Below are 119339 nucleotides of genomic sequence, written 5' to 3' on the forward strand. Positions count from 1 at the left end.
GGACATCGCCTGCGGCTGCCGCTACCTGGAGGAGAACCACTTTATACACAGGTTCAGATTCAGCCCCAGTCATTATATTACTGCTGAGAGCTCCATTTAAATAGCATGGGGATCAGCAACAGAAAAATATAATGCACTAGGGTTACACTCGCTCTTTTGTGCAATTGAGAGAGCTACATGTAAAAAAAAACACATAGATATTATCATATGTTTACTTTTTTTCCTAGATATACTGTATATATTTGCTTGGATTTACTAGATTCTCTGTTGTCATTGCATGAGTATTATGTCTAATGTACACTATAGTGGCCAGTGCACAGTGTGTATGTAAATGTAAATCTATACAAATCAATCTTGTTTCTAAAAAAAAAGATAAGTTGAAGTGTGAGTGCAGCTTCATTCTGTAACAGCTGCTGTGTTTTTCAGAGACATTGCTGCTAGAAACTGCCTGCTTACCTGTCCTGGACCTGACCGAGTAGCTAAGATTGGAGACTTCGGTATGGCGCGGGATATTTACAGGTTTGTGTACAGGAGCTGCACCTTTTGAAGTCCAAAGCAAAGCAAACCAGATGCTTTAAGATGATGTGTCTCATGGGAGTCAGAGTGCAGGCAGCACTGGGTTGATGTGGTAAATGGGGGACCACTTGAAAAGTGATCTAATTTTCCACTATTGGGGCCAGTCTGTAAAATGTTCTTACAGAGTTCATGACCTTGTGATATTTACCTTCCCTTCGAAAGCAATGATAAATGGACATTCCTAAATCTGATAGCACTGCTTTTTGTTTCCTTAGAGCCAGCTATTACAGGAAAGGCGGCCGCGCCATGCTGCCAGTCAAATGGATGCCTCCGGAGGCGTTTATGGAGGGAATCTTCACCTGCAAGACTGATACATGGTATAAACACGTGATATATATACAGAAAGGCTCCAAAGTAAATTCACAAAGAAAAACTGTTTTCAATTTAAATGCAGATGCAGTTTGCACCACAGTTTGAAACCTCTTGTTAAAGAGTTCACGATTTAGAGATCACACAAATTTGTAGGTCTTTGATCACTGCTGAATATCATAATGTAATTAGCATATTATTCAAAGTTCACTACCGCACTAGCGCAAATTTTCCTGACTGCAAACTATTCGGAGAAGGCTTGCACTGATATCTATTTTTATCTCTTTTTTTCCAATGACGTGAGAGAGCTGGGTGATGAAAAGTATGGCAGCTCCTAATTACCACAAACCAATTTTCACAAACCGAGTAATTTTACAGCTAAGTAAAACCAGATAGACCTACTGAGAGTTCAAGGTTTAAAAAGCTGTATATCAACTGGGCATCTTCAGCTTCAACAGTGTCTTTATTCAAAACACAGAGCCAGCTGAGCAGTGTCCAAACCACTTCTCCAATGATGAAACAAGCAAAATATTTCACACAGGCCAAACAAAGGTTTGTTTCAAGATAAAGTCTGAACAAATCTGAATTTTTTTAGTTGGAACCAGAAATTTAATGTGGAGACAGTGGGTGGCATAGTTAAACAGAGAGAGGGGGGTATGCTCAGGATCAGCTGCAAGTGAACCACAAAAAAATATATATCCAAGTTCTGCAGAGGGACATTGTTCACTTTTTGCTTAAAGCTGTTTGGAAGAGGAATCATTTCCCATCACGAATTTCTTCTGCAACAAATCAGAAATACAATCGCTAGATTGTTTGGCTTTCCATCATCTTACCAGAACTCAACCTCCGGGAACAACTGTGGGGAAATGCATAAATAGACAATACAAACTGCATTGTTCACCATCAGGGAGGGTCAAACAGAGCACTACAGTAATATGAAATAGTTATAGAACTGATATGAGACAAACAAAGTTAGTGTTGTGTCATATTTTATTCTATCAACATAATTTTTTGACTTACATTCGTAAAAAATGAATGATCCAAGACCAACAAAGTTAAAGATTTCATTTGTTTTCTGTTTCGTGGAAGTGAACAGTGATTTGGAGATTTTGTGACATAATAAAGCAAATTGTAACTGCTGGTCAGTAAGACTTGTAGAGAACAAACCACTCTGAAGACCAACAGGAAGATTTGTTGTTCAAAACAAATGTAATGGATTTTGATTTATCCTAATTCAACACTTGCCTCTCGCTGAGGACAACTGACATCTCGTGTTACTTCTGTTATGTGTTTTGTGTTGTACTCAGTGTGAGGAGCACGAGAGCGGGAAAGGTTTGACGTGTCTTGTCTTCTTTCTCCATCACCTCAAATGATCCAGGCCAGTCAGTTGTTGATCTGTGTCGCCCCCTGCAGGTCGTTTGGAGTGCTGCTGTGGGAGATCCTCTCTCTGGGCTACATGCCATATCCCTGTAAAACCAACCAAGAGGTGCTGGAGTTTGTGACCAGCGGAGGACGAATGGATCCTCCCAAGGGCTGCCCCGGGCCTGTGTGAGTACTTGATACTCTTCTGAATCTGAAAAGCATATGTTCATTTCCATACTATTTTCAATTTTTTTTATTATAATTATTTTTTGTGTTTTAATACGTGTTGTTGTCTGTATTGTCTTGCTGTTGCTGTGTGACATTTAAATTTCCCCTCGGGATTAAATAAAGTATTTCTAATTGGAAATCGCTACATTTATTAAAGATGGTCATTCTTTGTGCAACACTATTATCATTATTATCATACACACAAGTTTCCTCTGCTTCTTTTCTCTCTTCAAAATGATGAACCAGCAGTGGGAGAGAAGAACATTTATTATTGTGTTACCATTTCTCCATTAGTATCACATTTACAATATAGTTTGAAATACAGATTAAACAATATATCTGTGTGTTTGTGTGTTACTGTGCAGCTATCGGATCATGACCCAGTGTTGGCAGCACTGTCCCGAGCACCGACCCAACTTCTCAACTATCCTGGAAAGAATTAACTACTGCACTCAGGTTGAAATCATATCATGTTAATTTTGCAAGAATATAATTGTCCAAATATGTTTTTATGTTTTTATTTCAGTCTTTTTTTGCCTCCTTCTGATTCAAATACTGACTTTTATCATCTGTCCATCTCACTGCTCTTCATCAGGACCCAGATGTGATCAACACACCCCTCCCTGTGGAATATGGCCCCAACACGGAGGACGATAGTGGCACAGTAATCCGTCCCTCTGATCACACCTCCACCAGCCTTACTCCGCTCCTGGTGTCTCACCCTGTTTCCCAGGATTCCTCCTCCCAGCTGGGGCTCTCACCTCTCGGGCTAAGTCCTACCCCGCTCCCCCCACAGCCCACGAAACCTCGACTGCTCCTCCAGAGAACCCAGCCCGTCCACCATGAAGTGGCATCGTGCCGCGAGGCGCTGGAGCCGTCCTGGGCCGAGACGGTTCCCGCCCCCGGTTTGTCAGCAGCAGCTGCGGGCGGCCACTGGCTCCACGCCGAGCCTCCGCACCACCGGCCTTGCTCCAGAAACAGCTCCTCCTCGGGGAGCCAGAGGCTGAAGAACAAGACCAAGAACCTGTGGAACCCCACGTACGGCTCCTGGGTTTTGGAAAACTTCAGGGGGAAGAAGACGCTGGCTCACACTCAGTCCATGCCGCTTTCGAGCTCCACATCCTCCACCGCCAACACACAGACCTGCAACCCGACCTCAGAGAGCAACGAGGCTGGGTGTGAAAGCGCCGCCACCGCCCACCTCGGCCCCTCCGGCCTCTGCCCTCCCACGACTCCATCCCCTTCCTGCCAGGCTCAAGCCACTCCGAGTACGTCCTCGCACAAGACCCCGGCGAGTGGGAACGCGAAAGCTGGCATGGACCTGGCAAAGCTCCAGAATTTCCCCTGTGGCAACGTCAACTACGCCTACGACGAGCAAAGCTACGAGGCGGAGAGCCTGCCCCTGGTTATGCCCAAAGGCTCGGAAGCCGTAACAAACACCAGCTCTGCCCCGAGCGTCTCCTCAGGGACGACCCTGGGACTGGCGTTAGGCCTCCATACCTCCTCGTCCTGTATGCCTAAGCTGCTGCTCAAGCGCCACGCCAGCTACGGACACGAGGACGTGAGGAGACACACCAAAGCTGAGAAACCCACACGCGACCGAGACTCTGGCTTTTCTCTGTCTGAAGACCTCAGCGTTACTCCGATCTAAGAAATGGCCCACTGTGACAGGGGTTTGGATTGATATTATTGAAAATTGAAAATATCAATGAGCGCCTTGTCTGACAGGCTGAGTTTCAAGCTCTGGATGTCTGGAACAAAAAAGCATGACCATGAGGGCTCCACCAGTCTGAGAGCCACCGCATCAAATCATTAGAGCTCCTGGAATGCTGGAAAAAACACACTCAGATGCACACGAACCCTCCTCTGCACTGTGATACAGAGAGCCAGTGCTGGACTTTCTCCTTGGCTTCTGATACACTGGTAGCTGAACACTGAAGCTGAAACACTGGATGACACGCAGCCCTGCACTTTCCCAATGTCCACACACTGTTGGTGATGGCTGCCGTAAATAACTGCTGTAGTTGGACTCCTCTTTTTACCTACTTTTTTGTCTTTTGAGTGTGTTTTATTTCACGACAGCTTTGGCAGTAACATGTGTTGCATAATTGTTAACAATAGGTTGGAGTTTGTAGTATTAATTGTGCATTATGACCCTGACACGCCAAAAATACTGAGCTAACTGGGAAGCAAAACTCTAGGAATGTGCTTTATGACAAGTTTTCATTTCGGCGTTACGTCAGAAATGGCTTTTGTAGGCTAATCACAACTTCTTTGGTGTGGAGTTAGAGTTTGTTTCATTTGTAATTTCATGCGCACATCAGCAGCTTGTAGTGCTTGTTATGTGACTCTAATTTGCTTTTACCCCAAATAATGTGAAAACACGTCCTCCAAAAGTACTGCAATAATGTGTTTCCTTAAGATAAGAGTATATCTTGTGCCTGAGGGTTTATTCTCGACCTTGGAAACAGCAGTTTGGAAGAAAAAACAACAACTTTCAACACAACATCCACTCACAAGATCATAAGCCCTGTAATTGTTAAAGGATAGTCTGTACATAGCTCTGTTTTCTCTCCCTGGCTTTTGACTGAGGCCTGGTTCGAGCACTCCGACGCCTTCCAAGCTGATGTGAGTAACATCGGCTTGGTGCTCACTGACAGCTGACGTCTGTTAACCCTGTTCATTCAGTCTCATGGGTTGTGCTCAATAGAAGATCAAAACCACTGTCATGTCTGTTCTGTAAATATGAAGCTTTAACCAGCAGCTGCCAAGTTTCGAGTGTAGTCAGTGGGACAGAGACATAAAGTGGTCACTCTCTAACCCCAAATTGCTGGTTTTTATCTTTTGATTCTTCCATGGATCAAAACAGTATAACAATTACACAGGTATAATGTGTTAATTAGGGAGTTTTAGAGATGCTGGTTGGCATATTTGGTTAACTCTGGGTGGATTCGGGCGAGTTCTTTTCCCGTGTTTTTAGTCTTTGTGCTGAACTGTGCTGACTGTCTACTGGTTGTTGTTTCATATTTTGTGTATAGCCATCGGAGTGCCATCAATCTTCTCACCTCACTCTCTGCAAGAGAGCAAATAATTATATTTTCCATATTTTTTTCCTTTTTGTGGCTTAAAATCTCTGAGTGGATGTTGTGTAACTTTGTTTTTGCCCCTCCCCCCCCAAACTACACAAATCTTATTTTAACTTTGCATATTTTGGATTGTTTCCCCTGTGTCTCCCATGTTCCCTGGAAGACAAACATATAGCCTAGATTTTGATGATGACCACGCAGCTGTGAAAATATTTGCTATTTTTGTACTCACCCTTTACACTGGACTAACCTACTGTATTGCATTTGTAGCTGTTTGCCTTTATTTGCTATTTTTATTCATTTATTGTATGTGATGATGATGAATCTGAACTTGTAGTTGATCACTGCCATTATACACTACACTGCATCTACTGATGCAGCGCTGGTAGTACCCATGTTTACTCAGCAGGGGGAGGTATTCAGCTTTGAAATACCAAACTTGCTGCTGCAGGTATGTCTTACACAATTAATCAAAGATTCAATTGTGAAAATCCTGGTATTTACTTTTTCAGGTTATTCTTATTTAATCGATTTAATAGTTGTACTCCAATATGTGTCTTTACTTTGACCGTAAACATGTTGATGGTTTATTTGAATGAAAAAAAGGTTACATTTATATAAGGGTTCTATTGGCTTACTGTATTTTTATGTTCAGGCTTGCTGATATTAGTGAGTGTTGATCTAAGTTGCTCAACAGTCCATCTGAAAATAACATCTTAAGAAAAATAACTTACAAAAAGGCTCAAATAGTTTTCTAAAGAATCCTTTTAGCAGGAGATTTGTGCAACTTACAAATATTGATTACTGTGGAATTACTTTTACAGAGAAAAACACCCTCATCTTGCTCGGTATTCGTTTTCTATGGCATAGTGCATTTTATTTTACACTCACTGAAATTCTTTTTTCTGTACTTTTTCTGTAGCTGAGGGTGTTGTGATGCCTCAACCAATAGTGCAAAGACATTCTATGCAACACACTGTCTTTCACACGTTCATCTAACCTAACTGTGCCCCAAATAAATCAACATATATTTATCTCATTTCTGACTCTGATCACTGACACTTCTGTTTTGTCCCAGTGACCGGCATGAACACAGTCCTGACTAACATACAAGGTATGCTGAATTAGTGTTTTAGTAAGATTAAAAAAAAATGTATTCCCTTTTAATTCCATGCAGATTTTCATTCAATTCATTTTTACAGCACTTCTCACGCGTCATATTCTGAGCAGTGACAAGACCAACACCCATGAAAATGTGCTCAGTTGTTGTGCAACCGCACCAGTAATGAAAATATTTACAAGTTTGATTACAGCAATAAAATCAATGAATGTGATATAAATTGTTACACACTACATGATGGTTTATCAAAACAGTGACACTGATAATACAGTTGGATACTTATGCAGTACTATACTGAGAATGTGTTTTAATGTTGTAGTCATGTGACTATAAGGTCTGTGACCCAGTCGGAGTTTCATACTGAAAAGGAACTGTGCTTTACTGAACATTACACTCAGGTTTGTAACATCAAGGCTGATGGTTACAGTCAATGGTACAGTATGAAGTGAGACTGAGTTTGTGACTTGACTCTCCCTGATCTCATTGGGATTGGCATGCAACAATATCCCCGCCTGAAACTGAAATGCAGAAAGCCTACACTTTCACTTCTGTTCACTTTGCAGGAAGTTGAATTAGTGTCAGTTCTTTTACATGGACTAGTGACAAATTCTCTGCTCTCCTCTGTTCAGTGTCCATCCTGTCTTCCTTTGTCAGTGTAAGTGCCAAACAGTTCAGTGCCAAATATGGTCACGTGTTGCTTGAAACAGTAATGTGTTCTTTTTACCATTGCTCACTGAGCTCCCGAAGCGAATCAACATACGTATACAGTATGAGCCCCCCGCCCCTTTGGGGTCACTCTGTGGGTGTCCATTAAAACAGTCCAGAGTTTCAAACACACATCAAGTCAAAGGTCACTGACCATCTGCTTCTAGAGCCTGGCTATTTTGTGCAGCAAGTGAGCAACATGTTTGTTCACTGGTCCCATTGTTGCTTACAGACTCCAGTGTGTGGATGAGGTTTTCCAGCCCCCACAGGTAACCGTCCTCCCGGTTGCCCTCCTGCCAGGGAATGCTGTGATTTAACATCTGGCCCTCTGGTAATGCCGTGGTCTTGCCAAAGTCAATAATCCAAACCTGTGCATTGCCCGTGTGGTCATGGATAAAGAGGAGAGAGCTCCCAATGACCTACAAAACGAGAAGGATTTAGTATTAGCTGTTCCATATCATGTATCAATCCATAAAGAGCTGACAAGGGGAAAACATAAATATTGAGTGGTGAATGCTAAATGAGGGTAATTCTGAAGTAGCTTGATGACCCTGCTGGAGGCTATAAGCCGAAACGCGTCGGTCTAATGACGTTTTTTTGTTTTGTTTTTTTTTTAGCAACAATTGTTGCTGGAGCTTTTCGTTCTTTTCAAGTTTCCTCGGTTCTCCATGTTCATGCACCTTGTAATTTGGTGAAGTTGTGCCGGATACCCCACTCTGCTAATCCTGAAGTTCCCCGGAGTTTAGGGTGGATTAGGTGCATTTTGTAGATTGTAAAGTAGCAATTATGATTTGATTTTAGTAAATAATTATTGGCTATAACACTGAGGACTAAACAATATAACTGAGAATGCCTGAAAAGAGAGGTCTACATATTTCAGCTGAAAGAATAAACTGCTGAACTACTGTAGTTGGTTAGTAGTCAAAAGGACTTTGTACTTGAGGTTATCTTGCAGGGCCATGTGGTGTGTTATGTATAAAATATAAGGCACCACTGTGACCACAACGATCTTCACAGCTGTCAGATCTCATGAAAGAGAGAGACTTCTGATCAGCACAAATAGAGTGATTATAATTTTTGCCCTGTCCTTTATGCAGAGTTTAAATTAAGCTTCCTGATGCAACACTTCACTTTAGGTGAGGTATGTTTGTTTTTTCTTTGTCATTCATCTTTAGATCACTCATCACCTCGTGTCGCTTGAAGAACTCTGACGTCTGTAGGGCCTGCCGGATCTCTGTCAGCCTGCTCAGGTAAGATGTCTGTGTTTGAAGAAAATAACAGTTAAGGGCGTATTATAAAATATTAACATTGGTGTAGACACAAAGTATATTTGGGATGCCCCCTCCGGAGCAGAGAACTCAAACAGCATTACAGTGTGAATATTTGCTTTGTGCCGTGTGAATGGAATTACTATAGTTTGCTCTCACAGGTCAAACACTTTGAGGCTTATTTCATTTATCACTGGATGAACCACAACCTTTAAAAAAAAAAAAAAATTCATATTTGTCCAAACACTGAAAACAGATGTGAGGGCTTACTCAGCCTGTATGTTTGTCTGTGTTGGAGTCTTTGAGGTAATGCCTGTGGCAAGATTTCTGTGTGCACAGTGGAGCAGATCTTCAGCGTATTCACTGTCTTCACTTACGATAATACTAAAGTTGCCTTCAACAAAGTCACTGAACACCTGGATGACATCCTGCTTCGATCTCGTTTTCTTGAAGTCAGTTCTGCATGAACCGTCACATTTCTAAAGAGAGAGAAAAGAGCCCAGATAAAAACTAATTGCTTATGAAAACAACTAATTAGTGTCATGGCTCAGGTTTAGGTAAACTCAGAAAACTCAGAGACACCAGGCAGTAAGAGTTCAAAACAGTTCACCTTAATTAAGACTCAGCATGCAGAAGCAGGCAAGGGCAAACAGTAGGTGAAGTCAAGGCGTGGGCAGCGGTTGATAACTGGCAGGGAAGATAAATGGGGTAGAAGGAGCAGGCAAAGGCACAATCCCACAACAGGCAGGTGAAAACAGGCAAAAAAATGCTGTAAAGATTTGGCACGAAAAACACACATAATCTAGCAGAGGCAGGAATTGCGGACGGATCGACATCTCTCCACACTGGCAGGATGCTCATGATAAGATGAAGGCTGGACGACGGAGGAAGGGGTTTACAGATAGAGATTGGAGCCGACCTTCATGTTGAACTCTAAGAGGAAATTCCTGAATGGAGAGTCACCCTTTTTGCCCCTGCGGTGTGAGGATGAGCTGTGTATGTTTAAGTCTTGCTTTGTGGGTGCACTCCTTCAGTATGCTACGGAGGCTAATGGGATTTCTTGGTTTCCTTCATCAAACTCATCAAATACACAATCCGACAACTCCAAAACGCTCTCGTGGACAAGGTGTGACCTGCACATTCACCACGCTATGAGATAATAACGGAACATTACGAGACTTTATTTTTACATTACGAGTTGTTTTCAAGGCAAATTCATGCAAAACTGCTGATGCGTGTTCCCATCGGGGGCAGTCTTTCGCCAAGCAGTCTCTGCATTTGCCTCGAAAATAACTCTGTCTCGTAACATTCGGTTATTATCTCATAGCGTATAGGATTATGGCAATGGGCCAATTTGCCAAAATGTCAAACTATCCCTTTAATGTTTATTAAAGCTCAGCAGGCAGGAGCAAGCAAACAGCAGGTGAAGAGCCTGGGCAGGGGTCAGTGACAGACAGGTGGAAAAACCAGGCAAAGACTTAAGACTAAATACATTTCTATTATCTATAATGAGCAGAAAGTCATAAGCAGGTAGGAGAGGCCAGAAAGCTGAAGGATAAAGGCAGCTTTGGCTGGTAATACCTTGATCCCTTCTATCCTGAAGCCCAGGGTGTTGGTGGAGCTCATGGTCTCCCTCCACTGCATGTAGCGGGGCTTGGTGACGCCCTGCTGCGTGTGCTCCTGGGGAGTGGGGCCTTCGCTGTCCACCTCCACCATTTTCTTGTACAGGTCCTCCCTCGGCTTGGGCCGCTCTCGCGCTCGAACAAGCTCCTCCTCCAAGTATGTCCTGAAACCGCAGGATGGATAAATCCTTCAGGTGCAGGAACTGTGTGTTTACACACTGCTGGCATTTTTAAAGTGTTCTCTGCATGTAAATACATGGTAATGCTTATTTACTTTTAGGGTTTGTATTGCATACATACACACTGTTCACAAATACATACTGTTCTTTTTTTCTGTGTATTTTTTGGGATCATTTTTTGCTGAGAAAATCTTTTAGCTATAACACTATTTTTTTTTCTGTTGCTCAGCACCTTCGTAATGATGTTCTCCCATGCGGAAGTGATGACGAAGGCCTAAATTCCTTTACTGTGCAGTTACTCTGAGTATCAAATGCTTCTGGTAAACAGAGCAGCACATTCACCCTCGCCGTTTTAATACAACACAATAATGTGCAAACAGATGTGAATTTCAGTTTCAGTTTGTGAGCTACACTTCCTCTGTGCTGAAGAGGGAAGCTGTGAGGAGACTCCAGTGTGCAAATGTGAGAGTGTGTGTTTGTGCAAGTTGGCGGTTTAGCAACTTTGTGGTTAAGAGTGTTTTTGACAAAGGGGAGTCTCCAGGGACACCCTGACAGTGTAAACGTGTGCGTGTGTATATGTAGCCTCAGAGATACAGACACACACAAACAATGTGTACATGTAAAAAAAAATAATAATAATAATTTGTTCGTTTGTGCATGTCGGCATGTGTGTGTCTGTTTGTGCTTGATTCAGTGTGCGCCAACATTTACTTGTTTGAACCGGAAACAACCCACTCAGAGGGCTTGGTGTCCATACCTGCATGTCCCTGCATGCATGAATATGTGTATGGATACACTTATGTGTGCAATCATGTGTGTATGCATGTGTGCGCGCGCTCGTGTTTGTGTACGTGCGTGTGTATTTGTGTTTGTGCACACGACACAGTGCGGCACCCCGCCCGCTATGGCAGGAAGCCAAGCATATAGCCTGCAGTTACAACAGGTGTTCCCTTGTAGAGCAAAAACGCGTAAGGCAGCACGCACCGTCACCAGCCTGTTCTAGTCTCATTAATCCATTTCAACAAAACATCAGCACCCAAAATAAACATCAAGAGTAAACACATGAATGGAAATTATCTTTTTAAATTGAAACTTAATGCAGTAGAAAAAGCTACAAAGAAAACAAATAAATATGAACCATAAATAAATGGCGTAAAAATACATTGCAGTAAATGCCTTACTTCCTTACCTCACTCCCATTTTACAATCCATGACATTAGGAAGGTCAAAGTTAGCCAGCAGGTCAGTCATATGGAGGAAAGATTCTCCATCTTTTTCCATGACGCCATGGTAACCGGGAACAAATGGGAGCAATGCGTCATCCCTCAACTTCTCAAAACACTGCATCTCGTTTTCTGAGAATTTCTTCAGAATAGTGCCCTCGTCCGCTGCTTTGAAGTTACCTGAGATCAGATAGAGACAAATTACTGAGGGAAGATCTGTCCATTTGCTGTTCATCCGCTTTTTTCTTATTTCTCAAAGCGCCTATAACAGCACAATGATTCGCCTGTACACTATATGCCGAGAGTGAAAAACACATTAGATTCCCCTGTCAGAGTGTCACAAACTGAATATGATGGAGTGGGCAGACACAGATGTAATCTGAACAGGTCATACCTTTATGCCCAGCGAGCTGAACCCAGTTTAGTTTCCTTCTCTGAGTAGCCCTGAAGGGCCACTGCACGATCGTCTTTAACTTCCACCACGGCTTGCTCTGGAGAAGACGCACAAGAAAACACATAAAGGTGAATTTAACAGAACAGAAGAGAATCACCGTGAAGATCTGCGTCGGATTTTGAGGTATTTCTGTGTGTCCTTGCTCACAGAAATGACCCGATAACAGGAGGAAGTGCTGTGAAGTCTCTGACCTTGGTCCACCTTATAATGTCTGTATAGAAATCTGAACGTGTAAGCAATTCTACGCAGTAAATCTGATGCCAGGGTTTTAGCTTTCCGCTGCGTTAAAGCCTCCAATCTAGGTCAGTTAAATGCCATTTCTGTGGAAACTCATATCTGCACTCAGCATCTCTATTGAGTTTCTCCACCTTGTTGTGGCGATGGTCTCACTACTTTGTTTCACATGTCCTATAGAATCTGCAATATCAGACGCATGACTATACAACTTCTAATTATATAGGACAGCTCTTAATAATTAATATTTAGGGAGGATTTAGAGGCTGACACTATGTGAAGCGTGCAGCATTTGTCATCTTTGGTCAAACTGTCATATTTTAGAAAAAACACCAGTAGTAGTCCACATTACCTCCCTCTCAACTCCCACTCATTTGTTATCAGCTTTGGTTTGAAATGTTTATTTCTTCATGTTTGTTTAAGAGCTCGTCTCCTGCCACCCTCAGTTTCACCTTCATTTTCAGTACACACACAAACACACACATAGAAAATAAAATCACATGGACAGCTTGCAGATTTCACAGAGACACAGTAGTGCTTCACACCTCTGGGAGACTGCCTGTTTCACTCCCTCCAAGAAAACAGACCAAATCCCGACACTTTAACTCTCTAACTAAATTTATATTTCTATACAATATCATTAAAGGGGAAAAAACAACAACATAGAAACTGTCTCATAGGGGCTGGAGAGAGAAAACTGGAACACTCCTCCTATCTTTAGACCTTGAAGAGGTCATTTATTCTGTGTTTTGATTGAGGAAATGAAACAGGGTCTCTCCTGTCAGTGAAACTTCTCATGCTTGAGTGTTCACAGTCCTCACGAATAGCAGAACTCGGCAGCAGGCGGCCAAGCCTCTCTTAAATGTCAAGTGATATGCTTCACTTCGCGCCAATGTTTACAGACAATATCACATTTTGAAAGGTGTTGGGACTTACACAAACAAACATTTGCTTTGTGGCTGTTAGTCTTAACTCTGCTGACTTGTTAATTAAAACTCGCAGATAATATGGTGATTTACAGTGCAGGTTACTGGTTGGTTGCATTTTAGACTGAGATAAAGAGGAGTTCTATCCACAGGCTGAGAGGGAATGGAAACTGAACCCTGAGTTTTGATGTAAACATAAGGACCCTGCAGCCCTGGGGGATAATATTTATATTCCACACAAAGTCGGACTCGGAAACTTAATGTTTTTCTATCTACTCTGTCCCTGCCGGCCTTGATGACAGAAACCACAAGAGTTTGTTTGTAGGCCTACTGATAACACTTAGAATAATATGGGTTTCACTCTCAAGTTAATGACAGATTTGCTTACAGTACACTGGGGTGCAAGAAAGGTTCAAAAACTGGATTAATACCCACGGCTTTCAGCAGCTTTATTTCAGTAAAAGGACCAACACAGCAACACAAAATATCCGTTGCAAGTCCTGCTTTTAAAAATCTCAGTAAAATGACATGACATATTATTAAGTATGTGTGTTTGTACCGACACCCACGGTACCACCTGAGGTACTGTACTGTACTTTTACCTGCTGTAGAAACAGATCTAGTTTTGCTCATTTTGTCCAGTGGCTCCCTGTGTATAGAGACTAGGCCTTCATAGAATCACACATGCAAAGATAAACCTGAAGTTATTAATGGGCAAGGAATGAAGAAGAAAAGAAAAAAACATAAATATGCTGAATTTTTAAATATATAATATTACTTCTTGGGGATTTGATGTGGAAAAGATAAGAAAGACTGGTTTAACCTGAACAGTAATTATGTTTTTGGAATTCATAAGAATTTGTTTGTTTTTTTGCCATAAATTTACAAAAGTTAGTTTAACTGTCATATGTAGGAGGTTTTCTCAGAAATTTAGCACATAAATAGTGGAACAAAAGAGACAGGTGCAGTACTTAAGTTAATTTCCACCACCGCTTGCTTTAGAAAAAGACACACAGACCATGCAGGGACAATAAAGTTGAAACAAAGCTGATGCAAGGACTGGTCTGACGTTTTATTAGTCCGACATCCCTTTGCTTCGTAAAAACCAGGCTCTTTTCTGTATGACACACTAAGTCAACACCATGAGTGATCATCGTTAACTCTGTTAACCCACAAAACACTATTTCCAATAATGTATTTCCAGGGACTAAACAGAACAACGGAGACGCTGTGACTCACTCAGGCCAGTCATTGTTGGCCTTTCACGTGAAGCTGTTAGCGGAAAAATAAACCACTGCAAGACATATCCACTTGATCTCATAGCAATGATGAACCTGCCTGTCTGTTCTCCGTCTGGTATCTCCACCGTTGTACTTCCATTAACACGCTCTTTGCAGTGCACCGACTCTGAATTAATCCAGCACGTGCATTTGAGTGTGAATTAGCAAAGTCTAAGTAGTGATGCTCGATTTTTTTTTTTCAACTTCCTGAAGTGGCTTTTTACTAAATGTCAAATGTCAAGGCTGAAATTAGCGACTGGCCACAAAAAACATTATTACAAAGGCGTGTTGTGTCAGCCTGTGCTGCACTACGTGTCTGTGTGTGTGTGTGTGTGTGTGGGCGTGTGTGTGTGGGCAGAAGCAGAAAAGTCATGGTTTACAAAGGTGGTACAACAACAAACAAATTTCAATGGCCAAAAGAGTTGTTCATCGAGATTGAGCGGTGTTATCGTGGCCAGCTTTCATATTAAGACTTTATTGGACAACGTTTATATTTAGCAGCACTGTCTCTTTCAGGCTTAACAGGCAATGTATTCAGTCTGTTTAAAAGAAAGTGACAGCTACAGACCTTGTAAGGCAAAGAGAAGTGCCAGCAGCATAAACACACACACACACACAGCCACATGTGCACAAATACACACACACACACACACACCTAATGAAAGTCTGAACCGGTGTTAAACGTGGTGACAGTTCAGACAAAAAGCAGATTATGGTGTTGACGAGAGGCTGGAACACTGATGTGACTCACTATGATCACACTCAACTTCCCTACAACTCGTGTGGAGGGACGGTGATTGTGTAAAATATCCACAGTTGCAGAAATATAAACTGTTCAGTTCAAATCAAAGTCTAAAAATATTGGAATGTATGCATGTGAGGTTTAAAACGACACCACGCTAACGCTTGTGCGAGCATGTTCACTATGTCTGAGACTCGTGAGACAAGTCAAACTGTAGCCAAGAATGTTAAAGGAAAACAAATTAGCACCCTTGGCGTGTATTGAACGAAAAGGCCTCAACAAGATCCCTCAACACCAGTCTGTGTGCTGAAGGAGGGACTCATGGTGTTAAAGGTCAGAACAGTGGAAAAACATGAAATTGAATTACTTGTTGACATTTAACACGTCTAACACATGCATACCTTTTTACTCCTGTCAATGTGCAAAAAAACTGTGAAAGAATTATCATAAGATGCTGCCGAGAATAAGAGAGGCTGTGTTTTTGACAGATTAAATTGTGAAAGCAGCTAAATTATTATCTCCTGTATGTACAGTAGCTACCATGTGGCCTCAGAGATAATTTTTCACTAATGAACAACATGATGTGTAACAGAAGCTCTGACAGTAACGGTCCAGCTCACCACACAACAAAGGTTATCTGGTTTTCAGCAGCGTCTTCATGCTGGTTTCATTTCATACACTTGCTGGTGTCATTAAAGTGATGTGGCTGGTTTTTATAAGCCATTAAACATGAAGTGGGATGATATGATTCCAGTGAGGGAAAATTACATTTCCTGAAGATTTTCCTCTCCGGTCAGGCTCTCAAGGATGTTTAGTCTTTCTTTGTACATGATCTCAAATAACAAAGGAAACATAGCGTGACTCTGACCGGTACATCTGACAGCTGAAATTTCACAGATCTCAAAACTGCACACACACAAGAGGAGAACAGATACTAAGGTAACTCTCATATAAATGACTGATTTCCCACAGGAAATCTTTGCTGCAGAGCTCACTTTTAAGACGTGGAACTAAACAGTCAAATGAGCAAACAGTGAACAAACACTGTTATCACTCTATAATTGTCTCTTCTCTGCAGTCAGACATATCCCAGAGGTCCTCTGTGAGGAAGTAGTTTGCTGACTGCTGTTTAAATGTGCTGCTATGCTTCACTGTTTCTTCTTTTCAAAACATCAGCTGTTTACTGTAACTGAGTAATTACAAAGGATGTGGATTTGCAAAGACAAACGGGAGGTCAAGTGGCAATTTGAAATGTTCCATACAAGCAGATGTTTTTATTATTATTATTATTACTGTAGCTAATTTAATCAGACATTACTGTGCATACAGCATTACTGTAGGCTCACAGTATGGCAGAGTGGTTTGAATTGTTTATCACATTGTGGAACTGGAGAATAATGGAGAACTCAATCCTTGGACGCACTTCAACAGACCGTTTCAAAACAGATGTGTGTGTCTGACTCTGCAGTTCACTCACCTCTCCAGTGTCCACCAGGTGCTCCAAAGTTATGATGCCTTTGCTTCTGCTCTCGTTGTCACTGAGTAAATCGTCCTCGGACTCCACAGCAGAGGAGCCCGTGGAGGAGATGGAGGAGTTGGACAGTTTCCTGCGCAGGGGACCGACCCCCGCGTCATCCCAGTCCTCCTGTCGCATCTCCCGGGAGCAGCCGCCTCCCTCCGGGGTGATGGTCACCTGCGGGACCCGGCGCGCATCCATCACAGCCGGCGCTGCTGCTGCTGCTGCTGCGGACGACGGGGCGATCTGAGCCGCTTTGTGGAGGAGCTCATCGCAAATCTGGGCTGACTTCCCGGCGGATCGTCGCTCTAAGCGGGACCCCTCGTTTATCCCGGGGAGCCCGAAGTCCTTGGAGGTCCTTCTCCTGCACTCTTTAGGCATCGGAGACCCGAAATGAACAGCCCGTCCTGGGAGCGCCCGGCGTGAGAGAGAGAGAGAGAGAGAGAGAGAGAGAGAGAGAGAGAGAGAGAGCGCGGAGCGGAGCGCTTCTTCCACTTGTTCAGCTCCTCAATCCGGTCATTTCACTTTCTGAAAGTTCAGACGCACTTCGTGTTCATCTGTTGAGTCGCTCCTTGGTGCCACTTCCTCGTTGGTGTCCGAGCCTTTTGACGCTGTGAAGCCTCTGTCAGCCTCCTCTCCTCTCCTCTCGGTGCTGTGAGGGAGGGGAACCCCTCTCTGCTGCTGGAGGCGCCGCTCGCGCTTCAACGCGGTTTGCACACGCGCTCGTGCGCGCGCGCGCCGGCGCACTCACTTACACAACTACAGGGTTTATTATCTTCCGCATTATCTTTCTCACTTCCTGGCTAAAACATTAAAGCAGCTGACAGATAAAGTTATTTAATAATTACAACTTTTCTCCTGACTTTGTTTAAAATCAGCAGCAGATTTCCTCAAAGACTCGTCGGTAGCCTATTATTGGTCAAAACAGAACTGTGTCACTTCAGTAGGGGAGACCGGTGCGGTTGTAACATGGGGAGGGCTGTCACACCACTAATTCCACCAGTCAGAAACACCTTCTCCCTGACATCACATTAGTTGTGTCAGGAATGGAAAGGATCACATGCAGATTCAACTGAGACAAAAACAAGGCAAGGCATTTTTATTTGTAGCCCATATAGGCTACAGTCTCAAAGGGCTTTACATGGCATCATAACAACACACGGCTGCCCTTAGACCCCCACATCGACTGAGGAAAAACTCTCTGAAACCCCACTGAACACTTTTTTTTTGTTTTTAGTTTGTTTTTTGACAAAGACCATGGTTGTTAGATTGAACTGTAGTTTCTTTCATTGTTGATTTTGATAATCTTACAAAAAGAAAGCATGACAGATTATAGCATCTGCTAATGTTTTTTTTTTTCTTCTGATGAGGTTATAAAGAGAAGTCAGTCAGATGAGCTGCAAATGTGAATACTTGACCAGAAACTGCAAATCACTGCCAACACTGACAGACCAAAGTGGAGTTTCAAGTTTGATTTCTGTTTTCAGGTTTATATTGAGCACGTGTTAAGTAAATGGGCCAAAACATGCACATTGTAGCAGTAGGTCACCAGGAGCAGCAGAGAGCAGAGACCAATCAGAGGAGACAGGAACTGAGGAGAGCTGATTAATAGCAGGTGTGACTCCAGGAGTCACTCTCTCCAAATCCTTTGTGTGGCTGTGACTGTTGACTCTCTGCTCTGGTAAGATAGACTTTTGGGGTTTTTAGAATTGTTTTATCAGGGTAGTATTTTAATTGTTAGGGTAATGTAGGGGTGCATTCATGCACCCTGAGGTATCTGTGTTTTAATGATTTTAATTGTGGGTCTATCATTTGTTTGTAGGACTAAACCTTAACTGTTTTAAAATACAGAGGTATGTAAAAAATCATCATTTAAACCTCATACTTTTATGTCCTACAAACTATATTAACAGTGTTTTCTTTTGCTTTTAGGCAAAGCACTGACTGCCGTTTATTTTAGTTTAGTATTTTATATTTTAGCCATATTGATTTTATTGTCTTTTATTATTTTAAATTAGAGTTTGCTTAGTTTTAGGATTTTAACATTCTGTCCTCTTCTGTTTCTAGTGTTGCGGCTGGTGGGGTCCTCCATTCACCGGTGTGGTTGAGATGCTGGGAGTTCACTTTAGATGGTGATATGGTTTGTGGTTGCACATTTAATTAGTGTGGTGTCTTTATTTGATTGTGTTGGGTTTATATTTCTTTTTGATATTTAGTTTACTCCCAGTGTCCTAGGCAGTGGGTGGTTGGTCCCCCAGCCGTGATATGACTGTCTGTCTTCTTGTTCTTCATTGACTGTGTTATTTTAGAATTTATTGTAAATAAATGGCATGTTATGATTGACCCACACTGACCGTTGTGGCCTCCTTAATTGAAGCCCCTGTGTGCTGAACATCCTCAAGGTTACAACATGATGTGGTCTATTCCTTAAAAGGAATTGTAGCCTACATGGCAATCTCAAGTGCCCTGAGGCCTCAAAGTGTGTACAGCCAATCAACTGTAAACAGACAGATCATCATCCACTATGTGCTTGTCTGGAGGAGACCAGCTTCACTTTGTTACCTCCTACCCTCTTGTGTTTCATTTGTGGTAGGCTATCTGATATGGAAATGACAAGGAAACCCTCTTCAGTTTCTCTTCCTTCCTTTATTATTCAGTTCTCAAATTAAAAAAAAAGTAGGCCTACATAAACGGGTTGCACTAATACAGAAAAACTCAGCAGTTAAGAAAAAATGATTTGAGAAAGCAAACAGATGTTTGCAGTTGTCAGTGAAATAAAGAGGGATCTAACTCCTCAGGTCCCATCCAAAAGTGTTACTCATCATCACTTAGGAGCTATCTGTTCATTCTTGTTCGGACCTTTCTCAGCAGCACTTGTCTCATTTAAACAAACCCTGTTTTTGAGACCCTGTTTTGCACCTTATGTTGCTCTAATTTGTTGCATATTCCTAAATTAATGTGTTTAATCACTATGGAATAAAATGCACATATAGCACGGAAAACCTGCATGTTGGACAGACACTGCTTTGATGGAGACCCAGCCCAGGAACTCGTTTCCTCAAAGCTTCTGTAGTTGGCTAATGCAATACCATTCATTCATTTAGAGACACTAGACTACAGTACTATTTGATTTGATTTGATTTTTATTTGTCTCAAACAAGCACATCAAAAGACAAACAATCTATGTAACAAGAAACAAAACAATAATGATACTGTGCAAGTTTGAGAAGGGGCTGAAGGAAGCAAAGCTTATCAAGTTCAGCCCCCCCCCCTTACATTGCGATTCATGTCATACAGTACATCTGTAGTTCCATACAATTCAGAAGATTAAAACATATTGCTTTAATATGAAATAAGACCATGATTATAAATAAAAAGAGTAAAATTAGCTGTCAAGTTCTTTATAGCTGTCCAAGAGTGTATGTTTGTACTTACTTTTAAATTGTTTTAAGTTATTGCACATTTTTATATCCTTATTATTTTTATTATTATCATCATCCCCACTATTTCCTCAAGTCATTCCTCCAGCACGTTACTGGTCTTGTATTTGTCGGTTGGCCGATGTGCTCATGTGCACTCCAGTCCACCAGGTGGCACCAATGCGCAGAATAGCTGTTAATAGCGAGCGACGTTGTTGTTGGTACCGGGAAATAGTGACAGAGTGAGAGCTCTTCTTACTTTCCCCACTGTGTGAAACGGGACAGCTACAGTCAGCTACCCACCGTACCAGCGGCTGGTTTATTTATCCCCCCCCACACTTTGCGCAGGAAAACCCACCATGTTTGCCGTCAGAAACGCTCTCCGGCTCGGCTGCAGGTTGTCCATCCCCGCGGTGGCGCGCAGGGGATGCGCCGGTGCCTCCATCCCGGTGGACGACGTGGTGAACGGGCTCACGGACGACCAGATTCAGGTTAGCCACGTCGGCTAACTTAGCTAACGAGCAAACTCCAGCTTCACTTTGTGTCTGTGTAACGTTAGAAACCCTGTCAATAGTAAACAGCCCCAGAGAGGACTCATAAAGTAAAGAGATAGCCAGTAAAGGACGGTGTAATAAGTTTCACGGACGGTTATGTAAGAGCGCAGTGCTCATGTTGTGATGACATAACGTCAGCTAACTCACTCACATGAACACCTTGGTGTTAGCAGACCTAGCCCACCACACGAGAAGTACACTTTTATTTCTCGATAGTTGTTTATTGTTGGTCCAAATTCAGTTTGTTTCCTGTTATCGAAGTAGTAAAGCAGGTGGAGCTGAACATTTTCCATGTCCAAAGCTTATTAACCATGCTGAGTTCCTGCTATTAAGTTACTCCCAAGTACAACTGCTAGCATTAGTGGACAGGCAGAGAGAGGTTCATCTAAAGATAGACTGTTTTTCAATCGGTGTTTGTTATTATTTATCAAAACAAGGTGACAGGGGTCACTCAGTCGTGTTTCCAGGCGAGGACAGGACACTTTAGGAGGGTGGACAGACACCGGCTGGGAGGGGAGGAGGAGCACAGGGAGGTGGAGTTCATATAAAGGATGTGATTGGATGAAAGTTTGAGTCTAATAATCCAGTGTATTTATGAAGCTGGACACTTCTCTAATGTTATTAATCATAGTGAATAACCTCAGCTGATTCACCTGCATCCCAAACAACACACTTGTCTCCTCAGATATAGAGCCAAGCAGTGTCTCAGTCTGTCTCAACACGAGGAAGTGGGAACTGAAACCAGAGTCTGTTCTTTTATTCATTGTTTAGATAAGTTGATCTAAACTCTATTGCTCCTCTTGTGTCTTTGCCACAGCTCAGACAGACGGTACGTAAATTCTGCGCAGAAAAGCTTGCACCCTACGCCGACGAGATCGACAAGACGAATGAGTTTCCAGGATTGAGGGTGAGTTTAAACGCTTCATTGTCAGTGCACCTGTTAGTCCCCTGAGTGGGTTGCACATTTCAGGAAATACTAGCAAATATCCCACATTCCCAAACATTATCAAAACCATGTCTCTATGGCAACCACACTTTAAACATGGAGCAGGGTGTTTGTTTTTCTAACTTTTGGATGGTGTCTTCTCAAGGATTTTTGGAAAGACATGGGGGAGATGGGACTCCTTGGGATCACTGCACCAGGTATGATAGCTCCTTTCCAGGAGCTGCATTACAATAACAAGTGTTAAAGGATAGTTCAGCATGTTGGCATTGGCCCATTGCCATAATCCCTATAGTTTTAGGATTAGGTTTGTTACCTTTAATTGTTGGTGCAAGCTATTTTTAGAACGGCGGAGCAGAGCCGCGAGCTGCTCAGAGCTACGCTACGGGCGGCTCATGGAATTTCTTGGTTTCCCTCATCAAACAAATACACAATCCAACAACTCCAAAACGCTCTTGTGGACACGTTGTGACCTGCACATTCACCACGCTATGAGATAATAACAGAACGTTACGAGACAGAGTTGTTTTCGAGGCAAATGCAGAGACTGCTTGCTGGAAAACTGCCCCCGACGGGAACGTGCATCAGCCTTTTTGCCTGAATTTACCTCCAAAACAACTCAGTCTCGTAACGCTACGTTATTATCTCATAGCGTGGTGAATGTGCAGGTCACAACTTGACCATGAGAGCGTTTTGAAGTTGAATTGTATATTTGATGAGTTTGATGAGGGAAACCAAAATGAGCCTCCGTAGCGTAATTAAAGATAACAAACCTACTCTTAACACTATAGGCAGGGATTATGTCAATGGGCCAATTTGCCAAAATGCTGAACTATCCCTTTAAACAATTTCTATGTGTTGTTGGTTCAGTAAGAAGCTGCTCCTTTTTTGATGTGTTTCGAAATTATTATTTTGAAAATCTCTTTCAGTGGAGTATGGGGGCACAGGATTAGGCTACCTAGATCACGTCATTGTGATGGAGGAAATGTCACGGGTGTCGGCGGCTATTGCTCTCAGTTATGGTGCCCACTCGAACCTTTGTGTCAACCAGATGGTACGCCATGGAAATGAGAAGCAAAAGGAGAAGTACATGTCAAAGGTCAGAGTCAAAACACCTTATACTGTTGGGGAAAAAAACCATTAACGAAAAAAGAAAGTTAATTTTAATTATTCAACCACCCTCTGGGTCTTTCCTGTTGCCAGTTAATGACAGGAGAGCACGTCGGAGCTCTGGCCATGAGTGAGCCCAACGCTGGCTCAGATGTTGTTTCCATGAAACTCAAAGCCAAGAAGGAAGGTAGGACAACTGTTAATCCCTCTCTACTTAACCGCTGCATGCTGACATTGTGTTGAGTCATAAAGTACACAAACAGTTACACACATGTGTGTAGGAATATCCACTGAGAGTTATTAGTCGTCGGATTGTGCTCTGGTTTCTGTGCTGCTGATGCTCCAGTTTTGCACTTTTTGAGGATTTTACTGACTCAGGACTTGACAAACACACTGCAGGCATTAAGCCATGGCCTGTGGCCAGACTGGCAAGCTAAAAGTTCGAACCTGTTTATAATTTAGTCCCGTGAAGCCACAGAGTGATACATCATGAAGTTGACCTTCAACTCGTGTCATATCATGCCACAGAAGAGCTAAGTACCCTGATAAGAAAAAACTATTTAGCCTCTGGACACAGTGTTACCCATGTGTCCCCTGAGAAATTTTTATTCTAGAGGTGGATGAAGACATTTTCACAGGTTTTTGGGCTGCACTCTGATGAATAGATAAGTTCCAGGTTTAGCTGATTCTAATCAGTTGTGATCAGCAGTTTGTATTTTCCTCCAAAAAATCAGACTCAGTGACTCCCACACACTGCTGCGCTCAGTGAGGAGAGAGAGGGGGCTGATTGTAAGCAAAAACACCAGCAAAGGACAAAAATGGCACAAATCACCTAAATAGCCCGAAGGAAATGAACACAATGAATGAAAATATACACATGTGATTTTTGAATTTCCTCCAAACAGGAAAAAGGTCAACGCATTTAAGGCAATAAGATGTGGAGAGAGAGAATGCAGACATGTAGCTTGGTAGGCTGCAGAAGACAGAGAAATTATCAGTATACGGAGCCTTTTATGTTTGAAAGTTGACGGTCATGTGCAGACACATTCAGAGAGATGAAAATATGCTGCAGCTGTTTGGTGCTTCCACACTGAACCAGTCAGTGTATCACCTTTATCCCACCAGCTGACACAGATGGTGGTGGAAATAATTGCACCATGTCAGGGTGCAATCAGCTGTAGGGTGTGATCCTTAGTGGCTGCGCTTTACTTCATGTCTTGTAAATACCGATTTTGAAGCCATTGTTGAGTATAGGCTTAATGATAGAGTAGTGCTGTCTATTATGATCCTGGGATGAGGGATTTTATTGTTGAGCTGTCTGCAACTTAGTGAGAAGGTGCCCATTTACCCAAAACCAAAATCACAGGTCTGTGCTCAGGCCTTCCCTCTGTAGGAGTAATGTTGGTTAAGTTTTTTTGTGAAGGATCCTTTACGTGCCTCATAAGTCTGCTGTTTATCTTAATTTCCTTCTTTTTTCCAAACAGGTGACTATTATATTTTGAATGGCAACAAGTTTTGGATCACAAATGGACCAGATGCAGATGTTCTTATTGTTTATGCAAAGACGGATCCCGGGGCCCATCAAAAAGGAATCACAGCGTTCATTGTTGAAAAGGTAAATCCAGTCAAGTTGAGATGTATTCCTCTCTCCGTCTGGCTTCACTAATAGCTCAGGGGATTTGATGTGTTTACATGTTCTGTGAACTCTTTGTTCTGGGGACCAGCCTTGTGTTTTGTTAAATGAATATGAAACAATATGGCAGGGAAGCAACAATGAATCATAGCGTTTTAAGAGCTGTCTCTGTCTTTGTGTGTGTGTTTTGTAGGGAATGCCGGGATTCTCTACAGCACAGAAGCTCGACAAACTCGGCATGAGGGGATCAAACACCTGCGAGCTGATCTTTGAAGACTGCAAAATCCCAGGTGTGTGAGCGTGTTTATGTGCTCTTGCTGCCATATGTTGACTCGTGTTGCAAAAACAGAAGAATCCATAGATCCTTTCTTGTTTGGGTTCATTTCTTTCCACGTATGTTTCTGATCATCTCTGTGTTGCAAAGATGTTGCTTTTTGTTTATTCTGATCAAACTTTTTGTTTCCCTTGTCTGTTGTAGAGGAAAACATCCTTGGTCCGTTGAACAAAGGTGTGTATGTGATGATGAGCGGCTTAGATCTGGAAAGGCTGGTGCTTTCATCTGGACCGATTGGGTGAGTTCATACCAGAACACATATGTAAGCTAATTTCTGTGGTCTCAATCAATTCATTTATACCTAATTAAATCAGCCTCAGGTTTTTCCGAGGAAATCATTTGAATGTAAACATCGTGACTGCCTGTTAAACCTTGTGGGTTTGAATGCTGCCACAGAAGCTAGTGACACATTTAATTTGCATATTTGTGTAGTTTATATTTATCCACAGGAGCAAAACAGTGTTTCTATTCTATTGAAAGCATTATAACTAAAAGTGTTAAAGACTTAGTTTAAAGAGAAGAGACACATTGGTTTGTCCGAAAAAGGTTTTTGACCAAACTTACACTCCAACATTCAAAAAGGAGCTTAGTGAATCTGAGAGCACACCATGACAGATGTTCACTTTTTAGTTTATTGTGAGTTGCTGTTCATCAGTGGTTAAGATGATGGTTTCTCTGCAGCATCATGCAGGCAGTTGTGGACTTCGCTGTTCCCTACCTTCACATCAGAGAAGCTTTTGGACAGAAAATCGGGCACTTTCAGGTTTGAGCTTCAGCCTTCACTTCATACAAAATCAAATATGTCAACATGTTTTCATCGACCGCAAAGGATTTTATAAATGTGGAAAATCTTGAGTGAAACTAATCTAATGTTTCACTCTCATTTGTTCAACAGCTGATGCAAGGCAAGATGGCCGACATGTACACCAGACTGAGCTCTTGTCGGCAGTACGTGTACAACGTTGCCCGAGCTTGTGACAGAGGACACTTCAGTGCAATGGTGAGAGGATTTATAATCAATCAAATAATGTTTAAAATGGAAAATAGTGTGAATCACTGCATTTGGTTTATAATACGTTGTTCTATTACAACCTCTGTAAGGGATGCTGAAATACGTGACATCTTAAAGGGTATGTTCAGGCGCTTGAAAAGATGTCTTTAAAGGTTTCAGTGTCAAAATTCTGCATGTGATGTGGAAAAATTCAGTCAAAATTTAAAAAACATCAATGATTGTCGTGATTGAAGACACTTTTCATACTCTGGCAAGCAGAAAAATGAATTTATTCTGTCCGGTATATACAACATTTACTCTTCTCAGACTTAACTTGATGAAACGTGAGCAAGAATGAAAGACATTTGTCTGTAAAGCTCTTTGCGTAACACAGTCATTCTAAGTCAGCATCTTATTTTACTTTGCACAAAGGTATTTTTTCCCCAACTCTGCACACAGTGACTGTTGGTTTGTGTTGTTGTTGCAGGATTGTGCTGGGGTGATCCTCTATTGTGCTGAGAACGCCACTCAGGTTGCTTTGGATGGTATTCAGTGTTTGGGTAAGTGCCAAGAAACTGAAGAGTTCAAATGAAAAATGAACCTTAAACTGGCCTAGATCAGTAAAGGAAACATTTAGTGTCAGAAAAGAATATGCAAAAAATATGCAGCACACATTGAGGCTGGGGTGTATGCCTGGTTTTGGGATAAACCTATTAATTGGTCAGTGGAATAACCCTGTACTTGAACTCTGCATGGCATTGTGCCGCTGGGGTCAGTGGTAGCTGAGCTGGTGTTAGCATTGTTGTCAGGAGTTGGGAGCAGGGCTCTAAAGGTGCAGCTCATTTGGTTCATGGAGTGGGAACAAGAAATGAGCTTTACTGGACAACATGGTGTGAACATGGAGGAAGCTGCCTCTTAAACCTGAGAAAATAATAGAGCAGTGGAAATTCATTGTGCTTTAGTATTACTCAAAATAATTTAAGCATTGTCATCATTTACAATGTAACATTACATTATAATTGATTGAAATTTGTTTATTTGGATAAAACCCCTTGAGATGTATCATCTCGTTTTCGAGGGGGTCCAAACATATAGACAAACATAGACTCATCAGACAAACATGTTCACAACAATATAGAAAAAGACAAATAAACAAACAAACCAAAAGACAAAAACAATAGTACAAACAAGGACAAACCACAGTTATTGTAACTAGATTGGGACAAAACAAAACAACCATAGTAGGGCCACAAAGGTCAATATGGATGGATAAAAGCCCATCAACATGGATAGGTGGATTACATAAATGAGAAGAAAGAATGTCTTTCTCATTTAACTATTTATATGCATTTTCAGAATGAATAAAATATTGATATTCACTGATTTGTACAAGTCACATGCTTTTCACATCATTTTTCTTTTTAATGAAAAATCTTCCTTTTGACTTTCATGTTACAGTATATTCTCTTATCTCCTATTTAATGCCTTCATTTTGGGTCCTGTTGACAAAATTTAAATATCAATGCAAACAAAATGAATATTTACCAACTCTAGTCAAGTGTGAATGATTCTCTTTAATGTTTTTGCTTATTTTAATCTTGCCTCATTTCATAATGTTTTTAAAATTTGAGCAGATTCACACAATAGGTTTGATCATTTCATTTTGTTTCAACTAGCAATATATACAGAAACAGGCCATTGGTGAAGTATGATGTAATAGAATAATGGATAAAATATGCATTGCTATCAAGCCATACAAACTGACATACATGTTGTTTTCATACTGTGCGAGTACAAAAGTGTGTATGACTGCTTTAACATATGTATCACTTGTCAACAGGTGGGAATGGCTACATCAACGACTACCCTATGGGACGATTTCTACGTGATGCAAAGCTGTATGAAATCGGCGCAGGCACAAGTGAAATCCGCCGGCTCATCATTGGACGAGCCTTCAACGCCATGTTCAAATAAGCTGAACTGGGAAAATGGTGATGGCTAAGGACTGAATGATGAACAGCTCACCATGGATGAACACAGTTACTTGCACCCGGGGGCCTTATACTGAATGAGTTCTTGCTGCTGTTGGATTGTTGTGAGTTTCCACAATCAGTGTCACCTGATTAATTCATACGCAATACAAATGAAATCACACGGTTGACAGAGACGTTACAAGCTGCCTGACATCAGACAAAACCAATTAAATGTTGATTTAGTGTCAAGTGGCCTTCATATCATTTAGCTACGGTTACTGAATCTTAACCACTGAACTGCCAATAAAACAGTGACTTAATTATTGATTTCCTTAAACACGCAGTATCACAGATTTTTCCTCGTATGATGAAATTGAAGCTGAAAATCTTAAATGTAGCTGTGCATCAGCCAGGTTTTACTATCATTTGCGCTTTACAGTTTCTTTTGGGCCATTAACTAGATGAAATACATTTCTGTGTTGTGTTGAACACTCCAACTGAAGCTCCAAAACTACTGCTGTGATCTTGAAACTTGTAAGAACAAGTGGATTGTGAATGCTCTCTTATGTAAGGAAAATGGCAAGTAGATGCCAGGGGCTCTTTGTTGCTTCAGGTCACCGTTGCTGTTATAAAACCCGACAACACGCAGAAATAACTTTCTCTAACCATTTCATCTCATGATCACTAAGGCTAAAAAAAAGAAGTAATGATTTGATTTTACTCTGATTTCTCACTTTATATGTGAGGAGTTTTATCCACTATGTAACTTAGCTGTGAATCAAATCTTCCTAAACTCCCTTACACGAGTTGAAATGTTTGATCATTAAGCAGGAACAGCTTATGTTTGTGAGTGCTCTGTTGAATTGGCATTAGAAACCCTGTTTGCTCATTTTTAGGAGCAAACATATTCCAATGTTGTACTCTGTGTAAATCAGTCCTGATGGAGAAACCTTCCATAAGTGTTTGTCTTCTCTCTAAAGGACTTTTGATTTTCAGTGTCCGTAAGTAGCTGTACAGTATGAAAATGTATGAGATATAGTAGTTATGTTTGCAGTAAATAAAAACTAAACCTTTTATATTTCTGGACTGACAATTTCTGACAGTTTTTTACAAGGATCACAAGTTATGTACCATGTGCAGATTGAAGTCCTTTATAAAGAATTTAGTATTCAATATTTCACCTTCTGTTGATTGTGACAAAAGAAGTGAAGTACCAACATGTTGGACCTGCTTATGTCACAGATACTTACACATCACCCCCATCATGGATCAGGTACAGACACATTTCTTGGTGTTGGTGTTTATAAGAACTAAAGAATATGGACCAACAAAAAACAATTTGAATGTTTCATATCCCTCCATCCATTGTCTAAGCCACTTATCGGTGCAGGGCCGTGAGGGGCTGAAGCCAATCCCTGCTGACGTAGGGCGAGGGCGGGGTACAAACTGGATAGGTCACCAGTCTATCACAGGGCTGACATACTGTATAGAGACGAACTCTCTTGCACGCTTGCATTAATGCTTACATTGAAGCCTACAGGCAATTTTGAGTTGCCAGTCAACCTGGTGTGCATGTCTTTGGACTGTGGGAGGAAGCTTGAGAACATGTAGCAAACCCACCCTTGCACCGGGAGAAAATGCAAATTCTACCCAGAAAAGCCCCAGGCCTTCCTTTTAGAGGCAACAATGCTAAACTCTGTACCACCATAAAGTTTTTTGAATGATTGATTGATTGATTGATTGAGCCTACTAAATACCATCACCTAAAAAATGTATTGAATTGCATCGCACTGTAAACTAAAAGTGGTTTCTTGAAACTGCAACGAGAGTGTGGACAGCTAGTGTTTCTGAGCGCCGCACAAAGGCACAGCAGTGCTCGGAGCTGAATGTTAATGCTGCCATGGCAACATGTTAACCATGTTAATTGTCATAGCTCAGTGGGTTAACATCGTAATATTTGACCATTAGCAAAAGTGACAAAGCACAGTGACGGCTGGTGAGAGAGCCATTTAGTTTGCCAGTACTTAATAAATACAGTGCACAGTACTAAATACCACAATGTGGATTTCATGACAATCCGTCACCGACATGGTGACAGCTGAATAAAATCATCATCAAAGTAATAAGGCAATATAAGGCCAATAATTATCCATACAAATTTCATGCTTAATCATCAAAGACATGTTGAGTCTGTACCGAAGTGATGGATCGACCAACTCACTGTCCCACCCCCGCCCTCCTGCCCCCTCCCCCCCTCCCCCCTAGTGAGTCATTACACTAGCATGGCTGAAATCAGTTTAAGTACCCTGTAAAAAGACAGCTGTCTGTTGTAAAATGACAAATAATAAAATGGAAGACAACAATTCCTTCCAATATGATTTTTATTCAAGGCAGAGCTTATTTTCAAAGCTGTTTTTCATAAATACCCTTGTTTCTGGTCTGGAAAAAAAATCTGGAAATTGTGAAATAAAATCTCGAGACATTTTAAGACATTCGTATGTTTTAAACTGTTCTTCCTCGTAAAATATACACATGGGTTTCGATTCCCACACTCTTATCCTTCTGTTGCTAAACGTCTTTCTCCATCACCTGTTAAGATGATGGATCCTCAGCTTATTGCCTCCAATCCATCTACTCATGTTTCATCTCTGTCACACACTGTGACTCAGGCTGAGTGATGTGCAGAACATTGTTTGGTTGGACTTTGATGCTGCTCCGTTGTGTGATTTAAAAAAGAGAGAAAAAAAGGAAGATGAGGGATTAACAGTATTCTGAGTTTGTTGTTTCATTTCTTAACCCTCCAGTGGAGATGAAAGAGTGGTATTTCAGATATGAAGACACTCTGCAGCTCTCTGCACAAAGATGTATAAGACAGAGTGCGTGTGTGCGTGCGTGTGTGCGTGCTCTTCATTGTAATCAGAGTTGACTGTTTTGAAATACAGGTACATTCATGGTTCAGATGTATCCTATGATTTAAAAAAAAGTAAAACACAGAGGAAAAACTCTACACACAAAACATACACATTTCTATTGTCCCTGTGTATCCACTGAACATAGAGCTCATTGTTTCTAGGAAAGCCAGGGGGGAGACTGTCGTTCAGACAATGACTGAACTATCCCGCTGCATTTGAATAATACATGGGCCTGTTTCAGGGAGGATTTTCCCCTTACAGGAAATAAGTCTGGTTTAAACATTCATATCTCTATCACACTGAGCTAACTGCTTAAGCTGACTGAAAGGGGAATGTTGCTTTTAAGAAAATTAGTTTTCCAATTTCATCCAGTGAGAATTTGGCTGTATAAATCCAAACTTAAGCCTTCACATTTGTTATAATAATACAAGTAGAATTATAATAGTGGCATTAATGAAAGATGACTTTCTGGGACTGATTGCAGCAGTAGCTTTATAAACTTCCCACTTAAACTTCAGTTTTTGTCTTATGAGCCTCCAGAGCAGGGTGGATTTGCCAAGTTGTCATGACAATGGCTCATTTTACAGTCAAACACACACAAAAAACACTACTGGGTTAAAAAATAATCAAACCTTAACCCCATCACTCGGTAATGATGGAGCAGAGCACATGTTGGACTGATTCCCAAGCATTGGGTTTTACCCTTTGAACTGATACACCATAATACAACATACTGTTATGTAACAGTCATTATTGTTTTAATTTCTCATAATCATGCAGACACACAAAACACTATAGAAATGTGTCTTTAATGTTTTCTGCCAAAACAAGTAATGCAAGAATTCAATGTGTGTAATGAAGATGACACCTGATGTTAGAGAAAGTCCAAAGTAGAAAGACACTGCTTGGTTTTAACTGATACCAAGCAAGAAGAAAGCCTTTACATAACCAACTGCTGTGCTGTCATCGTCTCACACCCAGGGCATAAACTGTGCAGGAACAGTTGATCAGTCTCTGTATTTTGTAAATACTCAACCATGTTGGTCTTCGCCTGGTAATTACACATCACTCAGTGTTGCAATACAACTGGCATTTAAGACATCAAGCTTACTAGTCAAAGCAAGCTTCAGAGGTATCAAAATGCAAAGGAATTTAGAGAATGATCTGAAATACAGTCTAATTAAAAAAAACAACAACAAAAGACCCCTGATGATTGTTTTAGAGGCATATATAGCCATCATTCATAAAATCACTTTATGTAGGATTTCTCCTCTTCTCTCGCATTGCGCTTGTCATGTCCAGTATAAATTATACATTAATGGTACACATCAAACTTATAAACAAAGTCCAGTCAGATGAAAGAATTTCCCTCTTTTTACTGGGTCTAGTTTTCAACATAATGCAAATGTCAGATTTATCTGTTGACGCTTGACAAGACCTCAGATGCTCTGCGAGACAGTTGATCAAATAAATCAATTTCTGCCAATTTCCCTCTCTGAAATAGCAGGTGGCTCATTCTCCCGTCAAAAACACAATGACAAGATGAAGGGAGATAGTTGAGTGATGATGATGCACCTGCGCCACCGCAGTCAGTTTATATCACATTTTGTTTGCGCATGTGTGACTTGTTCAGATATATATAATATCTATAACACGCGATGGATCTAATTTTACATTTAAGCAGAGGGTTTCTAGGATGTCGGTAATCTCTAAAGTGTTGTGTGTCAAAGATAAGTGATAAAAATTAAACCAACGTCTGGGTGGTGAGTCCACGTCTCAGTGAAGGAAACTGCTGTGTGACCTCTCGCTGTACGGCTCTTTATTAGGCAGGAAGGACTCCTCCCTTTAGGGGAGAGGTGCAAACTGAATGCCGTATTGTCAGGCAAAGGTTTCGCATCAAGTCTAAAGTTGATGAATGTTTTTTGGATGCTTGTGTGACCTTATTTCACAATTGCAGCTAATTTTACATTATTCAACCACAGCCTTGATGGATTAAACCTCTTTATTAATGACTAATTAAAATGTGTAAATAGAGACCTGAGCTATGATGGCTTTTGTCCACAACCTGGCAACCCAAAAGTCCTTCCTCTTTATGAGGCATTGAAGAATTGCTTTTTCAAATATCTAGTTTCAATGTATACCCTCCTTTAAAGGCTATGTCATTATAAAGTGGGGCTGTAATAATTAATACCCCTTTGAAGTCTGTAATGTAGGCTACAACAGGTGAGGAGAGGGTGGAACTTGCAATATGTTTTTTCAGTCTGTGCCTGCAGATTAAATGTTAATGTATGCAAACATGTGTTAGATCAGCGGCTGTCTGAGATTAGTGTGGGCTTCAATCATGTAATGTGTCTGTCAAATGAGCACTTAGGTTGCAGTGGTGTCTAATTCACACGCACCCATCCATACTTGTTTTCACTCATTGTTATTTTGTAGGCCTATGTGCTACATTTATTTATCATTTATTTTACTGCAATTTCTCTTTCTCTATAATCTACTTTATTGCACGAAAACAGACAACCAACTGCTGCCCATCAGTGCTCCAGGAGGCACTACAGTATATATGCAGTCACATGTCAGAGCAGGTTTTCATCATGAGCCAGAGCTGACAACACACACACACACACACACACACACACAGATCCTTCATTCAGTCCTGAGCACTCACTCTCCGCTGCCAGGGTTAACACAAGTGTCAAAAGAAGCAGGCTTAAAGACATTAACTAGGTGAAAGCCATCTGTCAGCCACAGCGGGGCCGGCCTGGGGGTGGTGGTGGGGGGGGGGGACGGTGACATGTGGACGGCGCGTCCGTGGCCCTTTAAGAAACTCCATGTTTTCGCTACATGATGCGTCAACATAAAAAGCGGATGATGCTGTTATGTAAAAACATGCTGAAGTGAGCCGTAGTTTTGCAGGAGCTGCTCGGCGCGCCTCTCTTCGTCCTTTAAAAAGCCGTGCCGTAGTTAAGTGTTAACCGAGGAGTGGGTTTTTACGCGTAGCGCGTGGAGCAGCGCAGTTTGGAGTAAAAAAAAAAAAAAAGAAAAAGAAAAAAGAAAGAGGCTTCACCCGATCAACTCAACATGAGTCGCCTTCCACTCTGTTTTCCTCCTTCACTTGCGGGAAGCCTACACCTGACGCATCACGCTCTCGCCCTGTGGAAGTGATCTTTCTTCTTTTTCCTCGAAACAATCGTCTCTGTTGGGTTATTTTTCCACTCGTCTAAGCGGTAAGACACACACACACACACACACACACACACACACAGAAACCTAAACTCCTGTCGTCTCTTGGGCAAAACTGAAAGTGGCAGCACAGGACAAGATCGAGCGATGAGACATGCAGGGGTTGGAATAATAATAATAATGTGTCAGCCACACAGCGATAAGTTGATCCGTGTCTTTCTTGTTGCTGGTGGTCTTTTGAGCTGTGAGGACACTTTTGTGGAGATGTCAGTGTGGTGTGTGTTTGCTCTCGTGCAGGTGGCACGGTTCGTGTCTCGTATTCTCGCCCTGGACGGTGAGTGGAGCCTCGGCTCGGACTCTCCAGCTCGTGATCGGTAGAAAATGTCACACAAGCTGCTTCTGTTGGAGTGAAGTTAGTGGCTCGACTCCGCTGCGGAGTTGGTGTTGGTGTGTTTCGCCTTGAGCTGGTGAGTCGATAGAGATGAAGGGGCTTTTTAATGGTTTCTTTGTTGGTTTTTTGACGCTACAAGTTGAATATTTCCACTTTACGGCACGCAATACTCCTTTTTAAAAGGAAATATTCTTCATGATTGTTACTTTTGAAACCTATACAGAGCCTGTAGCCTACAAACAGTAAGTTTAACTACTACAAAGCATATTATAGCTCCATCTCTCCAAATATCCCACTGTTCATCTGTAAATATTTAAATAATAATGTAAAACACAATTATATGACACTGCCATTAGCCATCTGCATAGAGAGCACATGGGCACTGTGTAAACTTTATTGATAGGCTACTGTTTGTACTTTTCACACAGTGGTGTTAACTCAAGTTTCTAGACTTAACTGAACATTTAATTATTAATATTAGTCTTGGAAAAATAATCAGATTAATGGATAATAACAATTATTAATTGGGGTTTCATTCGGATTAAACACTTGAACATCCGATTTGTGAGAAGTTTATCATCTCATGCCGGAAAGTAGCCTGCAGGCTTTAACATAGCAGCAGGGTTATAATGCATGAAATACAAGTTGCCTGGTGAGTTCCTCAGCATAATGGTGTTTGTAAAGCCTCTTGTGAACAGAAAAGCCTGACAATGGAGCTTCAGTTTTGGAGGTTGTGGTAGATTTGTGTCCAGTCAGTTCTCCACAGCCTACCTTGACAGACCTGTCATAGCAGCGTGTTGAATAGAGGCTGCACTGGCCACACGTGAGCCATAAAGCTGGATATCAATCCTGGACATAATCCCATTATTTTTTTTGAAGAAGGCGGGGAGGAGGAGGGGGAATGTGCCTCATGTCACCCAAACACACTGTCCTCCCCTGCTGTCCCAGAGGAGACACATTTCCTGCTCAGATACATACAGGCCACATGTGGTCGGACGAAAAAGGACGGCAGGGACTGGAGCACAATAGGTGTTCGGATGCAATGAACTAAATGTGGGTTATTGTTCTAATCCTGTAAAATGATGTGTGTATTTTAGTACGCGACGTTTTCCAACAGTGAAAACAACATTCCACTCAGTGTGAATGACTTATTGCTCATGAAGCAGCATAGGAAAAGTACACTGACAACATCCCCCTTTTTCCAAAACACTTGTCATCATCACACTGTGGTGCTCCACAGAGCGATGTTAAATATTATCTAACGTGAGCTCAGACAGTCCGCTGGGTGTGATTTGTTTTGATGCCATTCGGTACAAGCTTCTTCTAACTTTTTATTCTGTTGTTGTTAGTTGGTTATCGCTGCATTTTTCAGCAGCATCCGTTGCAAGTCAGACATAATCTGGAATAGATTGGTGGCTTTAGGAACCTGCCATTTTCACCAGGGATGTGGGCTCAATGAGCTGCAGCGACCTCTCTTCTGTCCCCAGGTTTTCCCTCTCAGGTGGTCCTACCTTGATGGTGCAGGTTACTGGGGTTTGAAGCAGCTCATGTCCTCTCCGGGGGTGTTAATTCAGCCACATATTATTTCAGTCGTCTGACGGATCAGATATAACCTGACGCACCAGATGGTTTGTTACATAGAACCATCTGGGAAGACTTCATTGGAAACAGTTTGGAAAAGCGCAGGCGCTTTCAAAAAGTACTTTTTGGATGAACCATCTGTCTATCAGTGTCTACCAACTGAGCTGACAACCAATCAGATTCTGAATCCTATCCCACTTTTGTTTTTGCTACCAGTAAAATGCAAGTCAAACTCTTTGTTCTTGCTGAACAAAATGCTCTCCAGCTTTATGCTAAACTTTTTAGAAGCCAATGTTGTTTTGAGGAAATGCTGCTTCATGTTGTCGTCATAACTAAGACACGCTTGTAGCTGCAAGGTGCTTATTGGTCTGAATCACTGTGGCCTCGTGTTACACAATTTTTGTTATGGATCATTAAAAAAAAACAGTTTCTACCAAAGTTTTCGTTCTACTTGTGCAGCACACTCATAAATGGAGCCTGAATAAATATAGTTATGCTTCCCGTCTATTCTCTCTTTGTTTTATGCGCAGAAGAACTACTGTGTGCTGCCAAAACACAGGTGACCGTCCCCCAATCGGGACCTGAACACATGTGACTAGATTTAGCCGTAGGACCTTCCGAGAAGCAGGACATGGCTGAGGGCTCTTACTGTATTGTGTTTTAATAATGCATATTTCTTAGCAAATGTTCATTAAAGTTAAACCCTGGAGCTTTAACCCCTATAACCCTTAACCCTGGGGAGTTCTGGAGCCTCAGGATGGATGCCTGCTAGGCCCTGTGGGTAATCCAGCCTTAGCTGAGATCTGGGAATGTGGTGACATTGCTGAAAAGAAGAAAAAAAAAAAAAACGTCCATCAGAGCAGGAAACACTAGCGGTCAGATGCTATAAATCCCCAGGTTAGTCAGTGTTATTTTCAGGAGAAAATTGAAGCTTAACGGTAAAACTGTCCCCCAAACTTGTTGTAAACACGCATCACAGTTTACAGACTGGCTTCCTGGCTCAACTGTGACCTACTGTACTTACTTAGTTTGGCATGCAAATAGTTTTCCTGCAATTTAGGATTATTACCGTCATTTTGGGTCCATTCGCTTTTGGTTTTACCTCCTAAGTAATGCGGTTTCATCGGGCCACGCTGTTGACCTCATTACCACCTGTTTGATTGTCCAACTTTGTTGAAGCAGTGTTTGTGTGTTTTCAGATTTCAGCATTTACTTTACTGAATACATCGTGTACAGCACTCAATAGAACTGTTGGCCAAGACCACAAAAGTACAAAAATTTTATTCAAAGGCCAGCGCACAGTTCACAGAATTTTACAAGTATGTTTTTTTAATGTTAATAGGTTTTGCAGTTGGATCTTGATCTGGTTCAGTTGTTTGAATATTCCTGTGGTCTGAATGAGCAGTGAATCTTGAGTGGCTCAGGATTAGCAAAGCTGTGCTGTAGCCTGTAGTCCTCTAAAAGCCATTAGTCTCCCCCTCCTCTACACCCCACCCTGCTCTCTCCCTCCCTCCCTCCCTCTCTCTCTCTCTCTCTCTCTCAGTCTGTCTTTCCCTGACTCACCCTGGCACAATGCCCGAGACACAGCTGTGAAAATTACAGGTCTGTTTCATGGAAACACAGAAGAAGAGGAGGCAGGGCTGGTGGGGTAGGAAGGAGAGAGGGAGAGAGAGAGAGAGAGAGAGAGAGACCCACAGCCTGGCGTCAGCTGTCGGGCGGCCCACAGCTGCAGTGGATGTGGAGCTTTCAGAGCCTGGGTCTCACTCACTTCTCACACACACTGGGATTGTTTACATGGAGTAGGAGTGTGTATGTGTATGTGTGTGTGTGTGTGTGTGTATGTATGTGTGTGTTGGTTGGATGGGGGGGGGGGGTAGTTGGGGGGTGGGGGGGCATTAAACCCCGTTTGGCTGAGACCAAACAGAACAGAAGCCCTCACTGTGACTGACAAACGTCAGGCTCCTTCAGTGACACGCACATGGCACCAAGCGTCCTTCAGTTTGGCAGATGCTAAAAGCATGACTGAGACCCTGGCAGGTGGGCAGGCGGGCGGCCGCCCCCTCCTCCCCCCTCCTCCCCCCCGACTCCCCCAACTCCCTCCAAAGCTGGGCTGAAAAATCCAGCGAGAGGCCTCCTATCAGAGAGTCATTGTTCATGATGATGATGATGACAATCTCTCTCTGTCTCCATTCACTGTGCTATCTCAATCCATCACTCTCTTGTCTTTCCAACCCCCCCCGCCTCCCCCACTCCCCCCTCCGCCGCTCCTCTCCATCGCTGTCTCTCACACGTTCTCTTAATTTTTCTTCCTCCTTGTTCTCACCTGCTCGCTCAGACAGTCTATGTCAAACGGCTGTATCTCCGTGGAGCTGTCAGGCGGAGGAGAAGCGGAAGTGGTGAATGTGAAAAATTGTCCCTCTGATTCAGTCTAAAGTCTGAGTCTTCTGCTGCTCGACGAGATGTGAGGTGTGAGATTCCCTCTCCGGTTTCCCCACAGCTCTCTGCTGCTTTCCTTCGATCTTTCTGAGTTCAGTCTTCATCGCTGTCTCTCACTCTATCTGACTCTTCTCTCCCTTTTTTCCCCCTCCTCCCTCTCCATCTTTTCCAATCAGGCTGTCTGGCATCATGCCTCATCTCTTTGAAGAGGAACAGTAGAAGCAGATAATTACACTTCCTGTCCTGTGTCTGCCCTGTAGTGCTGAACTATCATCTTTACATGGGCTACACACTGACAACTTACTACACAACACACGCACACGCTGGGCTTCAAATTAAATGCACTTCTGTGTCTTGTGACAATTTCTAACTTGTGTGTTTTTTCTAAACATTTTATTGGCGTTCAGCCATTTTTCCCACTATCACTGTCTCAGCTGTTTCGGTGATAGTCATCACTGTGTGCCCTGTTTGTGTCATCTCTTCCTCACATGTTTATCAAGCCCTGTCCCTGGAAAATCCCCGTATTCCTCTCATGCTGTGTTATGTTTTACTTCAGTTTTTCCACTCTTCAATTTTAATCTTTTTAAATGTTTTTAACTCACAAACACTGTTTTGCCTGAATAATTTGCCGGCACACAAACACTTTAGTCATGCATCATATTGTTGCTACCAGCCATGCATTACACAAATACTTATATCTGTCACACACTGTTGAAAAAAGGCTTTGGTTAGCACTATATTCAGGCCAGAATGACCTACGTGACCCGTATGCTGTTGGAATAATCACAGTAAAGACACAAGCAGTGATCCGTATCCTATATATAGAATATTGTGAAATCGGCAGTGAATAAACTTCAGTTCAGCTACTTGTTGCTTTTCTTTGTGTGGCTACATAAACCACAGCGGTTTAGGGGACTGGATCTTTATGACATTTTTGGTGGGTTAACACATTGTTGCTGCGGTCACAACAGCAATGAGGGGTTATTGCTCCCAAGGGTCAGCAATAGATTGACACAGTCACCATGATGATTGCATCAGGCCTATGTACCTATCAGTGACTCAGGGGACTTTCATCATTGAAGAAAATACCAGTGATTACAAAGAGGGACATCACACTGGAGAGTGGAGACTGCTCTGCACAGGCCTGGTCGGGGCTGAGGCCTGAGAGGCTCCAGTCGTTTCTCAGCACCTGGTGAATCTAAATCCAATATTCCCTCTCTTTAGGGGTTAGCGGTGTGGAGGTTTCAGAAATCATGCAGTTTCTGTTTTTCGGTCTCAACAGTGCTGGTTTACGTTTTTTTTTTCCTGACATAAGTTTAGCTCGCCAGTCCGAAACATGGCACCACGCCAGTTTCTGCCCAGGTATTTCTCCATGGCATGAGCGATGTTAATGCCGTGTCGGCAATGGAAAATTAAAGGGGAAAAGTAATTCAGCTTGTCCGATCTTTATTGAAAACAGCATTTGGTTACATTTTGGATTATGTAACACAAGGGAAGGGGTTGTTAGACGAGACCGCATTGTAAGTTCTTGAAGATGTGTTAATCTCTACTTTGTATGTCATGGAGAAGTCTGATAACAACTAATGAAGTGGTCAAAGTTGCCATATTAACATAATATATTGATTTCCAAATGTCAGTCATATATTGAGTAACACACAAGATTCCTTCTTAAAAGTTGCTGCACAGTGAATTAACTCTTTAATTAATAAAGACACATGTCAAAGTCAGCCTGTCAGCATGTGCTGCTTCCACAGCACTGCAGGAATGAAAGCAAGCTTAGCTACGTTTTCATAGACGAGCCCTTTTACCTCTTTACATTGTAGCTGTTACTTTTCTAGTAGAGTTTGTAAACTTGGTTTTATATAAAGAAATATTTCAAAGTACACACTGTAGTTATTTTTATAAACTTTTTGTTTACACTGATGCTCCGGCAGCTCGAGGGCGGCTGGTCTGCTGCAGAATCCGAGCTCCGACTTTTCAGGCAGGGGCAAGTGAAGAGAGGGATCAATAAAGTATTACAGTGTTATTTCACTCGCCCCCGATGCTATCTCTCCACCTTCAGAATGAAAAATTCATCATCTTCAGTAAATATCTCCTGAGATGAGGGTTTCTGGGGCAAGATCTTGTCGAACAGAGATAGAAGGCCAAATGTAGATCAGTTTGGAGATATGTGAGATGAAAATGGTCGGGGACACACTGAGGCAACAAGGTGGACCACAACTCTTAAAGAATACTAGTGTATTTTGTTGTAAAGGACTGCAACGTGTGTACTCCCCAACACAGGGAGGGACATTTTAATTCCCCTGAACTACTTGATACCTATAAAAAAAGGGAAGGAGTTCCACCGCACACAAAGGGGTCGTATAAACACTTATTTATTTATTTAAAAAGTCAAGCAGCAATGCGTTTCACCCGTGTGGGCTTCATCAGGCTTGATGAATTACTTTTTCCCCTTAAAGCAGAAGTAAGTGATCCGGTCGTTTTGGCTAATGCTGCGTTCCAGGCAGGCTTTTGAAACTGTAAATTACAGCTTCAAGTCACGACTTACTACTTTGTAGCGTTCCAGACAACCCACTCGTGTTTTTCCGACCTGTTTTACCTGTGAAAGTCACTATAACGGCCACTCGTAACTTCCGACCCGTGAACTCGTACCAGATCGAACTGGTACGACTTCACAGGTCAGAAAAACACGAGTTACGGGTTGCCTTGAACGCACCATAACGTCTTGTCAGCCGATGGAGTTAGCAGCCCCCGCCCTCGTCATGGATCTATTGGTCCTCGTCCCTACGTCACCACATTCAGGCGCATCCCTTGGCTGCACACACAGCCCTTCATGCCGTTCTCTCTCCTCATTGGATAAAACTTTTAGGATACGAGAAAAGTTTTCTCCTCGACTCAGAGCAGAGCAGAGTGACTGACAGACCCGTGTTTCGGTCCAAACACTCTATATAAGTGATTGCTGTCGGAAGATATTACTATTTAAGACTTATATTAACACAAAAATATCGCTTACTTCTGCTTTAATTTTCCATTGCCGACATGGCATTAACATCGTTCATGCCATGGAGACTTTTTATATGACCCCTTTGTGTGCGGTGGAACTCCTTCCCTTTTTTCGGACTTTATTCCTGACACCACCGGCACCATTGTGAGGTTCTGATCTGTGCTGTGCAAGGCAATCTCCTCCTTCTCAATATTTGATACTTATGTCTAGGACCACAAGGGTCATGTTGGTCATGTTCATTTTTACTAATAGGAACAGGGGCCATAGGCTATTTATCAATCGTCTCAGAGTACCATTTTGGTCTTAAGTGCTGAGAATTTGTGGAATTTAGTCCTACCCTCAAACACAAGAATAAAAGCTATTTATCAACTTTCTCAAGTCTAAGAATCACTCCTCCTCCCTCAGATATTTAAGAGGTGTCCTAAGTGGTTAGGAGTTGCCCGTAGGGATGGCACTGAGGCGAGAGAGACGAGCGCGGACGTTCTGGTTTGGTGATCAAACGATAATGTTTGGACAAAGCGAGTATCATCCTTGTCATGGATTTAATAAGGGACGTCATCTCACTAACATCCTCACGCAGTCGAGCTTTCACGGCAGAATTAAAGGTCATCACAATGCTTAGATTTCTCAGCACTGGAAAAATTCAGTGATGTAACGCTGAATTAATGAATTGGAAACATTCAATTTTGATTCATTCCCAATGTATATATTTTGTGGATTATGTCTAAATACGATTGAATATTCACTCCCTTTGTCCATGAGTGAGTTATTTATAAGATATTTCTATATTCTTAGATAAGGGATTCCATTCAGCGATTGGTTTCTATCGACCTAGAAGTGATGTCATCACATACTACTGCTGTAACTCAGCTCTGAGACTGACACCTAAGATTTAGTCCTATACATTTTGCTTAAAGTGTGAATAAGATGCTTGATAACTACGGTAATTTTTAGGTGCAGCTATCAATTCACTTTTTTTTCTTTCTTTTTTTTAGTAAAAAAGTAAACTCTTAGTTCTTAGGAGTCATTCTAAGAAGCTTGATAAATACAGCCCCAGATATTTTACCTCCATCAGTTACTGTAGATTTTTTACAGTTATGCCAAGGAGGTTTAGTTTTCACCTGTCTGTTGGTTTGTTTGTAAGCAGGATTACACAAAAAGCACTGAGCACATTTGCACCAACCCATGTGAAAAGGTGGGGCAGGGGCCAGAGAAGAGCCCATCAGATTGTAGGAAAGATCAGAGTGATTTCCTGTGAAATGTCCAAGGTCTAGTATATGTTGTTTGTCTCTGTCGAAGGTCTGCACCCTCTGAGCGCCCATCTAGTTGATATTTATTCACACCTGTAAATTGTTGGTCTGCACTTATATGGTGCTTTTTGACTGAGAGTGTTTTACAATACATGCCACATTCACCCATTCATTCATCACACTTATACACTGATGGAACAGCCCATCAACCCATTCTGTCCTAATTGATAATTGCTACAATTAAATTCATTTTTCAATGATTCCATAATATTAAAAAACTATTTGGTTTATTCCGCTTGAGCTGTCGAGGCAATGAAAACAATCCCTGTTTATTCAAATGAAAAGTTTTTATCATGACAATAGATGAAATGACCACGCTTATCGCGAAAAGGTAGTGTAGTGTCTTTCAGCTCATTGTTTTGGTTTTGTGGCCGTTTCGGTTCAGTCTTAGTGAGTTGTCTGAAACAAGAAACAGAGCTAAAAGAAGACTGAGCATTTAACATATCACAGTGTCAAACGAATGTTTATGTTTCTTTTTGTCGGACATGTAGTCAGATCATATCAGCTTAAAAGGTGATGAAATGTCAGTGATGCGTTCACAGCTTTGGTTGAGTTTACTGCCGGATGAGGGAGGTGTTTGGACTAACCAGCAGCGATGTACATATCTGCTTTCTGTCTGTATCGTCACTATAGCAGTGAGTGAGTGCTTCCTGCTTGTAGGAAGCACTTAGTCGTCCCGGTTGGAGTCATGCATCTCTCTGCAGTGTGTTGCAGTGTGTTTATTGCAGTGCAGGTCAGTTCTCAGCAGTCTATACACTCCCTCAGCTTCCCACCGGTGCTCATGCCTCATTAACTCAACACACTCAGCTCGTTTACAGCTGTTAATTACACAATGTAAAGCAGATATTGATGAGGACAATCAGCATTTATCCCAATTAAGCTGGACTCTGACTAACGGTACATGCTAACTTGATAACATGGTGGCTTTCCAATCAGTTTGTTGGTAAAAGACTTGACCTGCTGTTTGGAGCAGATATTGAAGTTTTCCTGTAAACTGAACTCCCACAGAGGGAGTCCAGCTGCTGCAGTCACCACTGACTGTGTGCGTGTGTGTGTGTGTGTATCATATCGGGGCGATCTTATCTGTATTTCCTCAAGAAGCAGGGTAATAAATGACGGGCAGAGACCGATCACTCATCCATATTATTAGATTGCATGTATCATTAAGAGAAGAGGATACAGTAAATGAGGCTAATTAAGAGGGATACATGCTGTCATTAATCTGACAGGGAAGAAAAATCAGTGGAATATTCCTTTAAGGATTTATACCGTATGTTGATGTAACTCATTAGTGAGTTGACAGTGATCTTATATTTAACAGTTTTGTCACTGTATGGGGGCAAGTGGCTCTGACGATCATTGTCATTAATGAATAATCTACCTATTTCCCTTTTCAATAAAATGTGAGTGGGTTCTTAGAGACAAATGAGATATCCAGTGTCTTATTTGTCACACCAACAGGCTATCCATGGAGCTGATTGATCAATGTATTATACTATGATATTATACTGCTAGAAAATGTCAATAGGTGTTGTTTCAGCTCTATTCTTTATGTTTATGTCATTGTTAACTACACATTATGATCTTGTGTTATTTCTACAATATTTCCACTTGAACTTCAATAATAGTGAGTTCAAGAGATCTTACCTATAATCACCGTGCTTAGGGAGCTATTTTTTTTTAATTTTTTATCTTATTTTCTTTTTCTTTTTTTATTATTTTAATCTAAATAATGGTGGTTGTCTATGTGCTCCACGCGCACCATACTTTCTGCGGCTCTCTGGTTGTTGCATAGTTGTATGTGTACACCATGGGTAATATATTCTGTGTATTATGCTCTGTGTGTATATGGACATGTATGTGTACACCATGTGTAGTTATGTTCTCTGTGTGTATGTGGATGTGTGCGTACACTGTGTACATGTGAATGTGCAGATGTATGAGTACCATGTGCTCGCTATGTGTGGTTTTAGATGCAGCTGTGTCAGCACTTGTGCCCAAGACAAGTTTCCTGTCAAGGACTAATAAAGTATATCTTAATCTTAATCTTAATCAATTTTCTCTGTAGTCATCTGTATAATATTCATCAGATTGCTTCTGAATATAGTAATGTAGACCAGTTACCAGTGAGGGATTCATGGTTGCTTATATCATCAGTGTAATATAGTCAATAGTGGGTTGGCAGTTATTTTACACAATGATGATTATGCTGCTATTTGTAGTCATAAATAGCCCTATAAGTATGGTTTATGCAGAGTGAGATTATTGTGAACTTTTAGTGCTTTATGTTATTTCTCAGGTTTTCAATATAGAATTGTTAGACTACACCATAGTGAGTTTAAAGCTTAGCATTTCTATAGAAGTAGTGGTGGCATTTGTAGTAGGTAGGTATGTGTTATTTATCATAGTGCAGTGCTTGTGTTGTCAATTTCTGGTTATTTTCTGATTTTTTAAAAATCTCATTTAAGGAGAATAAAATAATTCCACCTCACTGTATCATTGTCAGATGAATATTAGTAAGTAAGAAGTGATCTTAACGGGAGAAGTTTGTTCATTTTCTCAAATAAACCAACAATATCCCTACAATGAATGTTTAGATAGTCCTATATTTTTAAGGATATACGTTTTACATATGAGGGGATAAATGAGCTGTGGTGACAGAGTTTAGTCCCTGCAGGAATATTACACAGCAACATGACCGTGATTTCGCGTTAGTACAGAGGGATGTCCCGGTGCAACGGCGAATGTGAATGCAGGCAGCGCATGGATATTATCTCCAGCATGCCACTTCGGAAGTAGGTCACCGCTCACCGATTTGTTCACCATGTCTCCAGCTACTGTGGGCTGCTCGGTCCGCGGATCGCTCTCCAGGTCGACAGCCCGAGCGAGTAGAAACTGACCGAAAGAAACAGCGCGGAACCCGGATATATATATATTTATATGTGTGTGTTTTTTAATTTTTTTTTTCTATGGGAGATGATTTCCATTTACGACGGGACACACAAGGTAATGATGAATCGCGGCTGTAATTTCCCGTCACAGTTGGAGATGATATAGGTTCGGTGGCTTTAGCCTGCATCTAACAACTCGTCTGTAGCCTAATGCGAGTTCCCGTAATGATATTGATATAAACTATAGCGGCTCCGCTCCAAAGAGAAGCAGCGATTGATCGAGGATGGTTGGGTGTTTTTCTTTTTTTTTAGACTCGCTTCTCCGCTGTGGAGCTTTTTTTCCCCCCACACTTCTCATATCACAGCCTGCACTCCTGCTACGGCATGCTGTCAGATTAACACTGACCACCACCACCATGGCCAACTACGAGCTCCAGTAGGCGAGTCTGCTGCTTTTAAACAGCCTTTATTACAAAGACATGCATGTCGCTGCCCTTTAATTGCATTCTCTGCTTAAAATAATCCTGATCCACGAGTGGACGGATGTGGGTGTGTTTGGAACTGCTGGTGGCTGAACCTGCATGGAGGTGAAGGGAGGTGGTGGTGGTGGTGGAGGATGGTTATAGTGTTGGTGGTGTATACTGTAGGACTGTTGAAGTGCTGATTTGCTCCAGGAAAGTGGACTTGGTGATATGCACTGTGTGAAGCTGCACACACAGCAACACCAGCTGCCCCTGGGGCTTTTTCTCCCCTCTCATGATGACAGCTCCACACCATGTCCTTCTTCTGGATGAGTCTGTGTGACAGCCAGGCAGAGGCAGAGGCAGCGCAGCCGCCTCCTCCTCTTACCCAACTCCACAAACTCAGATAATCAGCAGCAAGGGAGAGAGAAATCCAAGGCACAAAATTAAACACTAAGTACGTTTTATGTGACAATTATGCAGCGTTTGCTTTGAGTTGGGTTACATCTAAGCGAAGAGCTTTTTATCCTCGTCAAAAATCCCCTGTAATTCCAGAGGGAGAGATGTGTCTTTCCATTTGATCTTTTAAGTCAATGGTTTCCACCCTGAGTGTCAAAACCTTAAAAGTGTCCCAGGATAAAATGTGAAGGGTCACGAGGACATAAAGGAAAAAGAAAAGCATCTCTGTTCATCAAAGTTATCTTCCATTTCTATTTATTTCTCTCATTTTTGCTTTTTTGTTGCCTCATTGTGTGAATTTACTCAGAGAGGCACTTCCATTTTTTGTTTAGCTCAGCTCTGCTCTATCTGTATCTAACTGGTTGCTGTAGTCAGACACTAGACTGGGATTGCCCAACCATTTTGTCTTGTGACCCCCTGAAACCAAAGCAATGTGTTTATGTGACTCCTCATCACAGGTGTAATGTGAGTAGTGACCATTTAAAAATGAGGCCATTTTCTTTTCTCGCCTTGTTACATTTAAAAGTCATTTCAGAGTCCTAAAAATGTAAAATAATCCAGTACTTCACAAGAAAAATGAATCAGTAGAGAAAAGTCTAAAACGGGAGAGATATGTTTCTGAATCCCTCTCATCAGAAACATCACTTAGCAACTCAGCGGATTCATCTCTTCAGCCTTTTACCCTCTGCTGAACAAAATTGAGCTTCAGAGATGTTATTTGGTACCATTTGGGAAAAGAGGAAAAAATAGAGGCCACATCTTTTTTGAGTTTAACCATGTAAAACTAATGAGAAAATGGCTGTGTTTAACCAATTATCAGCGGTAGATCCTAGAAATACAAGAGAGTTGATAATACTCCCAGAATATCCTGAAACAGATGTTGAGGTTTTGAAGAACCTGTTTGCATGTGTGTGTGTGTGTGTGTGTGTGTGTGTGTGTGTGTGTGTGTCAGGCTGTAGTGCAAAGTGTCTCTGAACTGGCAGCGTGTTTTAACTACATGTTCTTAGCAGCATGACAAAGGAAAACCAAGTAAATATAAGACCACAGGATTCATTTTTAACCTGAAACTCCATCCTGTCATTTGTTGTGGTCAGTGTGGTGAAGGTCTAGTGCGGGGAAATGATGATGCTCTTCAGCGAGCTCCCTCCTTTCCATTGTGCATGCTTGTCTTATTCAAATGAAGCAACTTGATTTGATATCCACAGACAGAAACTCAATGTGAGGCTCCTTCTGTCCTCTTGTTATCTGGAAATTAAATTTCTCTCTCATGGATTGCATTTCACGGTTCACCGAGCCATTCGGCAATAAGGGGCGGACCGAGCCATGAGATGGTTTGAAAATGCCCAGCCGGGGAGTTGTGTCCACTCCATTTGTATTTTTAGTCCAGTCCAACTCTGGATATGTTCTCAGTCGTTTTTTAAGAGGGAATAAAAATGCTACAATGGATCAGGGCTTACAAGAGCAACACGTTATATTCGGGCTTCAGGAACATCCATTACCAGTTTTACAGTCATTCTACTGCAGGCAATCATAGGCAGATTGGGATATTGTGACTGACAGAGAGGGAGAAAATGTAATAAAAATAAAAGTCTCTCTGTCTGTTCCTTGTTATTAAAGCACTTCAACAAAAACCGCAGCAGCTTGTGGTTCTCCAGCCCTTCATTAGGTGTCACATGATAACAAGTTGTCAGAGTGATAGAAGAATAGCAGATTTGCTTCACACTTGATGACATAAAGTCGTGTAAATACTCCACTGCCTAAATAACCTGTCAAGTAAGTCTGTCATTATTATTATGCAGCACAAAATATAGTCTTGTATGTATTAGGGTCTAAAAGCCGCTCATTTTTGTGTCTCTTTGACATATTTGGAATTAAGTTTTTATGATTGTGACCAATTTCATTTCAAGGTGTGTATATAAAACATCATTATCTTAGGCTCTGAGAAAACCTGGTTTCCAGCACTGGTCCTGCATGTCACTCCCCCTCTCTCTCTCTCTCTACAGCTGTCCTGTCGATTAAAGGCCTACAAAGCAAAAAAAAAAAAAAAAAAAAGATATACAGCATAAATATACTGTGTTTTTTTTTTTTTTGATTGAGTTCAAACTTTGATTTGGACTCAATCAAAGTTTGAGTCCAACATTTACACTCAAGATGAAATGCTTACTACAACAGCATTAAGGCACTATATGGATCATTTTATACACTGACTTTTATGGAAAGCACAAAACCTGCGGGCGTAGAAAGGTTTGACAAATGTGTGGTATTTGAGATGGAGCAGCTGAATCACGTGCCAGACAAAAGAGTGTGTGGAAATGATGCGTGGCAGCTTGTTTCTTGTTGATCATCCGCAGTGTGAATCGGTTATTAATGGTAACTGAACCACTTTTGAGACACTGTGTGGTTGTGGAAGCTTGAATGATTTCAGACCCGAGAGTCACTTAATATAAAAATGGTTGTTGACTTGTTTCTTGGAGGTCAAGTAGCGTAATTGTGTTTCATGGCTGCAGCAGGAGGGAATGAACCATCTCTTTATGCCGCGCACAGGAGTGTCATTGCATAAAGGTCACCGCCGGTCGAATCATCAGGGACCTTAAAGGTTTTTTCCTGAGTGAGATGTTTCTCTGTGCTGAGAGAGCAAAAGAGCGAATGCGTGCGAGTTGTAAAAGATCTTCAGTGTTATTTTTTTTTTGCCTCTTCAATGCTGTGGTGACACGGTCGTGTGTTTGTGCCACCGCTTTCAGTGAGATGTGCGTGAGTTATGAGTCATATGATCACACTGCGTGTCTTTGTGTCTCCAAGTGCTAAACATCATTCATACCTCACAGTGGTGTAGTGTTGTGAGTGAGGTGTTTGCTCCCCCTTTGACCTTGGAGACAATTGAAACACAGTAGCAGCAGAAATTGCTCCACCGTTTCACTTTTTGTTGTAGATTTAATCTGAACATCTACATTCAGTGTTACTCATTTTGAAAGTATTTAGACCCTTATTTAAGTATTTAGACCCTTATTCAAGTATTTAGACCCTTATTCAAGTATTTAGACCCTTATTCAAGTACTGTGTGTTGATTTTTGGCAGAAGTAATAACTTAGTGTCTTTATTTGAACATTTGGATCTGGGCAGTTGATCCCGTTCTTCCTGGCAGATCCTCTCCAGCTCCTTCAGTCTGGATGGGAAGTGTCTAAACTATCGTCTTCGAGTCTCTCCGTAGAGGCTCCATGGTGTTTTAGTCTGGTCCATTTACTTGACGGTCAGAGACTCGTGCTGAAGCCTCTCAGTATTGTCTCGACTGTGTGCTCATTGTGGTGCTGAAAGCTTGTCCCTGTCTCAGGTCGAGTGCACTCCAGAGTTGGTTTTTCTTCAAGGACCCCTCCTTAAACTCATGCCCCTGCTTTATGCTTCACCACCATTTTATCACACAGGTCCACAGGGAGTTTCTTGGACTCCCTCTGTCCTGACATTTATCTATTTAAAATTGAACCGACATCTCAATAATGGGTTCAAAATGCAAAGGGGTCTGAATACTTTCTGAAACCACTGCATGGACAAGAGGGGGGACAGTCTTAACAGTTTTTTTCATGTTTAATCTAATTACACGCCCTTTGGGGAAGCCTGAGAACCACGTGTGGAGATCAGCTGTACTAAAACCGTAGAAAGAAATTGGTATGGCATTGTGAATTAAAGATTTGAGTAACTTCTTAAAGCGTCCATCATATCAAGTATGAAATAAATCACCTAATGCTTCATCGAGCCTTGCTCTGTGCTTCTGTATTTAGGCTTGTAATGTTGGGTTGAGCCTTTGATCGACATGGGTCCAACGGACTGAAGTGTTTTTATTGATACAAAGGATGAAATGGTTTTATTTTATTTTTAATTTTAGTATTATTCCTAAATCAAAGCTTATAGCACAATTAAATGCAAATGTATAAACTACAGCGGTAATGAAAAGCATGAAAAGACTTGTACATAAAGCCTCAGGCTGAAACAGAACATACCATAATGTGCTCTTTATCTCAGTTTCACTGTGTGCACAGTGTGTTTGCATGTTAAGGCGAAGGGTTGTCTAAGTGGCCATATTCCCAGGGGACCTGGAAATTGACAGCAAACCAAGTAAAACTGGTTGTTAAATAATGCATCATCTGTTACATTAAGTCACTTTCTGATTCTACAAGAGTGAAGTCTGTGTAGTCCAACGTCTGATCTGTGTCTCCCCAGAGAGTGTACGGACCCATCTGATGAGCCACGATGATGCTTTACTGAAGTCCCTCTTCGAGCTGAAACACACCATCGTCAGACCCCTTGGATGAAGAGGAGGTGGTGTATCTGCTCCCGGACGCTGAGACCATGGTGAAATCTCAGCAGAGCCCGCCAGTGAAATGTGGGAAACCCCGGAAGGAGAAGGAAAGCAAGGAAAGAGGAGGTGGAGTGAAAAAGGGGAAAGAGAGAAAGATCAAACTGAAAGGAAAGAAAAAGGGTGACAAGAAAGAGTCGCACCGAAGAGGCAGGAAGAAGATACTGGCAGTGGGCGATGGAGAAGCACTGGACTGTTGCGTCCTGCTCACCCGTCTGGAGGAGAAAGGAGTCATGGGTAAAGAGAAGGACGCACCAAAAAATGAGAAACAAAAGAGCATTAAAAAAGTAAAAAAAAAGCTGCACTCCAGCTCCGTTCAAAGAGGGACCAAATCTGGACTAAAGAAAACTTCCACAGCCAATCAACAAGCACTGGAACCAAAAATCAACCAATCTGGCGCCTTACTCATGTTTCCGGCACCGGTCCTGGAGCCCCGCAGGCGGAGGATGGCCTCTCTCAACGCCGAGGCCGTCAACAGCTTGCTGCTCTACAAAGACGAGTCGACTGCATCGCATCCCGTGAAGAAACGACCGCCTTCTAATGAGGATCCAGCTAAAGATGAAACCCAACACAGAGGTCAAAAAACCAAAAAGGTTTCTCCGGTAGGGAAAGTAGCACTAAAAGAGAAACCTAAAAAACAGAAACGGTCATCAGTGGAAGCTCTGGACATCGACTGGCTGAGTTTGTTGACGCCGACCCCCCGGCGCCAGGCGGGCCTCACTGCCGCAACGCTGCTGAAACTCACCAGTGCCCAGTACGGAAACAAACGGCAAAAGAAGTCGGAGGCCAAGTCAGGGAGCAAAAGTGAGGCAGCAGCAGCAGCAACGACTCAGGATGAGATTAGCGATAAATCCTTGTGTGGAGGAACAATGCAGACCAAAAGAGCAACACATCCCAAACATGAGGAGCAACTAAAGCACAGACCACAGGGTACAGACGACGGGGCCCATTCCCAGCTGGGCCCAAACATCCAGGGATGCTGTAGTTTATGTAAGACAGAGGCTGTGGACCCCGAGTGGAAAGGCTCCACGGGGGGCCAGGAGTGTCTCAACCACCCGCTCCATTGTGGCTCCGCGCTGGGCTTCTCCTTAAAAACAATCAAAGAGGAGCAGGTGGAGACGGAGGTGTCTTCCTGCTACTGCTGCAGCCAGGAGCGCTGTGTGGAGTACTGTCACAGACTGGCCCTCTTCCTGGAGGACAAGACCTTTAAGGAGCCGGAGGACGGCTCGCTGTCCGACGTCTTCCACCACCACCATCACCATCATCATCATCACCACCACCACCTTCAGCCTCCTCATTCTGTAGCCCACCCGGCAGCCATAACCATCAGCCCGCACACGTACACCTGTTACCCCGGATACTACGTCCACTTCAGCCACCCGGACGCCCCCCCCTCTCCCGTGTCGCCCCTGTCTTTATGCCCAAGGAGCGGAAAGAGACCCAAACTGCTCCCCAGCACAGCTCCGCAGCCCTCAGGGATCAGCCATCCGGTGTACTGCTGCACCTCGGTGGAGGCGTGCTACGGAGAGCCCTGCAGGATCAACGGCTACTCCACCTACACCAGTGTGATTCCAGCCATCGCCAGAGGAGGGTGCTCCTTCAGCCCCGCAGACTGCACCAACTGCAACCACAGCATCAAAAGAGGTAGGCACACAGCAGGTTTTTACTTTTTATCTGTTTCCAGCACTAAGATAAGTTAATGCACAGTTATCCATCCGGATGCCGCTAATGCAGCAACACAGACATCTCCATATCTACATGTCTGAGCCACTTGAGGAGGAAGGACAGCCACTCAGTAGCCTGAACATTAGTTTCTAATCTTGGAATTATCAGTCTACTGATGTACCTCCACTTACTGGTAAATATAGAATAAATAAATAAATAAAAATGTCAAAGTAAATTTTGGTGCAGGTTAGATTTGTATTCCAGCTCTTTAAAAAAGGTGATAAATATAAATGATGGGTTGTGCTAAATGGTAGAAACCAGAGGTCACTGGTTGAAAGGATCACAAATTTAGTGATTTACAAAGTCAGTATGTTTGCAAGAGACAGATTTAAAAATAATAATACTGAAAAGTTTTAAGTTATTGTCACTTTTGGCCCCTGGTTAGAAATAGCTGGATCCAACATTTCCCATAATAAAACTGAATGGTAATAATAATCTTTGTCAGACTTCCCCTCCCTGATATTGACTCGTGTCTTTCAAACTCTGTGCCCTCAGTTTATTATCCCTGTTTGTGTTATAGATTTGTAGCCTCCAACCCCGAATCACAATGCCCGTTGACTATGACAACATCCAGCTTATTGTTTCAGACTTACCAAAGCTCCTTCCAGAGCCACAAGATGAATTAAACAACTGTTTTTACAGGTTGAGTAACTTTGTGACCTCTTAAAGTGAGACAGCAGGGTTCCCTAATAGGTTAAAGTATTAAATGTTCATGAGCACATTGTGGTTATAAGGTTATTGTGCATGCAGCGTCCCCTTTCATCCGGCTGCCAAAGCAGTACAATGTGCTGAGAATAGCTATTATGTCAGGCATTTTTAATTTCCCATTTTGGAATGTCACTGGAGTGGGAAGTAGCAAAAAAATATATCAGATAAAAGGGCAGGACCTCTTTTGTCTCAGTCTGAATACGGCCTGCTGGACAGTGAATACGAGGCCTGTGCAGCTGAAACCTAATGAGCTGATTGTATGAGCTCAAGTGTCAGCAGCTAGTCACTGTGCTCGAGTCAGAGATGTGACCCAGAACAAGCAGAGAGAGAGAGAATGTGTGGGAGCACAGTTAAAAACACCTGAATATGACCTTAAAACAACCCATAATTACACTTGTACACACACACACACACACACACAGACACACGCCCCCCCCCCTCCATTCTGTGGTCCCCAGCAGCCAAAACCAGGTCAGGCTGTGAGCTGTGAGACTCTTGTGTACTACAGCGCCGTCAACCTTCATCTCAGTGGGAATCTTAACAAATAGGCCTTTTTCACTGAGGACGTTTTGACATGTCACCGTCGGAGAGACACGGTTGTAAGTAACACATGAGGTCTGAATTCAGTTTTGCTGCTTATTCAAGGAACAATGTCACAACAGAAGGAACTGTTCAGGTTATTAGTAGCACCTGTACTTCTCCTACTGTGACAAGTCAAAACCTCTACTGTAGACGAGGCCTGATGTCCACAGTATTTGTCCTTATAATGGTTGTGAATGGAGCTCACTTTTCTTTGTCCAAAAAGACACACCAAAAAACATCCAAATACCTCCATGCTGCTCGCCTGTAATGTCCCTCTTGTATTGAAGCCCCGACATGAGAAATTGTTCCACCGGTCCGTGCAAATCACGCAAGATTTGCACAGACACAGGCAGCGCGGAGAACTGAGACACTGGGAGCTTCCGCTACAAACAAGCTTAAAATATAGACTTATTTCATTTTCTTCTGAACAATTTCTCATGTCGGGGCTTCAATACAAAAGGGACATTACAGACGAGCAGTATGGAGGTATTATGATGTTTTTTGGTGTGTCTTTTTGGACGAAGAAAAGTGAGCACCATTCACAACCATTATATGGACAAATACTGCTGCACGGAACCCCCCGTAACTCAGAGTAGGCACGGAGAACTCAGAAAATTCTCCCAGCCCTTAGTCGACATGAGGGTGAGTAGATAATGAGTGAAATTTGAATTTTGGGTGAACTATCCCTTTAAAATCAGTCTCACTCTCCTCTTCATTGTTGTTGGAGGTGGGACGATTAGTCTTATTAGTACGTGCACTTGAACCTGAGTGCAGGTTTACTCAGCCGTTATAAGCTGCTGTATTTAGCAGCCAGAAATCTCTCTCAGGAGGTGGTGAAGACTTATTAGACCCGTCCACATAACCGTTCATAAGATGGACAGAAAGTCTCTGTTAATGAAAGCTAACGTTGTTCAGTATCTGCTGGATGTATAAATAGACAACGGTTGTCTTTGCAGCTGGTGTTCAGTTTACAACTTTTTTTTTCTGTTACTCCCAGCTGTCCAAAAAGTCAGTTGTTGTTGCACATCTAAACAATTTGTAGTCACGAACAAAACTCGCTTACTGCTAGTAGCTGTTGAACGTTAATGCTTCTTTGAGCTGTTTACAGTTATTATACTGTACATAAAATGTTAATCTGAAAAAAATGAAACGAGAAAAAAGAAAAGAGTAAAAGTCCATATGGTTTCCCTCTGAAATGTAGCAGTGCACAACAATAAAATTAGTATTTAATAAGTACAAGAATAGTTAGTTCTTAAAGAGTCTGATGTTGAATGTAGTCTAATGTAGTCTTATCATGTTAATGTATTCTACGTGGAGCTAATAAAGGTTTGGATCCACAGAGCTGAGAGTTCACACTGAAATAGATTGACCATTACTTTACCTTAATGGGGCCTATAAATATATATATAACAGTTATAATGGCTGTGTTCTAACCTTCTACGTAACTTTTCAGCGCACTCTGCTCATGCACAGCACAGTGTATTCTACACCCACTTAATGTAGGCACATATTACTCTCTTGATAATGTAGCCTTAAAATAACAGTGAAATACTGTGCCGTTGACTTCAGAGCAGGTTTTTGTTGGTCACTGATACAGTCGCTTTTCCACTGCCTCAAGATAACAATGTGCCAACAATGCGCTGGGCCACACCTCATTTTACCACCAACACACCCACGTACAGTACACGCAGACGGGTGCGGGTGCATCTGCTGTTTTAAAAAAATTTGGGTGCGAGACAGGAAAATGACAACTGCATTGGTCTTAAACTAGAAAAGACACAAATTATAATTTCGCTGTGCGCCACTTCATGGTCACAGCTGTATTAAAGGAAAGTGCACATGCTTTCTTGTTATCTCACACACAGGTGGATGTCAGTGTTTTTCACTGTCAGTTTTGTGTGTGTGTGTGCTGCTCTGTTAAAGGCTATAATTGACCTTAATTGATGCTCTGTTTGTTTTTCTGCAGCCTCAGCGGAACTAATAACAGCTGAGTGCAGTTCATGTCTCTATTATGTAACCTTGTTAAAGGTTGTTGATCACTGTGGCCGCTGCTTAAAGGACTGTGTGCACATGTTTCACCCTGTCACTCTACTTCATTGTCTTTCCTCCTCTGTCCCTCCCTCAGACGACTACCCATCCACCCTCAACGACCATCACAGCCCTTCCTCCATCCCGATCTCTCCCAGCCCCAGAGTCCTCACAGGCTGCCCCATTCCCGCTGTGCCTCCAGCCGGCCAATCAGTGCCCCATGTTCAGACGCCGCTGTCCGACCCCAGCCAACCACAGCCGCCGCTGCAGGTCGCAAAGGAGTGCCCGCAGAGTGCCAAGCCGCCCAGCGGGTCAAAGTCTGGCGCGCGCGGCACCGGCAGCATCGGCTCGGCTGTCTGCCCTCTCAACAGGGACAAGAAACAGAAGCTCAACTCTCCCGGTGTCAGAGAGCGGTTGGTTGCCAAGCAGCCGAAGAACGGCCGCCAAAAAACTACCAACGGCTGGCAGCCAGTTGGCCTGCCCTATCAGAAAGAGGTTTTCTCTGTGGTATGTAGAAAAAGTCATACTGGTGGGTTTTGATGCCACCGTGACGCTTTGCCACCTGTGATTAAAGCTGGTGTGATGTAACTTTGAGATGATTTATTACACGTCGTCACTGTAACATCAGGAATCATTCACTGTTCACTGTGTTTCATCCAAACACCTGTCTGTCCACATCCCTGTCACACAAGTCATTCAATACAAATTAAATCCTGCAGCATTTCACAGCCTGTCAGTTTGTAGCCAGAGGAAGAGTCAGTGTTTCCTGCTGCCTGTGTTCTCAGGGAGAGGAGACTCTGGTGCTGAGGAAGTGCTTTGAGGGAGTCCAGAGGGACGGGGACCTGATTCGGGTCAGAGACACTGTTTTACTGAGATCTGGACCCAGGAAGAAGTCTCTGCCCTACGTGGCCAAGATCTCAGCTCTGTGGGAGGAGCCAGAGTCAGGTAGAGATTACTACTAAGAGGAACTAATGTAATGTAATGTAATGCAGCCATAACAGCTTTAAACGCCTAAGTAAACTGTGTGTCTGTGTGTTTCTGTTCTGCAGGAGAGCTGATGATGAGTTTGTTTTGGTATTACCGTCCAGAACACACACAGGGGGGACGCAACCCCAGCGCACATTGTGAGGTGAGAAGCAAATCCCACGGCGTGACAGCATGTTGTAACAGATACTTTGACTTAAATCATGTAGCTACAGTCAACAGTGGGCAAAGTGTATGTAAATCAGTTTACTATATTTAACTGCGTGTGACTGTGGCTATAATATTTATACACACACACGCCAAATATTAATCTGCTGCTGAAAATAATCCCCAATGAATGCAGCATTTTCTTCTTCATAAGCACTATTAAATTAAATGAAGTTGTAGCTTGTTTAATCAGTTCAAAATCATTCTCTATGTTTTAATGCATTTTTAAATAAGAATAAATGGCCTTGAGGTTTTGGGATATTGGACTTTTCCTGAGTGTTGCCAACAATGGGAAATCATAATGTAACACAAGCAGGGTGTTTTAAAGCAGAAGTAAGTGATATATTTGTGTTAATATAAGTCTTAAATAGTTATATCGTCCGACAGCAATCACTTACATAGAGTGTTTGGACCGAAACACGGGTCTGTCAGTCACTCTGCTCTGCTCTGAGCCGAGGAGAAAACATTTATCGTATCCTACAGTTTTTATCCAATGAGGAGAGAGAACGGCATGCAGGGCTGTGTGTGCAGCCAAGGGACGCCGTGAATGTGGCGACGTAGGGACGAGGACTGTTATGGTGCGTTCAAGGAAACTCGTAGACTCGTGTTTTTCCGTCCTGTGAAGTTGTATCAGTTTGATCTGCTACGAGTTCACGGGTCAGAAGTTACGAGTGGCCGTTATAGTGACTTTCACAGGTAAAACAGGTCGGAAAAACACGAGTGGGTTGCCTGGAACGCTACAAAGTCGTAAGTTGTGACTTGAAGCTGTAATTTACGATTTCAAAAGCCTGCCTCGAACGCAGCATTAGCGAAAACGACCGGATCGCTTACTTCTGCTTTAACATAGCTTCTCTTTTTCATTGACATGTATCTGCAGTAAAATATATGGTTTATTTTCCAAAACACTTTATGATTTATGTATTTAATAACCTTTAAGCACATGTCCATTCTGTGAGTTATTAGTGGAATTAACACATTAGGCTTCAAGAGATTTTTTCAAGTAGTCTTTCACTGCAAGACACACAATTGCACAAGCATGGGCCGTTGTGCACTTTAAGGAAGAGTTTCTCTTGCACTCACTTCCTGTCAGTAATCTTCCAAAAGGAACATGTTGCACTTAATTCAATTTTCCAGCAACAATAAACCACATAAAGACATGTCATTTCCCAGCTGCACAAACAGGCAACAAACACTCCAGAGCCGCAGTGTGAGAACAGTAACCAGGCTCCGTCTCATAGGAAGAAGCAAAACTTCTTTCTCCGGTGAATCCGTCTTTACATCCGGAAGAGAAGGTTCGACTGGGATGCTTGTGTGCAGCGCAGCAGACACATGTTGTTCTTTTAGGCACCAACTGTGAAGCTTTATGGGGTTCAAATGTTGCTCGGTGACAGTGTTTTGAACTAACGTATGAATAAAACACAACTCTTTCCTCAGAATGAGATCTTCGCGTCTCGTCACCAGGATGTGAACAGTGTGGCCTGTATTGAAGACAAATGCTATGTCCTAACATTGGCACAGTATTGTCGGTAAGGGAGAAAGCCATTTTACATATTATGGTGACTTTCAAGCACGTTTCTTTTGCATGAAAGAATAATTTTGCTTTTGAACGATGATGTGGTCCTGCAGGGATGTGATAGTACTTTTTATTACGCTCCTTTTCATAGTTCTCAGACAGTTTGAGCTGCAGAGAAGCAAGTTTTATTTTCCGAAATGTTTCTGAAATGATTGAGCTGCATCTCTTGTGTCGTGTGCAGATTTTGTGCCTTGGTAAAACGCCGTAGGGAGGGCGTACACGACAGCGCGGCCTCCCTCGTGGTGCCACCCATTGTTGGCAACGCCATGCCCACCCACCACTGTGTGCCCGACGACATCGACCCAGAGCTGGTGTTTTTCAGCCGACACGTCTATGACTTCCGCTACGGACGCCTCCTCAAGAACCTGCAGTAGCATCTGACGGGCGTGACACGTTTGTGCTGTGGGACGTGAGCTAGCTGATGTCGCTCTGGTTTCATCCTCCACAACTTTAATTAGCTACAAACCTACCTGCTGCCTCTGTGAGAGAGGAACTGGAAGTTTAGGATGAAGGAGACATGAGCTTCTTTTGATTTAAAAAAATCACTTGTTCATACTTAACATGCCACACATTTATTTAGGAAGAGTAACAGTCTGACATATTGTATATGAGTTAATATGGCAGTGTGAATTGGTCTTTTATCATACATGGCTCTCTGGTGTCGTAGCAGCCGTGTGAAGAACCTGGAATATAATCTGCTGTAGAAAATGCTACTGTAGCTCTTAGAAATGTGACATTTGATAGATATGATGATGAGACGTTGATGCTTCGTGTGAATAATGTTAATATCTGCCTGCAGATATCAGACACAAAAAGCCTCCATGGTTCGAGGTGGAGAAAGAAAATCTGAGACATATTGTGCCGAAACAAAGAGATTTCTCATTGGCTGAAGAGTTAATTCCACTCATCGTTAGATTTCTCTGTAATTTGCGGTAATTTGATCAGTGTCCATTTCTTGCCAAAAGCGTGATGAGACGATTGATACCACTCTCATGTCAGAATGGTAAAGAAGCAGCAGTTCAGCATAACTTAGACAACAAAACACTGGAGACGGGCAGAAACAGCTACCCTGTCTTTATGCTAAGATAAGATAAGATAAACTAACAGGCTGCCAGCCATACAGACAAAAATATCCACAAGAAAGAAAATGAGCATTTATCCAGACAAATTCTATGATTTAACATTTTCATGTAAGTGTAACTGATGTGCTGTGGAGGAAACTCTGAACGCAGCTGTGAAGAGCGAAAATTATCACTGATCACTTTTTCACGCACAGAAAACGATGGTTACATATGTAACAGCGGTTTTATGAATTTCCGATGACCGCAGGTAGAAATGAAATAGAACAAAGGAATGTGGAAGGTTTTTTTTCGCCGCATCTCTTTTGAGTTTCTAAGATAAAACATAGGTCTCTCATGTCATATCTGTAACTCTGAAATTCACCTCGGTACTGGTACTGGTTTTCACACTGTAGGACAGATGTGCACGCTACAAAGAAAGCACAGTCGAGTTTGTTTGGTTTCGCAGTGTGAAGATGTCCAACGAGCAGAGCATTTAGGGGATTTTTGTTATGCCAATGCTGAGGAATATTTTACTTTCTCAAAGCTGTTTGCCAGAGGTGTTATCCGACTCTGCTGTCAGCTAACTGTATATTTGCATTTATATGTCTGGATGAGTGTCTGATCCCTGGCAGATGGCATCAATTAGTCACCTATATTCTTGTTTCTTCACCGATGAGATGGTGAGTAATGTATTCAGTGTAGCATTTAGATCTGTGATAATGATTCATTCCTATGTTTGAGAGAAGATATGTATTTATTTCTGTACTGAGAAAATATAATTTATTTTCAAAAGATAATTCTAAAGAATAGAGTTTTAGAGGAGTGGCTTTCATTCCTGATTAGAAAGAAGGTCGACGTCGTCTCTCCTTAGCTGCACTGTCTAAGATGAAAAGTGTGTGAGCCATTTGCAATAGTTTATCTGTGACTGATCGAGCTTGCTTGCCTTATACAAGCCTATTAAATGTTGTGTTGAGATGTTAAAGTCCTCAAGGAAGATTTGAGGACACACCTGGAGTATATTTGGAAGGATATCAGATACAGTTTGAAGGACACCTGCTAACATGTGACCAGAGATGCTTAACGTGCAGGACCAAAACGTACCTTTGGCCTCTCCCAGCTTCCTTTCACGTCTCCTCAGATGATAAAGCTTTCCCTCCTCACCTTTAAATGCCGAACGCTACGATGATTTAAACATACCTTGCCATTAGCCTGTGCCCTTGATCTTGCTGCCTTATAGAACATTCCCAGCCTTTCATTTAGAAATGTGTACCGATCTCAGCCTGGGGTTATGAAGCTTCTTAGTGTGCTGATCTTGATTCCTAGATGCTTGAAACGCATCTCATCTCCATCTCATTCACATGACATGAAATGAAACGGACCCTTATCAAGGCTTTTATTTTGACAAATGTCTGCATGTGTTCACAGTCGGTTTTGAACACCTTAAAAACGATGGCTGTCAAAAGACTAGTTTGACATTTTGAAAAATGTGCTGATGGACATTTTTTGCAGAGCGTTAAGTGGGTTTGATAACCACTCATTAACTAAAAGACTGGAAGCAGGTGGAACCGGTTAGCCAGGTTCTGTCCAATAACTCACAATTTAACGCATTACAATTATGGTTTATCTGTAACAATCCAACTGTTAAAGCAAGTTTCCGCCTGCTTCCAGTTAATAACTAACTCCCTACAAGAACGCACTTTTACCAAAATGTCAAACACTTCCTGAGTTAGTCCCTAAGTTTCTTACGTTTGTAGATTTATCCTTCTCAAATAACATAATCTGTGCTTAGCTTGATTTGTAACAGTTGTGATGAATTCTCCTTGGACTGGTACAAAGAGTACCAATAAATCGATAGACACTCCTCAGATCACTTCTTCAACATAATCCACTTGCTGGCTGTCCATCTGCATGCTCGTTATGTTCCAAACAACCACTTTATTTGCCAAAAATATATCTAAAGAAACTTTTTGGCAGAGCTTTGTGGATGGTGAGAGCTCAGCACACAGACGATGTGTGTGCTTTGCCGGGGACAGCAGGAAAATGGATTGTGCAGTAATCTTTGAGAAGAAATGTTTTTTACTCTGCTTTGAAATGTGTCGCCATTTGAATATTTCGTATCCACAAGCACTGTTGATAGTCAGACGGTGGAAAAGGTTTAGGGTGGAATATCACTTGAAACTGCCCACATCCTGTCTGCTTCTGCTTTACAAAGGGTGGGGCCCATCTTTTTTTTTTTTTTTTTTACAAAAATAAGATTTACCGTAACAAGTCATCTTGGATGAAGATATTCACGTTGGTTAATTCAGTTTACCAAATCAAGAGAATAGACCCTGTCATTAATCTGCCTTTTCTCAGTAAACCAAAGGTTATCAGTCTGTATGAAAATGTTAGAAAGACTCCCCCACCCACACGCAACCACTGACAGGTGCAGTGAAGCCCACACAGCACAATACTACAAAGCAGAGCTGAGAAAATTACATTTGGTTTGATTTCAATTTCAGATCCAATCAGGGTTTCTGGATCAGTGTTAGAAGCCACACACAGCTCATATCATGGCCTTAGGAATCACTCAGCAAACTATTATGTTTAATCAAGAAGTGTGATACTTATGTCTTAGTTGGTCCTCTGTGCCTATTCCCATTAACCCGTATATATATGTATTCCAAGCGTTTTCCACTGAGAGAAGGACGAGCGGTTGCTGTTGTTTTTACTCACCTTCCAAATGCCTTTCATTTTTGTCAGATGACACTGGTCTGATCTTGAATCACCACAAAGAAATGTTTGCACCAAAAAGAGAGAGAGAAAGCGTGAGAGAGTGAGAAAGAGAGAGAGAGAGAGCGAGGAGGAGGGTATTGAACTGAATTTAACTTCATTCCCAGGTGTACAAAAACCTAAACTTTGGTTCTTCTGATGTGAATTTATGTTTAAATTCTTTGCATGGCATTTTGGAGATATCTTGGAAATATTAATCACAGCACAGATTATTTGTATGGTTTCAAATGGACCTCTGTAATATAAGAAAAATATTTAATTGTAATAAATAATATATGAGTTTGAACATGTTTGAGCTGTTTTTGTTTTTTTTCTTAATGGTCTTGCATCTAGTTTCCTTGGCAGGTTGACAGCTGTAGTAACTGCTGTTGTCCACACGGTGGCTCACTTTGCCAGTGTTTTTATGTCTGGCATGTTTTGTTTTTGTTTTCACAGTAATCGGAGCATCACAGCACTGAGAGGTGTTTTATATTATCTTAATGCTAATGTGTCAAATGTTGTATGAGTGAGGTTAATGCTCTGGGACAAAAAACATTATAAAGACAGCACTGGCACACGTCATTTATTAACCGACTACAGACTTGAGGCATAAAGCTGTGTCCACATTACAAACTTAATGAGGTTTCTGAAGCTTCTGCGTTATGATGACAAAATTGATTTGATCAATCAATTGTCTCCCTCAGTCAGGTGCATTCTTGCTGTTTGTTGTTTCTTTCTTTTTTTTTTTTTTTTTTTTTTTTTTTTTTTAACTTGTTTTTATTTGCAATTATAACATTTACAAAACATTTAAAGACAGACAGTCCACACAAACACATTCCCATACCCTACCCACCCCCCGCCAGACCGCGCAGGATATGAAAAATACATACGATAAAGAGCAATTTGAGACATGTGCCATAATTATACATGATTATACATAATTTTACATGATTACATTCAATCAATGGAAGCTTCGATTTGGGGGATTATTTTCATCAGAGGCCCCCATATATTGAGGAATATTTCTGGTTTACCCCTCACACTGTACATGATTTTCTCGGGTGTGCAATATGATAAAATTTCATTCCACCATTGTTTTAGAGATGGTGGAGTTGTTGACTTCCAATTTGTTAAAATACATTTTTTAGCGGCTGTCGTGGAGAGCAGAATAAGCCTTTTCTGATGCAGAGTAAACCAGGAAGTCTGGCCAAGTCCCCTAGAATGAGCACTAGGGATCTGCAGTAACTGTTTTTTTGAGTATCCTAGACAAGATGCCACAGATGCCCTGCCAGAACGGTTGAAGGCTCACACATTCCCACAACATATGAACCAGGTTGCCGTCCCTGGCAGTACATCTTGGGCAACATGAAGTTACAGATTGATACATGTGGTGTAGTCTATCGGGGGTATAATATGTGCGGTGCAAAATGTTAAATTGAATCATTCTATGCTTAGTTGAAGTTAAAAAAGTTTGAGAGTTTCTAAGGATAGTTTCCCATTCTTGATTACTATAACTGGTATTCAAGTCATTTTCCCATTTCTGTTTGAGATTCAAATGATTATAATCCACATATTCATTAATCGTTTTATAAAGTTTTGAGATCAACCCAGTTGGTGAGTCAGATAGTTGTATTAATTTACCCAAGGGAGTGTCACCAATTCTAGGGAATTCAGCACATGTAACTTTAATCCAGTTTCTTATCTGTAAAAATTTAAAAAGGTGTGAGGAGGGTAAATTGTAGCGTTTACAAATTTCTGAATATTCACCAACTAGGCCGTCTTTACAAATGTCACCCAGCACTTGAATGCCACGGTCTCGCCAAATGCAGGATATCTGGTCGAACATAAACTCATGTGGAGAAAGGCTGATCCACAAGGGACTTCTAACAGAAATCATATTTTCAATACCCATGAGGTTGTGGCATTTCTGCCAACACAAAATAGTATGTCTGATTATTGGGTTTGATGTGAAATCTTTGCCCTGTGTTGCAATAAAAGGGAGAGCACTCAGGGGGATGTTCTTTAACAGGTACCTTTCTATGTCCATCCCGACGTTGTATGTGTTCTTTCATGAGACCAGTACCATACAGCTCTTAATTGGGAAGTTAAGTAGTATAGTTTAAAGTCCGGTAGAGTGAGTCCTCCTTTATGTAATGGGGCTTGCAGGCTTGACGATTTAATTCGTACATGTTTATGAGACCATAGGAATTTTGTGATTACCTGGTTGATCTCAGTAAATAATTTAGAAGGGCATTCCAGGGGGATGGATTGATAAAGATACAAAAATTTTGGTAGTACATTCATTTTGATGATGTTAACCCTTCCGATTACGGATAGTGGTAGGTCTTTCCATTTAATCAAGTCGGCCTTAAGTTTTGCCATGAGTGGATGAAAGTTCAATTTATGTATATTACTAAGGTCTTTACTTATATGTACACCAAGGTATTTAAATCCCTCTGGTTTCCATTTAAATCTTGTGACTGAGTCAGGGAGATTTGTAAGAGTACAGGGTCCTAAAGGCATGACATCACTCTTCCCAAAGTTCAACCTATACCCAGACAATTTACTGTACACATTCAATACTTCACACATTTGTGGCACAGATTTATCAGGTTTGGATATGTAAATTAATAAGTCGTCAGCATAAAGTGATAGCTTGTATTCTGTATTTCCTATTCGAATCCCACTGAGTTGTTTCTTTCTTGACAATTTAAAAAATGGATGAAAGGAAAACTTCCTTTTTGCTGCATGAAGACAATCTTCTATAATTTAAAGAGTTATATCTGTGTATTTAAATCGATACAACATAAGAATTAGATTTTATTTATTTTACCTTTCTTTTCATTGGCTCGAGCCCCTCACCTCTGCTTCTTTTACCTGAACTGACTGCAACCCCATGTACAGTATCTGGTGTGCTGCATAGACCATGACAGGAAAGACAAGAGCGTGAGCGTCTTGAAAGCACACACAAGGAGACATAAATCATCTGACTTCAATAATCAGGACTGGTGAATATGCATGAGGGCTCAGGCACTTCTCAATCAGATTATGAGTTTTTTTTTAATGGCTTAAGGAGGTAAATCATTTGCATCTGTGACAGCGAACATGTGTGGGATAAGAGTCAGAGAGTTCAGCTGCTTCACTTAACAGGATATCTCGTATAGTTATACTGTTTGTCTGTGTGCATGCTCAGTGAATGTGTTTTTATGAATATGCCTTGTTTTTTTGTTTTTTGTTTTGTTTTGCAGTCACAGCCTGTACAGGTTCCACAACTGATTCTTGGTTGCTCACCAGGGGGTAGCTACCTCTGCTGCATGGATAAACATGACAAGTCATTAAGTTAAAGTAACAAACACTTGAAAGTCAAAATGATTAACACTTAGAATATGTAAGGTTTGGATAACAACTGTTATTTTAGTAAAAGTGATTAGGCCGGGGTGTTGTTTAGCTGGGTTGGTAGAGCAGGCGCAGATGTCCCTGTATCGAATCGTGACTCGGGCAGCCCTTTGCATGTCATTCCCACTCTCTCTGCCTCCATTTCCTGTGTCCCTCTAGTAGTACATTATCGATTCAAGGCTAAAAAGACCCAAAAATGTACTTTAAAAAGAAAAGAAAAGAAAAGTGCTAGGCTATTTGAAGTAAAAAGGTGAAGTTGTTAAACACACTTTCGTAAACAAAAGTTGGATAATTTAATTTACTGGTTAATTGCTTTATAACAACTTTGCTAATTGGCTAACAATTTAGCTACTTTAACCACAAAATTGATAAAGCAGAAGTAAGCGATCCGGTCGTTTTGGCTAATGCTGCGTTCCAGGCAGGCTTTTGAAACCGTAAATTACAGCTTCAAGTCACGACTTACGACTTTGTAGCGTTCCAGGCAACCCACTCGTGTTTTTCCGACCTGTTTTACCTGTGAAAGTCACTGTAACGGCCACTCGTAACTTAAAAACACGAGTTACGGGCTGCCCTGAACGCACCATAACGTCTTGTCAGCCAATGGAGTTAGCAGCCCCCGTCCTCGTCATGGATCTATTGGTCCTCGTCCCTACGTCACCACATTCACGCGCATCCCTTGGCTGCACACACAGAGAGGACAGCCCCTTTATGCCGTTCTCTCTCCTCATTGGATAAAACTTGTAGGATACGAGAAAAGTTTTCTCTTCGGCTCAGAGCAGAGCAGAGTGACCGACAGACCCGTGTTTCGGTCCAAACACTCTATGTAAGTGATTGCTGTCAGAAGATAGAACTATTTAAGACTTATATTAACACAAAAATATCGCTTACTTCTGCTTTAATTTAACAGTCTAATTTGGTCACTAGCTAGTAAGTAATAAGATACCAGCAGGAGAAAAAAAATGAAAAACTGAAATGAACAGATGTAAAACCTGATGAAACATAGGCTACTAAAGTTCATATGAAGGTGTAGTGTACAGATAAAATGGTTGTGAGCCACCAGCAGCTGCTGCAGCTGCTACTTTCACATAGGCAGTATAACTGTGACCAGCTGCTCTAAATGAACCTCAATAGTCATTTACCGTTTACAACAGGTACAGTTGTGTTAAAGAGGAAAAACTGTATTTTCCCCCAAAAGCCTCTCCAACTAAAGATTTTACCATCTGTCAGAAGAAAAGTGAAACGGCCTCAAATGGGGTTTTTGCATCTCAGGTAAGACTACTGCTGTGGGCTGGAGTGTTTCTTGAGTCGAGACATCCTGAGGTGTTTAAATTACACCACCTGCAAGGCTGTTCACAGACTGACTCATTTCAATGTAGCCTGTCTTGTCTCAATCATTCCTGCCCTCAACACATCAGTAATGTCCTAAATCACAGGCACAGTGCTTTTACCTTGTGGTAAGTTCCTGTAATTCAGAGAATAATGAGCTACAGAGAGAAAATCTTCTATATATTCTGCCTTTCTTATGTCGTAAGAAATATAAATATCAAAATGCTGTTCTGTTTGTTCAGATAAATGCTGTTCTGTTTGTTCAGATAAATGCTTGCTGATTCACAGAGCTTTCCTCCGTTTCATCCTGCTGTTCTTTTGGTCTGTACAAAATCCTCTCTGCAGGAAGGCAGAGGAAACAATTAAGTCGTTACTGAGCAAATATTCAGGATTTTCATGCTTCATCACAATTCTCACTAATTATTCTGTCCACCGTTTATGTAAAGCTGTGAGCTAGAGCTTGTGAGACAAGAAAACAAATCATACAGGGAAAGTCAGCTCAAATTGTTTTGTTAAATTGTCTCATTTGTTTCTCTCTCTGTTTGTGTGCGATCAACTGATATCTACTGTTTTTCTCCTCTTTCATAGGTTGCCTCTCTTGGGTTTTTATGATAATTAAAAATGAATCCAATACAGGACAATGACCTCAACAGCCTGAATAAAAGGTGAGCATCTCCCGCTCAGACAGCTAACAATGCTCACTACATCAAGACTACTGACATTTGCATGTGAAGACTTTGTTAAGTCTACTTGCATTTGCATTTTCATGAAAGATGCTCACAACATGAGAATGGCAGGATGAGTAAGTGGAAATGTGATCTGCCTTCAATGTGGTGCATTTGGATAATTCATGCCTCCATTAGCAGAGGTGCTTTTCCCTGATATGACATTGACAAGCAGTCTTATCCTTTCTTGTAAACTCATATATATCTAATCAGCTCACCCTTAGGCTACTTACAATTCTTGTGCCTAACAATCATCTCCCAACCTTCAGCTACTAAAACATATAATTCATCTCTGTAAAGTGGTCTAAAAGAGAGATCTAGGTTTCAGAATGAATGAAAAGTAGCCTCTCCACCAACATCCTGCCAGATGCTCTTTGTTGTGAGATAAAATCTAAGAAAATTGGATCAAGGGGGGGGAAAAAAGCCATTTAGTAAATGCAAAATGGGATGCATTAGGTATAGCCTAATCTTTAAAAATGAATTTAAATGAATTTAAAAGGACACAAATGATCTTCTTCACTTAAAGAGACATCTATACACACTGTGTCAGTTTTCCTCTGCAGGTATCAGGCTGTCCTGTATCTGATCTAATTGCTCATCATGTAATGCTCACATAATAACTATTAGCCTAATAGAGTGTCAACAGAATACGTATTTTTCCCTGGAGTAAATTTAGTTATTGATGATAATGTTATTGTTGTCTTTCAGATGCTCTGAGCTGTTAGAATCAGTGACACAAGTGGTGCTGTATTTAAAGGACTTATACTGGAGAAAGTCAGGTCACTCATCTAAAATGACATTGTCTCAAAGGTAGAAGTACTGTATCAAAGGACTAATAATAAAATTTAAAACTGTGCCTTAAAACAAGCCGTTGGGACTTCCATAACCTTGTGATGCCACCCACCATCCACTGTGTGACTTTGCAAGATCTGGTTTTTCTAAGTGTTCCCTGTGAGATCTGCTAAATCTCCCTTAAAAACTCTTATTCATGTCAAATATCATTAAATTTCAAATATCACCACTGTTGGTCTCTCACCTTTAGTCCTGATCCGTCTCATTCAGGACAGCGCAGCCTGTCCTCTCTCCTCCTCCTGCTGATCAGATTGTCATATCTCACTCTTGCTGTCCCAGCTGTCCAGTCGCCCACCTCACAGATGTTCCTGATGGTTTTGGATTCAGTGGCAACTTGCGCTCCCTTGGCTGGCGTTCATGTCCACTGGCACTGTATTGTTCTGTCCAGAGGGTCTATCAGCCAAGGTGAGTAAATTGGACACCGGCGCAATTATTTTAATCCGTTCAGAACTGATCTTTCGCCAATTTGCATCACTAGTGATTTCTACCAATCTACAGTATTAGGCCAGAATCCAGCACCTGTCGTTGGCCATGTATCACACAATCAGACTGGCTGACCAGTCTGTTCTCGCCAGAGCTCCAGGGAGAAGCCAAATGACACCACAAATATAACTCTTTATGCATATCCAAAATTCAAACAAAACATATTACCAATATATTGTATAAATGGGATCTTTAAACCAGCATATTTTGTGATTTTTTTTATTTTTATTTTTTGTGATAAGTGCAAGTAAGGAAAAAGATGACAGAAGTTTAGTATTTTGCAGTGACATGTGAAATATTTGCATACATGTATAGTATGTAGCCTAGGCACAGTTTAGCTAAAGCTATGGGCAGATTTTCAAAACTTTACTGTTAGAATATTGTTTGAGGATTTCTAGATCTTCCATTTTGCATAAACATTCAAAATCAACACTGACTATCAAAGCTATCTCTCACTATCTAACTGCCTCTCAGGTCCTTATTCATATTATTTCAAATCCCACTGAACACCGGATATTATACTTTTATTTTTTACCCTATCACCATCTAAACGTTGACATTTACACAATGCTTCAGAATTTGCATATTGCGTTCTGCTCTGTCAAATGTCATCACTGCAGCAGAAAGGGCGGAAAACGCTCAGCGGCTCATGGCCAAACTGAATGACAGAAACACATTATTCCTTCATTATGACAAAAACTCTTCATGTTCCTACTCTATCACTCAACCACCATGATTAAATTCAGAATGAAAGATGATTTAAAAGACCCTTTTTTATTTTGTGCAATTCAGTAAAATAGATCTAATATTGTACTAGTATACACAAGTGCATGGGAACGGCAAAGAAACATATTAAACTTTTTGAGAGGACATTTTATCGACATCGAATGATTCAATTTCATAGTTACAGTGTGTGAATATGTACAGGAATTAGATGGAAAACAGAAAAGGACAAGAGCAAAATCACAGTTTAGAGTATATTCTCACAATATCATATTTTTCATGTACAAAATCAAAAAATATAAAATACATTTTACACATAAATCTGATACTGATGCTTTTTTTCTTTTCTTTTCTTTTTTTTTTTTACATCTGTATAAATTGAATGATTGTTAAAGTGTGTGTTTTGTTTTTTTATTCATGATAGCCAACAACACCGTTTCACTAATCGATTTTCACTGTTATCAAACCTGAAATGTCGAAGATATCTGATGCAGAGGTTTGGGTAAATACAACTGTGTCTGTTCATCTGTAACAACAAGTTAAGCATAGTTGTCTTGAGGGATCACGTTATTTGCAGCAGCACCTGGTAAATCTGCCACAACGGTGGAGGTGTGAAGACGCGGCATCCTATGAGACACTGTCAGGATGCTTGACACGCGACCCCGGTCCTTTCCTTTACCTCTTCTCTGGGACAGGAAGTGATGACACAGGCAGGACAGGAACTTGTTGTGTAATGACGCATAGATGAAAGGGTTGTAGCAGGCAGAGCTCATGGCAAACAGGTGGCTCGACACCTGGATGACATTTACGTAATTCTTCCCCAAGATGGAGAAGTCTGTGTCCAGGTCAAGGATCAGATTCACCACCTGCAAAGGAAAACTATGTTACCCCAAGTTTTCATCCAAGGCACTTCATTAAATACACAATTCATAAATTATTCCTTAAGGAGTTTGTCATTTTAGATGACAGCAAATAGTTTAAAGTCATAATTGACTTTATTTACTGTTCATACACCGCTATCTTCATTTCAGTGCTTTCAGCTGTTAATTACATTCTGTTAACTACTAAATTAGGCCTGTGTGTATAAATTAAATAGACCAGAGAGCAATTACTGGCAACAAAATTATCAGATCAGATGTTTTCTATGGATTTTGTTGTCTTCTAATAAACATTTAGGAAGTAATAACTGACCTAATATTCAATATTCACAGTCAGTGACAGTGGTGATTTGATGTAGCTACTCATGTCATGACGGTGAAACCCTTCACTATGGTGTACAGACTCTCAGACTCAGACAGACTGACTCTGTTATTCAACTTGCTGAGGAAGAAATTACAAATCAATACCAATATCATCTCTATGGTGTAAATGCCTGGGGGGCAGCTAACAGCTGATCAGCTGAGCTTAGCAAAGCTGTGAATGGAAGGAGCCTAGTTCTGTCTGGAGGAAGCAAAAGCCATCAAACAGCACCTCTAAAACATTTTATCTTGCAAAAACAAACTGTATTAAAACACATGTAGTGGTTTAATGATGGTTTATGTCACAAGTCACTGTGCAACAGCCCAACATATAATTAAATCCTGCTTTAGATGTGCTGCTTTTATGGATCGTGCTACTTTTGGACACAGCCAGACAAGTTTCCCTCTGAGTTCAAAGTTTATGCCAAGCTAATTTGCCTCTGGCCGTTTCAAGCATGTGTGATATCAATTTTCTCAAGAACATGAGTAGGAGTATGTCTAACTATCCCTTCTATTTGCCTATGAAACTATAAATTTCTCATTTCACACCCGTACCTGTAAGGGGAGCCATGAAAAGGCGAAACAGAGGACAGACACCAGCAGCAGGAAGAAAGTCTTTCTCCTCCGTCTGCTCCATATGGCCCTCGCTGATCTCAGCTCGGGACATGCTGTCAAACCAGATGTGGTCCTCTGCTTCAGCTGATAGGATATAGCACAGTAGGAAATGGAGACAGCAGCCAGAGGGACAAAGTAGGAGAAGAAGAGAATGAAACAAGAGTAGACGAGGCGGCCTCGCTCCTCGCCATCCCAGAACTCCTCACACACAGACATCTGCACACCTGTGGCCCGCAGGTCCAGGTAGGCAGTGTGCAGCGCTGTAGGTGTGGATAAAGCCAGAGAGCACAGCCAGATTAGGACCACCAAAGCCCAGCAAAACTGGCAACCGGCCCTTTTGCGAATGGGATAAGCCACAACAACGTAACGATCAACTGCAATGGCCATGAGGGACAGGACCGCTGCATAGACAGCTGCAGACTGCATTACACTGACAAAATGACACATGTGGGGCCCAAAGACCCAGCCACGCTCGTCAAAAGCGTAAGCCGCTGTCAAAGGGACACAGAAGATGGACATGAGCAGGTCAACAAGTGCCAGGTTGCTAATGAGGAAGTTTGTGGTGTTGTGTCTTTTCTTGTTGTGCCAGATGAGAAAGAGCAGGAGGAGGTTCCCAGAGCAGGCGATCAGGACCACGGCAGCGTAAAGAGGGATGAAGAGTAGCTTGAGGTCAAACAGGAGATCCAGGCCGGAAAAGGAGGGAAAGGAGGGTGAAGATTCAGACATGGCTGGAGCTGGAGAAGGACACGCTGGGGTAGAAGAGTTCACCTTGGGTGTGTTCAGTGACTTCTCCCAGTCCATCACTGCAGAAATCGGGACAAAAAACAATTTATTTTTAGATTGCATCAAATAACCTGCTGCATGTTTTGCATATATCGTGCTTGATTTACCCTCATTATTGCCAAAACATATTTTCGGAGCAGTGTTTTTGATTGAACCCAAATTGTTGTTGTAATGACGAGAAGATAAAGAGAATGAAGAGATGACTCACATTTGGATCGACTAATTACAGACTGTCTTCAGAACTCTGAGCAGGGCTTGCACTGCAGATGGATATATTATTGTAAGTCCTACAAAAATAAATCCATTTACTTTCATCTGTCTCTCCTTCACAATAACCTATCCTCTTCTCATCTTCACTCTACACTTCTTTTATCTGTGTCTGCCTCCCAAAGCTCCTCCATCTCATCACAGACACACTTTACTTTTGTTTTTTTTTTAACCAACAATGATTCATCCAATCCACATGAGCTTCATTTTGATGCTACTTTTCCCCCCTCTCAGCCCTACAGTTAAATTGATCCTAAAATATTGTCTTCCTGAACATCTGCTAATGCATCTCTGCGTGTAATTTACACTGACGCCAAACTCCACATTTAGCACAGAGGCTCGAAAAATCTGTATTTCTCACAGCTGTGAGTCAGAAGATTTGGTTCATTAAGAAACAAAACAGCAACTAAGAGAGCCACAAGAGCACTTGAACGGCTGCTCCATTCAAATTTGCAAGATAATATGAAGACAAAAGAAATCACAACTGTTTCAACAGTTTATATTGGACATTATTGACAAAGCTAAGAAAAAAAACAGTAAAAAGAAAACAATCAGTGTGTACAATACAGATTTTGTCAAATTTCAAACTGTACAAAATCAAATGACAAAGCTGCTTCATTACACCATTAACTATGAATGAAAATCCTTCCCTGCTCTATTGCAGAGCATGACTAAGTGCTCATTAATGACCTACTTAGCCCAAGCAAGACCCTCTGACCACAGCATTTGTCATAATATTAGTTCTCCTACTAAATTATGTGCATTTTCCTCAGAAGATCTGTTTAAATTACACCCAGAAGAGATCAGAAAACAGGCATACTCTCATTCTCATGGTGAACCAGCTCATTGCCTTACTGACATGACTTTGAAATTTGTTCACTATTAAACTACATGAAGACATAACAAAATAATAATGATATTGATTAACTCCCCTTAAACTTATAATTAAAACAGTTCAATTATCATTAATCTTGTGCAAAATTGTCAAATACAAATTTCAGAAAGTACAAATTAAAAGTAACAGTACCTCTCAGAGACATCGGGGGTCAGTTGGATTATGGCAACCTGTCGGTCTCACAGTCCAGCACCTGTGTGTGTCCTCTTCTCCACTGCAGCCCGCTCTGATCCAGCATAAAGAGGTGCACTCACTCTGTCTCACTCATCATTCAGCATACAGTACCGGAGTGAGTCACATGGTCTGTCTGTCATTTCACTCTCACTCAGTTATCACCCCCAATGAACAATCATTTTTAATCCCCTGTGATATTCCTCTTGGGAACTATAGTGACTCTCTGGTAATAAATAGTAAATCTATAATGACCTTTCCTTGTTTTATGGTACTTTTTATCTGCCATGAAGTCACTATAATTTGCCTTTTAGGTCTTTTAATGTGTCATTGCTTTTATGAAGTCAATTTCTAGTGACTCTGATGCATTTTATGGGATGGATCATTTCTCCTCCGTTGTCACTTGTCATCCCAACAGTATCTTGCAGCAGACGTCAGCAGCCGATGATCATGATAAGGAGAAAGAAAAAATCCAAAATTGTTATCTCACTGTTGCTTTCAACTTCTTAGAATAATGAATAGTATCCTTGTTGCTCTGTGTTTTTTTTTCTGGCTGCCTCTTCCTTAACCAACATGCTCAGTAAGCAACATACTGGTAAGAGAGCAGAACAAATTGAGAAAAAAATTGAGCAATTAAGGGACAAACCACGGTCTTTCTCCAGAGGTTCACGTCTTACATATTCATAAAACTTAGCCTATAATTCAATGATTGTGAGTTGCGGTGCCAGAGCTGCTCAAAACCAGTGTGACTGTCTGACTCATCAGCTGAGGGTCAAAGGGTGACCCTGGACAAAAGTCATTAGTTCTGGACCACCTGAAGGAAATAGAGGGCTGAGTGTGAATGTAATGAAGATGTCCATGAACTGGAGATGGGAGATTTATTTTATTTTATCAGAGTTTTTATTTTATTTATTATCATAGTCTATATAACTAAACATTTGAGAGCCAAGAAAGCAACTTATATCAGAGGAACAAGCTTCACCTTATGTATTCCTCACAATAAAGTCTCTTTATAGAAAATCTCACTTGTATATTCAATTCTGGGTGTAAAGATAATGCATAGATCTCACGTATTACATTTCTATGATAAGGTCTGGTGGACACAGCTTCTTCTGGCTGCTTTTGGATCGGTCTGGACACTGATGGGGACAGATTCATAAGAATCTCTGAGAAGGTGTGGACTGTTCCTTCCTCTGTCTGGTGGGTTTCTCACAGTTTGTCACCGTCATGTACACAAAGTGCGAAATGAGCACTAACCCAAATGGTGGTCACTGTTGTACCGAATCTGTCCAGAGTGCTGACAATATGATCTGATATACTTACACCTCTGCATCTTTACCGCTGCTCATGTGTCCCAACACAAAAAAGGCTTGAGGCCCCATTTGGTTGGTTTTCCTTTCATGTACTGCCTGTATCTTGTCTGGAGCTTGGCACTTTGTTCTGGGTGGAAAATGGGACTAACATCTGTCTTTGATATGATCTTGAAGGGGCCCCAGGTGGAAAAGATGGTCATGGTGAACCTCACTCACTGAGAAACTTTATGGACCTGAAACGTGTGGTGGGCTGTGGAAGTGACAAGAAACACCCTGTTTTGAAAGATTTGTGTTATTTTCTGTCTTCCAGATGTCTCCCAGTTTCAGGAGGTCAGTGTGTGAAGAAACTGTTACTTAGGTTTAAGAAACAGCTTGAAACAGAGTGACTTGTAGCTGCTGCTGGGATTGAGTTCATGGCTAGGGGACTTTGTTGTGGTAGTGGAGGTGTATATCATCATCCATCTGTTTTCTGGAGTGTTGATCTACACTGATGGAGCAGCTGTGTGTAGTCCTCAAAGATCCCGTGTGTTTCCAGAATTCATTACTGTCATTTCCTTGTGTAGGAATTAACCGCAGTGCTCCCCTTTAATGATAAATATTCACTTTAAGCTTTTGGAATCTCTACAGATACTATACCATAAATTGATATAAAGATTGGCTTAAATTTGAAGTAATAATTAATAATTGTATTATATATATATATATATATATATATATATATATATATATATATATATATATATATATTTTTTTTTTTTTTTTTTTCAGGGATGACATTTAGTGTTAAATGGTTGCTGGGACTGTTTGTATCAGGGGAGATCACAGATGGATGTCTTTATTAACACCTTCCAGAGAAGGAAATTACATTTTAATCAAGGATTGGTGCCAATCAAATTTTCATTTCCTGTCATTCGGGGCCTCACACTTTCCATCATCCCAATCTAGCATATTAACATAAAGCAAGACTCCATGACACGTGGAGCGTTAGAAAGTCACTAACTATTCTTGCTGAAGCTTTTACTGTGATTTGGAAAAAGTCAACTCTATTATGTCAAGGTAACTGGCAGAATGTCTTCTCCACTCGAGAGGAAAATGATAATCACGTTTGAAGTTCAGTACAGTAGCTTTCAGATTTTCTGTCTTCTGGGTCCTATAGACAGCAAGATAATCAGGTTGTCCCCTACGGTTTCATGTCAAGGACCACAGCCAAAACTGATTTAGATAATGAAGCCATGGTTGGTGTTATTACACTAAGAGGGTTTTCCCACACTGAACTAATTTAATCACTAACCAGTGGTTGCTGTTTTTGTTTTTTTTTTACCTTCTGGAGGTGTCTATTTATTTATTTATCTTTCACTGTTTTTGAGTACTCTGTCCTAATCATGTCGATACAGCTGTTTTTGTGCAATGGTATGTTTGTTTGTTAAGTGAATGTATGTGTTTTTACTGGTGGCACAGTAGTTTCCCCTAGGGGGGATCTATCTATCTATCTATCTATCTATCTATCTATCTATCTATCTATCTATCTATCTGAGTTTATAATGATATGTTTTTCTTCTTCTTTTCGAAGAGAGGTGTCAGTTCAACCCTGTGGTCATTTGGAGGTGTTAATTTGCTGTGTTGAACAGAAGTGTATCAGTAAAGGGAAACACTACCCTCACGAGTAGATTTCAGCCAGGGAGCAGAAATTCAGTTGCACCTCAGTTTGCTAATGAGCAGACAAAAAGCAACAATTCTCCTTGTTTTTATTGCAACATGGGTAAAACTTCTTCTGTAAAATCAACATGGCAAAAATAAAGATGTTACACAATACGTTACGTCATAGGAATAAATCACAGAGTATTCCTACTTTTGATATCACATATAGATGACACAGAAAAATAACAGATCTGGACAATAATGCATTTCTTATGTCATGAGTTTGATTTACAAGATGATACTGCATATGGTCCTTCATTAACCTTTGCATCTGTTTGTGGGATGGCAAGCTATTCACGTCAGAGACAGAGGTGTCTAGTTTCTATACAGACTAGATGCTAATTCTGTGGCGAGTAGACAAACAGGTCTAATTTCAAACTCTTTATTACATATTTTAATGGTGTGGTGTGGCTCAAGGGATGAAGAGCGAAGACAAAACACAACACATGTGACTGAATTAGTACTTAACACTCAGTTGCTGGGGATACAGAGAATGATGATGGGCTGTAATTGCTTCTTTGACCACTAATAACAAAAGCTTTGGCCGTCAAACAGCAGTAGTGTGACATAATACAGCTCAAAATGAGCACAGCGGCTAACAAGTCCCCTTACTGAATACACTCCAAATTAGTTCTTGTGACAGGGTTACTATTTTAACGCACTTATTTCTCTGGGCTGTGAGTGTCGTCCTCATCAGTGTTGTCTCTCTCTCCCTCTGTGTCCTCTCCGCTTTGTGTTTGGTTTGGTCCTGCTGCCTCCTGATTCTGAGATGGCCTCAGGAGATATTCCAGCTCCTCTGCGCTGATGGCCACCTTCTCAGGAATCAACCACCTCTTGAAGTGTTCGAGGGCACTGAGCAGAGCGGCACACAAAAAGTCAAGGGTGAAGAAGTCCATCCACTACATGGAAAGCCTATATTATCCTTGCAACACACAGGGTGAAGTAAATCTGTGGTCTAGACCAGTGTGTAATGGCATGAATTCGTCACAGAGTGAGATCAGTGCGTAGTACACCGGTTGTTTGGATTTAAAGGGGCAGAAACACTCCTCCACCATCATTTTACATCAAATAAATGCCCTACCTTTCATCCATGTCACCTCCCTGGAAGAGCTCTGAGGTCTGGGCGTCGTGTAGGAATCTGTCCCAACACTCTTTCTTAGCCTGTGACAACGAACGCAACATGTCCCTGGAGGTCACATCACTGGACTGGCCCTTTAACTTCTTCAGACGGTTCTCTGCAGCAACATATAGGCAAAAAAATACTGTTTTACATCTTTCAAAGTTACAACTAACTTTTTTTTTTTAAAAGAGGCTTGGAGGAAGCAATTTCTTACTTATATTTTATTATCATTCAGTGTATGTTTTGTATGTATTTGTGATCAACTTTGGCAGAAGTGGGTCACTTCACCTTAACCCTCCTGTCGTCCTTCTGGGTCAAATTGACCCAATCTGTTCACTTCCTCCATCCTTCCTTCTTTCCTCCCTTCCTTTCTCCCTTCCTTCTTTCCACAATCCTTTTTCCCTTGCTTATTTCCTTCCTTCCTTCCCTTCGTCCTTAGTTCTTCTTCCTTCCTCTTTTGATCCAGTTGACCTGGTCTGTTCCCTCCCTCCCTCCATCTTTCTTTCCTTCCCTTTTCCCTTCCTTCCACAATCCTTTTTGCCTCCCTCACTTCCTTCCCTTCGTCCTTACTTCTTCCTTCTTTTTTGACCCAATCTGTTCCCTCCCTCCATCTACTGTATCTTTCCTTCCTTTTTCCCTTCCTTCTTTCCTCCCATCATTCCCTTTGTCCTTCCTTCCTTCCTTCTTTCTTTCCCTTCGTCCTTCCTCCCTTCTATCCCTTTATCTTTCCTTCCTTCGTTCTTTCCCTTTGTCCTTCCTTCCTTCCTTCCTTCCTTCCTTCCTTCCTTCCTTGACCCAGGAGGACAGCAGGAGGGTTAAGTCATATTGAAAAAAGAGTTATTTTTGTAAAAAAAAAAAAAAAAAAAAACTCTTTGTTTTGGTTTTTTAAATTAATTAAATTTAACAACATGTTGAGTGAGGTGAATAGAAGAAAAGGTGAGTCTGACAGTCATGAAACGGACAGTGCAGGACAATACCTAAACTGGCGATATAGATCTCAGAGTCCTCCATGGGTTCCCACTTGGCACTGGGAGAACTAACATCTGTGCCATTTGATTGTCCATTAACTGGTGCTGCTGGCTGAAACGAGTCTTTGAAGTCGGTGTTGTTTTCTGGAGCTGTCTCAGCCTGCGCGTCCGGCAGACTGGAGCAGATCTCGGACCACAGCTCTCCACTGGACCGGACCTCCTGACTCTCGAAGTGGTCGGTCATTCTGGTGCAGCCACAGATGTCAACATCAGTTATCAAAATCCCTCTACGTTAGCCTGTGTGCTGCCTAGTGTCTTGCTCTTTCAGCAGCATGAAGATAGAAAAATCTTCTTAACACATGTTGATAAAAGAAACCGAGACAATACACACTTCACAGAGCAAAGGGAAATTAAAAAGTGAGCTTCATTTACAACAATATAACTTAACTTACTTGACCTAAATTGGTGTCTTACCTAGGCTACATTATAGACCTGTATAAAGGTATTTCAAATGTTCTTCAAACGGCCTGCCAACGTAATGAAATACAAATATGTCTTCTCAACCTCTTACCTGAGAAAACCGGCAGATAAAATGTAATTTCTTCTGATGTTACAGATTAAATAGCCTTGCTAGCTAACTGCGTCCATTATCCACAAGCTTCAAGGAACGACAACCCACTTCCTTATTTGAGAGGCATATGATTGGACAAGGTAACTGCCTATCAAACTGTCTCGCCGTGTGATTGGCTCTTCACGGCTTCGTCTTCGAAAGGCCGCGTCTTATTGGTCCGGCCCGCGGATCGCTCGGGAGGGAGCTAGGAAGTTTGTGTCAGCAGGAAGGAGCCGTGGCGAAGGTAAACAAGCTGTCTGACCTCTGTTGAATCATTTAATTCGTGAGTTTTGACTGTGTGCGGAGGTAATTTCAGCATTTGCATCCGTTTTGCAATATTGTTTGTCTTAAATGCAACGTGTAACAACTATACGGAGCTCGCGTTCAGTTTAATATGTGAGTAATCTGCTTCACAGGTTTTCTGCCTGCTGTGATTCGTTGTCAGACTTGTTACGAATGACCCAATGACCCTAGTTGTCTATGTCACTGCTACAACGTTATGTTACTGTTATGCGATCTTGGATAAAAGACATATGAACATCACCATGTCACTGCAGGGAGACCCAGAGTAGGAGATGCGACCAGCGTTGCGCCTGGCAATAGTGGCTTTCCCTATGGGTGTGCTGCTGTCTCGGACCATGGCGTGGATGTCCAGTGGAAAAACACAAACAGAGCTCATCAGCAGGCTGAGGGGTACTGAACTGAATGTATGATCTTTGATAGAACAAAGTTTTTCAACTTACATTAGCAAATTCAGTGTTATTTTCCTTTTTTCTCCCTGTTTTAGATCATGGAGTGATCCGGAGCGACAGAGTATTTGATGCCATGCTGGCTACTGACAGAGGGATCTACTCCAGGGACTATCCTTATGCAGACTCTCCCCAGTCCATAGGTATACATCTTGGTCACTTAATAAACATGCAGACACATGTTGCCTATCAGTACGGAAATGCATATGTGAGTTAATACTGTAGGCTACATTGTGCTGTAAAGTAGTAGCCTTCATGAGCACAGATGTGCACTGTTTGTTACAGGCTACAGGGCGACCATCAGTGCACCACACATGGTGAGTTTCACAGGCCTACTCTCAGAAATATTGAGATGTCTTTTACAGTTGTTAGGTCTAAATAATTCACTTATATACATGCACAGTGTGATGAATGTTTTCCTATGGACCTGGTTTGACAGCATGCTCATGCTTTGGAGCTGTTAAGTGACAAACTAACAGAGGGGGCATCAGCGCTGGATGTGGGTTCAGGAAGTGGATACCTTACTGCCTGCTTCGCAAGAATGGTGAGATCCAATTGGTGTAATGCCTATAATGCATTTATTGTGGAAGTAGTATTTCCTCATATGAATTGAAACAAAATGTATGAAGGCGTGCATTTTTCCTACTGTGTGTAGACAGGACCCAGTGGCAGCGTGGTTGGTATTGAACACATTGATGAACTGGTTCAAATGTCAATAAAAAACGTGCAAGCTGACGACCCAGAGCTGCTCTCCTCTGGACGTATCAGACTCGTAGGTGAGTATCCAATGACAGGGTCATACCATGTCTAATTCAGATGTTGGGTCTCCACCGCTACTATAAAAGTCATTGTTACATCTGTCCTCAGTGGGAGATGGAAGGCTGGGCTTCCCAGAAGGAGCGCCATATGATGCAATTCATGTTGGCGCAGCTGCACCTACTGTTCCTAAAGCTGTAAGGACACATATAGCTTACTTTCATAAACATAGGATGGAAAAGAATAAAATAAGACAAAAATTGCACTCCAGTTGAGGTTAAAGACCTCGCAGTTCACAGGTGACACATATAATAATTTTCTCCTCTTTGTTAAAGCTCTTGGAGCAGCTGAAGCCAGGTGGACGGCTGGTTCTCCCGGTGGGCCCCGATGGTGGCAGTCAAGTCTTGGAGCAGTATGATCGACAGAGTGACGGGACGTTCCTCAAAAAAGCTCTGATGGGGGTGGTTTATGTCCCGCTGACTGATAAAAGGCATCAGTGGCCTGGGTATTTCACAAAAACACTCATGACCTCTCATCTTAAAAGCAAAATCAGTGAAGGGAAATTATGTAATGTGCTGACAAAAAGCTGTAGATTATTTTCAACAATGCCTGCACCAGATGTGATCTTAAGAGGGTTTCATGCATCCGTGCTATCCTTATCCTTCTCTCCCCAGAGGTGAGCTCTGACTGCAGTGTGGTTGCCCCTGCAGGAGATGGCGTTGGTGCTGCGTCCCCGGCTCCCCATAGCACTCCTCATGGTTTCACTGAGCTGCAGACTAGTGGCCACCTGCCCCGCTGGGTTGTCACCTAGCAACGTACGAGGAGGATCTCGCTCTGTTTGCCTGACCAGGTTGTCTTCCAAGAGTGCTGTATGAGTGACTGCTGCTGGACTAATAACCTTTTTACCCAATGGAGTCTGTGAGAGGCTGATAAGGATACTGTGGATGACAAAAAAAAAATGCTTGTCTCATTATTATTTATGAGTGAGTCAGTGAGGCTCAACAGTGGCTAAATGGCAAGTGCAGCTTCATGAGCTACAGTCCGAGTTTAGTCTAAAAGAACGGATAGTTGGTGAAATTGTGTGCTATCTTAACACATAACAGTGGGTTTCAATGAAAAATAATTTTGCAAATGAACTATGTAATATATATTTTGTGATAAGATCTGTTTCTTCATCGTCATGTAGAACAGAGGGGGCATTGTGCCAAAAAGTGATAAACTGAAGCACTTTTTGAAATGATACAAATACTATCTACAATTATGTGTGCTCTTGTCAGATTTATTAATAAAACCCAATTATTGGATAGTGTGACTGTTTACTGAAAACAAACTGGTCTCAAAGTGAACTGAAATCATGAAAAGATACAGTAGGCTACTGTAAATAAAGTCCCTTTATTATACTTTCCCTACAGCCTAGAATCATCACTGTCAGGAGAAATAAAACGATAGATAGATAGATAGATAGATAGATAGATAGATAGATAGATAGATAGATAGATAGATAGATAGATAGATAGATAGATAGATAGATAGATAGATAGATAGATAGTTAGTATTGTCTGTCTTTTATGTATTTCTAGTCCCTATGGACCTCTGATTGTGTCCTTAATAAAGTCTTATTATGATAGATAGATAGATAGATAGATAGATAGATAGATAGATAGATAGATAGATAGATAGATAGATAGATAGATAGATAGATAGATAGATAGATAGATAGATAGATAGATAGATAGATAGATAGATAGATAGATAGATAGATCACACATTATGAACACTTGGTGGCGGTAATGCCCCGATGACAACGTGTTTTCACCTTTAAGACAAACAAGAAGAAGGGTTTGCGCTTTAGGACTACACAGTGATCTAATTGGACTACAAATTAACGTCATCAGCATGCGACTATACCGAGAAGGACCTAGAGGGAAATGCACGTGAGTGTCCCGGTTTGGGGCTTTTTAAAACTTACTTTATTCTTCTCGGGTCAAGCTGAAATTAATAAGCGTGTAACCTCTGTGGCACGACGCTTTGTTTCATCCTCTGACCTCCATAAATCTCTGAATCGTCTCTTTCATTCTCCACGGTGTCGTCAACAACAACAACACAGCAGCTCCAACATGGAGCAAGCAGCTGAAGCTCCGGGGTCACCGGCGGCGGTGGAGGTGAAGAGCCCGGTGTCCACGCAGCAGGTAGCCGCCGCTAACGAGGCAGCAGAAACCGGAAAACGTAAAAGCGAAAACGAGCCGGGGGAACCGGAGACAAGCGGCCGAAAGAAGAGGCGGAGAGGAGCCGGAGGGAAGAACCTCCGTCCGGGCGAGAGATACATCCCTCCGCCGCAGAAACGCAACCCCGGCGTCAGCTTCAGTCAGGAGCATTTCTCCGAGACCTCCTACTACTTTGAGGGCGGTCTCCGCAAAGTGCGTCCGTATTACTTTGATTTTAAGACCTACTGCAAAGGGCGGTGGGTGGGGAAGACCCTGCTGGAGGTGTTCAAGAGCGAGTTCAGAAGCGAGTCCATAGAGTACTACCAGAGGGCGGCCAAGGAGGGGCGCATCAAGCTCAACGAGACCGTGGTGGAGGACCTGTCCGTGGTGCTCAGGGTCAGTGTCACACTGTATGATTGCATAACATTCACTACACTCGCTGTGGCATTGCTTCAGCTCTTCAACAGCATCGTAGCTTCTATGCACAGCTCCACTACTTCCTGAACTTAAGGCAGCTCCTATATTTCCTGTCTTACATTATTGGACAAACTGATTAATCCAGGTGTGTCGGAGTAGTCACAATGGTCAAACACACCTGGATTAATCAGTTTGTCCAATAATGTAAGACAGGAAATAAAGGAGCTGCCTTAAATTCAGGAAGTAGTGGAGCTTTGCATAGAGCCTATTGAATGGGGGCTCACTTAAAACGCATCTAACTTTATTTCATGCATCTGAGCCAAAAAATAATATCTTGACAAACTAATCTCTAATCAACTAAACTCAAGGTTTACTGTTGATATAACTGGCGGTTGCTGGTTACTGTCATCTAGGCCTATGTGTAATTGGAGTTTGATGGTTTTGAATGAACTGCCAAGCCTTTAGCCTACAAATATGGTTGTAATTTTGAAGGTCGATCAATTTATAATCTGCATCAGTCTTTTCACCCATTGTTAAAAAGATATGCCACAAATGTCACATATTTTGTGGAAGACTGTTCAACTTGGTGTTACTGTTGAGCTAATGCATAGTCATGTTCAATTATTTGACAATACTGAAAATTACAGTGATGCTGCTCTCCCATCAGGTCAATCTGATCAGTAAAGTATCAGATCAGAAAGTAATTGACAGGTGGTGCTTAATACTTTACTATATTATGGTGTGTTTGCGTTAGGATATTGGAGGGGTCTGCTTTCTATATCTCTTCGAGGGATTTGTTGTTTTTGCACGGACGCAAATATCTTTCACATGATTCTTACTGAGTTAAATTCCCAAGATTCAAATGTGTTTTGTGGTCTGTGAAGGTTCGGGGGTGAAACATCCACTTGCTGTTGGTCAGTTTCTTATGTTTTCCTACTGTCCACAGAATAATGACCACATGAGAAACACCGTCCACCGCCACGAGCCCCCTGTGGTCAACACATCCATGGAGGTTCTGGCAGATGATGGTGAGGTGCTCGTGGTCGACAAGCCCGCCTCCATCCCAGTCCACCCCTGTGGTCGCTTCCGCCACAACACGGTGATTTTCATCCTTGGTAAAGAGCGGGGCATTTCTGAGCTGCACACTGTGCACAGACTGGACAGACTGACCTCTGGAGTGCTGCTGTTTGCCCGATCATTGGAGACATCACAGAAACTGGACCAGTTGGTGAGAGACAGAAAGGTAAGTTCAGGCTTAGATTCTGACTTTAAGGTTATTTGGTCAATTATCCATTTCTAATTTCTGACTATGATAAACATACCACTGGGTTTTCTCTCTTTCCCAGCTTGAAAAGGAGTATGTGTGCCGAGTAGATGGGGAGTTTCCAGAGGGTGAGTTGACCTGCAAGGAGCCCATCCTGGTCGTTTCCTTTAAGATCGGCGTCTGCAGGGTTGACCCCAAGGGAAAGGAGTCCCAAACCATCTTCCAGAGGCTCAGCTTTAACGGAAAAACAAGCGTGGTCCGCTGTTTACCCCTCACTGGCCGCACTCACCAGATCAGGGTCCATCTTCAGTTCCTGGGCTTCCCGATCCTCAATGACCCCATCTATGGGTCCTCAGCGTGGGGCCCTCACAGAGGTAAGGGGGGACAGGTGGGCAAGAGCGACGAGGAGCTGCTGCAGGCTCTGGTGGAGGTACATCAGTCTCAGCAAAGTCTACACCTGTTGGATTTACCAGACGGCAGTGTCGGGACCGAGGCAGAGAAAAACAAGACATGTGAGAGAACACACACGTCGGATCGGTCATGTGAAGACAAGACTGGAGAAAACCATCAGGCACCGACTGATGCATGCGATAGTGACAAAAAGATAGAGACACAGCAGGTGCTGACAAGCAGTGAGACGCCAGATGAGGTGAGTCATGGCTGCACAGAGCCAAACACTGACAGCACTTTGCTCCAAGAGACTCACAGATCCAATGGAAGTCAAACAGGGTCGGCTGACTCCGCCCAGAAAACTCCTCCAGGGATAGACCACCTGTGTAGTGAATGTAAGCTGATCCGACCAGATCCTACAGAACAGGAGCTCGTCATGTATCTTCACGCTTTACGCTACAAAGGACCCGACTTTGAATATTCCACACGTTTACCCGACTGGGCCAAAGAGGACTGGGTCGAAGCCGATTAGAGCCGACCAGATTTTGGTGCATTTGTTTTAATACAGTTTTTGCATAAAATAAAAAAAGTTTTCCTTTGGCTCTGAGCCGTAAAATGCCTTAAACACAAGTAGAAAGTGGAATTGTATTCTTTTTTTATCATTTTATTTTTAGGGACCGTTTTAATGTCAGTAATTTGCTTTTAATTTAGTTTCATCCTTTTAAGCCTGTAATCTGTCTGGTACCCCAGCCAAAAAAATTGAAATAAATTAAAGACCAGTCTCAAGTAAAATAAATGTTTTTCATTTTATTTCAGTTTTGTGAAAAATTAACAACATTAACAGCTGTAAATAACAGTGGTGGCAACCTTTTCATATTTCTTCTATTTGTAGAAAGCCTGCATTTGATTTCATCCGTCTCTAAGGCAGATTATTCAGATTTTAAAGTGAAGGCTCTTTGAATCGTGATGATACAGTTGAGATATCAGAAGTAAACACTTCTTACACTTGAGCCTGAAAATAACCCTGCTCATAGGCACATTTCTTATATATTTATACTGTATATTTATCAAGGCTCCACCACCAACATCACATTTCATATTTAGAACCATAAATACATGTCTTATTTTTAAAAGGACACACCCGTTGCACAAAAACACACATTTTTTAGCTGTTTGAACCTATTGATAGACATTTGGCACATGCTGCTTATGTCATAAATACCATTTATAATTAAATGGTATTGAGACATGTGATGTTACATCTCAGCTGTGGGGTGAGTAGCTGCAGATAAAGGCTTTCTGCTCCTCAGATAATTGCCCGTAGGAGTTTTATCTTAACAGTGGTGCAGCAAGGTTTATATACATGAGCTGTTGAAGCTGCGGCATGTGATGGTACAACTACTGCTTTGGAAATAGAAATTAGAGCTCGCCCCTACGACTTTACAAAAGCTAAGGCATATACTGACATCCACACACCCAGGAACAGTATGCACCTTAATTTGCCAACAGTGTATAAACCCACAGTGTACACAGTGTAGTGTTAGAAACCATTTTTGCCTTTTAGGATCAGAACAGTAAGTAAACATGACATTTCTTTTGGCACCGACACTGGAATAAACAGCCTGACTTTTAATTTAACAGTGAAACATTAAATGCAACCAAACCATGACACTATCAATGACATGTTCTGACTCTCTAAGTCATGGTCACAAAGGACAAACTCTACACAGTATCACAAAGTGCAAAATCACCCGACTGACAGCTTTTTGCTACTCTAGATGTGACATCTGACTCTTGCTAATATACTTTATGTAATTTCTCCACACAGGCACACACAATGCATCATCTCTTTCTCCATTTATCACACATTTATCTTTTGAATATTCTGAAGTCCATTAATGTATATGGCTCATTAAGGTCAATTCCAGCATGGAGAAAGGCCAGCAGTTGCACAGAGTTGGCACTGTATTTGTTGACAACCCAGTCGGTGCAGATGTTAAAAAGTTCCAGGCACAAAGTAAACTCTGCCGCAGCAGGTGCAGTAACTGAGTGTTTTATTCTTCTTTTTTTTTGCTGACATACTCTAGCTGTAGTTTCTTCAAGTGTGACTTTGGTGCAAAATTGTGGCAGAAAAAAAGCTTCATCTTTTATGGTCTTTCTGAAAATGCTGGGCTGAACAAGTCATGCTTTGATTTGACCTTTTTGCTGGAAAAACACTCATGCTTTGACCTCATCTGTGACAGACACTTGAACAATTGTAGCAGCAACAGAAGACAAACATGCTGTCACATGTTACACTTGCAGTTAGCTTATATTTCCTTTGAGAATTATACAAAAGTAACAGTGTATGTTTCTTTTTGTAATTTATATTTGCTTTTGAATTCCTTTTTTATAATATAAATTCTGAGCATTTAATGCACAGTGTTTGCAAAGATTCCTCCAACTTTCCTCAACACGTATCCTCCCGTTGTCCGTCTCTCTTTATCCAAACATCTGGTAAGTCTGGCTTGCTGTTGGGTAAAATAACGACTTCCTCGCTCTGACTGGTGCGGCCCTTATTACAAGTCTCATAAACAGTATCTTTCAGTGAGAGACGAAGTGTGTCTCTTTTCCCGTTAAGATATCCTGGTTGCAACTGAGCCTCTCCTTCCTCTTCGTGTTGCTGCAGGTTTGAAGGCCCAGGTTCGATGTCGCTGAGGCATGTTTCACAGGTATCCTCCAGACCTTCACAGGAGCTGTGGGACAAGGAGGGATGCTCTTTGTGCGAGTGGTGATGGAGATGTTCCTGTGTGGTCTGTTCCTCTGTACAGAGAGACGGCTGATCAATGGTCTCCAGTGTGTGGCTGATTATAGTTTCCTGGATGCTGGAAGATGAAGAGAAAGATGTATTGGCCCAGTGCGTCACCCCACCAGGCTGACCTCTGCAGGTCTTACACAGCAGCTTATCCTTGGCATGGTCCTCTTGTGCCAGCCCCACAGGCCGCAGGGTGTTTTCTTTGTAAGGTGATGAAGTCTGGAGGGCTGCAGGCGGTTGGTAAATCTTATGTGAACGACTGCACGTCTCCTCACTCTCCTCATTCATGCTATTTCTCCCGCAATATTCGATCTCATCAGAGAGCACTGAGGGCCGGTTTGACAGTTTACTTGTGCAGGTGCTGTTCTCGAAGCTGTCACTCAGTCGATAAGCCAGTGGCTGCAGCTCATACTGCTCCGGCCCTCGGCCCCCGCCACCTCCCCCTCCTCCCCCTGCCCCTGTCTGTTTCTGCCTGTGTTGACGCTGGTGGTTGGGGTAGAGGAAGCCCCCTGTCTCTTTGTCGTAACTCCTCCTCACTCTAGATCTACCAAAGTCGCCGTTAGCGGCCGAGGAGGAACCAGGTTCTGTTGCCGAGCAAGAGGACAGCGCGCCGTCTGTCTGGTCCGAGAAACACGGCAGCGTGATCTTTCCACAGTTTTTCTGTGGTCCAAAAAAGCAGCACAGGGACTGGAAAAAGAAGGTGGCAAATCCGCATGCTACACATTTCACCAAAAACAGAAAAATTCCCAGTTTTCTGAACAGTAGAGCTGTGGCAGGCAGCATGATGATTCCCATGGAGAAAAATGCACCAGAAACTATTGCTACAGGACATCCCATCCTTTTAGTGGAGTGTGCTACTCTCCCAATTTTGTCTGAATGAGGAGCCAGGCTGTAGGATATGCAGAAGTTGGCTACAAAGTCAACAGACAGGCCTGCTGCTGATGATATTAATAGAGCCTCAATGCCACTAAGCTGCCACTCGAGAAGGACCAGGAGGCCGACGGTGACAAACACGCTGCCTCCAACAGCTATGGTGCCGTAGATGCTCAGCGGAATATTCCAGGTGGTGAGAAGAAGCAGAACAAATGTGATAGCTACCGAGAAGCCAGCTACCACCAGAGTCTCTGAGCTTAAGGACTGTTGTAGATCAAAAAGAGACAGCTGACTGATGAACCAGCCGTTCTCTAGTCCTCGTGGAGCTCCAGAGATTTCTCCGTTAAACCACGTCCGGATTTCTCTGTAAAAAACACTGGTTGAGCTGAAGTTGAAGCTGTAGAGGTATGTGGTTTTGAATGCCAACACAAGGGCAGCGACCCTTCCATCTGGCTGGAAGTACAGGCCTCCGCTGTGGGCCAGATGGCCCTCAGCGTACCTCTCTGCCAGCATCATGCTGAGGCAGTTCTCAAAAACGCTGGGAGGGTAGGGGAAAGGGATGTCATTACAGCAGAAGTGAAGGGCGTCATCACTCTCTGAGCACCGCCTGACAGATACCCAGTGTATTAGCTGCTCCACAAGACAGATATTTTCTGTCATAACATTTCTATCCTCAAGTGATGGAGGGGAATAAAAGCTTTGATTCTGGACCCGTCCACACAGGTCCCTTAGCCAGACCTGAGCGTCTGGTTGGCTCATGTTGAATTCTGGATCGAGAACCAAAGAGCCATTGCTTTTAGGGTTAAAGTGATCCCCATTATCTGTTGGCTTGACGCCCCAAACAAGCTTTAATGTGACAGGTTTATCTTCTCCATTTCTCTGTCTCTCAAACATAAACATGTGGCGATACTCTGCGTCGTATCTCTCAAATGGATGACTGGAACGGAAAAGCTGGCTGACCTTGCTTTCTAAGGTGGGTAGCTTCATGCCTGGGTCAATGCAGGACATGTAAGTGCCCCCAGCAGCGAGCACTGCAAACCAGCACACCCAGATGTACCTGAACTTTACCACTCCACAGGGCAAGATTTTCAGAAAAAATAAATTTGAAGTGTCGGTCAGCCCTCGTTTTAATTCTCTCAGCTTCTGGCCGAGGGTGAAGAGGCATTTCTTGCGTGAGCTCGTGTCCCAGAAGCCGCCTGTGTTTTTCGAGCAGCACGGTTTCCATCCCTGCACTGCCAGCGATGCAGTGGACGCCTCGGTGTGGCGCTCCCGCAGAACGAAAGAGCACGGCAGCCACACTAACGCCAGGAGCGAGCTGATGAAAGAGGCAGTTCCGAGGTAAACGGAGAAACATCTAATTGCTGTGATGCTGCTGAGATAACCGGAGAAAAACGCTGCACTGGAGGTCAGCCCGGACGCAAGAATCAAATAGCCGACTTCCTGCAAAGCCCTGTGAACTCTCTTCTCCAGGGAGGCTGAGGGGTTCTGGGATAGCTGCAGGTTCCAGAAATCAGCGAAGATGAAGACCTGATTGGAGCAGCTTCCCAAGAGAATAAGGCCTGCAGAGAGGTTGACCAGGGGGAAGAAAGTCAGACGAAATGCTACTTTGTAGAAGAAATAAGAGGTCAGGAGGGCGCCTGTGATTGCTATTACAGATAACGCTACTATGAAGAGAGAGTGGAGATAGAGAGCCATAGTGAAAAGAAGACAAACAACAGCTAGGACAGGATATACTGAATCTCTTGCAAGGTAGTGCTTGAACAGTGTCTGCTTGATGCCAAAGTCCATGCCGGTAATAGTGGTGTTATTGTAGGTCAGATCCCTGCCTTCAAGACTGCTCATGTATATCTCCATCATGTGCTCCCCTTTGTCGACGGGTAGGAACAGAAGGCTGTACTTCAGCGTCGGGATTTGGTATTCAACCGTCTGCGGGCCAAGAAAATCTTTATCGACCAGGAAGTGCAGGATCTGGAACACCACACGAGATTGTTTGCAGCGGGACGGGACAGAGGAGCAGCTGCCGTATTTGGGTCTGTCCACACAGGCCTCCACCAGATGTCCCTCATGATAGTACAGAGCGCACTTCCGCAGAAGGTTCAGAGACTCAGAAACCTGGTGAGAGGGGAGAGAAAATAATGTTAAAATTACTCAGATTCCTTTGACGAAAGAGACTGACATCATTGTATAGTCCTCATATTGCCAGCAATTCCCATGAAAAGTGAAAAACCAACAACATTGTACTTTCCTAAAACTGCAGAGCACTGTAGTTTTTAGCAAATGTCAAACAGTAAAATAAGTGAATCACATTTGTATTCATGTAAGGAATCTGTTTTACCAGTTTATTGGAGACTGGGACAGATTAAAACCAATTTAATACATTTGTTTTTCTTTCCGCAGTTGGGTGTTTTTTTATGGGATGAATTAATACAAACTAGAATGTGCATGCTAATTTTGATGAAGACACACATCACCCAGTGCAACAGTGTGCCTCAATTATGTAGTTATGCTTGTTTTTTATTTGAGGGCTGTGCACAGAGGAAGCAGATTGAATTCTTAAACCTACAACTGGTCAATGGCCTCTCAAAGTCACCAGCAATAAGATAGAAATTGCCTCCACGTCTGAAATTAAACATTAAGGTATGTAGATTATACGCTGAAAACATTAGTGCTTTGTCATAAGATGCACAGATGGTCTGCCCCACTGCATTTTATAGCTATTTACATAATCTTAATGTAAATCAAGGTTTACTTGACACCCCCACCACCCACCCACCCCCCAGTGTACCTGGTGCACTTAATGAGAACAAACCTAGAAACTGGATTTGGATTTAAGATGAACTGGTCAGGAACTTCTCGATGAGAAGTACTGTAATGTACTATTTAGTAAAATCTCATGTTAATCATTATTATATTTGTGGTTATTTTTTATTTTTTATTTTTTTTCCATGTTAAAAATGAAGAGAAGGCTGCAGTACTTGGTGTGAGGTAAGACTAAGGCAGCAGGAGGCATTGCTGAGTACAGCCAAGTAATTCCCCAGAGACCAGCTCGGACAGCAGCCGCTCCTGGACGGTCCCTCGGCCTCCGCCCTCACATGCTGCTGACACAGGTCCTGGAACTGAGCCTGGGAGCGAATCTGAATCAGGGAAGATAGAGAGAGATTTTTTATTTTTTGAACACATGCCCATTTTTGAAATGAGTTTTCAAATTCAATTTGAGTTTTTAAAAAAAATTATTATTATTCCTCCAAAGCATTAAAACGTGACATATGGTCAGCGCAGAGAGGACAGTAAAGAGTGACAGAGGGTGATGACTAAAGGCAGAGGACTATGGGTGAGACAAAGGGCTGAGTAGACAGTAGCGGACCCTGGATTGCTCCATCTCACACATGGCGTGGATGGCCTTCAGGCTCCAGAGACTGGCTGAGTTTTCTGATCGAAACACCAGCTGGGCCAAACGCTCGCCTGCGTGGACACAGACAGATGGATTGAGTGATAACCAGCAGTGACTCATCAGCTCATGGTTAGAAATGCACACATTGGTTATACTTTGCAGGGTATGAATTCATTCAAAGGTTAAAAAAAAACAGCCTAACCTCCAATTTCTTGTGCATTAAACCCTGCTGCTTTTGTTGAATAAAATGTAGACATCATATAGTGAAAATCCTAAGGCATTGAGGTGCTAATGAATTCATTCAGGGGGCTTTCTGTGTTTTTTTATGGGGCAAACAGCAGTATAGTCTTTGATCTACCAGCACACTATTTCAAAGTGGGGTTGAGAGCAGAAAATCTGGGATAACCTGCCCAAGGAAAAGCACTCAGCAAACTCTTCTCTTTGAAGCCTCACTAAAAGCTATTATTCGCATCTTCTTACTATCTTACATTTTTGTTCTAGCTATGCTTTTAACTAGCACGTTGTTACTGTTGTTTATTATGTTGTATTGTTTTTATTAGCTGGCTGGGGGGCTGCTGATTACTCCCGAAGAAGCTGGAGGATTTTGAATTCAACTCACGCTACTCATTTATATGGAAGTTAGTTGCTCATTTGCAGGGTTGGCATCCATCGTGTTTACATTGTTTAATTAATATTTCTATTTCATTTACTTAATCCCTGATTGTACTGGAGCCAACTGTGTTACATAAGATGCTTATTTAGCAACAAATCTATAATCAAGATTGTGATTGTCTCTTTGATGTGGTGGTTATATGGTTTTCATTGTTTCTGCTCTCAGTTTTATTCATCATCAGTGAATTAAGTTGATTGAAAGGTGTGACCCCATCAGGACTGACCCACCTGGAGTATCACACAGGAATGTGTTTGGAGACGAGTCTCGTGCCAACATCCTCTTGATGCGAAGCCTGGAGGCGTCTTGGCTGCCACTACCGTCTTTGACTTTGACAGGAACTCCGAAGCTACAGCACAGGGAATACACACACATGCATACACACTTTAAACCACCAGTTCTTTCTCTTTTTTTTTGACCACTTGTGGGTGATGGTAAAACACAACACATATGATATATACATATTTTTTGCACTAAAATATTTTTAAATTTTATTTCATTTTATTTTTATTTTATCGCTACTTTTGACTAATTTTGTACTTTTTGTGACTGCACCTGACACCATGTCAAATTCCTGTGACCTTTACTGCTCTTGGCAATGAAAAAAAAATCTGATTTCTGTCAGATCATTATCTTTTCAGTTCATATAGGCACAAACAAGTTAGCAAACAGAGATTGGCAAAAGTGAACTGAAACAGTAGAAACGGTTGAGTTCCCATCTGTGACACCAGCTTTAAAAAGCAAACTGCAGAGTCATGTGATCCACTCATCCATTAGTAATATAGAAATTTAGTTAGAGCAGCTTTGATAAATTATTCATTTATAATATTGATTACCTATTTTTAATTATATATTCTTCTACCAATATTTTCATATCCATTGTGCTACTGTCATATATCAATTATTGGTATTAGCTATAGGAGCAGTTCTGTCAGATTTCAAACCCTGACTTTCAGCCACATATATACCCCCGGCGTACACACACCACAACATGACCATAACTGCTCTATATCTCTATGTGTGCAGCTCATATCCATTTGGAAACCGTGTGTGACGTGTGCAGAAACCCAGCACTCTACTGAAACTCTCTGCCGACCTTTTACTGAGCTGCTGAGGTAAAGGAGACAGAGTTTTCCCCGGGCCGGTGTTCTCCTGCAGCTCGGACAAGCTGGACTGGCGAACTCCGATGTACGTTCCCCGTGGCTCAAAACCCTGTAGAAAGGACACACGCACACATACAGACATCAAAGCTGAAGACAGTGTAAATGCTGGTGCCCATCAGTGCGCTGCAACAGCTCACTGAATTAATCATCACCACAAGCACCCTCAAAAGAAAGAGCGCTACGCTTACTACCAAAACAGAGTCCTTGTATAACCCAATGTTCAATTCATATGTAAATCTTTTTAGATAACTCATTAACAGCTCATTGTTGTGAATCCCATGTTGCATTTTCAGATCATCCTTTGTCCTGTACGCCTACATCTCATAGGTGAGAAGATGCATTTAATTAAGATGACAGCGAGTGTGATCTAATTCATTGGATCTGACATGAGACTGACGTAAATGGAGACCGTGAGTCATTAGGGAAACAGTAATTTAACACTCAGCCTAAGGTGGTGGTGGTGGTGGGGTTGTATTGTAGATCTGACAGAAGCGTGACATCGCAGATACATCTGCTGCAGCAAGGGAGACTTTAGGACTACATTTTATTGACTGAATGCTTTTATATGCGTTATTTGTGTGTGTGTGTGACTCACCAGCAGTGGGTCAGAGAAGTCCGGCAGTGGACCGATGAAGAGTCCGGCCAATGAGCATCCCAGCAGCAGCACAGCACAACCCACCAACACTGCTAAGGGATAGTCCACTACCAGCTGGGAATAACTGCCGAATAGGTAACCACAGAAGAATAAGCAGTCGGAGGTATTGAGTAAAGATTAATTATTATGATCAGTGGGAATGTGACATGCAATACCTTTGGGCTTTGAAAGTGAGAATTGCTTTCAGTACTTACTTTCTGAGGATGCAGTAAAGTCCTCCATCCCTGTTAATGGTTGAAGAGTTTATTATAATGAGTCCACAGAAATGTGAAAACAATGCCACATAAAGAGCCCTTTAATGGGTCTTTAAACACACCTCACTGTCACCACATGTCGCTGTGTTGGTTTCTGTGTCCTGCTCTCATTAGACCCGTGCAGCCAGTGGCACCTCACCGCACCATGACGTGACGTCTGATGAGCAGAGCCACAGCTATGTCCCACTTTCACCACGACACCTCCTTCAGCATGACGGCCAGTTGTGTTTGACTTGCAGTCGTGGCAGGTGTTTGGTTTGATTGGACCATGATGGCTACAGTGGGGGCATTTTGGGGGTTGTGCTAAGTCGTAAGCCCCCACTCGAGGACCGTGGGGGACCTAAAGGAGAAAAGACAATACATGAATTGTACACATTTCAAATTGTGGATCTATTTATAACCTCTATATTTTTTTTTAGACTTTCTGGGTCCTTTTCATTGGGTGCCCATATATCTGTCCTAGTGTACAGTGAGTTTTCAGGCATACTTGGTGATACAGCTGGCAGGAGGAAGAGGGTCTAGCGAGGCTGCTGCAGCTGTCACACAGCTCCCCCTCAGACTGGAGGACTGTCAACGGGGCCTCGGCAGAACATTTACTTTCAGGAGGGCACAGGGAAACTGCTGGGATCTCACTGAGGAGGGGAAAGGAGGAGAGGAGAGGAGAGGAGAGGAGAGGAGAGGAGAGGAGAGGAGAGTGACAGATAAGTACAAAGAGGGGAAAAAGCAGCAAAGTTATTTGAAAGTGCAGTAGTTCAACCTGTTTATAAATGTAGCCGTAACCATGTGTCTCTCCTGCGTCACACTGATTGACACCTCAGCTTCCTGACTGCGGTATATTCGTGTTTCGGCTTCTACTCGTATCCCATGGAGCATTGAGCATGCCAGCACAATTAATGAGGTAAGGAATGGATTTCTAACCCACTCTGCAACTGGAAGCAACAAGGCCCAATTATAACAGAAGTAGGTGTCTGTCCAGTATAGATATCATGAGACTGAGTGATGACTCATGGGTAATGGCAGCAGTCAGGACAACACTGCAGTTACCTGTTTAATGATTCGCTTCTCCAGTCTGATGCTGCGATATATTCATTTCTTATACAGATATTGTTGCAAACAGATTTTATAAAACTTGGTTTAATAAGAAATGTTTGCATACACATGCGTACATAGACATGACATTTTGTTCAGACACTTGTGGTGCCGCTGTTAGCATAGCTGTGGAATCTCAATCACTTGTATTAAAGTCCTCTAAATCGCACCAGTGTATTAAAAACCACACAGAGCTGTCAGTGGGTGAGTTGGTCCCTAAAGGAAGTTGAGTAGTGCTAAACATTGTTCAAACCCACAGACCTTTATTTAAAATTCATGAGATTTAAACATTCCCAAGACACCAAACATGTCAGGTTGCATTTGAAGGGATATGCAGCCTATAATAGTGGAGCAAATGGCATTGCTGTCATAAAAAACTGTCTTATGTTTGGATGTTTTATACAATGTAGCCTACATATAATATACGTATAGAAAGAGATGGCACAAGATAATAGTGAATATACTGTACACTGTATGTCACACTTTAATGGGAGAAACTACTGTATGTACTAGGAGATCAAACCGATTGATTGACAAATGCATTTCACTTTGTTCCACCCAATTCCACAATTTTGACTTTAAAGGGATAGTTCAACATTTTGGCAAACTGGCCCAATGCCATAATCCCTATACTCATAGCAGTAGGTTCGTTACCTTTAATTGAGGCGCATGACGTCTGTCCAACTACCTATTTCTCCGACTTCCCATTTCTCTGACCATTCTTTTTTTTTTGCGTCCATTAGTCCGACCTCCCATTTCTCCGACTTAAGTAACCCTAACCCTAAACCTAACAGTAACACTGTAAAATAACTCGGGTTAATGGGTAGTCGGAGAAATGAGCGGTCGGACTTTTGGGCGGTCGGACTGACATATGCTCCCCCTTTATTTGTCGGTACGTGCTATTTTTAGAATGGCCGAGCCACGAGCTGCTCAGGGCTACGCTATGGAGGCTAATGGGATTTCTTGGTTTCCCTCATCAAACTCATCAAATACACAATCCAACAACTCCAAAACGCTGTCATGGACAAGTTGTGACCTGCACATTCACCACGCTATGAGATGATAATGGAACGTTACCAGACAGAGTTGTTTTGGAGTTGTTGGATTGTGTATTTGATGAATTTGATGAGGGAAACCAAGAAATACCATTAGCCTCCATAGCGTAGCTCTGAGCAGCTCGCGGCTCGGCTACGAAGTTCTAAAAATAGCTTGCACCGACAATTAAAGGTAACGAACCTACTGCTATGACAATAGGGATTATGGCAATGGGCCAATTGTCCTTAAATGTTGAACTATCCCTTTAAAAAGAAAATCCCTCCTATCTGGTCTCATGAATTCAGTGCTCGAGTAAATAAATAAACTACCGCCCTGGCTCTGTCTCAGTAACGGGGCCATGAGGTCTGTGTAGTCTACCACATGCTTGTTTTTCCACAGTAGACTGGATGCAACCGCACTTCCTGCCTTGTCACCATGGCGACGGAGTAAGTCAACAGAGTCTAAATGACCTCACATGGTTTTATTTGCATCCCATAATAAGGCGCACAGATGATGAGTGGTCTGCTGAATTAGTGGTATACTGTAGCAGAGGGATTGTGGTGCTGATTAATGATGGAGCTCAGTAAGGAACTGAACCACAGTATTTTTGTCTTCATATCACAATAAAACTGTAACATGATCTAAATAATAAATAGCTCACAGTGTACTCAGCAGCTCCATCGCAAATGTTTGTCATTTGGTTTAGCCTATTTAGAAGCTGGAGTGAGTGAGTAAATGCCCTAATAAAAACTATTTAGAAATCAACACTGTCAACTAATTGAGCACGATGTCTGTAGCTGAAGCATAGTGAACTCCATCCACTCAGGTTAGAACACACACACTGAATTATTAGGCAAGGCAAGGCAATTTTATTTGTATAGCCACAAACATTTTGTCTCAAAGGGCTTTACATAGCATCATAACAACATCCTCTGCCCTAGACTCTCACATCAACTGAGGAAAAACTCCCAAGAAAACCCTTTTAACAGGGAAACATTTGGATTAGTAGATACCACGTAACCTGTGCCTGACAGCCTCCTCACCACAGGGCTCGGGATGCGAGTGTTTAAGCCTATTACTCCTCCATGATGCATTTTGACAGGATTGGCCAAGGTGTGCACACACACACACACATATGTGAGGGCAGCAATTGGTGGAGCTCATCAATATTTCAGTGGATGAATACAAAAATCAGCTGAAATCCCTTTGTAAACTACCTCATTAGTTTACAAAGGCCCAGCAATGGCAACGACTGTGAGTTAAATATTAGAAACAAATCTAATTTCTACAATTCAACAAAACCACACACTACAACTTCCAAAATCGCCACAAATTTGCACAAACACTGACAACAAGTTCATCAAAAATATAGAAATACAGCGTCACAAGATTCTCTGTTGCAAGAAAATGTTTTTCCTTGAAAATGTTAGGCTACTTCAGTTAAAATACAACGCTCAAGTATATTAGCTAAATGTCCTTGCTGTAACGTTATTGTGCTCAGAGCTGAGTTTGACTAGTTGCTGTAAAGTGCATGAGTTGCGTATTTGGAGCCAAACTAAGCTTTAAGGTATTTAAAAGACTCCATCAAGGAGACTCACAAAGTCTCTGTGAGGCCACAGCGGTGTCAGCGCTCCCTGCTCTCCCCTCCGTCTGCCTCCAGGCCTCTGTCTTTCACCCTCGCTACAGCACATGTCTCTTTCATCAACTCTCTGGACGCCAGTCAGCGTCAGTGTCCGCAAACATCTCCCAAACTGCCAATCATGCATGCACATTGCACACACACACACACACACACACACACACACACACACACACACACACACACACCAAAAACAAGACCAAAGCTCAGTTTGTATGCAGGAGGCAAACTGTTAACCTTCTTAAAAAGCCAGAGCTGCTCCTGTGAGGGGGGGGGGGTTATTAGAGGAAAAATGCTTGAGGATCTGCAGAGAGGATCTGTCTTGGAGGGGCACAAATGTGGCCTGTTGCTGAGCTAAAGAGTGGCAGGCCTCAGCTGCTGCCAGCTCCACTTTCATGTTTGAAGCCTCTTGGCCATTTGATTTTCCCTTTTTTTTTTTTTTATACATGTACACTCACAGGGCTGCTGCATGGAGTGAGTGACAGGGTGACAGCACTGACCCAGAGAGGAAGCTGATGACACAGAGCAGACCTCGCAGTCCCTGAGTCAACCACAGTGAGTGCGAAACAGAGATGATGTATTACTGTATATCTGTATCCTGTATATCTTTAAAATCCCATTTATGATGATGAAATTCAAGAGGAAAATATATAAAAATGAAAATCTTGTAATTACCAAACATCAATTCTGAAAAGTAAGTTGACAACTGCACATGTGCACCTTTTGGTTTCACCAGCAGCAACAAACACAGCAACACGATCCGGATCCACTGATTCTGAGAAAACAATTGAAATAGGTCTAATGGAAAAATAATAAGATCAGAAGTCATATCCTGCACAAAATCCTATTGTCCATATAGCTGGATTGAGTGTCATTGAACGATACTCACAGCGGCCACAGGAGGGTAAGAACAACATCCACGTCCACTCACTGTAAATCTCTTGTATTCATATTTTATCTTTTTACTCCTCTAATCAAGTTACCTAGTAAGCTACAGAAAAAAATCCTCAGACAAAAAGAAAGCATAACCCACCTTTGGCAAGCCTCCTGAATATCCCTTTCATCTGTAGGAGAATCATCCATCACTATCGCATCCGTGCTTTCTCCTATTGTCGAGCGAGCATCCATGTCCCTCCTGATTCGCCTTTGAAAAACCAAAACTAAAATTCAAAATAGGCAATAATGCATTTGCTGTTATTTTGACCTGGGTTAACCCAAACAGTCCCCTCCATCTGCCCAGACTGGGTCCACGAGGATCGGAGGCACAGGCTTGTTTCTGAGGCTGCTACTACACAGCAGCACCGGGGCTGCTTGGGTTAATCTGCCCCGAGCTGCGCTCTGATTGGCGGAGCCGCGGTGATGCTGAGGACGCTGCCTGGTCGCTGTCCAACCGGCCGCGGTGCTGGAGCTCCAAGTGACGGATAGTGGGCATCAGTGCGTGATCCACTGGCTCGGACTGGAGCTACAGCAACTGTTTAATGTCCGATAGGAAGGTGAGCAGGCTGTGACGCTGTGGTCGGTAACACTTTATTTTAAGGGGTCCTTGTTCCTGTGTATCTACCTAATTAATTACAGTGTAGCCTAATTACCTATGTAACCGTATGTAATAACATGTACTTACATTGTAAATACATAGTGTATTTTGGTGTACTTACAGGTCCTTGTTACACTTGTAATAAGAAATGCCAAAGTGGCCTCTCTCTTTGCACAAGCATTTCTTATTACAAGTGTAACAAGGACCTGTAAGTACACCAAAATACACTATGTAATTACAATGTAAGTACATGTTATTACATACGGTTACATAGGTAATTACACTGTAATTAATTAGGTAGATACACAGGAACAAGGACCCCTTAAAATAAAGTGTTACCCTGTGTTCAATTAGACAATAATATAACGGGGACCTCCAGCAGCTGATCACAGGGCGGTGAATATTGTAAATTGGCTAAATATCACCCGGATATGAGACAACTGAGGAGGGGAATTAAGGTAAAACCAACCACCCCCAATCTATTTCTTTTTCTTTTTATTAATATTTACACCAATCACTAAAGAAGTAGCTCAGATAATCAGATCAGAGCAAATGTTTATGAATGCACAAATGGGACCCAAAAGAAGCTTAATAGTCAGCTGCTTGCCTTATTTTTCTGTTTCATTCCAATAACAAAATGTCATTTTAAAATTGAATTACTCCCATATAAAAAACTTATAATCAGTTTATAACCATCAAAAAGATCCTGATCCTGGTTAAACTGTTTTGACACGTTATAGATCAGAAGAACCATTTGCTGCTGCAAATAGGCTGTTTTGGCCTATATTGACATGTCATATGTGCAGACATAGACTAGCTACCATAAACTAACATTATCTTACCCAACATAAAGGTTAACCCCAAACTGGGATTTTTCACAACCTGGCAACCCAAACTTTTCTCTAATCAGTACCTCATAATTGATCAATATGAGTTGTTAACCATGACATCATCAACATCACAGAGGGTAATAATACAATCATACTCATGCCATTTATTAACAGCAATAACTTAAAACTTATTCTGTGTATCTTTAAAAACAAAATAAATTGGAATCAACATCACTCGGACTGGCTACACTGTTTTGCTAATGAATGAAATGCAGTTTATGAAGATAACATCAGGGTAAACTAAGCTTAAGTAGGTTTAGAAATTGCTCTAGATTTAAGATAATGAGGCAAGAAATTCAGAATAGAAGAAAACAGACAAGGAAAAAAGGGGGAATGTAACTTTGGGCAACTTATTAATAAGAGACGTGAGGGAGGAAGCCAAGGCCAAGCAGCTCTAAAGAAAGGAGAAACCAGCACAGCAGACCAGTGTGACTCGCTGCTAATGAGGCGGCTGCTGGTCTGGCTCTGGTTATAAATATGAATCATGGCACTGGGCCCTTGTCTCTGAGGGCCACACTGGAAAAAGAAGGAAGTGATTTATTGGAGGAAAGGCAGAGATCAGGAAGAGGAGGGTGTGAGAAAGTTTTGGAGGAGAAATGAAAGTCTGATTTCATGGTTTCAAATAAGAAGCAGAGACAGTAGAAGTATCTTTAATTTTGTCTCACTAATATAGCCCCGTTCAGTGCTTCAGAGAGTTATGTTGTAAAAACCAATTCATCCTCCTAAATTAGGTGGAGTAAACATATGCTGACAGATCAAAAGCCGCAGATGAGTGAGACATGGAAAACTAGAGGTGATCTGATTTGTTAAGAACTTTGTTTTCTACTTATCTCCCAGCTCAAGTCTTCCTGTGAATGATCACGCTCATATTAAACCAAAGCCTGCTGTGCTGGTGGCTGCCACTTAGTTTTCTGAGCAGCCTGTGTTGCAGCTGACGTGGCTAATGTCTTCTTGACTTCAGACACTGATTAACTTACACTGTTTAGCTGTCCAGCCTGGCACGCACACACACACACACACACACACACACACACACACAGAAAGAGAGGGAAGAAGAAAAACATGCAGGCACTGCAAACACGTACGCAAATACAGGATACCACACACACACAGGCACACACACACATACACATATAATGAGAGGTTGGAGAGAGTGAGGTTTGGCTTCTGGCTGGTGCTGAGGTGACAGCCATGGTAATTTCCTGTGGCACATTTCTGGGAAATGCTTCATTACAGCGTCAACGTTGCCTCCAGATCTGTGAGACCAATGCAGTCAAGTAGAAGTGAATCAAGAACCCTACACCATGAAACACTGTGTGGAAATAATACTGTGAACATGTACAGATCTGATGTGTTATTTTGAATATCTGATGAGGAATCTGGTTATTAAAAAATCAATCTCACAACAGGCATTGGGCCAATGCGGAGAAAAAGGTGTTTTGCTGCCACCTGTTGGACACTTTGAGGAGGTGACAGAAATCTTCCTCTTTCCTTCTTCTCCCTCATATTGTAGCTAAATACCCCACATCTGTATATATAGGCTAGTCAGCATGAAAACACATTCTATAACCCGATAATAATTGTCTCTCTTTTACATGAAATTGATCAGCATACTAATAAAAGTATTTTACATTTAACATTTTAATCATAATTTATATACAAATTTAATTTAGTCTTGATTCGTTTTTTCTTTCTTCTTTTTTCTTTTACCTCATGTGTAGCTACCTGTGATGATTAAAACTTATAGTTTCTGGTTAGGCAGTAACCTTTCTTCATATTCAGCTGTTTCAGTGTCTGATTGTTGTTGCCAGATCAGCTGCGGGAGACGCTTCCACGCGCGGACTCCCCCCTGACTCCCCCTGACTGACTGACAACATGAGGTCGAGCTCTCCTGCAAAGTTGTTCAGCGGGTGTAAAGTTACGAGCGCACAGGACACACCTCTAGAGGGAGTTCCCGGGGAGGTGGAAACAAGGAGCTGATCACTTCTCCTGCAGAAAAGCCAGGAGGAGTTCCTTTCACTCGGAGCGAGCGGTCGTCGGAGCCCGCGGCTGTGCGCCCCTTCCCCGCAGCAGTAGCCGTGCACCGAGAGGAGAAATGCCCGAGATGGGCAACTCTTTACGCGCGGCTGCCCTCCTGGCTTTCGTGGTTCTCTCCATTCTGGTGTCACTCTTAATTAGCAGCGTGCAGCAGTTTGGAGCCAGAGTCTCGCACTTTTCTAACGCAACTCTTGCTGCTGATGAGCAGGAGTTTGAGTCGCTCCGCGGGGCGTTGATTTACCAACTTAACGAGAGGCGCAAAGAAATCATTCCGCTGCTTTTGCCCGGTGATGGTGATGATGATGCGAACGGACAATCCGAGGGAATTACTCGACTTTCTCCCCAACTGGACTCAAACTTGGATTATAATCTGTGGAATGAGATCACGCACGGCTCCGTGAAAGCGCATATGGATGAAATGGGTTGTGATTCTCTGGTGGACATGCAAGCGATGGAGGTCCTTGGGTCTGGATACACCAAACTGGTTGTCAAAGTGAACCTGGCTGGAGGTCAGCCCGTGGCTTTAAAACTGGTCAATGAGCAGGGGATAGATATGGGGAAGTGTTTGGAGGATTTTAAAGACCCACAAGGCTGCCGCGAGCTCGTTTCCTACAAGCTGAAGAAAGAAATAGTCCTGTTGCAGAGGCTGCAGCATCCAAATGTCATAAAGGTGAAGTATCTGCACCTCTGTTTGCATCCTGTGCATCCATTTGAAACCTTTTATCCATGGGGAGTAAAGTCAGTGCTCTATACTAACCCAGTGTTAAAGAAAATGTATATTTTAAAGTTAAGGAAGGTTTGTGACATCAGAAGCTACTGCCCACTCGTAAACACTGGAAATACTGAAGGAAGATTATTAAGATTTTCCATAATCCATGCACCACTGCTCACATTTTCCTTTGTCTGGCACACAGTGAGCCAAAAGAAAGGCCTCATTGGCTCTGCAGGACCTTCCCATGTAATTAAATTAAATTCACTGACCCTTTGCTGACCTTTGGGTCCAGTTTGGCAAGAACTGACAATGTGCCTCTGTCCTCTCTGCTATCCCTGGTTGCATCTGAAACCCCCCAGCGCTTATTCACTCAAACCATTACAGCCCAATTTAGAACTAGTTGAAACTAAACAGATGGGTTTGTTTCTCACATCCAGCAGTCGTGTGACAGCGGTGTGTCCGAGAGCTCGGCCCAGCTCAGAAAATGTACAGAGCGCATTCCCCTGTAGGCTATAATGTGATTTTATTGTCACAAGTCTGAGCTGCGGGGAGTCAGGCTGGCAGAACATCATGTCCTCTCAATTTGGCCCCACACTCAGGACTTTTGGACACTTAAGCCAGTTGTTTTATTTAATATCTGTAGAGTTAAAATGTTTTTGTTTTTTTTAAAAGGGGGGGAGACAAAAACAGCAGGTTAATTATCTATTTTACTTTAATCACAAACACTTGCTCTAACCAGACTTCTTCTACACTCCACAGCTCAAAGGTCATTGTGCAGGGGATGCAAGCGGCCACGGAGGAAAAGGAGGGAGAGGAAGAGTCACAGTCATTCTGGAGCAGGGGAGTCCTCTCCAGATGATCCAGCTGCTCCAGAGCCCCTGGGAGGACAGATTCAGGGTAAGCTCATTAGCTCCTGTTTTTTAGCTCTGGCTCTTATCACCACACCACCACACTCTCTCACATCCTGCTGCGCATAATACATGTGCAAGGGCCTCGGTGTAAGATAGATGAAGGCTGAAAGATGAGGGAAGGTAGACATTTGAAACTTCTGGAGGTCTGACATTTGTCCCTCAGTGTATTTGATCAGGCCGTGGTTGAAATGGAGATGGGCTCTGGAGTTAATCCACTGGAGGCTAGGAATGTCATCTCCTCACACACACATGCACACACAGCTTCAGCTCAACCCCCATCACAGGTATGCTCACAGTGGGAGTCAACAGAGGCTGAATCCAAGCGTGTGTGTGTGTGTGTGTGCATATAAGTGTTTGAAAGGGAGAAAGAGTGAGCGGAAGAGCAAAAATGAAAATGTTAAGAGTGTGCATGTTTTATATTTGGATTGGCAAAAGTAGCATCACCGTCTGGAAGTATCATCTCAACTATGGGCCTAATTTTGCTACATCACTCAGACAGCCGTTCATAATACCCCCACTCCCCAAGCTGCTCGGCCCCTTTCAGCTACGTTGCATCTGCGCAGACTACAGTAATCCAGGGGTGTTTGGTTTCACCCAGCCCTGTTTTTACAGTGCTTCGATCCCACCAAGTGACGTCCAAGAGACTCGCATTACCTAACACTGCAGCTATGTTTGCAGTGTGACAGAATCATTTCACGCTCTGTCAGTGCGTGGCTAATGCCTTTATTTTGCCTTTAGTGGCCTACTTATTTTCTCTTTCTGTTTTTATTATAGAATTTAAAGAGTCCTATAAAACCAGTTTCAGGAAATGGTTTGCAAATGTGGTCGGTGAAATGTCTTAAAAGTAAATAACACAGTGTTTTTTGCCAGACTGAAAGTTTATATTTTACCATTTTTAGCTATAACATGAAACTTAATTACATTGTCTAGGATGTCACCTTCAGTTTTTAGCTTGAGTAGCCTGAGAATGTTTTGGTTCGTCTACCATGATAGAAACGTTTTTATTTGACAAAAACCGGAAGAGGCTGAACTAACCAGGAAAACCAAATCCAACTTTGGAGCTACAATTAGGATTGGAACTAACTATTATTTTGTGTTTATGATCCATTGTTTTGTTTTTTTAAAATAGTCAAAACTTAAATTGACATAAAATAAATCTGACACAATTTTGATAATACAATATTCACTTTTTCACTTTGTCGGCAAAATAACTTTCAGAATTCAGGATTTCAGACTTTTTAACTTAAATTTGCCGGTTTTCATTGTTTTCCATGTTTGCAAATGGAATATTTTGGGGCTTTGGACTGGTCAGACAAAATGATTGTATTTATTTACTTTATTAATTAATAAATTTATTTATATATATATATTTTTATTTATTTATATATGAATTCATAAAATATTTGAAAAACAATGTAGAATGTGCAAAAAGTTTAACATTTCAGTGTCATTTGACTAACATCACAAGAATACAAAATATTGAAATAAAATTACGGAAAACATCTTAACCAATTAATTGCTTATCTGAATTGTTGCGGATGCATTTTCTGTTGGCTGATTTATTGTTTCAAATGTCAAATGAGTTACAAGGAAGTTCTGTGAACTTAAACAAACTGTTATCAATCCGGCTGATCAGGTTTTGGTATGTCTGCTCCTCATCCCAGGTTTGTCTGGACCTCGTCAGGCTCCTGCACTTCCTCTCCCAGTCTCCTCTGGGCTCCGTAGCTCTGTTGGACTTCCAGCCGCGGCAGTTTGTCACCGTGTCTGGTGAACTGAAGCTCACGGACCTGGACGACGCCAGCGCCAAGGAGACCCGCTGTCAGAGCGACGCAGACTGCACGTTACAGTTTCCACACAGAAATTTCACTCTGCCCTGCTCGACACGTGGTGTGTGCGAAGGCTTGAATGAGAAGATGAACATTTACAATGCCTATAGGTAAGAAACATGATAGTTTTACTGCGTGATAGATGTGTGTGATGGATGGATGGAGCAGCAGCTGCATGAGTGATTACTTAAATATAGGTTCAGCTGACATCTAAAATGTCGATAGTAAAGAAATACAGCTTAAAATATGTGGCTTGATGGAAGATGTGATAAATATTAGTAGAGCCAGTGGGAGAAGAAAGGTGCATTTCCCTTTTTTAAAAAGCCCTCAGATTTTGACAGCTTTATGAACTGTTTGTTTTAACACCAATGTGAGACAAGTCATGTTCTGTGAGAACTATGTGATGGGGCTTGTCTGTCTTTCTGTCTGTCTGAATGAGTTGTCTCTGCTTGGCCCCAGGTATTTTTTCACCTACCTGCTGCCTCACCAAGCCCCGCCCGGCCTCACACACCTGGTAGACCACATCATGAACTCCACAGGTGAGGACAGGAGACATCTTGACGTGACAGGACACTAAACTATGGAAGATCAGAAAGCAAATCATTCCATTATTGGAGTCGTGTAATGACATGTCTTACTTTAAGTGCTTCTTTTAATGAGCTCAACAAAATGCTTCACGACATGTAACACAGGAGTGAATACAAGCTCTGTTGAGATCACACAGCTAGGATTAGAGAGAGACGAGCAGAGCGGGGGGAAAACACAAATCTTCTATATTGGTTGATTTTACGCCCTTAGTCAGTTAGATCTTTTACCAGACTAAATGCTTTGTGTGTGTCCAGGGGAGCTGAAAGCTGACATCAATCAGACGTTGGAGGCCTTTGAACACATCCTCCTCCTCTACAAGTCTGGCCTGCACCTGGACAACCTGCCTCCATCAATAATCAGAGGTAAGAAGGCTGGAGACTGGAATGAAGGCTGCTTTTTTTTTCATGAAGTACAATGGGCCCTCATGTCGACCTTTTTCTTGGAGGGGAATGCTTGGCCCCTTTTGATTCACTTCTTTGAGAAAACTGAAACAGCCAACCTCCACCTTCATTTTGTATCTTTAAAAACTGAAGGAGGGTTGTTTCTCCCGTTCGTAGTGTTTTGACAGGTTTATTAGGCAGCTGGAATGATCGGACAAGACCAACAAAGTGGGATTAATCCTGCATGTCTCTGGCCCAGAAAGCACAGTTGGCGTTCATTTAACAAAACAGTGCTGGGATAACATGGAGTTTTTCTTCACATAATAAATGTTTTATTTAGGGTTTTTGCTATGTAAGGATAGTTATGAAGAAAATGTTTTATCCATCTTTGAAATCCCTTAATTAAAAACACTATTTAAGTTAATCCTCCCAGAATGATGAAATAAAGTCATTTCTGCAAACTTTCCACAACATTTGTGTATACTTAAAGTATAAGCACCAAAAGTCCTTCACTTTTCTTCTCTCCAACTCGCCTCCACTAACTCCACTGCAGCCCCCTAACCCCTCCCGCCGTTCCTCCCAGCTCTATGAAATATTAATAACAGAATGACTGGCCTGCGTTCCTGTGGTGAGATTTTTCCGTCCCCCAGATGCTGGACTGTTTATATAGCAGCGCTTTGTGAATTTAATCACTGATTCAGGGTAAAGAGGCCTGGGCGCTGAGGCTGACACCGGGAGGGAATGTTTTAGCTTAACAAGGAGGTGCCATGAGCCAGCCCTGCTGCTGCTGCTGCTGCTGCTGGGGCTGCTGAGTGTGTGTGTGATAAGACCTAAAGAAAATGTGTGTTTATACTTTCACCATTTAGTGGATTTCATTAAAAAGGGTAGGCTACTTTTTTTTGGTCAAGTACAAACCAGGTCACATTTCAGTTTTCTTAAGCTTTGTTTAATTAAACCTAGTTTAGCTTCATTTAGTTTAGCGTTGTCAGGTTAGTAAAATAGGCTACACATTTACTTTTTTGATAGTTGAACATGGGGAAACGTCTATCTTGGCTCTGTCCAGGACATAAATTTTAGCAAAGTCACCAGTTCTACGCTTCAAATTTGACACGAATTGAACAAACAAGCTGCATCACGTTAATTCATGAGGTGGAATTTGTTATTTTTAGATGGCCAGAAGAGTTGTAACCCTGTTTCAAGTCTTCTTGCTAAGCTAACATTTTTAGTTTAGCTTGATTTAACCTCATATCATTTTATCTTATTCACATTCTTGCCAAGAGTTGGATAAGATAACAGCTCTCGTAAAGAGTCTGGTAAATATACGGCTAAAATTAGCAAATGGTCAACAAAATTCATCTCATTATAGATTAAATTGCTCCAGACCAAGAAATGAAACCTATAAAACGTGTTTTTACACTTGAGCTTTTGATCATGTCAGACAAACCAGATATGATATGTTCATTAGTGAGGCTTTGTGCAGAGCCAGGCTAGCCGTTTACCCGTGTCTGCAGTCTTTGTGTTTAGCTAAGCTAGCCAGGTGGTTATTGTAATTGGTGGTAATTGTAGCCATATATTTATCAGATAGCTATTAGTGTGGTTTAATCTTCTCATCTAACTCAAAGCAGAAAGGAGCAAAAGGAGTATATTTCCCCAAATGTGAAACTATTGAGGATTAAACAACCAGAAGAGTGGGGGGAAAAAAATCTAAAGATCCTGCAATTGTATATTAAAAAACACATGGGCTCATTAACATGTCTCCTCTCAGAAGAGGGAAGAAAAAAAATCAGAATCGCAGCCAAGGACACAAACATAGAGCGGGATAAAAGAGGCCAAATGGCAACAGAGCTCAAAGAGGAATAACATGAGCGTGCTTGTGTGTAGATAGAAAAAAAAAAAGTTGCTGATCACATCCCAAGTCTTAATTTGAAATTGCTGACAGATGGAGATTCATTGGTAATGTGGATGTAACTTTTCCACAGCTGAGATCATTTGTGATTTGGTGAAGGAAGCCAAAACCTGGTAAAGATAGTTTCTTAAAACAGCTGGTTCTGCAGATATAAATTTAGTTGGTGTGATAAAAAGCAAGGAATGAAATGTATTAGAGCCCTGAGCACAGTAATAAATATGAATATGTTTAATAGTCTGTCTATTAACATGAAAGCAAGGCTGTTTCCTGCTGTTCAGCTTGAACACAGAGCTTATATTCATATGTCTCCGTGTCCTCAACATTTGAGGCCTGCCACCCTTTAGCTCCCCGGCAGGCCTCTTTTTTTTCTCCCTCGAGAAGGATCCTCTAAATACTCCCTCTCCTTGTCCCCTCTTCTCAGACCCAGAGGGCAGATCCTTGTGTCTTTTTCCCTGTAACAATACCTCTACACACACACCAGCTCCTGCTATTTAAGAAGGTTAACAGTTTGTAACATTGTGCCTCCTCCGCACGGACGCACAGACTAGGTTTTTGTCCAATTCTGGTATGTGTGTGTGTGTGTGTGTGTGTGTGTGTGCGCGCATGAGAGAGAGTGTGATTGCAGGCATGTGTGTGTGCATGCTTCTTTCTGCTCCTGCTAATGTGTAGCAGATGATTTAAGGCCAGGTCCACAAGAAGTCTGACTGAAAGAATTATGATGATGAATGTAACACAAATGTTGAGCAGGAAGAAGGTGAAGCAATTTTTTTCTCTCTCAGTGCAGAGCAGCAGTTTGTTGGAGAAAGGCTCACAACTGGTGTCAGATGCAGAATCTTTTGTTCTGCTTTACAGACCCTAAACCTAACCAGAATAGAAATTCATGGTTCTGGATTATTTACAAAGAAATAGTTTGTTATTGCTGAAACAATTAGTGGACTCGTAGAGTGGCGGCGACTATTTTTATATTTTGGCTTTTTTTCAAACAGTGTCAAAGCTTGGCTGTGAGGATTTGCTGCTTCTCTTTGGCTCACGTTAAAGTAAAACTGGCAACAAAGCGAACTTATCCAAACCTTGTATGGTCATCATGTAGCCTATTTCATGGTACCTTGTAACTTGTATCATGTACTTGCATAAGATATTAGAAAACTTACACACATTTTGTCACAACCCCAAACATAACAAGACTGTTTCCTGTGATTTATCATCCTAGTGGTGTAACTTTTTACTCTAAGTGTGTCAATCATATTAATCCCTCTGAGCCAGTAGAAGCTCTGTAGTTGCATGACAAATATCTTACAGTAAGTGTGTTTTCTTTGTTGTTTTTCTTCATGTTCATATCTGTATTCTCTTTATGCTGCCTGGGGATCATTAAACTTTCATCCTGTCCTCAGAGAACACTTCAAAATCTTTCACTGGCCTCATGTACTGAAGTGGCGTCTTTTTCTCTTGTGGTTAGATTACACGGTGATGCGAGGTATGGGGACCTCTGGGAATGTGGAGTACCGCTGCTGGCCGTCATACAGCCAGCAGGGCTGCGTGCTGTCTGTCCACAGCGCCAGAGAGGCTGCGTACATCTGCAGCTCCCACTCTCAGTGCAACAGCTTCACTCTGACCGGACAGAAGACATGGACAGGTTGGTAATGCTACAGATTAACACCTTTCTTTCTTCTGATCTGTCTGTTGTTATCTCTCATCAACAGGCTAGGCATTTTAAATCATGTTTGCATTACGACTGAGACTGGGTGCTGCTGGGTAAACACACTGAGCCCGGCCATTACTTCTTTAATCTTTTGCTGAAGCTTTTAAATGTTGAAATGTACACAGATATTAAGGACATCAAGCCAGAACATGTGTTAAACATGACTCTTTTTCACTCTTCCTCGCTTGTTTTTCCCTCTCTTTGCAGGTCGCCTCCTGGCCTCTTTCAGGAGCAGCTTCAGCCATCTGGTGCCTGATGGGACATCAGAGGTGTACGTGAAGAAAACCAAAGCTCCTGAGACGTCTACAGTGTGACGCGAGGAACAAACACAGCAGTCCTGTTTATATCGAGTTGGAGTTACCGTGGAGTGGGATGAGAGATGACGCACAGACGGAGATGCGAAGCAAAGCAAAACGTTGCGCTTAAGATCAGAAACTGAGTCCTCCTTGTGAACATGTTGAACGCAGCTCAGCTCTGTGGGTTCACAGGAGGAGCGCAGAGGCTGAGGAGGAGGCGTTTGAAGTGAGGCAAGTGAATGTGATGTATTTATAGGGCTTCTGCTCAGTGACTGTTTGATCTGCCTGCCAGCTCACTGCCTCTGCCAACTACTATTTAAAGGGATTTCCCTTCAGGTACAATTAAGGAGGGAGAGCCTTGTGCCCTTGACATGTTTTTTTTCTACCTTGTCTTTATTTGCCATGTGTGTGTGTTGGCTTTCGTTGTGAGGCCGGGTCCCCGTTGCTGGATTTTTAAGCCAAAGAGGTAATGAGAACAGCCACTGCAGCTCAGCGTTTGAAGCCCGGGGACGAGAAAAGAAAACAAGCTCTTATAGAAATACACTTTGATGTTAATGCGCTGAGGTTGCGGCTGTTTTTTCACGGTTCCCTGGCTTAGCTGCGCTGTGGTATGAGATGGCAACAACCATGTAAGCATTTACACATCAACAATGAGCAAAGATGATTAAAACCATTCCAGAGCAGTCTGTTTTTACACACTTTTGTAAACGTAGTTTATCCTTCTTACTTCCTAAATATTTATATGATCAAATGAAATGTAATTGCTCTTACATGATTGTGCATTATAGCTTACGTGCACCTTGTGGGTGAAACTTTTTATTTTCAATGAAAAATTATTCACTTCAGTGTTTTTTTTATACTTCACTAATTGTTACTGTACAGTTTTACAATTTGTAATTATATAAATGTATTGTTTCTACTTTTTTTGCTGGTGTAGTCATTTGCACTTTTATTTAACTTTAGTGTAACTATATGTGTTTATTTCTCATTAGCACGCTTCGGTGTGTCTGTGTTTGCGAGTGTGTGTGGGCGTCGATGGGGGAGGTGAAACTTGCATGTGTATACTGTCCTGGTTTTGTGCGTGTTTAAGTCCTTTATCTGATCGCGTGCCCCCACATCTACAATCTGTGGCCCATCTGAATGGGTGAGACTGCAAACCCACAGAGCTCCGCAGAGTTTGCACAATACATGAGGAATGCATTCAAATGCCTTGTCATGCTGGGCTCATTATTAGCCTTAATTAATACATGTAAATTGGCTTACTTACCAGGCCTTTCTCATGTTGAGGGAGGCGGTGATACTGTAAGACAAAGACAGTCAGCAGGACAATCAGAGCTGAATCTGCTGTTTGCACACGAATGGACCTGCCATCTGTGCCTGCCAGGAGGAACCTGGTGAGGTTCAGATAATGGCGGGACTGCAGGGTGGCAAACTGGAGGATTTGTAAGGTCAGGACTTGCAGCATCAGGATTCATCTGCCTCAGAGTTTCCGACAGGAGAGAAAGAGCAGAGCAAATACCTGTGATGCACTGATACTAGCCAGAGGTCTCTGTAACATATCAACCCCCACTCCCCACATATTTCTCGTTGCATTTACATAGAGGGAAAAAAATCAGAAAGTTTAATCTTGATGCCCAATTTTGTTTAACAAATATCGTACAACATTTAAATTCTCAATTATTGTCATTACGTAACATCAATTGATGTTGAAATTATCGGACATCTGGCTTGAGAAATGCAACGAAACAAAAAATCAGACCAGATACGACAAATTCCAGATAGTTTTGTGATTCCTTTACCATTCAGCCATACCACTACCACAGACTTGAAAGGACATGTCCTGTCTACAAATTACACTTTTATGGCTGAGACACCGGGGAGGCCTCAGGATCCTCTTTGCCTCATGTTGGCCCCTTTTTGTCTGGACAAAGCTGGCTGATTAGAGTCTGATTATGGAGATAAGGAGTCTGAGTCAGATTAGATAAGACCAAACCAACTCACTGGACCAACACAGCAGGACGGAGTAGAAGGACTGGTTGCATGGTTGGGAAAATAATCCCCCCACATGAGTGTGTGTTTTATCTGTGCTATGGTAAATAGGCCCTAGACTTATATCATGAGTCAAAGAGCTGCTGGAGGCCACAAGACTGTGAGCCAAAAAGCAAAGAAGTAAGCCTAGTGTGAGGAATGTATTGACTTTCTACCAAGAAGACTGAAATCATGAGGCTACTATGAAGAGCCGTTTAGCTGAATTATCTCTGGTTATTTAGGCTGAGAGCACAGCAAGCAGCTAACTAAGTTAGCCTCAACATACAGACTGGAAATAGGGACAAAAAGCTAGCCTAACAAGTTGACACTGATTTACAGGGGAGTTGCTGGTAGGACCTTCCAAAAAAATAGTGAACCAACAATTTTACACTACACTTTTAGGGCACATGGCGTCTGTCCAACTTCCTATTTCTCAGACTTCCCATTTCTCTGACCATACATTTATATATTGTTGCACTCCCATTTCTCCGATTTAAGTAGGCCTCATCCTAAACCCAACCATAACCCCCTAGAATCAATAAAAAGTCAAATGAATGGATAGTCAGAGAAATGGGTGGTTGGACTGACATATTCTTCCCACACTTTTAGACTTTTGAACATAGCTTTTTAAACAAATATTGGATATCATGTTAGTGAATGAGGTTAAGAGCTGCTGGTTTATCTTTGTTTTTTGTTTTCTTTTACCTTTTTGAGCTAGGTTTTTGTTGTATTACTAATCTAACTAACTGCTGGCCTGGGTATAGTTCCATTACTGTAGAGACATGAGTTCAATACCCTGATAATACAGTGCACATCTCTTGAAATTCTTCCAGTGATAAGTTTTGATGTATTGAACCGTTGCTACAGCTGTGGTTCATCCTCCTCCACGTCAGCTCGGAAAAGAAAAGCTCTGGCGTCTGGTTTGTCTTGGCAATCTTTTTGACAGGGCTAATGGATGTTCTGGCTTTGTACGGTGCGTGCACATGCTCAAATGTTTTGAAATACATCACTAATGCGAGCAGTGATAGATTCGTTATGTTATTCGCTTGAATGCAGTGTATATTCACAGCGCAACAATGCATCTTTCTTCATATTCAGGATGGGTGGAGAGCCTGGGGTTGGTGAATCAGCAACATGTTCTGCGGTTGTTCCAGAGAAGGTCTTCACAGTGAAGTTTTTGTATTCTCAGTTGAGTCTGAAAGTATTCCCTTTCTTTCCTGACTTTGTTTATTTAACAGGGAAGCTGAAAAGGCTCCAAGCCCCCTTTTTATTCATGTTTGTTTTGTTAGTTATGAGTCATATTTTGTTTGGGGATGTTTTCATGTTTGCATCGTGGTGAAGCGTTTAAAATGATCATGTGGTACTGCTGTCTTCATGTTCCTGTGTGGTACAGTGCTCCTCTGTTTTTAACTGTGTAATTGACAAGTCGGTCTTTTGTGAAAGGTTCAGGGAACAAGCGGGGGAGGAGAAAGATTGTTTTTTTTACTCAGCTCCATACCCCACCATTTCTGTTTTTTTAAGTTTCCAGTTTCACCCGACTTGTTTCCGTTGGGTTTTATTCATGACCTCCATCTGGAAATAATATATGTTCATGAAAACAAGCCATCAGCAATTTTAGGGAAGAATTGTCCGTGTGTGTGTGTGTGTGTATGTGTGTGCATGTTCAGGGAGGGGGACATTAGGGCCTCTTCAGTGGGGTCCACAGACTCACCAGTGTAACAGCAGTGAAAAAGATGTCTAGGACTGAGCTAAGAACCAAAGCCTCCATCATTCTCTCTTAAAATCCTCATGCAATGCATTTGTGGTCTGGCTTAAGTCTTTGATTCAAATGCAAAGTTAGTCATCAAATGTCTGAAACCGCAGCTGCTGGGAAAAATTACGTGTCAGGCAGGTCTTTGGCAAAATGTTTGACCTTGGCTCAGACTAAAAATATGCATTAACTTAGTGAAAGCCTGCATAGTTCTGCAGGAAAGAAGATCTGGCTTGTGTTTGAGTTGCTCGCAGGAGCGTATGCAGCCTGTGACGGGAGAGATAGAGCAGATATTCACTCGACTCCAGGCTCACAGAAACACCTCTGTGCCTGTCTGCCGCCTTGGCTGCAGTACACAGGAGACCAGCCGGTCACACCTGAGAGCCTCTGAAGAGTAGCCAGGCATTTAGCCGGCCTGTCCCAAGCACAGAGGCTTCTTAGTTTGCAGCTTGCTGTCTGTATATCTAACTGTCTAACTAACTATTTGTCTGTCTGCCTGGAGCCGATACTATCTCTTTTAGAGCCACAATGGCTTTAGCAGGCCCCGAAGCAGAGAGCAAGTAGGTGTGTGTGACGAGGAGAGGTTTTCATTTCTGTCTGTCTGCAGTGAGGGGTGGAGAGGGGGGTGTGTGGTTGGATCATGTTTTAAAAGCCCTGAAGTTAACCCCAGTCAAAAGGTTTATACCCACCACTAAAGGCACAGAGGCATCTTGAAAGGTGTAATAGCTCAGCCTTGTATCCAGTGACATCCCCACGGACCCACTGCGTAGGTATCTGACTAAGTGCTGCATGTTTTTTCTCCAAATGTAAAAAAAAAAAAGGTGTTGAAATAAAATTTTAAAAAATTGAGCCAAAGCAAATTTTACAAAGTGTTTAATTCATGTGCAGTGGTTTACCTTCACTGTTGGCTGCCTCACTCACTAGGAGGAATTGCAAAACCTTTTTTTTTTTTCTCCGTTATGAGATCGCCACATGTTCCTCTGCCCTGCATTCCCTCCCACTACATCACAGCAGCAGGCTGGGTCATTTTTCTTTTGAAGCCCCCCACCCCACCCCCGCCCTCCACCTCTCTTCCCCACCAGTCCATCCATCATACAGAGTCTGTGGAACCCCCATCTCCCCCCACTGGTCCACCTTTGCTGCTGCTGCTGCTGCTGCTGCTGCCGCTGCCGCTGCCGCTGCCCTCCCTCCCTGTTTGAAACGCTCCTTGAGGCCAAAAAAACTCCATTGCTCCACTATTAATTTAGGCCTGCGCCACTGCTGTTAAATTGTTCCACTCTATACATAACTCCAACCCTCCATCAGTGTCCTCCGCCTGCCAGTCTTCCACTGCTCATGTCTTCTTCCAAGTCACAGCCCACAACTGCTGTGAAGCATCTGGAGTTTCCCCCCGTCTTTCAACTGACTTGAGACCTGAGGGCAGGGCTGCTGAGGATCAGGGACTGTGGTTTGTGTGTGTGTGTGTGTGTGTGTGTGTGTGTGTGTGTGTGTGTGTGTGTGTGTGTGTGTGTGTGTGTGTGTGTGTGCGCGCTGCCGACTACCGCTGCTTTTCAAATCAAAGTGCCTGCCTTTTGTTGCGTGCTCTGGAATCCCCTCCGTCACACCTCGGCCATTTCTCAGCAGGGGAACTATTGCCCCCAGACAGAGGAAGACTTCCTCCTCTACAGTTAATCTGCTATCACAAATACATCCTTTGTCTCCCCCTGAGTTACAGACTTACACTGGAATTAAATTAATTTGTGCTTTCGGGACTTTAAATGCAATAAGATTTTCCAATTTCTTCATACACGCAAACAAGTCTGGGTTTTCTTCTGCACATAAAATTTGACCTTTTTATTTTGGACACAATGGGCAAACACTCCTTGGAATAATTCTGTTGATCCAGAAAGTTTTACCATTTGCATTTTTCCTATTTAGAGCCTGGGATTTGAGGGGGAAAGTCTAATGTCGTAATTTGAAACACCTATTGTTTCTGTAACGTATTGTTAATTTAAAGATCTCGCATGATGTTCTATATCTGACATATTTTTATATGCATTACCAGATGCCTTGCAGTATGTTTAAAGGACCACCGTGTTGACAATAGTGTGTAACTAACTATAATTGTTACTGAGATACTTGTCTCTGGCACAATGAAGAGTGGCTTCTGTTGGCTTGTGCAGGTTGTTAAACCTGTGGAGCTGCGAACTGTAGCTCTTTGCCACAAGTCCCCAATTAGGGCTCTGCCCACACAGCCATAAAACAGTTAGTGGAATCATTCAGTGGCTGTTAGATTTAACACTATTAAGAGTTCATTAGTACCTGCATATACAACTGCTGCTGCCGTTGAAGGATCATTAGCATAGACCCATTAAAACAGAGGCCTAGAGTAAAGGCCTTTTCACTCATATTAATTAGGCTGCCTTTTAGCAGTCACCTGTAGCATAATTGGTTATTACACAAACATTTCATTTTACTCTTGCACATGGCGTGACAATAGCCCATATTACTTTTGTTGTTTAAAAACATTACAGGTTTATGAACTGTGTTGAACACTGAGCTGCAGCCAGACTGGTAACAGACAAATGAAAAATTACTTGTCAGTTTAATGTGATTTAATTTTTTTAATCTGTGAAATGGTCATCAAAAGAATTATTTTCTTGCATTATTCTGACTTTTTTTTTTATTAATTTGTCAGTTAGTTAAATTATAGTCTATAGGCTTTTAAACCTTATATAACATTGGTCTTACTGTCTTGTTTAACATACAGCACAGTAACACGACAACAGGGAAATTACACATCATTTGTGCTCACAGTGTGTTGGCAAGCTTCAATGACACCAGACACGTTGTCACTGCTGGAGTTCAACACAACAACAAATTAAAGAAAACATTCTCTGCAGGGAGATAATGTCTCCACCAATATATAGCATTACATAAGTTGTGTTGGTAAGAAATATTTACATATTTTCATTATATGTTTTTCTTATAGGCAGACACAGTGGTGAACACCCTTGGAGACAGTACATAGTGATTATTTGTAAATGGGTAAAATAGGAATTAACACAAGGATAAATAACCTAATATATATAGGGAAATACAGAGCACTGAGCACATATGAACTAAAAGGCAGTGATAGTCACTTGTAAAGAGCCTCAGACTGAGGTAGACAAACACCAGGGCTGACACAGGGGAGGGGAGAGGAAGAAAAACATCTTGGAGAAGGAGAGAGTGGTTTTGCCAGAGGTTGTCTGAGACTGGGTGGGGTGCAGACAGAGATGGAGAGAGATAAACTATCTATCCATCTGGTTTCAAGTATGGTGCACTTATTTCTACCCCTCTGAACAGCCATGTAGCCCCTTCGTTCATATTTAAAAAGTGATTGACACGGATGATGACCAACTGCTAAATAGACTTATTTTGTTTTGATACATATAAGTGATATAGGGCTATGTAGAAATGACACTTTCTGAACATATTTGTTCAGTGTGTTCCAGGGATACATATTAGGCATTAGGTGTTTTGTATCTTTGCATATTGTATTTTGCTGATATGGTAGTATGCTGATTTGGGGTAGACCTAGGGATGTTAGAAAACCAATAGGCTACCTAGTCACATTGTCATCTGGTGCGTTAAGTGTTGTTGAAGGTATTGGAGACATATTCTGCTAAAACTGACAAAGGCAGTATAATGTGAAACACCGGTCCAAAAAGCCTTTTTTGATGTCCACATCAAACTTGTGCATCTCAAGACAACAGAAAATAGTGTCTGTAGCTACTCGTCAGTTTCATCTAAAGACATTAAAAAAAAAAAAAAAGCATGTGTCACTTCTGAAGGTCTTCAAGTGTTGGATCAGGAAAGCTCCAAGGCTGTTGGTGTAAATAAATCCCTCTGG

General features: G+C 42.0%; 10 protein-coding genes and 1 long non-coding RNA gene across 22 annotated transcripts in view; 7 read left to right on the plus strand and 4 right to left on the minus strand.

The window, feature by feature from the left end:
• Nucleotides 1-4969, plus strand: part of ltk (leukocyte receptor tyrosine kinase) — a 55504-nt gene extending 50535 nt beyond the window's left edge. For both annotated transcript variants that reach the window (XM_085768504.1, XM_085768505.1), the window contains exons 24-29: nucleotides 1-51; nucleotides 427-519; nucleotides 792-893; nucleotides 2299-2433; nucleotides 2841-2931; nucleotides 3071-4969. The exon at nucleotides 1-51 is cut by the window's left edge and continues 47 nt beyond it. In XM_085768504.1, the coding sequence (XP_085624630.1) occupies nucleotides 1-51; nucleotides 427-519; nucleotides 792-893; nucleotides 2299-2433; nucleotides 2841-2931; nucleotides 3071-4126 (1528 nt within the window). In that variant the 3' untranslated portion in view covers nucleotides 4127-4969. The remainder of the gene's footprint in view (nucleotides 52-426; nucleotides 520-791; nucleotides 894-2298; nucleotides 2434-2840; nucleotides 2932-3070) is intronic.
• Nucleotides 4970-6710: 1741 nt separating this feature from the next.
• On the minus strand, nucleotides 6711-17454 carry itpka (inositol-trisphosphate 3-kinase A). Its single transcript, XM_085768506.1, has 7 exons — nucleotides 16792-17454; nucleotides 12073-12169; nucleotides 11645-11858; nucleotides 10236-10440; nucleotides 9032-9133; nucleotides 8574-8645; nucleotides 6711-7805 (listed from the first exon to the last, which is right to left on the minus strand). Exons 1-7 carry the CDS (start codon nucleotides 17209-17211, stop codon nucleotides 7533-7535), a joined length of 1383 nt encoding a protein of 460 aa, XP_085624632.1. The 5' UTR covers nucleotides 17212-17454; the 3' UTR covers nucleotides 6711-7532.
• A 3003-nt stretch (nucleotides 17455-20457) lies between these two features.
• Nucleotides 20458-28861, plus strand: ivd (isovaleryl-CoA dehydrogenase). The gene is made up of 12 exons (XM_085766665.1): nucleotides 20458-20740; nucleotides 21621-21710; nucleotides 21895-21946; nucleotides 22676-22845; nucleotides 22950-23043; nucleotides 24341-24471; nucleotides 24683-24779; nucleotides 24968-25061; nucleotides 25505-25586; nucleotides 25719-25823; nucleotides 26302-26374; nucleotides 27655-28861. Exons 1-12 carry the CDS (start codon nucleotides 20609-20611, stop codon nucleotides 27786-27788), a joined length of 1254 nt encoding a protein of 417 aa, XP_085622791.1. The 5' UTR covers nucleotides 20458-20608; the 3' UTR covers nucleotides 27789-28861.
• A 4552-nt stretch (nucleotides 28862-33413) lies between these two features.
• Nucleotides 33414-60515, plus strand: bahd1 (bromo adjacent homology domain containing 1). Of its 4 annotated transcripts, none has more exons than XM_085766676.1 (7): nucleotides 33414-33926; nucleotides 50628-52407; nucleotides 55904-56313; nucleotides 56592-56751; nucleotides 56856-56935; nucleotides 58432-58523; nucleotides 58752-60515. In XM_085766676.1, exons 2-7 carry the CDS (start codon nucleotides 50757-50759, stop codon nucleotides 58942-58944), a joined length of 2586 nt encoding a protein of 861 aa, XP_085622802.1. In that variant the 5' UTR covers nucleotides 33414-33926; nucleotides 50628-50756; the 3' UTR covers nucleotides 58945-60515. The 4 variants fall into 4 exon arrangements, with proteins under 4 accessions (XP_085622802.1, XP_085622803.1, XP_085622804.1 ...); XM_085766677.1 differs by lacking the exon at nucleotides 33414-33926 and adding an exon at nucleotides 45258-45610; XM_085766678.1 differs by lacking the exon at nucleotides 33414-33926 and adding an exon at nucleotides 45258-45399.
• Nucleotides 60516-67378: 6863 nt separating this feature from the next.
• LOC146963782 (uncharacterized) lies at nucleotides 67379-73623 on the plus strand. The gene is made up of 3 exons (XR_015034711.1): nucleotides 67379-67769; nucleotides 68961-69086; nucleotides 72330-73623. It is a non-coding gene; the product is annotated as an uncharacterized LOC146963782 (long non-coding RNA).
• Nucleotides 70396-72500, minus strand: prlh2r (prolactin releasing hormone 2 receptor). The gene is made up of 2 exons (XM_085767126.1): nucleotides 71681-72500; nucleotides 70396-70753 (listed from the first exon to the last, which is right to left on the minus strand). Exons 1-2 carry the CDS (start codon nucleotides 72464-72466, stop codon nucleotides 70427-70429), a joined length of 1113 nt encoding a protein of 370 aa, XP_085623252.1. The 5' UTR covers nucleotides 72467-72500; the 3' UTR covers nucleotides 70396-70426.
• Nucleotides 73624-76897: 3274 nt separating the features above from the next.
• ccdc32 (coiled-coil domain containing 32) lies at nucleotides 76898-79644 on the minus strand. The gene is made up of 4 exons (XM_085766942.1): nucleotides 79527-79644; nucleotides 78965-79200; nucleotides 77949-78102; nucleotides 76898-77719 (listed from the first exon to the last, which is right to left on the minus strand). Exons 2-4 carry the CDS (start codon nucleotides 79197-79199, stop codon nucleotides 77530-77532), a joined length of 579 nt encoding a protein of 192 aa, XP_085623068.1. The 5' UTR covers nucleotide 79200; nucleotides 79527-79644; the 3' UTR covers nucleotides 76898-77529.
• Nucleotides 79645-79781: 137 nt separating this feature from the next.
• Nucleotides 79782-82374, plus strand: pcmtl (l-isoaspartyl protein carboxyl methyltransferase, like). Of its 6 annotated transcripts, none has more exons than XM_085766938.1 (9): nucleotides 79782-79961; nucleotides 80123-80258; nucleotides 80353-80457; nucleotides 80600-80631; nucleotides 80754-80858; nucleotides 80970-81090; nucleotides 81182-81267; nucleotides 81406-81575; nucleotides 81781-82374. In XM_085766938.1, the coding sequence occupies exons 2-9, from the start codon at nucleotides 80141-80143 to the stop codon at nucleotides 81815-81817; spliced, it is 774 nt and encodes a 257-aa protein (XP_085623064.1). In that variant the 5' UTR covers nucleotides 79782-79961; nucleotides 80123-80140; the 3' UTR covers nucleotides 81818-82374. The 6 variants fall into 6 exon arrangements, with proteins under 6 accessions (XP_085623064.1, XP_085623063.1, XP_085623067.1 ...); XM_085766937.1 differs by having other exon boundaries at nucleotides 79782-79871; XM_085766941.1 differs by having other exon boundaries at nucleotides 79782-79848; nucleotides 81745-82374.
• Nucleotides 82375-82952: 578 nt separating this feature from the next.
• On the plus strand, nucleotides 82953-86084 carry rpusd2 (RNA pseudouridine synthase domain containing 2). Of its 3 annotated transcripts, none has more exons than XM_085766964.1 (4): nucleotides 82953-83004; nucleotides 83181-83670; nucleotides 84638-84934; nucleotides 85038-86084. In XM_085766964.1, exons 1-4 carry the CDS (start codon nucleotides 82967-82969, stop codon nucleotides 85875-85877), a joined length of 1665 nt encoding a protein of 554 aa, XP_085623090.1. In that variant the 5' UTR covers nucleotides 82953-82966; the 3' UTR covers nucleotides 85878-86084. The 3 variants fall into 3 exon arrangements, with proteins under 3 accessions (XP_085623090.1, XP_085623089.1, XP_085623087.1); XM_085766963.1 differs by having other exon boundaries at nucleotides 82966-83004; nucleotides 83178-83670; XM_085766961.1 differs by having other exon boundaries at nucleotides 82977-83670.
• A 1313-nt stretch (nucleotides 86085-87397) lies between these two features.
• On the minus strand, nucleotides 87398-100231 carry disp2 (dispatched RND transporter family member 2). The gene is made up of 10 exons (XM_085766960.1): nucleotides 99942-100231; nucleotides 95633-95777; nucleotides 95208-95485; nucleotides 95086-95115; nucleotides 94832-94955; nucleotides 94170-94285; nucleotides 93304-93422; nucleotides 92377-92474; nucleotides 91988-92146; nucleotides 87398-91124 (listed from the first exon to the last, which is right to left on the minus strand). Exons 1-10 carry the CDS (start codon nucleotides 100034-100036, stop codon nucleotides 87795-87797), a joined length of 4494 nt encoding a protein of 1497 aa, XP_085623086.1. The 5' UTR covers nucleotides 100037-100231; the 3' UTR covers nucleotides 87398-87794.
• A 3119-nt stretch (nucleotides 100232-103350) lies between these two features.
• Nucleotides 103351-112606, plus strand: pkdccb (protein kinase domain containing, cytoplasmic b). Its single transcript, XM_085768261.1, has 7 exons — nucleotides 103351-104039; nucleotides 104841-104978; nucleotides 106657-106928; nucleotides 107278-107357; nucleotides 107661-107768; nucleotides 111149-111325; nucleotides 111599-112606. The coding sequence occupies exons 1-7, from the start codon at nucleotides 103428-103430 to the stop codon at nucleotides 111703-111705; spliced, it is 1494 nt and encodes a 497-aa protein (XP_085624387.1). The 5' UTR covers nucleotides 103351-103427; the 3' UTR covers nucleotides 111706-112606.
• The last annotated feature ends 6733 nt before the right edge of the window (nucleotides 112607-119339 follow it).

This window comes from Trachurus japonicus, chromosome 22 (genome assembly GCF_045865225.1).
Source record: "Trachurus japonicus isolate A0001 chromosome 22, Traja_1.0".
NCBI lineage: Eukaryota > Metazoa > Chordata > Actinopteri > Carangiformes > Carangidae > Trachurus > Trachurus japonicus.

Coding starts and splice junctions, on each gene's coding strand:
- pcmtl (XM_085766938.1), top strand. CDS start 80,141: ATGCGACCAGCGTTGCGCCTGGCAATAGTGGCTTTCCCTATGGGTGTG. Junction 80,859..80,969: donor CTGCCTGCTTCGCAAGAATG/GTGAGATCCAAT, acceptor TACTGTGTGTAG/ACAGGACCCAGTGGCAGCGT. Junction 81,576..81,780: donor AAAAGGCATCAGTGGCCTGG/GTATTTCACAAA, acceptor TTGCCCCTGCAG/GAGATGGCGTTGGTGCTGCG.
- prlh2r (XM_085767126.1), bottom strand. CDS start 72,466: ATGTCTGAATCTTCACCCTCCTTTCCCTCCTTTTCCGGCCTGGATCTC. Junction 70,754..71,680: donor TTTCATGGCTCCCCTTACAG/GTACGGGTGTGA, acceptor TTTCCTTTGCAG/GTGGTGAATCTGATCCTTGA.
- ccdc32 (XM_085766942.1), bottom strand. CDS start 79,199: ATGACCGACCACTTCGAGAGTCAGGAGGTCCGGTCCAGTGGAGAGCTG. Junction 78,103..78,964: donor GATCTATATCGCCAGTTTAG/GTATTGTCCTGC, acceptor ATGTTGCTGCAG/AGAACCGTCTGAAGAAGTTA. Junction 77,720..77,948: donor GGAGGTGACATGGATGAAAG/GTAGGGCATTTA, acceptor CGCTCTGCTCAG/TGCCCTCGAACACTTCAAGA.
- bahd1 (XM_085766676.1), top strand. CDS start 50,757: ATGGTGAAATCTCAGCAGAGCCCGCCAGTGAAATGTGGGAAACCCCGG. Junction 52,408..55,903: donor CAACCACAGCATCAAAAGAG/GTAGGCACACAG, acceptor TCCCTCCCTCAG/ACGACTACCCATCCACCCTC. Junction 56,936..58,431: donor ACCCCAGCGCACATTGTGAG/GTGAGAAGCAAA, acceptor CTCTTTCCTCAG/AATGAGATCTTCGCGTCTCG.
- ivd (XM_085766665.1), top strand. CDS start 20,609: ATGTTTGCCGTCAGAAACGCTCTCCGGCTCGGCTGCAGGTTGTCCATC. Junction 23,044..24,340: donor ACTCAAAGCCAAGAAGGAAG/GTAGGACAACTG, acceptor TTTTCCAAACAG/GTGACTATTATATTTTGAAT. Junction 24,780..24,967: donor TGAAGACTGCAAAATCCCAG/GTGTGTGAGCGT, acceptor TGTCTGTTGTAG/AGGAAAACATCCTTGGTCCG.
- pkdccb (XM_085768261.1), top strand. CDS start 103,428: ATGCCCGAGATGGGCAACTCTTTACGCGCGGCTGCCCTCCTGGCTTTC. Junction 104,040..104,840: donor AGCATCCAAATGTCATAAAG/GTGAAGTATCTG, acceptor TACACTCCACAG/CTCAAAGGTCATTGTGCAGG. Junction 106,929..107,277: donor AACATTTACAATGCCTATAG/GTAAGAAACATG, acceptor GCTTGGCCCCAG/GTATTTTTTCACCTACCTGC.
- rpusd2 (XM_085766961.1), top strand. CDS start 82,999: ATGCACGTGAGTGTCCCGGTTTGGGGCTTTTTAAAACTTACTTTATTC. Junction 83,671..84,637: donor ACCTGTCCGTGGTGCTCAGG/GTCAGTGTCACA, acceptor TACTGTCCACAG/AATAATGACCACATGAGAAA. Junction 84,935..85,037: donor AGTTGGTGAGAGACAGAAAG/GTAAGTTCAGGC, acceptor TCTCTTTCCCAG/CTTGAAAAGGAGTATGTGTG.
- disp2 (XM_085766960.1), bottom strand. CDS start 100,036: ATGGATGCTCGCTCGACAATAGGAGAAAGCACGGATGCGATAGTGATG. Junction 94,956..95,085: donor CTTTACTGCATCCTCAGAAA/GTAAGTACTGAA, acceptor CCTATTCGGCAG/TTATTCCCAGCTGGTAGTGG. Junction 94,286..94,831: donor ACTTCTCTGACCCACTGCTG/GTGAGTCACACA, acceptor TCCTTTCTACAG/GGTTTTGAGCCACGGGGAAC.
- itpka (XM_085768506.1), bottom strand. CDS start 17,211: ATGCCTAAAGAGTGCAGGAGAAGGACCTCCAAGGACTTCGGGCTCCCC. Junction 12,170..16,791: donor ACCTGGTGGACACTGGAGAG/GTGAGTGAACTG, acceptor CGTCTTCTCCAG/AGCAAGCCGTGGTGGAAGTT. Junction 9,134..10,235: donor TCAGGATAGAAGGGATCAAG/GTATTACCAGCC, acceptor CTCTCTCTTTAG/AAATGTGACGGTTCATGCAG.